Below are 126,571 nucleotides of genomic sequence, written 5' to 3' on the forward strand. Positions count from 1 at the left end.
AAATGCTAACGATAAGACTGTAACAGAAATTAAGAATGCCTTTGATGGACTTATTAGTAGACTAGACACAGCTGAAAAAAAAAAAAATCTCTGAGCTTGAGGATATCTCTACAGAAACCTCTCAAACTGAAAAGCCAGAAAGAGAAGAAAAAAATGAACAGGAGAAATATTTGAAATAATGACTAGAAATTTCCCCAAATTAATGTCAGGCACCAAACTGCAGACCAAGGAAGCTCAGAAGACACCAAGCAGGGTCTGATCCAGGCAGTCTGGCTTTGGAGTCTGTGCACATACCTGCCACTTCAGGAACAAGATTGGGAGGAGTCAGATTCAGGAGCACAGAAATCCGTGAACTCCAGGTCATCTTTAGTGGCACAGTTGCTCTCTCAGCACTTTGGCCACCAAATCTTCAGCTTTCCCTCTTACTCCATCAGTTTGCTGACTAGAATACCTTGTGAGGCTTACAGGGAAACTAACTCCAAGGTGGGTGGAGTTGAGGTTTACCAGCAGAGAGGGGACACTGAGAGTGGCAATAGCTCACCTGGGACTGTAAAAAAATGGAAGAGAATTCCAGGTTTACAATTCCTGAAGCTAGGCTGCTGCATGGACTTTTTGGTGACAGATAAGATCTATATGTGGCCTGAGAGCTCCTCAGGCACAAACTGTTTTCATTTAGAATGCTAACCAATGGGGGGTTACATGGCACAGATGAGAGTCCATAGGCAATGAGTGTTCAAGAGAAGAGGATTTATGAGGGATCTAAGATGACAAGACCTCAGATTTTGGGTCTATCCAGGGTGGAGAAAATTTGGAAGTGGCAGAAATGAAAGGATACCAGGTTGTGGCTGTTTACTGAGAGGGCAGACTTGCAGAAAAGAACAGAAAGTAGTGAGAAAGGAAAGGGCCAGCCAAGGCAGCTAAACCAACTCTACATGTTCTGCCTCACATCCAGAGATCCATCCCATCCAAAACAAATGTGCAGTGACAGCAATAACCTTCTTATAGTAGATGGCAGGGAAAGCTGTTACTGGTGAGGACCAGAATCATCCACTGAGCCCACCCAACTACATGTCAGATTTACTTAGTGAGAGAAACAGGTCTTTCCACAAAGGGTGGTGCTATTCATGAAGCCCAGGGTAGCTTAACAGAAATCACACCTTTGAAAATAGATTATTTTATATAGATAGAAATGCCTGCTTTGCTGGGATGATTATCAATTAGACCATTTGAGTATATGGAGAATATTCTTAAGGTATGGCTTTGCAAGTACAAGTAATTGTCTACCAGGTGACAGTTGGAAAGTTATGGCTGGAAACTTATTCTCATCAGTTTGAGATGATATTAAGATGATATTAAGGATATAATCACGGTAGCCCCATGATTATAATTAGATAGAATGTACAAATGAGTCAAGTCAATCACATGTGGGCAAAGCTGGGTGTCTGACCCAATCCTCAAGACAGGCAGAAGACAGTAGGTAATAGCCATTCAAAAAGCAGAGCAGCTGGAGCCCAGTTCCATAGTTAAGCCAAAAACCTAAGGAAGTATGTGGGTATGGCAGGCCAGAGCAGGGGTTCAGAGATGGAACATCTAAAAATGTTATCAAAAGATTACTTTCGTTGAGGTGGTTGGTTTTTTATTAAATAATTAACTACTATATGCGAAGCACTGCTCCAGGCACTGCAGATATTATGGAATTCAATAGAATACCTGCCCGTTAAAGGAGGGAAGGAGATTGGAACTCCTGAAATACATACTCTACTGGAAGAATGCTTCTGAGGTCTGTGGTTAATTGTTGTGCTGAGAATGTTAATAGCTTTTTTTGAGCTAGCTTTTTACTCAATGATGACATTGAGCTGTAAAATGACTTTTATTCAAGGGCATCTTAAAGGTCCTGCTAGACATCTGACAAACATATGATAAATATATCTCTCCTAGACATTTGACATGCATGCGATAAGCATACCCACAACATGATTACCAGCCATTAGTCCACATGCCCTGCATTTGCTCTTTTCAAGGCTTACGGCCTTATTGCTTCAGTATCACTAGGGTAAATATACATTGACTTTAAGATAATTTATATTTCCATTAACTGATACTGCTCTGCTATCTTCTTCGACCACATTTCATAGATTTTCACCTCTCTGTACAGTATTATTTTATTCTACACTGAGGATTATTTTATTTAAACTCAGTAGCAGGAGCTACAGAAGTATTCTCTGTGTTGGACAGGAACTTTCTACACTTTGAGTCTAGAGTGGAGCTCTAACAACACATGAGAATTTAAAAAATGGTACAAAGAATAACATTTTAAAAAGACATTTAACTATAAAGCAGTGGTTCTCAACCTTCTGGCACTTTAAATACAGTTCCTCATGTTGTGACCCAACCATAAAATTATTTTCGTTGGTACTTCATAACTGTAATGTTGCTACTGTTATGAATTGTAATGTAAATATCTGATATGCACGATGGTCTTAGGCGACCCCTGTGAAAGGGTCGTTCGACCGCCAAAGGGGTTGCAACCCACAGGTTGAGAACCGCTGCTTTAAAAGTATATATAAGTGAATATCATTATGACCTTGATGCAGGAGAAAATTTTTTTTTAAAGACACCAAATGCACAAACTATAAAGGATAAGATTAAGTCATTCCTTGGGAAATACTATTTCTGAGGAAGAAATTATTATTGTCTCTCAAAAGCTGAAGCTTTAAGAGATGGTGAAATGACTGCATTGGGGTTTTGCTACAAATCCACAACATAGTAACTGTATTGGCTTAGTTGTTGAATGTGTCAAAAAATTAATTCATCCAGTTTCACCCATAATATGAACTTTCTGACTGGGATTTGGTAATGGCACTATAGTGACGATTATATATATATATATATATATATATATATATATATATATATATATATATGTGGAAGGAATACAGTGATCAGTTTTGTTTTGTTTTTCTTTTCTCCATAAAGGACAAACCAAAAAGAAATTGGTTTTACATGAGGAAGAATGTCCTCATAGGAAAATAGCTATTGAAATTAATTTCTGAATGAAGTTGCCAGACTCAATGTGTCCTTTTTCCTATAATGAGAACACATTTCTCCCCACACAACACTGACTCTAGAAAAATGAAAAATGTTCTGCCCTCCTCTAAGGCAAATATCCCCGCCTACTCTAAAACAGATGTGTAATTTCTAGTTTATTCCCTAGAGCAGCTGTTACCTTGGAATTTGCATTAAAATTTATCTGCAGAATCTGGAAAAAATACAGAACTTGGACCAAATCCCAGTGATGTTGATTTACTAAGTCTGACTGAGACCTTGGTATCTATATTTTTTAAAACGATATTCTTCAAGAACAACCATGTCAAAACTTAGTGTCCAGACCTCTTTCTGACTTGGTCTAAAAAATGGTCTTGTAGTTCAGAAGTCTTAAGCTCTCTTTTCTGTTTCAACTTTTTGGAATGGTTCAGATAAAGCTTGCATGGAAGTTAGGGTAACAGGAAAGTCTAAATAACTTTTGGAATTTTAGGAGCATTGAAATATTTATAGAATTAATTATTGGGACACTATTTATAATATTTAGTCTATGTCTCAAGCAATGATGATTCCCCCATGATTTATTCTGTTTCAGCCATTGTCAGTCACAAAAAACAATCTGTGTATTTTTGCTGCCAGATAGAGTCAAACATTTTGATATTTTTTGGTCAGTTACTTTTACTGATAGTTGAAGAAGCAGAATAAGAAAGAGCAGGTGTTTCCATTTTAAGTGACTCTCTAAATATAGAAACTTCACAAATTTGTTTAGCTGCCATTCCAAGAGTTAGTAGGTCAACAAATACTTATTAACTACTATATGCCAAGCACTGCTCCAGGCACTGCAGATACTATGGAAATCAATAGAGTACTGCCTGTTCAAGGAGGGAAGGAGATTGGAACTCCTGAAATACATACTCTACGGGAAGAATGCTTCTGAGGTCTGTGGTTAATCGTTGTGCTGAGACTGTTAATAGCTTTTTTTGAGCTAGCTTTTTACTCAAAAGTTCCACCCATGTTTTGTTTTGTTTTCCACTCATGTTTTAAATAGAGTAAGTTAAAATCTTACTCCCAAGTCAAAATTAAATCTGAGGTTTTCTCCACTTCCTCCTTATATTTTACAAAGTTGGGCAGATTTAGAGTTTTTCATGTTAGATATTATTCAAATTACAAAATTCTCTACACATTTATAAGATTCGTTGTTTAAAGATTGCCTATTACATAAACTTGTTTCTGAGCACATTTTTAAGTGAACAACCTAGTAGCTAAAACAGGACTATTTTGTTTTTCATGTTCATGTTCCTGATGTCTAACCCCTTTAAAAAAAAAAAAATGTGGTCAAAACGAAACAAGTATCAAGAAGTTATATCCACCCTGAAACAAACTGGATGGGCCACCAAAGTCATCATGCTTCTAGCTATTGTGTGTTTTCTGCATGCTATCTTATCAAAGTCGATTCAACTTTCAGTTTCATAATCTAATTCTGGCTTCACTGTTTTTCTGCTTAACTTCTTTTTTATGTACTTTAAATAATTTTTTATTTTTTAATTACAGTTGACATACAATATTATATTAGTTTCAAGTGTACAAACCAGTGGGTAACATTATTTAACTTATTAAGTGATTACCCTGATAAATCTAGTACCCATTTAACACCATACATAGTTATTATAATACTAGTGGCCTGGTGCATGAAATTCATGCACATTAAAAGGGAATTAGAGGAAATATTTTAATATTGCTATTTTGTTTCCATCTCTCCATCTCAGTCTCTCCCAGTCTGTCTCCCTTTGTTTTTCTCAGCAGTCCTCCAGGCCTCCCTGCCTCCCACTCTCCCTCTTCCTCTTTCCCCGCTGGGAGAGGGTGGGGCCAGTGGGGGCAGCTCCACCCTCTGCCTGCCCTGGGGCCTCATTCTGAGAGAGGCTCCAAGAGTGAGATGGGAGGGAGGGAGGGAAAGAAAGGGAGAAAAGGCTGTGAGCTGGTGGGCGCTGTGTGTGTCTGTGCGTGTGGGCGGTTGTGAGTGTGAGTGCTGGCCCAGCCTCCCCTGGCCCTATTCCCACTGCCACAAGTCCCCACCCACTAGAGCCTGCTGCACACGCAGCCTGGGTGTTAGGTCGAGCCTTCGATCATTTTGGATGTGACCGACCCTGGCTCTTTATATAGAGAGATTTACTGTATTCCCTAGGCTATATTTTACATCTCCTTGACTAGTCTGTAACTACCAATCTGTACCTGTTAATCCCTTCACCTTTTTCACCCAGTTCCCTAACCTCCCTCCCATCTGGCAACTGTCAAAATGTTTTCTGTATCTATGAGTCTGTTTCTGTTTTTTTTGTTCATTTATTTTGTTTTTTAAATTCCACATATAAGTGAAATCATATAGTATTTTCTTCCTCTGTCTGACTTATTTGACTCAGCACAATACCCTTTAGGTCCATCCATGGTGTTGCAGATGACAAGATTTCATTCTTTTTTATGGCTGTGTACTATTCCATTGCATATATGTACCACTTCCTCTTTATCCATTCATCTACTGATGAACACTTAGGTTGCTTCCATATTAGCTATTGCAAATAATGCTGCAATGAACATATGGATGTATATGTCTTTTTTATTTAATACTTTGAGTTTCTTCAGATAAATACCCAGAAGTGGATTTGCTGGGTCCTTCTTTGTCTTTTGTTATATAGCCTTTGTTATAAAGTTTCTTTTGTCTGGTATAAATATTGCTACTCCCATTTTTTGTTTCCATTTTCATAAAATATCTTTTTCCATCCCTTTACTTTCAGTCTATGTGTGTCTTTTGATCTGAAGTGAGTCTCTTATAGACAGCATATCTAAGGGTTTGTTTTGTTATCCACTCAGCATCCGCATGGCTTTTGATCAGAACATTTAATTTACTTGCATTTAAATTAATTGTTGATAGATATATATTTATTGTCATTTTATTATTTATATTTTATCCGTTTTTCTTCTTCTTAAAGAAGACTCTTTAATATTTATTATAATACTGGTTTGGTAGTGATGAGCTCCTTTAGCTTTTCTTATCTGGGAATCACTGTTTCTGTTCTCTGATTCTAATGAAAACTTTGCTGGGTAGACTATCTTGATTGTAGGTCCTTGCTTTTCATCACTTTGAATATTTCATGCCATTCCCTTCTGGCCTGCAAAGTTTCTGTTGAGAAATCAGCTGACAGTCTTATGAGAGCTCCCTTATAGGTAACTGCTTTTTTCTTGCTGCTTTTAAGATTCTCTCTTTGTCCTTAACCTTTGGCATTTTAATTATAATTCTGCTTAACTTCATAAGTGCTGGCACAGAAATTGACCCATCATTACAGTCAATAAATATTTGACAAAGGATTGCAGAACATACAATGGAGTAAAGACAGTCTCTTCAATAAGTGGTACTGGGAAAACTGGACAGACACATGCAAAAAGATGAAACTAGACCACCAATTTACACCATACACAAGAATAAACTTAATATGGATGTAAGACTTCAATGTAAGGCATGAAACTATATAAATCTTAGAGGAGAACATAGACAGCAAAATCTCAAACATCTCTTGTAGCAATATGTTTACAGATACATCTCCTAGGGCAAAGGAAACTAAGGAAAAAATAAACAAATGGGACTACATGGAAGTGAAAACCTTCAGCACAGCAAAAGAAACCACCACCAAAATGAAAAGGGAACCCACTGTATGGGAGAACATATTTGCCAATGATACATGTGATAAGAGGTTAATATCAAAAGTTAATATAAATACTCATACTACTCAACAAAAGGAAGACAAACAATCCAATTTAAAAATGGGCAGGAGACCTGAATAGACATTTCTCCAAAGAGGACATACAAATGGCCAAGAGACATATGAAAAAATTTTCAACGTCACTAATCATCAGATAAATGCAAATGAAAACCACAATGAGATATCACCTCACACTTGTCAAAATGGCTATCATCCAAAAATCAACAAACAAGTGCTGGTGAGGATGTGGAGAAAAGGGAACACTCGTTCACTGCTAGTGGGTATGCAGATTGGTGCAGCCACTATAGAAAACAGTATGGAGTTTCCTAAAAAAATTAAAAATGGAACGTCTGTTTGACCCAGCGATCCCACTTCTAGGACTATATATCCTAAAAATCTCAAAACACCAATGAGAAAGAATATATGCACTCCTATGCTCATGGCAGCATTATTCACAATAGCTAAGATTTGGAAACAGCCGAAGTGCCCATCAGTATATTAATGGATAAAAAAGCTGTGGGACATTTATACCATGGAATACTCTGCAGCTGTGAAAAAGAGAGATCTTACCCTTTGGGACAGCATGGATGGACCTGGAAAATATTATGCTAAGTGAAATAAGCCAATCTGAGAAAGACAAATATCACATGATCTCACTTATCTGTGGACTCTAATAAACAAAATTAATTGACTAACAAAATAAGACCAGAAGCATGGAGGCAGGGAACAGACTGACATACCTCGATGTGGGGTTAGGGGGATGAGAAGAGATAAACCAAAGAACTTATATACTTAATAGGGGCCCAGTGCACAAATTCATGCACCTTGAAAGGAACTGTGGGTCATGAGGCTGCAGTGGGCACAGGGGCGGGTCTTGGCCCATCCTCTGTGCTCCCACCCGGCCCCTCCCGCCACAGCACTCCGACCCCGGCCCCCAGTCCCGTCTGCCGGCAGCCCCGCTCCCACCACCGCCGCTCCCACGCACTGACAGCGCTGGCCCCATTCACACCCACTGGCAGCATGGAGCGATTGGGATCAGCACCAGCAGTGGGTGCAAGCAAGGCTGGTGCTGGCAGTAGGTGCAAGAAGCAGCTCTGGCATCAGCAGCAGATGAGAGCGGGGCAATCGCTGGCACCGGGTGCAAGAGGTGGCTGCTAGCCCCGATCGCCCCTCAAGAGCAGGGGGAGGTGGAGAAGCCCAAAGGGGTGAATGGGGCCAGCAGCCACCGCCCACACCCACTGACAGCACCGAGCAATCAGGGCTGGCACCGGGCGCTGGCAGCGGGTGCAAGCGGGGCCAGTGCCAGCAGCAGGTGCGAGTACCAGGCAGACCGTGGCATGCGGGAGCAAAGAATTTTCAGTAACCACCAGAGGCTCGCCCCAATGACAGTGACCGCTGCCCCGCCATGGTCTGGCACCCTTGCTCACCTGCTCCACCATCCCACTGTGGCCAATGCCCATCATGTTCTGCACTCTGCTGCCTGCTGCCGACGCCTGCCATGTTCCACGTGTGCCCTCTGGTGGTCAACGCATGTCAGAGAAACCAGTTGTTCAGTTGTTCCAACATTCGGTCTTTTTGCATATTAGGGTTTTATATATATAGACTAGAGGCCCAGTACACAAAAATTTGTGCACTTGGGGGGTCCCTCAGCCCGGCCTGTGCCCTCTCGCAGTCTGGGACCCCTCGGGGGATGTCCCCCCGGGGGATCGGGCCTAAGCTGGCTGTCAGACATCCCTCTGGCAGCCCCGGAGCCCTCAGGGGATGTCCATTTGCCAGCAGGGAGCAGGCCTAGCTGCAGTCTGGCATCCTTAGCGCTGCTGAGGAGGCGGGAGAGGCTCCCGCCACCACCGCTGTGCTGGCAGCCATCAGCCTGGCTCAGAGCTCCCCCTGTGGGAGCGCACTGACCACCAGGGGGCAACTCCTGCATTGAGTGTCTGCTCCCTAGTGGTCAGTGTGTGTCAAAGTGACTCATCATTCCTAGTCGTTCTGCTTTTAGGGTCAATTTGCATATTACCCTTTTATTATATAGGATAAAGGCCTGGTGCATGGGTGGGGGCTGGCTGGTTTGCCCCGAAGTGTCCCGGATCAGGGTGAGGGTCCCGCTGAGGTGTCTGGGCAGCCTGGGTGAGGGGCTGAGGGCCATTTTCAGGCTGTTCACACCCTCTTCAGGGTGAGGGTCCCCACTGGGGTTCCATGGCCAACCTAGGTGAGGGGCTGATGGCTGTTTGCGGGCTGGTCAAGCCTCTTGGCGACCGAAGCTCCCAGCCTCTCCTTTTTTTCTTTTCTTTTTTTTTTTTTCAGCAGGTATCTGGGATTTATTTTATCTTCTATAATTGAAACTTTGTAGCCTTGAGCGGAGCTCAGGGCCTGCCAGGGCGGGCAGGAAGCTTGGCTTCCTCCATTGCCAGGGTAAACCCAAGCCTCCTGCTCGCTCCAGCTCCATAGCAGCCGCCATCTTTGTGAGGGAGTGATGGTTAATTTGCATATTACTCTTTTATTAGATAAGATAGGACATGCATAGCCCTTGGACATGGGCAATAGGGTAGTGAAGACCTGGGGTGGGAGGGCAGGGGCATAGGGGCTGGGAGGAGGGGAATAAAGGAGGGGGGAATTTCTGTAATGCTATCAATAATAAAAAATATATTTTTAAAAATCTTGTTTAAACAATAAAGATAATTGATTGGCTCAATTAAATCTTAAAGTTATAGTTCTCAATTATACAACTAGCAGAAATCAGATTAACAATGAATGACACTTGAGTGCTTTCAATGGGAAGCAAAAGGGCCATATTAAAATAATAATAATGATTATAATAATAACAATAATAATACCACCACCAGTAACTGGGAATCCCTCTCATGATCAGATTGTAAAAACGGAAGAGATGCGTATGTTGTGTGCCGGGAGCCGGTCCATGCTTGCTGTTTCAAGGGATCTGGCATATATGGCATACTGTTCTTAATATGTTTGCTCACCTTCTTGGCACTATGTGTTTTAACCAAGGTCTCTGAGAAAGGTTGTTTCCCCAGGTAGGGATTTTCCCCTGAAGTTAGGGAGGGAATAAAACCTCTTAACTAAGTGCCAGGCAGGTAATTAATCACTTTAACTACGAACAATCATGCTTAAGCTACATAATCTTTACTCCCTGGAATGGAGATAAGAAACTCCCTAACCTTTGGAATAGAGATTGATAGGATTGAATCAACTGGTATAAATACAGATGCAACAAGACAGCAGAAGACAGAACTTAGAAGACAGAACCAAGAAGACAGACCCTAGAGACAGAAGAACTTCGCTGGAGAGAACATGGCAAAAGATCCTGGGCTGAACCTGACTACAGAAATTGGCAAGAGAACCTGACTAGAACCTGGTGACTGAACCTGGCTGGAGAACCTGAACAGAACCTGGCTGGAGAACCTAGTGAGGGAACATGGCTACAGAACCTGGCTGGAGAACCTAGCAAGAGAACATGGACACAGAACCTGGCTGGAGATCCTAAGCAGAACCTCTCTGGAGATCGAGACCAGAACTTGGCTGGAGATCCTGGCTAGAGATCCTGGCTAGGCTGCTGATCAACTGAACGCTGTCTCCGTGTCCTTCCTTCTTTGCCGACTCGGTCTACGCCTTTGGGAACCCCTGGACCTGCTGGGGTTGGACCCCGGCAGTTGTGTCCTCACACTATAAGTAAATGTTATGCTGAATGCAAAACACATAAAAGTGAGATAGCAAAATTTGGATAGCTTGCAGGTTAGAAATGATCCAGAGTGTTTTTTTCTTAAGGAAGACCCATAAGTCCTGACTGCCTCTCATTTACCTGCATTTCCCTTTTAAGAAAAATTCGGCCTTAACTTCCAACCAAGTTTACCATCTTGCCCATTCCCAATGCTCCACCATTTCAGCAAGAAAAACGCTGACACTAAGACTTCCTAGGAATGAGCCTTCTTAGCACATTATCCAACCAAGAGCTTGGTCATCAATGCATCTGAAGATGAACAAAAGGGGAAAGTGTGCACAACAAAGGGGCCACATACTGAACCTGACAAGCTCAGAGGAAGCCTGCATGGCTGACCTTACAAACTCAGAGACTGAAAGTAACCACATAGGATAGTCAGAGCATAAAAATTCCTAACTAAAAGCCAGTTATGGTGGTAGTCAAGTCCTAGGCCTGCAACTTTCTTAACAAAGGTCAATCTTTATCTTAACTGAGGCTGTCTAGTGTCTTTTTGCATCCAATATAACATACCTTTGAGATGTCAGAGTAATCTCTTTTTCCAGATGCCTCAAGGCACGACCATAGCACCAGAGCACAGAAGCCTTCATTATTACCTTGTTTCTCACATATCATCTATATGCTTTAAATGATAATTATTAACTAACCTATACCCACCAATGTAAAAGAAGGATGAGTTCCTCCAGGTTATTTTTTATCCAATCCCAGAGATTCCCCCCTTCCTGTTCTCCCACCCTCTTAACCTCCCACCAATGGATTTCATGTAACCCTCCTTAGTCCCTTCCTTTTATTCTAATGTGTAAAATAAGCTACAAAAACCTCTGGAGCATTTTCTCAACCTGTTGAGATTTTGCTTCCCAGCAATTGTCAATTTGACTCAAATAAACTCATAAAAGTTTTTTAAAAAATTGAGACCCCCAGCAGCAAGCTAACCTACCATTCAGAGCGTCTGTCCCCTGGTGATCAGTGCACATCATAGTGAGCAGTTGAGCGGCCTTAGCATATCATTAGCATATTATGCTTTGATTGGTTGAATGGATGACCAGACGACCAGACACTTAGCATATTAGGCATTTATTATATAGGAAGTTGCTAAAAGTCATGTGTATAAAAATCATGCCTATTGTGTGATGTTATTTTTCTTAGTCTTATATACATAGAAAAAATGACACATATAGTAAAATGTTATCAATAGGTGTTGATTTTTACTTCATTCCTTTCTAATTTATGTGAATAGAGGATGGAGCAAAAATAGATTTACAGTTGTGAGTACATCAGAGTTTATTCTTGTAATATTTTTTAATTATTGTATTATTGTGCATATGAATAACTGTAAACCTACTTTTGGCCCATCCTGTATTTTATAATTATTTATTACATTCATAATTATTTTTTAAAAATTAGATAATGAAACTGTGAATATGTTAAGTATTAGCCCCAGTTTAGTGACAGGGCCCAGCAAAAGTGACTTCATTTTTGGCCTGTGATTTTCTTTTTAACAATTGGAAACAAAGGTGACGTGAGGAGAGCAGGCGCAGAATACATAACTTTTCTATAGTTTCAGTTTCTGACCATTTTTTTCCTGCTTAGTTTTCAGATCCTTTTATAACAGACAGACAAGAGCAGAGCAAGGACCAGATATAGGTCACCAGTTTGAAAAGCCCTGGGTGCCTCCCTAGGGTGACCTTTCCTCCCCTAGCATATACTGGTCATGCAGTTTGGACCCCCTGACCTTTCATCCCTAGAGATAACATCTAGGCTTCAGTTGTATTTCAGCTCCAGGCCAGAACAGCCACAAAACCAGACAAGCAATGCCATGGTTGACCTCAGGGCCAGCTGCATTGAATCATGACCCTCTGCCCTGGTGCCAGCCAATCTATCAATAGGAACCACAACCCTGAAAGGACATACCTGGAAAACTGCTGAATATTCTACTGAAATCTTCCCCTGGGACCTCCCCAAAAACGTCAGCCTTAAAACCCTTAGGATGGACCCAGTTGCTCTCCCTTCCCGGAGCACCCCATGCCTCTCCGGTTCCCCCAGGCACTTACCATTACCTTCCTCACTCCCAAGCTCCAAGGGCCCTTCCTCTGCCTCTATTACTTGTTTCCTAAGCCCATTTCTTCTAGGAATTACTTCTCCCACCTCTGTGATTTTATAAATAAATGATCTCTTATGGTTTCAGTCTTGGCTCTGAATTCTTTCCTTGCCAGACTCAAGCAAGAGGTTGCTGAACCCAGGTTTGGTCAGATGCCACAGGTCTAGCACCTGGTGCCCTTCCCACTGCCCACACTTTAACCGACACTTAGGTTACTGTAATTTTTCAAGTTACATTCTTGTATCTTTACACTAAAACCACCAGGATGATAGGAAGACATTGAAGTTGCAAGACAAGAGAGTTAAAGATGCAAAGCAAACTAGAGGCTTTACAAAGCACAGACGCTTGGGGAGATATTAAGTGGGATCAGGTTATAAGCATTTTTAAGTTTGAAATAGTTTTCCTTCCAAAGGACTAATTCAAATACAGGATTCCTTCTGGTTTCAAAACGGAGTTCTAAGTCTTCACCTAACATTATGGATAAGTTCTTGGAACTGCAAGGAAACAGCATATAACGAAACCAATTTTACCATAGGCAAATTAATATACACAAGATTAAATTCTTGGAATTTCATCAACGTTATAACAAACTACGTGAAAGAAAAGGTGCTATTGGAGGATCTACCGTATTCGGGACCCCTTCATTTCAAGAAGCTCTGTAAGTTTTCCACCAATACACAACCATTTTCCTCTTGGGAGACCAAGGGGATATGCAGGTAGTTCCCCTCAAAATATAAACACAGGCAGACAGGGACCGGGAGCTCATTCTAAATTAAGCACCGTGCTAAAGCTTCACAGACATTTAAATCTGAGTTAGCCAAATCAAGGTCACGCTGCCTTGGGAAAGAGGAAGGAGGGATTCTGAAGCAGGTCTGATTCTTATTTAAATCCTCGCGCTTAAACTCTGTGCCATAAACATGACTAGGTTAACAAAAAGAGGAATTGGCGGATCACACGAAGACGCTGGGGTTAGAGGGAAAGACTAAAGGCCTCTGAAGCTGAGTTTAGGAAAACACGACACGAGGATTACCCACTGCGGCTGCCATCTTGCGGGAGCCGGGCGGCCGGAAGTCCCGCCTCCTGAGTCCAGTGACTGGGCCGCTCGCTGTGGGCGGGGCCGAGCACCCAGAGTCTCAGCGTCCAGGAGGCGGGGGCGGAGCATGAGGGTGGGCCCGGAGGCTGGGAGGCTGGGAGGCTCGCGGCGAAGGGCGGGGCCAGAAAGCGGGGCGGGGCCTGGAGGGGGCGGGGCCTGGAGGCGAGGCGGGGCCGCCCGGGAGGAGCTGACCGGGCCACCGCTTCTCTGTACCTCACTTTCGTGGAACGTGACTGAGCTCTTGCAGCCGGCAGCCCGCAGCTCTCTGCGAGGGGCGCTGTGCGTAGGAGATGACGGTGATTTCCTCCCTGCCTGGCCCCCGCGAGCACCGACTCCCTTCTCCTCGCGGCCCCGGGGCTGCAGACGTAGCAGGTGAGATGGGCCCCCGGTGCCCCCGCCCCCTGGATCTGAGCAGGTGGGCAGCGCCCAGCCCTCGGCTCCCAGGCCCGAAGCCCACTGCCTGTGCCCGCCCGCCTCTGCCCCGCAACCCCCGCCTTCAGGACGTGGGGGGCCACCGGGAAGGCTTACGTAGGGGCAGGGGCAGCTTGCTTGTACCTTCTGGGGACAGGATTGCCATTCCCTTAGTTCGAGGGGCACCTCGTTCCACCCTGTCATTCTCGGGCTCTTCCCTTTATCCCAAGGGGCGTCCTCGGTATCTGCCCTCCTGGGACCTTCTGCCCATGCACTTGGAGAGTTGCCCCAAATTTCCTCCCCTACCCCCTTTCAGAGCATGTCAGTGACTCTGACGTGGTGACGCCCATGCCCGGGGGAGCCTGAAGGACCAGCTGGCCATCCCAGCCGCAGACCCCTCGCTGCCTGCCCACTTCTGCTGCTGCTGCCGGGCATTGGGTGGCAGCTGCTCTCGGCGGCCTGTGCGGTTAGCGGCTCTCCACACCCTTCTCTTGGAGGGCCAAAGTCTACAAGGAAGAGCCTCGCACAGGGCTCCCCACGCTGGGTCCTGGGCAAGGACATTTGGTTCCCCACAAGCAGTGGGCGTGGGTGGATGGTGTGGCTGTTGCTGTTGGAGGGTGCTTGAATAGTACCACCCTCTTACGCTGTTCCCTGGGAACAAGGGGAAACGGACAGCCTGGGGGTTTAAAGCTTTCTCTTTGAATTTAATCAGGAAACCCTCTTCCCGATTTTTACTTCATAGCAATTAAAATGTCAGTGGTTCTGGTGTTATCTAAACAAAATACCAGTGGGCTGCAGCCTGAAGTGGTTTGTATATAGCATGTGTCCACCGCTGCCCCTTTTACTGACAGGTCAGTGTGTTTGTGACACAGTGAGCTTTGTTTTAATGAGATGAAAAAACTGGATGTAACTTTTTAAAGAAACTCCCATTACTGTGGTTCCTGTTTATTTTAAAAGAATGCTTTGGATAGCACATTTTCCTCCCCAAGGGAATGGGTGGGGGGAATTTAAATAAGATAAAAACTTTATAAGTCCTTTTTAGTTATTTTGATTCCCCCTCAACTAGCAGGTATTCCCTTTATAATGTTGAGGAACATTAAAAGAAACCTCATGGAAAAGGGGAAAATTACTTTTCAGTTTTTCTCTTAATTTTCAACTAACTGAAAGTTAAACCTGGACGTTACTACAACTATTCGACCATCACCTTGAGAAAAATGAAGAGCTCTCCCTTCCCTGCTAACAACTATTTAAGATCAAACTATATTAAATTGAACTCCTCTTAACTGTTTGGTATAAAATAAAAACGGATAAACTTATGACCCACCCTGTCCCTCTATTTTAGTTGAAGGATCTTTAATACCAAATATTGTTTGAAGAACTGACATAGGGCAATACAATGTATTTAATTTGTATTCTTCTTATAATAATTAGGACTACAGCTCCTAATAGCAATTGCTACCATTTTAAAAAATGTATTGGCACTATTACAGATGTCCTCCGTCCCCCTACCCCCTGACCCACCTTCACCCAGCCCCTCTCCCCCTCCCCTGGCCTTCACCACACTGTTGTCTGTCTCCATGGGCTATGCATATGTGTTCTTTGGCTAATCTCCACCTTCTTTCATACAACCCCTCTCCCCCATTTCCTTTACCTCTAAACTCTGTCAGTCTGTTCCACGTATCCATGCCCCTGTTTCTATTTTGTTCGTTAGGTTATTTTGTTCATTAGATTCCACATATAAGTGAGATTATATGGTATTTATCTTTCTCTGTCTGGTTTATTTCACTGAACATAATAATCTCCAGGTCCATCCATGCTGTTGCAAAAGGTAAGAAAGAGTTCCTTCTTTTTTATAGCCGCATAGTAATCCACTGTGTAAATGTACCACAATATTTTTACCCACTTCTCTACTGATGGGCACTTGGACTGGTTTCAAATATTGGCTATTGTAAATAACACTGCTATGAACATAGGGGTGTGTATATTCTTTCTGATTGGTGTTTCAGGATTCTTAGGATATATTCCCAGGAGTGGGATCCCTGGGTCAAAGATACCATTTCTTGAAGGCCTACTTTGTGATAAACTATAAGCTTAGTATAAAATCTCCAATCCTCACAATATCCTTCTAAGGAGATTTTTACTCTAATTTTATAGTTAAAGAAGCTAAGCTTCTGAGAGGCTAGGTAACTTGACCAAAAATTTGATAAGAGATAAGGCCCAAAATTGGGTTCATGTCTTTTTGACTCTTTTCACTGAACAACTACTAGTTTAGTTAAAACTATTGGTTTAAGAACTATTGGAATGCATTGATAATGTGAGTGTGGTACAAATAAGGGGTAGTGAGCCGTATCAGTTATTAATACTTCAGGCAAAGAAATACATGTAGAGAACTTTGAAAAAAATAACAGAAGCCCTCGCCGGTTTGGCTCAGTGGATAGAGCTTTGGCCTGCGGGCTGAAGCATCCCAGGTTCGATTCCGGTCAAGGGCACATGCCCTGGTTGTGGGCTCGATCCCCAGTAGGGGGCGTGCAGGAGGCAGCCGATCAATGATTCTCTCTCATCATTGATGTTTCTATCTCTCTCTCTCCCTTTCCCTTCCTCTCTGAAATGAATAAAACTATATTTTAAAAAAATAACAGAAAACTGGTCTACTTTATCACCTTATTCTTTAGCACTGACTTTTAATGGCTCCAAATGTTTAACACCTTTGTTTAATTGTTTACCAGCTCCTACTTCAACTATGAGTACCTGTACCAACCAGTAGCTTTCCCAGGATATAATTGGACGCTGACTTGCTAAACTTCAGGTATGTGAATATTGTAGATTTTGTGTATGGTGACCACTCCTGTCTAATCCCGGTAGGAAAATACTTGTCCTGATCCAGATTAAATGTAAGTTTTTAAATGGTTCTGTTTATACCAGGGTAGCACAGAGAAAATTATCTTGTTCACACCCCTGAGTATCAGTTATTGCTGGTCTCTGGCCTGCCACCAGGGTCTTTTTAATGTGATGTAGATGTTTGAGGACTTAATCTGGGCATTGCACATTTCGGGAATGAGCTTTTCTACTTTCTACCTTATATAAGGTAACTTTAGATGATTAACCGGAATAATTACTTATAAATTGGCAGTTGCTGCCATGTTAACTTCAGGTTACTAATAAGAGCTGATTAGTTGCAGTTGTCTAAACTTCACGCTCATGTGTCCCTGGCAGCAAGAGGGGAATCTGATTATAATATTAGCATTCCTTGCTTTAGCATTTTTTTTAACATCTTTAGGATATTTTACAACACATTTGTGTTCTTTAACATTTAATGAACAGCTTTAGAACATTTTAGAACACATTGTGTGGTCTTGGGCCTGTTACTGTAGTGAAAAAGTTAGAATACTTTATCATCAAAAAAAAAAGAGAGAGAGATTTCTGTCTATGAACTAGATAGTTCCTAAAAGAGAACATTGATTCACTAAAAAATGAAGTAAATATACACATATGGAGTCTCCTGTGTGCCATGCACTATTTTAGGTGGTAGGAACATAACAGTAAGTAGAAACATGCACAGACTCTGTTTCTGTGGCACTTAAAGTCTACTAAAAGAGGTAGACATAAAACAAATAGCCACTCTAATGCATAGTATAATTATAAAATGAGAAAAGTGGCCAAACCTAAGGAACATGATTATATTTGAGAAAGAATCGTGGCCTGGCTGTGGGGTTAGAGAAGCCTTACCTGATGGAAGCAACTCCTGGACTATGTGATTTAGAGGATGAGTAGGCATTAGTATGTAGGGAGTGGTGGGTGGGTAGAGAAGAGAACATTTCAGAGTTAACTGCATGTGCAAAGTCCATGTAGCACAAAGGGACTGGGACATTCAAGAAGGCCAATGTGTGGCTGGTATAAAAGGAACTAAGAGTAGGTTGGTGGAATGCCATCATTTTTTGTTTCATTATCTCTCTTAATATGCTACCAAAATTATATTTAACTTTTGTTAAGGGATTACTTTGTTCCAGATGTGATTGTAAGGACTTTACTTAAATCATCTCAAGTTCCTATTAGGTGGGTACTATTATACAGATGATGAAAGTGATACCTACAATATGTTACTGGTTCAAAGTTGATAAGGGATACTCTACTATACCCTTCGTCCTATCTTATAGTCAAGTATGGCCACAGGCTGGAAAGGCCCCTTCTGTCTAGTGTGTCTCCTTGACGTAACCCTGAGAATTTCTGAAATTTCTGGAGAAGTTGAATGCAGGTGAATATTCAGCAGAGACTCTGTGAGCTCCATGCTCTTAATCAGTAGGTGGAGCTCAAGGGTGGACCACTGGAAAGGACCCCGGGGCACCACTGCAGCTGTATTACTCAGCTCTGATATTGAATGTAGGACAGCAACATAAATATTTTGCACTGACCCACCTTTGAAAGTAAAGAGGTTACTGTTAGTGAGGAAACACTCCTCCCACCCCTGCCGCCCTCTTATTGCTTGCATTTTCCTCTGATGGTAATTTAAGAAAAGTATGTGTTATTTATTTGGCCATTCAATAAGTCTAGCTTTGCCAATGTATCCTTTCAATTAGAATTCTTCCTACTGATTGTCACACTGAGCCTTTCTTCCTTCTTTCCAGAGATCTGGTTGGAGTTGGAGGGTGAAAGAAAATGAGTTCTTTTTCTGATTTACCTGCCAAGAACTTAACCATTGCAGTCAATATGACCACGACTTTGTCCTCAACAGTAATGCATGGATTTAATTCCACTAATGACTCATCTTCGATGTCAATAACAAGGCTTTTTCCAGCCTTACTAGAATGCTTTGGTATAGTCTTTTGTGGTTATATAGCAGGAAGGACCAATGTCATAACATCAACACAGGCCAAAGGACTGGGAAATTTTGTCTCCAGATTTGCACTTCCAGCTTTGTTATTCAAAAACATGGTTGTACTTAATTTTTCCAATGTGGATTGGTCTTTCCTATATAGCATCTTAATTGCCAAAGCTTCTGTATTTTTCACTGTATGTGTATTAACCTTATTAGTTGCCAGTCCTAATAGTCGATTTAGCAAAGCTGGACTGTTCCCTATTTTTGCTACACAAAGTAATGACTTTGCATTGGGATATCCTATAGGTAAGTTATTTTATATTTTTCAAGTTTCTAAAAAATTCAAGTGTTTTAGAAGGTACCAGGATGTAAGCCTTTTAATTTATCTAAGCATTTGTTAGTGATACTCTTATATCTAAGAAATATTTTGTACTTTTTTCTTAGCTCTATCTTAAATTAGGATGAATTATATTTTTCCTTAACTTCAGAATTTGAGTTCTTGAAAGGCCTACCTAAAACAAATGGTCATGTCCAAATAAACTTTGTGAATTTTCTTTCTAATAGTATTCTTTTTCTTCTCAATAATCATATATGAAAGAAGTATAATTTCAAGAAGAGATCAGATTCTGATTTAAATTATGTAAAAGAGATAGGTATATGTCTGTATAAAAAGTCATTACTAAATGTTAGCAGTGGAATTTTATGAGTGACTTTTTTCATCCCCTTATTTTTCTTACCATCTAGAATATATATTATTTTACATTAAAGCTCATTTTTTAGTTGTTCTTCAAAATGTCAATGTACTTTAGTTGAAGTTAATTTTTTGTTTAAGAACAAAAACAGTGAGGGCTTTTTCACCTTTCCAACTTTTCCTTCTTCATCTTTCCAATTCTTTAAGCAATCTAATTTTATGTTTCTATGTGTGTATGTTTTCCTGATGAAACAATAAACATACCAGTTTGGGATGTTGAGATATCTTGAAACATCTTTTTTTTCCCCGGAACACTCTGCCATTAAGAAAATAAACATTTTGCCCTAGCTGTTTTGGCTCAGTGGATAGAGCATCGGCCTGCGGACTGAAGGGTCCCGGGTTCATTCCCGTCAAGGGCACATGCTCAATCCCCAATAGGGTGCGTGCAGGAGGCAGCCAATCAATGATTCTCTCATCATTGGTGTTTCTATCTCTCTCTACCTCCCCCTTCCTCTCTGAAATCAATAAAAATACATTTAAAATAAAGTGCAAAACTGCCATTAAAAAAAAAGAAAATGTACATTTAGTAACTACTTACTTATATTTTTATTTTTAACTTAAAGTTTATGTTGTGCTTTGATCATGTATTATAAAGTGAGGACCTGAATATTACAGATCTAGTCATTCATTCATTTGCTCATCGATAGGGACCTGTTATGTACTAGTGACTGTGCTAGCTGCTAGAATACACCTGTGAGCAACATTCTTGTACATTTTAATGGAAAATTAAAATTAAAATTAAAATAATGACAAGGGCCATAAAAATAAGTAAAATAGTATTATAGAGGGATAGGAATTAGAAGGTGCTACTTGAGGTAGAGGATCAGTAAAGGCCTTTCTGATGATGTAGCTTCTGAACAGAGACTATAAAAAACTTAACAAAATGGACAATTGAAATCTACCATTAACTTTCAGATTTCTTATCGTGCAGTTTTAACCGGCCCCCACCCCCCAGATTATCTCATTACTGGCACCAAGAGGATTTTGGTGGACTATACTTCTCATCTTTCTCCTCCTTTGACCCTCCTCCATCTCTTTTACTAGAAACAGAGGTATACCTTAAAATTAAATAACCATGAGTAAAGCAGGAGGTTTATGAGAGAGGAAAAACTAGGCTCTTATATAACTGAGCTGTAAATAGTCAGAAACTAGGTAGGTGTTCCTTTAAGGTTATTGAAATTTAAAATTAAGAATGAACCAAGCATTAAAATAAAGACTTTAGAAATAAAAGCAAGAAGTTAATGTGTTTATCTGTCTCTTCAGAGCTGCATTAATAATGTAAATTTGTCAAGTATTTATGGTATAAGGGCCTGAGCAGTGGCTCAGTACAATAGTGTTAAATATTTAATAAATGTTGCAGTATTTTAATTTAGACATAAACTGTAAGTATATAGTTTCATGTTCTCGTAGATTAGTGAGCCCATAACTAAATAGAACTAACATTTGTAACTCTATAGTTGATAGAGTTCTTTCTTATTTACTTACCTCATTTGAGGTGGGGCAGATATCATTATCCTCATTTTTAAGTAAGGAGACAGGCTTACAGAGATTTATTTGCCTTGTCCCAGGTCAGATAGCTTACAGGTGCCTGAGACCCACACCTAGGTCTTCTGGTTCTAAACCCTGGACATTCTCTATGCCACACAGTTGTATAACATGCCCATTTAACCTTCAGAAGACCCAACTAGCCCTTGTAATACATTACTTTCACAGAGAATCAACATTTTATTATCTTTGCATTAATCTAAAAATATTTCACGAAATGAATAGTAGTGGAAAAGACCTATTAAATTAAGTCTGTTTATTTTCATATCGAGGCAGACTCTTCAACTAAAAACTGTAGTCATCCATATTCATCACTACTTTTCCTATGTCCCACATTAAATCAGTGAATCTGGTAACAATCATGTTCCCAGCAGCATGAGAACTCAGTTTCCCCAATGATTATGGTTATAGATTTTGAGTTGTAGTACTTGTGTGTTTTTTCAGCATTTTAAATCACAAATAACATAAGAGCTTTTGTAATATTAGATGGTAAACAATACCTTTACCAGAATCCAATAGTATAGTCAGGAGTGCTTTTTCGTATATCTGCAGATTGGAAGGTGTGGTACAGAACTGCAGGGCCGTGTATCTGCTCCAGTGAGGCGATTTACTATTGCTGTCCATGCCCATCTGCCTTCTGGCCTCGTTCACTGTGAACAGAAATGATTGTGTCTCTAGAGCAGTGGTTCTCAACCTTCTGGCCCTTTAAATACAGTTTCTCATGTTGTGACCCAACCATAACATTATTTTCGTTGCTACTTCATAATTGTAATGTTGCTACTGTTATGGATAGTCATGTAAATATCTGATATGCAGGATGGTCTTAGGTAACCCCTGTGAAAGGGTCGTTCGACTGCCAAAGGGGTCGCGACCCACAGGTTGAGAACTGCTGCTCTAGAGAGAAGACCTTTTCAGTTTATGTGGCCTCTCCCAGGAATTTCCACTCTCTTGTTCACAGGTAAACATCATAGCTTATAAGACATACCCTTTTTAAGACTGCATTTGTTTCATAACATCAATCCAGTTTACAGGTGACTCAGGAGAAGGCAGATAATGAATAAAGGAAAAGGACAGTCATGCTTCCTTTTTCTCTATACTATGACAGTTATAACAGTCTATGAAACTAAATCAAAATGATTTATCTATACTCAGGTGACAGAAAACTACACACAGAAGCTGTCCGTTTCTTAAGAACAATTCCTTTTTTTTCCCAACTGATCTTAGAGAGAGGAAGGGAGAGAAACATCAGTGTAAGCGACAAACATGGGTCCTACAAATGAACCCACAATCTGGGTTTCCCTGACCGGGAATTGGACCCACCACCTTTTGGTGTACGGGACAATGCTCCAACCAATTGAGCCAGACTGGCCAGGGCTTAAAAACAATTCTTCTCAAAGGTACTTAAAGAAATATGAGTGTGCCCTGGCTGGCTTGGCTCAGTGGATACAGCGTCAGCCTGCGGACTGAAGGGTCCCGGGTTCGATTCCAGCCAAGGGCACATGCCTGGGTTTCAGGCTCGATCCCCAGTAGGGGGTGTGCAGGAGGCAGCCGATCAATGATTCTCTCTCATCATTGATGTTTCTCTCTCTCTCCTCCCTTCCTCTCTGAAATCAATAAAGAAATATATATTTAAAAAATGTGAAAACTCCATTTAAAAAAAAAGAAAGAAATATGAGTGTGAAAGGAAACCAAGGTGAAATGTTGATTTCAGCACATCAGAATGGTTTCTTGCCTTGGTCATTAAAAGATACTAATAGGGCATAGTTAAATCCTGTAATTTATTCCTTTAACAATTCCGATAGATAAGTATCCTGGCTAATCATAATTATGCTCTAGTGTTTGAGCTGTAAACAAAAAGAAAATGAAGCATTTAACTATATGCCATTAAATAATAGAATGATCTTATCTGGGTCTTTGTGGTATTTGCTAGGGCTTGAAAATCTGCCAGAATTAAAATAGGAGCCACAGTGGGTGGTTAAATTTATCTCTTAGTTCTTCAAAGCTATGTAATAATTCCTCATAGTGGGTTTCTCCTCACCCCCAAGAGCCTTATTTCTAATTAATAATTAGAGCTTAATAGTTGATATAATGATTATAAATCTAATTTGTTAGTAAGGGTTGCTGCTTTCATATATATTTTTTTCAGATTTGAAAAATCATCTTCAGATTGGTAGCAAAAGAATTGCACTAATTTATAAAGACATAATGTTAAGTAATTATGCAAATGAATGGCAGAAGTGGACTGAAATTTCCCGTGTTTAACCATAATCTTTTAGTAATTTAGCAAGTATTTATTTATTCCCAATTTTTTGCTGTCCCGCTAGACCAGTGATGGTGAACCTTTTGAGCTCGGCGTGTCAGCATTTGGAAAAACCCTAACTTACCTCTGGTGCCGTGTCACATATAGAAATTTTTTGATATTTGCAACCATAGTAAAACAAAGACTTATATTTTTGATATTTATTTTATATATTTAAGTGCCATTTAACAAAGAAAAATCAACCAAAAAAATGAGTTCACGTGTCACCTCTGACATGCATGTCATAGGTTCGCCATTACTGCGCTAGACTATACTTTTGCCTTCAAATACCTGTCCAACTAACTGGAAATACCCCAATAATAACCTGTTTTATAAATATTCAGAATATGAAAAGGGAAGAAAATTTGGTTATAAAAAGAAAACAGGTTAATGAACAATTAGATATAAATTATTGTGTGTTAAAAAAATACATTTCTACTCTGAAACCTTTGATATCCATTGATGTGTTAATTCCACTCAGCAGCTATTTTCAGGTTTTCTCAGTACTGTCCTGGGACCTGGGGGCTATAGGAACTTAGAATGAGTTGAGGTGGCACTAATATGACACAGTTACCAGAGTCACCCAGAGAAGAAGATATCTATGAGACAGATTGCAGACTTGGTGGAAGAAGCAGCACCTGAGACAGGCCTGAAACAGTAGGCAAGAGTTAGATGAGAAACAAGAGATTTCAAGAAGTTGGGGGATGACGGTCAGCATGTAGAACTAGTCATAAACCTGGCATTTGTCTGGTGTAACTATGATATTAAACTGGCTGATGGAGGCTTTGCACTAAGGAATAGCTAAGCATTCCCAGAGAGATGAGCTGGCAAATAAGGGGCCAGTTGAGGAGACTGGACTGTGAATGTCAAAAGAAAGGTTTTATAGCTGTTCTTGTGGGCAGTGAGAGTTATGGGAAAAATCTTATTTTTTGAAAGTCAAGATTTAGATCAGTGGTTCTCAACCTTCTGGCCCTTTAAATATAGTTCCTCATGTTGTGACCCAACCATAAAATTATTTTCGTTGCTACTTCATAACTGTAATGTTGCTACTGTTATGAATTGTAATGTAAATATCTGATATGCAGGATGGTCTTAGGCGACCCCTGTGAAAGGGTCGTTCAACCGCTAAAGGGGTCTCGACCCACAGGTTGAGAACCGCTGATTTAGATGATATTGTCAGCAGTGAATAAAATGGATGAAGGGGTGGCCAAGAAAAATCAAAAGGATATTGGTTGGAAACACATTAAGTAACCCAGTTTTGACATTTTTGACCAATGGTATCAAAATATGAAAAAGAAGAAAGTACTTGGTGATTGGCTAGCCATAAATAATAGATGGTTGCTCAAATTTGTTTTGCTCTTTAAAACAATTTAAAGTCTATTATATGATGGTGATTAAATGCTAGTGTGCCAGGAAAGTAAATTCTGGAAAAAGGCATTAATTTAAGGGACTTTGTAGGCTGTAAGTTGTCAAAGTTTATGTATTTTATCTTGGCCATTTGGGAAAATTCTTATGCTCAGATTGAGAACACAAGGCTTTTCCAAAATATATTTTCCATTTTTAAAATTGAGTGGTGGGCAGGTATGGATGCCTTTCTCTTAGAATATCTAATTAGAAAAAGTTAGCCCTAACCGGTTTGGCTTAGTGGATAGAGCGTCGGCCTGCGGACTGAAAGGTTCCAGGTTCGATTCCGGTCAAGGGCATATACCTTGGTTGCGGGCACATCCCCAGTAGGAGTTGTGCCGGAGGCAGCTGATAGATGTTTCTCTCTAATCGATGTTTCTAACTCTCTATCCCTCTCCCTTCCTCTCTGTAAAAAATCAATAAAATATATTTTTTTAAAAAAGAAAAAGTTAGCTACCTATAAATAGTTATTAAAAGTGCTGCTTTTTTTTTTTAATCCTCACCTGAGGATGGTTTTTTAAAAGTTGATTTTAGAGGGAGGGGAGGGGAGGATAGGAGAGGGAGGGAGGGAGAGAGAGAGAGAGAGAGAGAGAGAGAGAGATGGATGAGAGAGAAACATCATTTGTTGCCTCCCGTATGCACCCCGACTGGGCACTGAACACACAACCTAGATATGTGCCCTGACTGGGATTGAACCTGAATCCTTTTGGTGAACCATATAGCACTCCTACCAACTGAGCCACCCTGCCGGGAGCAAGTGCTGCATTTCTTCCTTAAAAGATAAAACCTTATGAAACATGAAAGAAAACCACTAAGAATTGTCGAGCTAGTCCATCTGGTTTGAAAATTGGAAAGAATTTGTGAAATTTTATGTAATCAAATATGTTTTGTTTAACCACTGCTTCATTTCAGAGATATTATAGACCTCTGTATGTGCTTAACTAAAGGAAGGGAATTGAATCTTATAAAACGTCGTCTTTAGCTAATGAGAACAGGTGAACTTCTACAGGTTATATAAACTAGTTGCATAACTTTAATGGAACATGTGCATGACATTAACTGAACCTAAGTATCCTGAGTAAGTAAACTAATATATTTTCCTACCAGTGTCACTTTATCTTAATGTAAATTGAGAAAGCTAATCTTTTACATTTTTTCACATGATTGCCTTTCTCCTGGTGAGTGATTGTGGCTGTTCTTTTATCTTTCTTAACCTCAAATCATTTAGGCATCAGCCTTTATATAATAGTTTGAATAATTTCAGAACTCATTGCCAAAAATGTGCCTAGAGACCAGGTTGCTTACTTCAAGGCTCTAAGTTGCCCTGATCAACCCATGACCAGGTCACCAACCCCCACTTCTACCAAGAAACTGCGAAAAGTCTGATCCAACCCACGTCTACTTCTAAGGAGACTTAACTTATGCAGTGGTTACGTTCATGTACAGTCAAATCCTTGAAAAATCCCTTAAATCACCTACAAAATATAGCACACATATTTTGTATATATTGTACCATTTCTCCTAAGTCTAACACGGCCTGATTTTTTTTTCTCTAGCATTGTTGTTCTTCAGTGAACAGCAAGTGAAGTAATTCATTTGCATTTGGGGACCTGCTTTGTGAAAAAAACCCAAAAAACTTTTGTCTTCCTTAGAGAGTAGTTGAATTTGTGTTAAATGTGCATTACATGACTCCACTGTATACCCCTCCCAAACATTTCTTATCCACCTTTCCATCCCTAATTCTTCAGCATCTTCACTGGTCTTCCCTAAAGCCATGCATTCCCTTTCATTCCTCTCAAATGGAGGCTGCCCATTTTGTCATCGCCTGCATACTACATGAGCAATGGTAGATAGGGCTGACATCCTCATAGCCACCTTCTACCACTGTGAGGCCATTATTATTTGCTCTTTTGTAAAAATTGCCTCTTTGAGGTTCATGCTCAGCCTCATTGCTGTCGTCTGCTGATCTCATTCTAGTCACTCCTTCTCATTCATTGAAGACTTGAATATCTGGCTGTTATCTTCTCTGCCCCACGTTTTGCCATTATCTTGTTTGACTTGGCATCCATGTGAACTACCCATCAATTTCTCTGTCCCCTTGACCTCCTCATCTCCAGTGATGTTTTTCTCTACTCCATTTCAGCCACTAACTAACATGGCCACCCTAGGTTATCCTGGACTTACTCATCTGGGAAATATTAAATTCAATAGCTCATTCTCTGACTTACTCTGAACTCCAAAACTTCCCTCTGCATCTAATTCTTAGACTTTGTAGAGACTCCAGTCTCTTCTGTAGCATAGCTTGGACTTAGTCACATCAGTGTTCATTGTGAATTTGTTGTCTGCCTCTTGCTCCTCAATCCTCTGTACCCTGACTTCTACCTCACCACTCCAGTGGAACTTCTCTCTCAAGGGAACCAACAGCCAACTACCTTGTTGCTATTATTACTTAAACATCCTGTTAAAACAATTTTACTTTGTTTCTTTTAAGAATTCTACAATTCTTCCATTTTATTGTGACTAATCTAAGCCTCTACTTAGTAGAATTTAGTGGGTATTACTAAAAATAATTTGTAAAAGTTGATTATTATTTTATAAGCTAAATGTTATTTAACAGTATGTTTTTCTTTTTTTCAAATTTCCTGCTAAAATCTTTTTACAAAACAAGGCTAATGTGGTTGTTCTGCATTATTTAGATTTAATTTATAATATGCTATAATTACAGATAACGTTATACACATAACTTATTAATATGTTTCTGTGGCAATCATTTTAAAATCTATTTTAATTCTTGTTTTGCAGTTGAAGCTTTATATCAAAGTACATATCCAGAATATCTCCAGTACATTTATTTGGTGGCACCAATATCTCTTATGATGCTAAACCCTATAGGGTTCATCTTCTGTGAAATCCAGAAGTGGAAAGACAGTCAAAATGCTTCTCAAAGCAAAGTAAAAATTGTGGGACTTGGACTTCTGCGAGTAATACAGAACCCAATAGTATTTATGGTCTTCGTTGGCATTGCCTTTAATTTTATTCTTGATCAAAAGGTGCCTGAATATATGGAAAATTTTCTGGATGGACTTGCAAATTCTTTTTCTGGATCAGCTCTATTTTATCTTGGTCTTACAATGGTAGGAAAAATAAGGAACCTGAAGAAGTCAGCATTTGTTGTACTAACTCTTCTCATTACTGCTAAACTGTAAGTTGACAATTATATTTTGTGAAAATCTGATTTAGTCGGTTCATTGGGATGTGTCTGCAACTATTTTCTCCTTCAAATAGTTTGATAATAATAATTTCTCCTCATGAATAATTGTGACTTAAAGGAAAATGTGATGTTGGTGTATTGTGCAAAGTCCTTTCCTTATTCCATGTAGGTTATCCTTTCCATTTTACTGTTAGAGGATAAAGATTATTGGTTTTTCGTCAGCTTTTATATAATTTTATTTAATATCTCCTAATGTCCCACTTTGGTAATATTTTTTAAGTAATTTTTCAGGATTTCTGAGTTTTCTAAATCTGTTAAAATCCATTAAAATCTTAATTGTGATGAGAACAATAATTTTGAATATAAACTGTTTTTATCATCAATTTGGGGAAAATATTCTGTAATTCTGAGGGTGGTTGAAATTTCTAAATATAAGTAAGTCAATATGTATGATTAGTATCAACCATCTGACCCTAGCCTATCAAATAAAAAGTTATCAAACCCTTAGTTAATAGTTCTACAACTTACTTAGCTCCTTAGCCATGGTGTTATACTTCATGGTGCAGATGACATCGATTTTACTGCAAGATTGTCCCAACGTGCTTGGGCATTCTTAACTATTGAATTCAGCTCTTGTATTGACAATTAAATTTATGAGACCAGTGGAATATAAAATAGTTTCTATATTTTTAATAGAATACAAATGAACGTAAATTCTGAATATTATTTATGGTAGTATTATGCTCCTCAAAAATGAAGTATTAATTAGTATTGGTACAGTACTAAATATGGTTCTAACAGTAATAGTATTATTAACTTATAAGTAGAATTTAAATATTCTCATTTTCTCTTTTTTCTGGGTCTTTGATCCCTATTTAATATTTTCATCTATTTTTTTTTTAAAATACACAGAAGAGTAGTTCTTTACTCCATCCTAGTGCATCTCTCTAGGTCAGCGGTTCTCAACCTGTGGGTCGCCAACCTATGGGTCGCGACCCCTTTGGGGGTCGAACGACCCTTTCACAGGGGTCGCCTAAGACCATCGGAAAACACATATTAAATATATAATTACATATTGTTTTTGTGATTAATCACTATGCTTTAATTACATTCAATTTGTAACAATGAAAATACATCCTGCATATTAGATAGTTACATTATGATTCATAACAGTAGCAAAATTACAGTTATGAAGTAGCAACGAAAATAATTTTATGGTTGGGGGTCACCACAACATGAAGAACTGTATTAAAGGGCTGCGGCATTAGGAAGGTTGAGAGCCACTGATCTAGGTACTGCTGTGACAGTATCATCAACCTTGTTCTTTTTAAGGGAAAGCTCTATTAGCTCAGCTACTACTGATAGTGCTTTTTTTATGGAATCCTAAAGGATCTGTTTAATAATTGACTCCACCGGGTCTGGATTTCACTAATTTTCTGCTCTATTTCCACTTGTTTCAGTTCCTTTGCTACACCTTTTTGTCTCTCCAAAGATGAAGAACTCATTGTAAGATACCTATTTTTCTACTGGTTTTGAGAACCTTATTGAGCAGCATTGTTATCATTACCTGAACCATCTAAACCCTTAATCATAATAAAGATCAGCTTTGTTTTTCAAAAGGGAGTTTAGTAATTTTCTTTTTAAAAGTTTGCTGAGATTGTCAATATTTTTAACATTTCCTTGAACTAATAGAGGAAACAAGAAACAGCAGCTATTACAACTTTTACAAACTTTTTGCAAGAAAATTACTGTAGAGCAAAAAAAGTCTGATTTTCTTCTTCCCAATATTTCAAGTTGGGTTCTTGATTCTTTCAACAAAATGTCCACAGAAGGCATGCAGAGAACATGTGCATGCATGTATTCTGGGAAGGAGAAGAATAACCTAACGCCAACCTTACTAGAACAATTTACCACCTGGGGACCAGCATGCTTGGATATCAAGTGATGATGCATTTCTTGTTTCTTCAGCCTGGTGCTGCCACTTCTGTGCAGAGAAATGGTGGAAGTCTTGGACAAGGGCGACAATGTAGTAAACCATACAAGTTTATCGAATTATGCATTTTTGTATGGTGTCTTTCCTGTAGCACCAGGAGTGGCTATCTTTGCAACACAGTTCAACATGGAAGTAGAGACTGTATGTATATACTACTTTCTAAGTTTGATTGTTTGTGTGGTTAGTAGAAAATGAATTTTCAAGACACAGAAGTCAGCATTTTTATGAGAATTTGATATCTATAAGTTATTTCATGGTATATAAGAGGGCATCATGTAACAGTAGTTATTTAATCTGGGGTAATTATTCAGCCAGGACGTTTTCCATTAGTCTTTTTTAGTTTCAAATATTTAATTGCTTTACTTATACTTAAGCCTAAAGGTTATTTATGGAAGGATAACTTTTGAAATTTTGAGGGAAAAATTCTATTTCATTCATTGATAATTCAACTACCAGATGCAAAACATCACATAATCAACTGCAGTAAATAGCTAAAATCAATTAACACCAAATTGTTAACAGTGTCTAAGTATATTGTAATTGTTATCTACAGCATTAGAGTAAATGTTTTTGTTTTTTTATCCTCACCCAAGCATGCTTTTATTTTGATTTTAGAAAGAGAGGAAGGGGGGACGGGCGGAGAGAAGCATTGATAGGAGAGAGAAACATCAATCAGTTACCTCCCATACATGCCCCAACCTGGGATTGAACCTGCAACCTTTTGGTGTACAGGATGACACTACAATCACTGAGCCACGCTGCTAGGGCTAGAGTAAATGTTTTTGAAATATAACATGAAGGTACTAAGTTGTTTAACAAAGATCAGTTTCATTTTTAATCTGTAAAATGTTTGTGTGATAATTTTCTCTTTTTGAATTGTTTTTATTGCATATATTTCATGAAACAGTACATAAGGAAACTGGTCATAAGTTTAATTAGGTCATTAATATGGTTTACTTCCTAGAACCTAGAGGATAACCATCAGTTGTGGAATGTCTATTATTTGTTATGTGCAAATATAAGTTGAGCATAGATTGGAAAGGAGCTAAGAGAACTTATCTGTGTTTTCTTTTAGGAACTCTCAGAAAGGGGGAATATGGTATTAGATAGCATGTTGAATTCTGTGATGTCTTTTTACTGACTCTTGCTTCTATTTTAGAATGCCTTTGTGTGCTGTGGCTACTTAAAGTTTAAGGTAATTGCTTAAGTGTGACTGTGACCCTTTCCTCAATTTGTTTTTTTATTTTTGCAGATAACCTCAGGGATGGTAATAAGCACATTCGTGTCTGCACCAATCATGTACATTTCTGCCTGGTTGCTGACCTTTCCCTCAATGGACCCTAAGCCATTGGCATATGCCATCCAGAATGTTAGTTTTGATATAAGTATTGTCAGCCTGGTTTCCTTGGTAAGTATAGTTCAATGAAAGATGAACCACAGAATGAGTGCAAATAGCTTGGTAAGAGAAAGTTAGGGATTTAAAAATCTAATTTCGTAGGCAATAGAGAACACTAAAGCCTACCCATAAAATATAATATCAGCCTTCTAAGATTTGTCTTTCTAACTGGAGTTAGAGTTGTATAGCAGACAAGGCCTGAAATTTAGTCAGACCTGGATTTGAGTCTTTCCTTATCACAAACTAGCTGTACATCTCAGTGGAGTTACCTTAAAGCCTCTAAGCTTCAGTTTTTTCAGCTATGAAGTAGACATAATAATTTTACCTATTGCCTTGGGTCAAGGATCATGAGAGACCATACGTGTGAAAAGCATTCTGTACATAGTGAGTCACTATACATATACCTGCTGTTGTAGAATCACGGGCTTGAGGGATCCTCGGGATCACATCTAACCACCCATTTAATGTTCATGGAACTTTTTGGATATACTAGCATCTAGCTCAAGTTAAATACTTAAACATTTGACCACTAGAGTATTTTATAAATCAAGATGCCTACTAAATTCAAGCAGTATTTTGGCTAAAAAAAAAAAAAAGAAGAAGAACTTTCACTGTTAAAAGAAAGGAGGTGGGGATGAATATGTATATTGGCAACAAAAAATGCATAATAAATGTAACTTTAGAAAATTTTACTTTGGTTACATATTCTTAAAATCTATGCCCATTGGTAAGGGCAGTTTGGGGAGCAAGACAATATAAGTTTTGATTGACAATGAGGGGAGCAAAAAGAAAAATCAACAAGCATGCTTGGCTGGCCACTGTGTAGTTGGAATAGAAACCCAATCCTTTTCAATATAAGGAATGCAAGACAATTAACCATAAGGTAAGGAATGTGTGTGGTTGAAGTAAGATAGCCTGGAATTTAGATACCGCATGAGTCAACATGATAGAAACTAAAAGGGAGAACTTAGTGCATTGTAGCTGCATCTCCCTCTAAACCTCTTTTCCTGAAGAGTTGCCTCTGAACCTGTGTCCCACCCCAACCACCAAAGGCAGGGGGAGGTAGAACATGGCCCTGGTCAAGGCATTAATTCTTAAAGACCCTGTTATTTTTTGTACAGTTAATTTAGCATAGTACCTTTCCATGCTTTTTATTTTACTTTGGATATAGTAATTTATCTTAATACCTTTTGGGGAACTAGGCAGATGAAAGTAAATAAGAGATTGGAATTTCTTCCTGCATCAGGATAAAGTGGATTCTTTAAAGAGACTAATCAATGAATTCTATAAGTAATTATCAAGATTAAGAAACCTGAATAACTTTTGAACCTTTTGTCTTTAAGATCTGGTCTCTAGCTATTCTTCTTTTGAGTAAAAAATATAAACAACTTCCTCATATGCTTACAACTAATTTACTCATCGCTCAGGTTAGTAAACCTATAGATATTTAGAACTATGGTTTTCTCATTGAAAATTACTTCTCTGTGTTTTTTCACTTATAAAGTAAAAAATGTTTTTTACCAAGTACAATCAATTATAATTTGATTACAATTAATTCATGCCTAATTTATTAAATATTGCAATAGGTCTTGAACTATATAAAGATAAGGTTAATAATACCATTTGATTATAATTTTGGATTTTTAATAGAAGTAATTGAATCATTAAAAATTGAACTCTCACAGTCTTATTTTTCTAGTTAAGTCTTTGCATGTCTCAAGTTATAATGTAAAGAAGTTTAGCATTTTTTTCTGTAAACTATTACTAAATATAAGGTTAGTATTTAGAATGTTGTCATCTGTTTTAATTGAATATGTACATCGTTAAAGACTCTGTATAAGAAGGGTTGTTTTTTTTTTACTAAACTTTAAGTTTAGTATAACAGTATGCAATAGTTGATAATTATTCAGCAATAATTTAAACTGAATAATTATATTTGCTGTGACTAAAACATGAGTATGACTCATGAATATGACTGACTGTTTCTTTACATATTTTGTTCTTCAGTCTATTGTCTGTGCTGGAATGATAATATGGAATTTTGTTAAAGAAAAAAATTTTGTTGGACAAATTCTGGTGTTTGTTCTATTGTACAGCTCCCTCTATAGCACCTACCTATGGACAGGTAAGTTGGACCATGAATGGAAATTTAAGTCTGTCCCCCTCTCCATCCCTAGAAGCCCTCAGCTAGTGATCTATTTGAAGTCTCCTAGGACAAGATTAAGGCATTCTCTCAGGCAGTTCCACCTACTTACGGAGGCAGTCTGCAAAGCTGAGTCCTGTTTCCTGATGTACTCAAATTCTGCCTGGGTTTGGATAGTTTCCTCTCACATGGTCCTTTTCCTCGGAGTCTTTGGCTCTAGGCCACAGTCAGCACAGCTCTCCTTTGGAGACACCGAAAGGACAGGCACTGGAGAAAGTAGGGGACGGGCAGAGAGGTCTGAGGCATGTAAGGTATATCCCAGGCTCACTATTAGAGTCCAGCTGAACTGAATGAAAATTTCTGGCTCTGCCTTAAGGAAATGATTTCACTTTTGCAGTCTCCATTTCCTCATCTGTAAGACTGGGTCATCGCATCTTACAGAATTATTTTGAGAATTAAATGAAATATGGGTATTTATGCCTGGTACATGGTAGACACTCAACAAATAGAACTATATTATTAAATAGAGGGGAAAATAATAGAACAAGAAAAGTAAGGAGTAAAAGGGTATAGAAATAGAAGAGTACTTAGTAAGAAAGACTATTTCTCATTTTAACGGGCTCCAAAAAGGATATTCAAAATGGTTTAGCACATTGCTCTTTTGAAGTATAATATTTATTTGAATGCATTCTGGTATGTTTGTGAAACATTCTATCTGGTTGTTTTGTATTCATACCACAAATGTGGACCTAGAAAATGGCACATAAAAGGAAATTGTAGAATGGTAGGGCTGGTGATAGCCACTGTTAGGCAGGTGTCAGGAAGTGGCTGTGAGAAACTGGCCTTTGATTTCATGCCTTCAAGATCAAAAGTGGAGCCTAATGTAAGTCAACAGCCTTTTGAAGTGAAGCAACAATGTAAAAATTCAGTGCAAAGAGAAGGTTCCAGCTTTTTAGAGGCAAGTGCACCTTGCTTAGCATAAGAGACTTCATAAGATGTCAAGTTAAAACAGCTTAAGGACTTTATTTCCAAATACAGATAAACCAACTTGATCGCTAATACCTGAGTTTATTGAGGCTAAGTTTATAATAAGAATAGGAAAGCAGGAAATAGGTCAATGTATCAAAAAGCCACAAGTCTCCCTGACACACTCTTCAAACATGCATACCAAAATCTATCCCAAAATGTTGTTCTGCATTTCCTGACCCTGTTGAAGGGGCCCTTTAACCTTGAGAATATTTTGATATAATAGATTTTAGACCTAACGTATCATTTTAAATCATCCCATTCAGCCATCTTTAATTTCTCTCATTTGCATACCATCCTCATGATTTTTGCCATATCTGCATACCACATGCCCTTGTTTTTACTTAAAGTTGATTCACTTTTTTTACTTTAATAAATTGAGACTTATAGTAGTAAAATCTCAGGTTTCATGTGATAGCTAAAAACTTTTGAAGCACATGTTAAAATAAACACGTAACTAGTCAAAAAAAATGTCACCCTGTGCCACCTCTTGTCTCTGCACTTTTGGGAACACTGGTCTGCTTTAAATTTTTCATTTTGCAAATTAGGGAAATAAGGCCCAAAAAATTTAGCTGATTCGGCTTTGTCAGTGATAGAGCCAGGACTAGATTGCACCTGTTCCTGTATCAGTCTTTTCACAAGGAGGAAATAATGAACATCAGAACTTTAATGACCATCAGTATTGTAACACAGTTGGCACACTTTTGTGATTGGTTACTTGTATCCATGGCCCTTTGAAAACCTGAAACTATAAGTGTTTACAAATGTATTTAGGGAAGAGCAGGGATATTACAGTATCTCTTGACCTTGAATAATGTGTGGTCCCTTTTAAAGAAAAAAAAAATTCTCAAGGACCTTGGTGTTGATTTACATTATTTCTAGCACAGGGTTACTCAATCTGTACAACCTTAAATCTAGGTATGAATTCCTTATATACAGCTAATATACAACTTTAAAACTAAAGCAAATTCACAGATGAGATTCATACAAAACTATAAACTCAGTAATTCTAACTAGAAACATTTATCAACATGACAAAGGGTCTTGTTTTCCTAATCTGAATCAGAGTTTGAAATATAAAATGGGGGGAGGGGGAGAAGGGAAATGTAAAATGGAACTCACTTCTCTGGTTAGGGGTTTTTTGTTGTTTATTTTTTTAGTTTGGCCTGCCTTTATTTCTGTGGGTTTATGATCTGGTTTTCTCATTGCTTTTCTCTCTTCAAACGGCCACAGAACCTTCATTTGTACCATGTGTTAGGATATCATTTAGCCTTCATTTGGCTCAAACTGAATATAAAACCAAAAATAATCTCTAAAATCATAAGTCCGAACTTTGGTTATAAGGTGGGCATTTAGGTGATTGTCATTGAACAGATACCAAAAGGACTTAAAATTTCTCAGATATTTCCAGGTCCTGACAAATGTGTCTTAGAAACCATCAGGGCTCATTGATCTGAGTTTTAGAAACACTGATAGAGTTGGACTTGCCTCCCATCAGGTGGCTGGGTTCCCAGTCCTGCTCTGCCCTCTGCTGGCTGTATGGCTTGGGCAAACCCTTGTTTCTATATCTGTAAAATGAAGGTATAATTTAAAACAGTGGTCCCAACCCTATAGTTCTAAGCTTCTATAGCATGTAGAATTTGTTAAATAAGACATTACCTGGGTATATGGTATAAGGAGAGTTGAAGAACTTTAAAACATTTGTTTTTGTATTAAGTTAATATTATATTTAAAGTCCATCCTATAGACTTGGAGCTTTTAAAAAAAAAAAACCTGCTTAAGAATTGCTGGCTCTTTCTTAGCACAAATAGAATGGGAGTGTTTTTATTACTAGAATTGTTCCATAGCCGCTTAAAAAAACAACCCTCCATTTTCCAAATATACTTAGATTCCAAACACATCAGTCAAAAGAATAAGATGATTTGGGGCTTTTGAAAAAAGTCCTCATGTATAAAACAAGAAGGTTTGAGTAAAGACATGATTTAGGGGGGGAAACTCGAATTATTTTGAATTTAAAAAACCTGCTTCAAAATATTGGGGACAGCACTTACTTAGAAGGAGTAAATTCTAGGGCAAAAACTGCAGACTGCTCCTGAAATGAACTTAGTTAAATAAAATTCCATGAAGTCTGAACAACATCAAGAATAATTTTGTATCTTTCAACCTTTATTTCTTGTTCTTAGGCCTTTTAGCAATTTCTTTGTTTCTTCTGAAAAAGAAAGAGACGGTACAAATTCCTGTTGGAATCATCATAATATGTGGCTGGGGGTAAGTTGGTAGCTTTCTGTTTGTTTACGTATTTCTGTATATACAGTGTTAAACAATAAAATTTGGCGTCCATGGCTGAAAGAAAGGGTTTATTAGGCCATTGCTAGCAAAAGAGAAGACCGTTTTGGGGGCATGGATTTTGAACTAGCAGCTGCATGGCTAGGTAGGAAAGACAGCATGTCCATTGTCTCGCAGTTTGCAAGTGTTTTTATATATTAGGTAAGGGAAAGGGAGAAGAAAGATGTAAGGTGTTGAAAGAATTTATGTTAGCTATAGGCAAAGGGGTGGGAGGAAATGAAGTGGGCCAGCTCTGGGATAGGCGCAGAGTCTACAAAAAGAAATGTCCGCTCCTGTGGATTGGCTGCGGGCCGCAATCCAGAAAGACCACGTGCACACAAAAAGCAGAGACCCCTGGAGTTTGATGGTTTCTGGCTAAAACCTAATCTGTGGAAACACCAGTCAGGCGTGGATCTGCACCTCAGTCCTGAACTAGGCCAGGCAAGAGAGACAGAGATGATTCCTACCAATCTCTCCAACTGCACAGATGGCCTTACCTCCGTTAGAATATTTCTCCAAAATATACATGAGCCACACTATCTCTATCTATCTGGCCTTTGTCCCTTTCTTTTTGTTAATCCTCACCCAAGGATATTTTTTTCCATTGATTTTTAGAGAGAGGGAGAGGGGGAAAGATGGAGAGGGAGAGAAGGAAGGAGGGAGGGGGAGAGAGATCAACTGGCTGTCTCCCGCTCACAATCCAACCACCACGACTGGGGCCAGGGATCGAACCTGCAACCCTTTGGTGCAAGGCCGAGTAGCCCCCAGGAATCAATCCGAAGTTCCAACAGATGTACAGAATGTGTGCAGTCGTTGTTAGTTGGCCCCCAGCCATTAATTGACTCACAGTTCTGTCTCTCCGTCTGCTTAATTTAGAACACCTCAGAATTTTCTTCTTGTTAATAGCTACCATTCATTCTGCCTTTCTCTCTAAACCCTTGTTATTCCAGAATTCCTGCTATCCTTGTTGGTGTTCTTTTGATAACTGGAAAACATAATGGAGATAGCATTGACTCAGCCTTCTTTTATGGAAAAGAACAGGTGAGAGGAATGTATTGGAAGTTCTGTTCTTGAGAACGTCTCTCTTTAGCTTGTTAATGTGTTTTTCTATACTTACATTAAAATTAACTCTGAAAATCTATTCCAACTTACCACATATCACACTGGTGACCCTACATCACTTTGTTAAGTCATGTCTCAAACTATGGTAAAGGTTTTAAGTGTCTAAGTTTTTTGGTTTTTTTTCCCCTAAGTTTGTTTTTAGGTGAGGATTTCAGATGTTTGAAACTTACTGAGTCTTCTTAAACACACTTATGAATTATGTTTAATTATGTTTCCTCTACTGGAGGAAAGCATGATTAATTTAAAGCCATTTATTGAGTTAGCATCAATAATAAAAGCCAACTTCTTGATTTTCAATCCTGTAGTAAATATAAATTTCAGAACAAAAAGTATCTCAGAGAAAATGTGCTTGAAAAGCTAGAGAGAAGAGACTTGTGGGACCTGCTGAATCAGAAATTCTCCAGGGGGTTGGGCCCACAGATGTGTGTTTTAGAAACCTCCTCAAATAATTTGGATTTCTCACTTTTTGTTTTGTAATTTTGAATTTTATTGGGTTATTGTGAGAATAAATAAAATTATACACATAAAGGATTTAGACTAGTATTGCCATATAGTTAATACTCAGTAAATATTAGCTGTAATTATTTATTTTTGTTATTATTACTATAACAGAGTCTCTAGTTGAAGTATGCTTAAACTATGTATTAAAGCAAGCAAAAACTTTGAAGAGAAGGGCTGCAAACAATTATTTAAATTACTTGTGGAAGAAACCAATGGCATGATGCACAGTGAAAGAAGTATCTAGAAATTTTATATGATTACAAGCAAACTCTGATTTTTCTACAAGTAACTTACATCTCTTCCACACTCTTCTTATTTAAAGAACCATTGTAATAGAGCATTTGTAGCTATGGAGCTATTGCATTTTCCACCAAAAAAGTACCCTTAACCTATTCGACTAAGATTATAAAGGTAGAATTATGAAAAATGGCTTAATGTCTTTTTGGCAGATGATCACCACATCGGCCACCCTGTTCGGCAGCATTGTGATAGCCAGCATATCACTCATGTGTATGAACCGCACCACCCAAGGAAGCTACGAAGGTTTCAACCAGTCTCAGAGCCACAGTGCAGCAGAGCCTGGGAACACTGCTTTTGAGGAGAGTCCAGTGCCAATAAACGAACCCGAACCTTTTGCAAGTTCTATCCCAGAAACAAGTATGACCCTTAAATTAAAGGAACTCTTATATGCCTGTATAGCATGTGTCCTAAATGTGTTGTTTAAGGGCACTTCCTTGAGCTACCTTGAATATCACAGGTATTTGTCAGATAAGGAACTTGAATGATAGTCGATAATAGAAAGAGCTTGCAAGTTCATTAGATTCTTGTTTATAAATCTTTTGTGAGGACAGTCTTTTGTTAAATCCTAAAACTTCCTTGTACCTGAAAGTTTTAGAGAAAAGTAACAACTTAAGGAGGACCCTTTTTAGGAAACTTAGCATCTAGACTTGTTAATTTAACAACTTGTATCAGGCAAGCACTATCAATAAAATGTTAAAGGAGACCTGACTGACACAGGGTTAATAGCATGTCAGGAGTTGGCAATATGAAATCAAAAGTTCAATTAGTAAAAGAGAAGGCTAGTGGTCTACTTATATATCCAAGTTATGTTTGAAGGCAAAGACTGCCATAGTAATGTTCTTGGTGGCCATAATCTGTGTGTGTGTGTGTGTGTGTGTGTGTGTGTGTGTGTGTGTGTGTGACTTCTGTGACTAAATAGTGGAAAACTTACAGTTCTGTAGAAGATGGCTCTTGTGACTTCTGTAAACCAATCTACCTATAAACCAGCAAGAGATTTTTAGCAGTATTTTATTGAAAAAATTATAATTGTTTTTACTACATCTTCTAAACTAGTAGGAGACATATTCTTGAAAGCAGTGAGTTTTTAACTAAACCTAAAGGAGGAGAGTGTTTAGATGAATTAACAAAAGTGGTAAGTCCCTGTCGTACTAGGCCTGGAGACCCTAAATAAACACGGGGTTTGTGGAGGCCACTAATGATTTGTTCTGAAAGAAGAGAAGGGCCTTTGCTGAATGGTGGGAGGGGTTGGACAGACAGAGAAGGGCCAAGCCAAAGAGAGCTTTCAAATTCAGACAGAGGAATTTGAATAAACTACCATAAGCAATAGAGCATTGGGACCTGTTTTTGATGAGTGATGAAATAAAAGCTGTTTTTAGGAAAGTGTTCAAATTCTTAGTTCCCAAAGCAGAGTGGAAATTAATGGAACAGCATGGACAAAAACATTTTTCCTTGTGTCATATAGTGAGAAGACAGTGTTTAAGGGAGCCGATCCTCTGCCTCTCCAAGTGTTAACTTTTCTGTATAAGTACATTTGAATACTTTTTCATAGATACCTTGTGACAACGTTTCCAATGAGACTGCATGAGAAATGTGTGTGTGTATAAATGGATTTGTTTGTTTGGGTTTTTTGTTTGATTGGTTTTTGGTTTTGCTTTGGCATCTCTTGAAGTTGTCCATTTCTGTGGTGATTGGGCTCTGTCCTCACATGTTATTTGATCTATATAGGGTGCTGCTCCTGCTTCATGGGAAAAGGTGAATTATGCTGCTCATCCACAGAGCCAGGAACAAACATAAGCTCTAGTGGACCTGCGACGCCTTCCTCTGAGAAAAGTAAGTACCCCTGGGTTATGAGGATGGGCCTATAAAAGATAGACTGATTAAGAGTATGTGTTCTCAGCCCTGGCTGGGTAGCTCAGTTGTTTAGAGTGTTGTCCTGATACACCAAAATTGCAGGTTGGATCCCTGGTCAGGGCACATACAAGAATCAACCAATGAATGTAAAAATAAGTGGAACAACAAATTGATGTCTCTCTTTTTCTCTTTCTCTTTCTCAATCAATAAAAATTTTAAAAAAAATGTGTTCTCAAATAAGATGGAAGAAAGTGCTAATAGGATACTCATGCATAGATAGAATACTCAGTTTAAAATAAAGTTCTTATGATGTAGTAATAGGTAGTATTAGACACACATACACACACACACACACACACACACACACATCAATTTCTCCAATAAATTTAACCCTAGTGATAATTCCAAGAAGTGTAACCTAACCACCATTATTTTTTATTTTTGGCCTTTTTTTCTTGTCTTAGCAGCTGAGACTCCCCCCCCCCCCCTTTCCCCAGGGCCAGGACTAATTAATTAGAGCTTAATTACATTTTGAATCCATATACTTAAAATATACCCTTTCTCATAAAAAGAGAAATCTTTCAAAGTAATAGCCTTTTGGCATATAGACTAAGAGACTGAATCACATTTGTGGTCTGGACTTCAAATTATTTAAAACAATTGTTTATAACACACTTATGTGAAGTTACAGTGTACTTTTAGTTGGTTATATTAATTTATAATTAAAGTTGAAAGGGAAACAGTAAAAAGTCTTCTTTATAATGAACCATAAGTCAACCATATTATTGCCAAAGGCATTATGTTGGGTTTTTAAAATATTTTTTACATATTTTTATTGATTTCAGAGAGAGGATGGGAGAGGGAATTAGAAACATCAGTGATGAGAGAGAATCATTGATCGGCTGCCTCCTGCACACCCCCTACTGGGGATCGAGCCACAACCCGGGCATGTGTCCTGACTGGGAATTGAACGATGACCTTCTGGTTCATGGGTCGACCCTCAACCACTGAGCAACACCAGCCAGGCAGGCATTATGATTTCATATCACAAATGTTGTGAAGAGTGTAAGAAACTAGATGCCCAGTGCACAAAATTCGTGCAAGGGTGGAGTCTCTAGGCCTGGCCAGCGATCAGGGCCGATTAGGTTCCTCGCCTCCCTGCCTCCCTGCTTCCCTGCCGCCCCCTTCCCTCGCCACCCGTGCACCACCACCGTGCAGTTCCCTGCCTCCCCTCTTACCCCCTCCTCCTTCCCTTGCTGCCCACGTGCCACCACTGCAAGGTTCCCCACCTCCCCTCTTCCCCCCCTCTTCCTTCCCTCACCACCTGCATCTGCCGCCACCCACCCCTGGTTCCCTGTCCCAGCCCAGGGGCCTGGCCCTGATCATTGATTACAGGTAAAGCTTGAATTATTAATTTAGCCTTAAATATATATTACATTGTTGAATAGTGTAGAAGGGAACTATTGCATACTACTCTTGTTTTTTTCAGATAAAAACACCCTACAAGTAGAACTCTCTTGAAACAACATGAAGGAGCCTTCCTCAGATTTCATCTAAAATGATATACTGGTTCAGAGCTGAATGTGCATATGTGGTGTTTTGCTTAGGAAGTCATTATGAATTTAAAATGCATTCAAATAAAAAGCTCTGATTACAAATTGTTGTACTTACTGTTTTATAGATGATCATTGTGAGAGTCGCTGTAACTCCCAGAGCTGCATATTAGTCCAGGAAGAAGAGCAGTATCTACAGAGTGGAGACCAGCAACTGACTCGACATGTGTTGCTGTGTTTACTTCTCATTATCGGCCTGTTTGCTGTAAATGTTTCTTCTGATTTTGTTTTGGGGCCATTTCTTTAAATGTTTGGCAAAGGTTTTATTCAGGCATCTGGGAAAAACTTAGTTACTACCTTCCAGGGGAGTGGCAGCTAGGCCATCTGAATCCTAATCTTGAGCTAAATGTTTTTTGGGGGAAAGAGGAATAAATAATTCACATTACTGTGTTGCCTAGATGTCCAGTAGCGTATTTTGCTTGGAACCACTTGCTCATTCTATACTCTGAACCTAGAATTTGGTAAGACGAGGTGTCTTCGTGACGTGTGCAGAGCACCTTTCCTAGTGTGCTCCTGGACTGACCTCAGTGGGTGAACGCCCGCGTGGTCTCCCAGAAGATATTCCTCAGATAAATACACTTTAAAAAATAATTTTTAAATTATGAAAATAACATAACCACTTCACATAATAGATACTTACAAAATAGAGAAAAGAAGAAAAATATCCATCATACTACTGTCTTCTATTTTTTAATACATTTTTCTAATCATATATACAGATTCTGCTTTGTCACTTACGTCAAGCATTTGCACGTTGCTGCACGGATGTTCATAACCATTACTTTTAATGGCTCCTCAATAAACCACAGAGGAGATACATTATAATTAACCAATTCCTTACAGAGCCTTCCTAGTTTTTTAAAATGCTCTAATAAACATTTCCATGCAGTGTATTTCCTTATGATAGATTCTCCAAGTTGGGAAACTTGGATCAAATAGTATAAATATTTCTCTGCCTTTGGATGAATTTTACTAAGTTGTTTTCCAAAGGGGTAGTATAGGTGTTTGTAAAGTATCCTCACCAACACTGATTATTATAAACATTTTAATTTGATAATTTTATAGGTAAAATATAGCACTTTATTTTAATGCATTTTTTTACTACTAAATGGTTTTTATAATTGCCTTTATGTCCTCTTTTGTGAATTATCCGTTGTTTTTTATAATTACTAGTACTTGAGACGGTTCAAATGTAACTTGCCTAAAAGTAGAAAATGGACCATATAACCTATGAGGGACCCTCCTATCCTTTTCACACTGGGATGCTCATTACACAGAATGATATCAACCAGCGCCATTTTAACTGCTGTTTAAGAACAAAAATCAAAAAGAAATGCTGCCAAGAATTGTTGCTTAGTGATGTGATTGTTTTCATTGTGTAGAACTAATTTTAAAATCACTCCTGTCTTAGGTAGTCGGCAGTCCTGATATATTATGTAAGCTCTGTATTGTGGCTCATGTCTTCTTGCTTCAAATCTGATCAGAATAGATGCTGTTTGAGTGGCATCTGTCAAGAGGAGAGGTTGAAACTTCTTGTTTGAAAGACAAAGCCTCTATATTCTCTAGGTGTTTTTCCCTTTAGTCTTTTTCTCCCTAATTATTAAGTAGTAGGTAAGTTATTGTTCTGTGTTCTGGATAGAGAGAAATGATTAGCTTATTTCATTTAAAAATACTATTTTCTCCTTCCTTTACAGAACCTTTCTAGTTGTTTATGGTGGCTATTCAACCAAGAGCCTGGGAAACTGTATGTTGAGTTACAGTTTTTCTGTGCTGTATTTAACTACGGCCAGGTATTTATTTACTGAGAACTTTGAGGGGTTTTTGTTTGTCTGGATGGGGTGATTGGGGGTGGCAGGACGGATGTGCTTTTCTTTTAAATCAAAAGGGTTTCGTTTGTTTGCCAGCTGCTGGTATGCGTGACAGCTGACAGCTGCTGCCTGTCTCTAGTAGAGATGGATTATTATATTGGTTAAAGTCATCACAATGCACACTGAGTGTTATAGTCAGAAATACTAAATCGTTTTTTTTTTGCTTTGGTTTTGAGATAAAGAATGATAATGTAAGCAGCAACAAGATGTTCCAAGCACTTTTTAAACTTTGTTGTGGTCTTAATAAGTCACTTTGGGAAAATGACTTACCTTCTCTGAGCCTTTAGTTTAGCCACTTAAATTGGTTTACATTATTTCATTTACATTTTGATATTTCTTGAACAATAGGTACTTAAATCTTTTCTAAAAATTATAAATTGGTGTATAAGTAAATGTTGGCCAGGTATAGATAGTAGTTACCATTCCTTGAGAGGATATAATATACTACCATTGGTAAGCATTTTATAATAACTTTCCCATTTAAATATTCACAGTACTTGCCAGGTAGACATTATCATCCTAATTTAAAAATTAGAAACTAAAATTCTATGAAGAACTAATACAATGGTGCTGTTGTCTTTATGTCATTATTAAAATGAATATTTAAGGATAAATGGCATTTTGCATTCTGGAAAAATGTCTTTTACGTGCAAATTTCAAAATTTGATTCTGTAGTCAATCACTTACTCTTAATTAGAGAATATTAGTCCCCAGATTGAGTATAAGGTTGATAAAAAGTGCTACTTAAAATTATTGGGTTTTCCTATGAAATCTAAAATAATTGGCCATGTGAGTTAGTTAACATTTATTGGTAGATATCCCTGCAAGTTTTTCCATAACTAATTTTTTCAAAATATTTAGAGCTTGTTTTGCCATTATTGTGACCTCAGGCAATTTATTACAGACAGACACGAGCATCTCAAGGGCCACTTGACGCCCACCGTACAGTGGAATACTAAGATCAGATTTTGTACCCAAGAACTATAAAATACTAGGTGGAAAAATCATAGCCTCACCCAGCATTTTGCATTTTTAAAGCCCACTCCAAGCTGAGCTGTCCCAGGACTAGGACTGGGAAAGCTTCACAAACAAAAACAAATGCCAGAATGTTGCGTTTGAAAGACTAGCCCCACAGCTATGGCTCAAGTGCTTCAAAGGAGGGAGAGAGATACCACAACCTTCCCACACACACACCCTGCACTCCCACATCCCATTTTTCTCTTGGGGATGTATTGAGTGTTGTAGTCAGATCATTCCCTTTTGGTTATTTATAGTTCTGGGTGAAGAAAGGTAGGTCCTCATGTAATATATTGCATTCTTCATCCCAACTCCCACCCACCCTCACTTAGATCCTTACCCCATTGTGCCTGACAGATAGCAGTTCCCAACCTCCTGTCTCCCTCACCTGATCACAGCTCATATCTGGTGCCAGTTTGCCTCATCACCTCCTTTAAAGCCCTTTCACTAAGCACTAGCCAGTTTCACTTCACATAAATTTTATTCAGTTGCTGCATTATATTCAGATACTACAGCATTTTTAAGTTCTGTAATTTCTGAAGTTTTAACAGAAAATTAATAAGGAAATACTTAAGTACAATGTGAAATATTTTTTCTTTTTTAAAAGGGAAAAACAAAGAAATAAAGCCCTAAATGTTTTCATTTTCTTCAGTAAGCCAGCACACACGTGTGGTTGCTCAGCACTGGCTTATATCACTCATCATGATTAATAGGACAGATGATGGGCAGAGGCAGCCAAATATCATACTTGCCTCCAGGCACTACATTTTAGAAGGTCTTCCTGTGCATTCTACTTAAAATGTTGCTTTAATCATACACGTTTGCTTCCCCAATCACTAAATTTGGTGGCTTCCACAATTTCTCTGTCTTGAAATGTTATTGTTGTATTCATAAAATCTAATTTTTTTTCTTCCATAGGGATTTATTTCCTTTGGCATCTTTGGATTGGACAAACATTTAATCATTCGACCTTTCAAAAGAAGGTAAATTTATTTGAAAAAAAATAATCTGTATCTGTAGATGCTGCCGGAGGAAATGAGGCCCTTTCATGGAGTCGCAAGGAAAGCATTCCAGGGACCCACGTATGGGAGGATAAGGCTTAGTGGTAAGGTTTATTGTAGAAAGAAAATCGAAGGACTGTCCTGGGGCAGTTCCGTCCTGCTGTGAATGAAGTCCAGCCTTGTCTTCATCAAGCCCAGACAAAGACCAGTGCCCAGAAATCCTGTGCCATTGGTTCAGTCCATGTGAAAGCTTAGTCCAGTTCCGCCTCTGTCATCGTCCAGCTAGCTTAGCTTCTGTTCCTGGCTGTCCTCCAGCTGGCGCTGTATCGGCATACACAGGCTCACACTTGGAGCTCATGAGGTGTGCCGGACCCCAGGTGGCTTCTAGGGCCACGTGGCTGCTATGGAAAGAGATGGCGGGAACAAATGGGGAGAGCCCGTGTTACAGAGGGAGAACTTTGTTAAGCTGATTCTATTACCTTGGGCTTGGTAAGGACTAGGCGCTTTTTCAAACTAACCAATCACCTTCCTAATCTTTCATGGGTTTCTGCTGGTTCCTCCCCCTAAGAAATGCATTTCCTGGATCTTTCAGGGTTCTGTGCCCCTTATCCAATCCAATCCTTTTCCCAGGCTTGGCTCTTACTGCACATGCCTCATAGTAGAAGCATCTCCCCCTGCACCATCGTGGCTTCGACTGGGCATATGCCCAGCAGAGGAATTTCTCCTGCTGTTTTATTCCTTCTCTGGAAATGACCTATAATGACCCATACTGCCCCTTCAGGGATTGGGTCCTGGTGCAGCAGTGCCCTGGGAAGCCTATGAACACTGCAGCTTCCTGGTGAAGCAGGCTCAGTGTCCGACTCAGCTCCCCAGCTGATGAGGCTTCTTAATGTCTGATTCCCTTTGCTCCCTTCCTTTATTAATATCGAGCTACCTACCCTGACATAAAGGTGATGACAAAGACACCTATTAAGATACTGGTATTTGTAAGTCTTTAGTAGCTAACTGCTGGGAGACCACAGAAAGTGTAAATCACCACCACAGAAAGGTTATCTGTTAATTCACATATTTGTTGTAAATAATTGCACAGAAGATATTAGAAAACTATTATCAATCTAACATTGTAATTTGCATTTTAATCAGAAATGATGAATGCTGGTTTCTATCTGTGCCATTATTAGCTTGGTGAAGAGTTACTTTGAATTCAGATTGGAAATTTCTTTATGAAAAATAATGAAGGGCGCCCTAGCTGGTTTGGCTCAGTGGATAGAATGTCGGCCTTTGGACCGAAGGGTCCCAGGTTCTATTCCAATCCAGGGCACATATCGTAGTTGCAGGCGCTCCCCAGCCTGGGCCCTGGTTAGGTTGCGTGCAGGAGGCAACCAATCGATGTGTTTCTCTCTGTCTTTCCCTCTCTTCCATTCTCCCTAAAAATCAATGGAAAAATGTCCTCAGGTGAGGATTAAAAAAAAAGAAGAAGAAGAAAAATGAAGTAAGAATACTCCAGCTTGTGGGTGGGAAAAATTGTGGGGGAGGGAGGTTTAAAAAGTCTTGCACTTCATTTGTTTTCAAAGTCAAAATTAGTAGAAACTATAAGTGCTAATAGAATTTTTACTACTAATGATATAAAAAGTGCCCAGCAAATGTTAACTGTTCTTCTCCTTGTTTTTCATCATCATTAACATCATCATTAAGATATAGTTGTTAGAGTCATAATCCTGTCATGGGAGACGAAAAGTATAATAGAAAAGTCACTGAACTTAGCAGCTTCATAATGTTAATCAATTAAAATAGTCAACAGAGCCAGGCCGGTGTGGGTCAGTGGTTGAGCATCCACCTATGAAGCAGGAGGTCACACCACATACCCAGGTTTCAGGCTCAATCTCCAGTAGGGGGAGTGCAGGAGGCAGCCGATCAATGATTCTCCCTCATAATTGATGTTTCTATCCCTCTCCCTTCTCTGAAATCAATAGAAAATATATATTTTAACTTAATATTACTCTGGGCTGGCAGAAACAGAATTGTTCTAAACTCCAGATTCCATTATGTGCCTTTTGGATACTGAAATTGGAAAATGATTAAATAAAATAATTGATCTCTGTAAATTATTTTTGCATTTCAAACAGTAGAATGTAGAATAAGAAACTTCATTTATGATAGAAACTGCAATGGGTCAAACATGTCTGGAGGTTATTTTATAAAATGTCCAGAACAATTTAATAAAATACCCCACTGCACCCCATCTTACTCCCACCCTAGCCTACTTTGAATAGGAAACTGAATGCAAGCTAAGTGTGTTTCTGCCTCAGACACTAATGATGTCTTGGTGTTGCAGATGACAGCTTTAGTAAATGACAGCTTTGAAGCAGCCATGTTGATGGGGTAATAAGCAGGACGGGTTCTCTCTCGGTGCTTTTCTTTCCTTAAAAACGGTCTCCTTCAATTTTGGTTTTCAGACTTGAATTTCTTTGGAACAATAAAGAAACAGCAGGAAACAGGGATTCTCCTGTTCCTGAGGAAATAAAAATGACCTGTCAACAATTTATCCATTACCACCGTGACCTCTGTATCCAAAACATAGTCAAAGAAAGAAGGTAAGTATAGGTTCCAGATAATTTTATTTTAACTGATAATTTTGGTTTGTAATGCAGTTGTGACTAACTACATGATTATTCTTTTTAATATCATATTTACATGCAAAAGTTAAAATAGTTTGGGTCGGTTTATAGTTTAAGAAACAGCATACTATCAGAGCCATTATCACTTTGATTTTTATAATTTTAAATGTCATGTAACTTCCTATTTCCTTAAAAACAGGAAAACTTTAGAAGGAACCAAAATGTACTTGAATATTTATATTCGCTTCATGTTAACTATTAGTGTCTCTCACAAAACTTTGAGATACATTGGATTTAGAAGTGATTTTGTATGCCCCAGCCCTAGTTATTTCATATTACTAATGATGCTGTCAAGAAAATGAAGTGAAATTTCTTCTCTTAATCAATTCTGCTGCTTGTTATTTACAGTAGCCAAGATATGGAAGCAACTCAAGTGCCCATCAATAGATGAGTGGGTAAAAAAGTGGTGGTACCTATATACAATGGAATATTACTCACCATAAACAAAAAAGAAATTTTAACATTTGCAACAGCATGATTAGGCCTAGAGGGTGAAATATGTCAAACAGAGAAAGACAAATACCATATGATTTCAATTATATGTGGAACCTAAAGAGCAAAATAAATAGGCAAACAAAATAAAAATAGTCTCATAGATATAGAGAACAGACGGATGGTTGTCAGAGGGAAGGGGAATTGGGGGACTGGGTGAAAAAAGTGAAGGGAGTATGAAGTACAAACTGGTGGTTACAAAATAGTCCCAGGGATGTAAAGTACAGCCTAGGGCAGCGGTCACCAACCTTTCATAGACCGCTGGCCTAGGCAATATATTCAGTAATCCTATATAATAAAGAGCTAATATGCAAATTGTCATCATGCCCTCACACCATGATGCCCTCAAGCCGTCACAATCCATCACCAGGAGGCGGAGTGCACAGCGGGCATGCGTGGGTGGCGGGCTGCATGCACAGCGAGGCGAGTGCAGGTGGGCGGGGACTTGATGCTGCGTGCGTGGTGCAGAGGTGGGTCCCAGCGGCTCCGTGTGGCCAGGCCTGGGGGTCCCATGGCTCTGCGTGGCACAGAGGAGGCAGGGCACAGAGGAGGCAGGGCCCAGCGGCTTCTCGCAGCGAGGTCTGGGGGTCCCGCAGCTCCACATGGTGTGGAGGCGGAACTCCCGGCTCCAGCCTACCACTTTGGGGCAGTCCATCAAGGAGCCCTGGATGGGTGGGCAGGGCCTAACTCTTTGGGACAATCGATCACGGGGTTCTCACACAGTGAGGGCACAGGCCAGGCTGGGGACAACCCCCCCTCCCAAGTGCATAAATTTTGTGCACTGGGCCTTTAGTCCTATGTAATAAAAGCCTAATATGCTAAGTGTCCGGCCATTCCTTCAACTGTTCAACCAGTCGCTATGATGTACACTGACCACCAAGGGGCAGACTCTCAGACCAGTAGGTTAGCTTGCTGCTGCGGTCCAGCTGATTGGGACTGGGCGAGATGGACCGGACACACCCTGGAGCCCTCCCGTGGTCCCTCCCCAGTCCTGATCGTGCACCGGTGGGGTCCCTCGGCATGGCCTGTGCCCTCTGGCAATCTGGGACCCCTCGCGGAATGTTGGAGAGCCAGGCCGAGGGACCCCACTGATGCACTAATCTGTGCACCGGGCCTCTAGTATTTTAATAACTATGTATTGTGCCATGTGGGTATTGAAATATCAGAGCAATCACTTTGTAAACTATACGACTGTTTAACCACTATACTGTACATCTGAAATTAATATAAAATAATGTTGATGTAAACTTTAATTGAAAAATAAAAACGCTTTACTCTTTAAAAAGCAGTTTTAGTTTCACAGAAAAATTAAGAGAAAAGTACAAAGATATCCTCCCACAAAGAACTAGACTAAAAAAAATTCATTCTCATCTTCAGAATTTTCTGTCTCTCACAGCATGTAAAATATTTTTTTAGCATTCGCATCACAGTTTAAATTAGCATGTGGAGGACAGTAAAACCACTCTTAACCTTGACCTGATCTTTCCAGTCATGTAGCCACTAGGCCACTGTGGCTATTTAAATGTGGCGAGTGTGATGGAGAAACTGAGTATCTCCTTTTAGTGCTTACTTTTAATAAACTTAAACTGAAAATTCACTGAAAAATTTTAATTCTGCTGCTTATTTTTCACCTCGAGTCCTAACCTTTAGTCTAAGGTATCACACTTATTCTTCTGATCCTCAAGATGTGGAGTATGCAGCAAGAAATCAAAAAACAAATGTTACCAGTTTTTTTAGTAGTTGTAAAAAGAGATTAAAAGCAAACCAGAAAACCAAATACTTTTGTGTCTATACTGAAAATTTGAAAATTACCATTTAGGATGATTTATTTACATATTATTATGCCACTGTATTTTGTAATAACCAGAAGGCAGCCTGGTCTAGCTAGTGGAAAGGGGACTCACTGGGCGGGCACTAACAGGGGGCTAATACTAGAACCAGTTCCTGGGTATGTCACTTACTAGCTGTGTGACACTGGGCAAGTTCAGTTCTCCAAACCTTCGTGTTCCCCTTTTTTAAATAGAGGCTGGGTCTCTGGATTGTTCAAGTTAGATGACAAAATCTATGGAATGGGCCTAGTCCAGTTTCTGGAAATGGTAAACTATGAAGAAAAGTTGGTTTCTCACCCTTAAGGGCCAAACACAATTACTTTTTAAAACTACTTAAGGGAGCTCCCCATTAGCTCTACCAGGCCCCTGTTATTGCCCACTATCAGGAAGCATAGCTCTTGCCATTTGCAGGACTGCCAGCTGCCTCAGTCCCGGGAGGCAGAATGGGGCTCCACTGGCATTGGCACTGCCCTGCAGCCTGCACAGTGGCACATTCTCTGCCTCTCTGCAATTCCATGAGCTGTGCTTTAGCTGCCTGATCAGTCATCAGGAAGCAAATATTATTCCCTTGGTGTTGGATAGAAAGTGTTGGGCTATAAATTAAAACTCAGCATGTAAGATGAATGCTCAGATTAAGGTTCTAATATTCAGGCTTCTGTTGAAAATGATGTTTTGGTTGCAAAGCATAAATTAAGATATTAATAAGTAAAATACTAATATCAATCTATCGTGATTTTATGTACTTGAGAAAATTTTTCATGTATATTAACCTCTTTTCTAATTTTCTTTTCTAGTTTTTATATGAAAATCTAATGTATATTCATTTGTGGTTAAATGTTTTAAGATTTTTGTCACCTATTCTTTATTTCATCTTGATTTTCTTTTTTTTTAATTTGTTTATTGGTGAAAGTATAACAGATGTCCCCTTTTTTCCCCATTTACCTCCTCTACCCTGCACCCACCCCTCCCAGGCCTTCACCATGCTATTGTCTGTGTTCATGGGCTATGCATATATGCATATAAGTTTCCCAGTCATTTCATCTTGATTTTCATCCACTGTTTCCTTCTGTCAAGCACTTTGGGTTTTACAGCTTGACTGAGGCTTCTAAACAGATTCATATTGCCTAATGCACATTTGTATGAAAATGTACAGAATTCGTTTGGTGTGTTTTTTTACATTTCTTTCCCTTGTTTATTTGTTTTTACTTGAGGCACCCCATATCTGCATTAGGAAGACCATTTTAATACATTTTAAAAATCTTAGATTTGTAACAAGACAGATCTCACTTATTCTTCCCTTGCTTCCTAATGCAGCAAGTTGCTGACATATCATCAGTAAATCTGTCTTGGCTGCTGAGGGCAAGAAGAAAGGCTATTCATGGGCAGTGTGATAAGCAGAAAATACAAAGATCATTTGAGTAGTTTAGTTAAAATTGTCCTTCTTAAGGAGCTTATAAAAATATTATTTAATGTTTCTGAGATAAATTATTTATAACTTTGAGTATAATTTACTAAATATATAATATTCAACTGTCTACAGAATGTATCTGATCATAAAAGGCCATCCTATATAATAAAAGGCTAATATGCAAATCGGCTGAACAGAAGAATGACCAGTCACTATGACGCACACTGACCACCCGAGGGCAGGCGCTCAATGCAGGAGCTGTCCCCTGGTGGTCAGTGTGCTCCCACAGGGGGAGCACTGCTCAGTCAGAAGCCCTGAGCCCGGCTCATGACTGGCAAGTGCAGTGGCTCCCCAGCAGCACTAAGGATGTCAGACTGCTGGCTTGGGAGCAGGCCTAAGCCATCAGTCAGATATCCCCCAAGGGCCCCCGGACTGTGAGAGGATGGAGGCCGGGCTGAGGAATCCCCCCCCCCCCCGAGTGCATGAATTTCATGCACCGGGCCTCTAGTCTACTATAAAAAGAATATTTATTTGTAGATGAATTTACATTATCTGAGTGGGTTTTGTTGGTTTAAACATTTCCGTTTTCACAGGCATTATTGGCATTTTTTCTCCAGTGGGTCTTTCTAGGGTTAGGCGAGTTAAACCCATTATACTCATAACAGTGTCATTCCTGCCACAGTTTTAACTATCATGCTGTCTTTCCCTGTCTCCTCCTATTTTTCCTTGCTTGTCTTCTATCATGCAGTGCTGATACCAAGTTTACAGACCATATGGGTGAATCATTCCTTTGACATACAGGTGTGGTGCAAAGACTTCGGCTGGGACCTTCTGTGGCTGTGACCTGGTGAACTGGCTAATTGAAGTTGGCCTCGCCTCTGACCGTGGTGAAGCTGTTATATATGGAGACAGACTGGTGCAAGGAGGAGTCATCCAACACATCACCAATGACTATGAATTTCGGGATGAGTACTTGTTTTACAGATTTCTTCAAAAGAGCCCTGAACAAAGTCCTCCTGCTATTAATGCAACCACAACCCAGCAGGAAAGATATAAAGCAATTGAGCATTCATCTCTATCGCCTAAGCCATAAGTTATGAAGGAGAGAACCTCACATGAAGTTGTATCAAGCCCCAGATCTGTTCTCTGACCCTCAGGTGCCTCTTCTGTAAAATTTGATGTTTTCCCACCCCATGCTAACATTCTGTGATTTTATGTGTATGTAAAACAAACAGGAAACTGACTTTAGGAAAAATAAAAAAATTTAAAGTTCTGAATGTATATAATAACTGTTAAATAATTATTTAAAACTAAATACTCCAACATTTTAAAACATTGCTTCCTACAGCTGTTTGGTATAATTTCAAAATCAATATCCAATTTACTAGTCCTTTAAATTGCCAAATTTGGCAGGTATATTGCTAGTAGAAAATGGACCTTAAATTATGACAACTTTGCACGTATTGATAGCACCTCCTAAAAAAGGATTTTGCTGGTTTTAATAAGAGGCCTTCTTATTATATTTTCCCCATTTCCTTGACAAATAGTACTCATTAAACTGGAAACACTATTTTTTAAGGTTCACCTTTTCTTGCTTTTCTATCCATAATACTAAACTGTGCCATTAGGAGAGCAATAAGGACTTCCATAAATCTTATCATCTACAAAATCCATCAACAGAAGTACAGTTTAATCTTTAACTTTTACGCTAAAAATAATAATTTGAGATTTGTTTAAATTTTATCAACAAAATTACTGCCATGTGATGTATCATTTTTGGCATTTGCACAAAGCATCACAGTGTGGAAGGCTAACCCTGTTACCTTATTCCTTGTAATTAAAAAGAAGAAAAAAACTATGTACTTCAAGCCAAGATTTTCAAATTCTAAGCCTAACATTCTACTTTTACATTTAGAATTTAGTCTTTCTTGTGTCCATGTATAAAAATCAATAAGTTTAAAGATTTCTAAGTGTTGCCCTCAGATAAGCTTTATGTTCCTTCAGTAAATTAAATCTATGCACATGATCTTTGAACCTCTACTTACTAGGTGTCAGTTTTGGTTTAACTTATTTAAAACATGTTTTAAATATTTATTTATCTCATACTTTCAGCATCTCATATATAAAAATCATTTAGAAAATAATTTATAGGGTTAAGTCATTTAATAAGTACTTTTTTAAAACCTGCATGGAAGCCTAATGTATTTAACAAGTACAGGCATACCTTGGAGATGGTGTGGGTTTCGTTTCAGACCACCACAATAAGGAAAATATTAAAGTGAGTCACACAAATGTTTTGTTTTCCAGAGCATATAAAAGTTATGTTTACCTTATACTGCAGTCTGTTAAGTGTGCAACAGCATTATGTCTGAGAAACAATGCACACACCGTAATTAAATATACTTTATTGCTATAAAATGCTAATCATCATCTGAGCCTTCAGCGAGTTGTAACCTTTTTGCTGGTGGAGGCTCTTACCTTCAATTGGTAAAAAATGCAGTATCTGCGAAGTACAATAAAGCAAAACTCAGTAAAACAAGGTATGCCTGTAAATACATTAGTGTGTGATATTAATCTATAGCAATTTTAAGTAATGATTAGGGAATGAGGATATTTTTCAGGAGAACTGTCTTGCTGCAGAACTTTTTTAAAAAAATATGACCACAATGTAACTCTCAATGCTCAGGAGATAGCATAAAACCTCACTGTTGTGCCAGTAGACCTTTATAGCTACAGCAATAGCGGTATTAACTCACATGCATGCAGGCAACTCAAACTCAAGTGGAAAATTTGTTGTGTTTGTAAACAAGTCATACTACACGTTCTGTTATTTGCACGAGTGGAATCAGCGGCATCTTTTTCCATGAGAGACATTAAAAGAAAGCCAAAAAACAAAACAAAACAAAAAACCCTGGGTTAAAATGATCTGCAGTTTCAGAAAAAGACGGCTTTTAAGAGACGTTTTTAGGATTAAGATTATGTTAATTTTATTAAAATGTTTGTAACTTTTACTCTCTCACTGACAAAGCAAGTTTCTAAATAAAAATACCTATTTCAACTTGCATTGACAATGTCTTTTCTTTGAGTAATCTGAATAATGCAGAAGCCATCATAGAGGTATTTTCTATAAGTTTTTAATGTTTTCTTAAATGGGTCTCCTGAGATTGTTCCATTCTTTGTCATCCTGTGGGATCTGTGCACAGGCCTTGCTCAGTTATGCACTCAGTAAACTCTTTTTATTGACTCACATATTTCATAATTTTTAACATGCAGGGTCACAGCTGGAAAAATTATGATACAATTTTGATTAAAATTTACCACTTGTATGCTAATCTTCAACATGATCAATTGTTCTTTTCTTTGTTCTCAGTGAGTAATTCCATGACTAGCTTGTGCTTAAATATCAATATTTTTAGAATAAGGTCAAGTGTACTTGGCATTTTCAGAATAGCAATTAATCGTAAGTTTCTAAAGAAAAATGTAAAACTATTATTTAACATGTTTCCCATGCAGCAGAATATAGCTCTTAGGTTTTGTCCCTTCATATCTCACATTATGAAAAATACTATATTACTTTAGACCACTGGACATAGATAGTCAAGTGATGAATGATGGTTAGAAGCACAGTTCAGGATCAGAAATGTTATCACCATTCTTCAGGAAAAGATAGGATGGCAAATTTATACACGTGGTATGATAAAAGCTGGAAGTAATTAAAAAGAGAAAACATTCACTCTATAGTACCTGTTTTTGGCAAGTTTTATTAAGTAGGCAATAATTTTACAAAATTCTAGACTGCATAATTATTTCTAGGGAAAAAATTTTTTATTGAAGATTAATATATAAATTAAGGTTTTCATCAAAGATTAAATGAGCTTTCTCTAAAATACTCAGTTTATTAGATTATTTCCTTGATTTATCACACAATTATAAATAATAAACATCATTTAAGGGTTGGCCAAAAAAAAGCTAAATTTTAGCTACTACATATTTGATTTTTAAGAAACACATGAAATGTAAGAAAATCTTAAGTTTTCTAAAATATACCACAAGGCATTAACGACCCACATAAGTACCAAAGCCCAAATACCACACTGGATTTATAGAGTGAAAGTGTCCTAAATTGTTTTATAAATTAATTTACATAACCTTATAATAATCCTTGTCTTTATCTGGGGAGTTCTTATTCCAATTTTGAATATGGGAAAAGGCAACAGGTTGATCTGAGACTTATCAAAGGCTACTAAGTTGTACAGACTGATTATCTACCTAATTTTCTTAATTTTACAGATAGAGAAGAGGACTGTATGAATTTCCATCAATACTTGAATGTTCACTTAACAAAATATTTATTGAGCTTGTGCAGACAGAATATTGAACACTGAGCATGCAACTGTGGGAAAAAATATGGTTCCTATCCTCATAAAGCTTCTATTTTACTGTGAGAGAACAGATGTTAAATACATAACAGTTATGATCAGGATCACCTGTGGCTCTGAGTATCTGTAACAAGAAACCTGACCTGGTGTGGTGTGGGGAAAACTTCCCGGAGAAAATCATGTTTCAGCGAAACTCTGAAGGATAAAAAGAACTACTTATATAAAAAGGAGCAAATGAAATGAATGGTGGAAGCAGAGAGTACAGCCATGATATAGAAACTGGGCACATTCAAGTAACTGAAAATGCAACATAGCAGAAATTTTAAAAAACAGTGGCTTCCAGTCAAGATAGTGGCTTAGGTAAATGTGATACTAGAATCCTTCCACAACCACATCAGAATTGCAACTAAACTACAAAACAACCATCATTCAGAACTGCCTGAAATCTAGCTGAAGTCCTTCAACTAAGGATTTCAAAAGGAAGCCACATCAAGACTGGTAGGCGGCTGGCCAGAGTTGCTTAGTTGGTTGTTGTTGGAGCATCATTGTCCTATGCACTGAAAGGCTGCCAATTCAATTCCCAGTAAGGGCACATGTCTGAGTTTTGGGCTCATTCCCTAGTTGGGGCGTGTATGGAAGGCAACCAATCAATGTGTTGTTCTCTCTCTCTCTCTCTCTCTCTCTCTCTCTCTCTCTCTCTCTCTCCCTCCCTCCCTCCCTCCCTCCCTCCCTCTTTCTAAGCATGTCCTCAGGTAAGGGTTTAAAAAAAAGAAGACTGGTAGGCATGGCAAAGATGCTGTATGATTCTAACTATATGATATTCTGCAAAAGGCAAAACTGGAGACAATAAGACCTGTGGCTGCCAGGGGTTAGGGAGAGGGAGGGATGAACAGGTGTAGCACAGAGGATATTTAGAGCAGTGAAACTGCTCTGTATGACACTATAATTGTGGATACATGTCATACATTTGTCCAAGCCCATAGAAAGTACAGTACGTGAGCCCTAATGTAAACTATGGATCTGGGTGATAATGATGTGTTAATGTGAGTTCAGTTACAACGACCATACTACTCTGGTGTGGGACTATGGGTGGCAGGTCAGAATGGGACCAGAGGATATAGGAACTCTGTACTTTTTGCTTAGTTTTGCTCTAAATCTAAAACTGCTCTTAAAAATAAGGTTGTGGGGTTTGTGGGTGTTTTTAGTTTTAGGAGGGAAATTCATGATTAAATTTTCAGTTTTAACAGATCCCTCTGGCTGCAGTGATTCTTGTGGATGGAGATAAAGAATTAATATGGGTGTAGAAGAACAGTTAACTGCAGTTGTCCAGGTGAGAGATGGCGCTAGTTTAGTAGCAGGTGGTGTCAAAAGATAAAGTGAAAATGTGCTGGCCTTAAAGAAATAAGATTAAATTATGTGTCCCTGAATAAATCAATGAACTGCTTACCCTTAGTTCCTTATATACTAAAAAAGAGAAAGGGAGGAAGTATATGGGGTTTGGCCAATGGTCTTCATGATTTAGGGAGAATCTATCACTGAATCACACTTAAGGCAAACAGAATAAACTGAGAACCTGAGGTAGCTATCCTTTCTTTCTTTAATGGCAGCCTTGTATTAAACAAAAACAAAACCAGGCAGATTAAGTTTTTTATGAGAGAACTTTTAAAAAATAATTTCCTGGGTACTCTTTATATATAATAGTCCACTACTTTAGTAACAATCTTCGTTGCAATGATAGTGACTAATAAATATGATGATATAATCAAAATCCTAAAACGGACATTTCTAGAAACCAATAAATATATAATGTTATTTTGAGTTGGGTTTTTCTATTGTTTACTAGAGGCCCAATGCACGAAATTCATGCAAGAGGAGGCCTTCCTTCACCCGCTGCCAGCACCGGCTTCCCTCTGGCATCCGGGACCCGGGCTTCCCTCCAGCCACCGGCAGACACCCAGGACCCGGGCTTCCCCTCGCAGCCCCAGCTTTGTCCTGAAGGTCATCTGGCCTAATTAGCATATTATGCTTTTATTATTATAGATATTTGCAACTTTGACCCTTACTTGGTAATCTCAATGTAACTTTAACAGTTTTATAAACTTTGGGCAGAGATTATTACTCATTTATAATAAATGTCCACAATATATTATACATTAAAATGTTCATAATACACTAATAATTCTATTTCATTCTTACTATCTCCTTCCTATTTCTGTTTTCACAGAGTGAAAAGATGTAAAGGATGAGAGAAATTTGAGACACAGAAATGGTATCTTCTATCCCATTTCCTAATCTCCCACACAAACTCTTCTAAAATATTAACATGAAATCCTACAAAGGAGTATGGCCAAAAAAATGCTACATAATTATAGCTAAAGGCTCACTGGTCATCCAAGTCTTGACAAAGAGCATATCTGAGTTTAGTAAAAGTACATTTTCAGAATGAATCTATATAATAAAAGCCTAAGCGACCGTTACAGCAGAATGACCAGTTGCTATGATGCATACTCCCCATCACGGGGCAGACGGTCAACACAGGAGCTGCCCCCAGTGGTCAGTGCACTCCCACAGGGTCACAGCTGGCAAGCGCAGCGGAGTTGGTGTGAGCCTCTCCTGCCTCTGCAGCAGCATTACGGAGCAGCGAGCTAAGCGGTAAGGAGCAGTGAGCAGGCGGGCAGTAAGGAGCAAGGGCTCCTGAACTGTGAGAGGGATGTCCGACTGCCGGCTTAGGCCCACTCACAGGGAGCCAGCAGGTGGACATCCCCCGAGGGGTCCCAGACTGCAAGAGGGTGCAGGCCGGGCTGAGGGACACCCCCCCCCCTCGAGTGCATGAATTTTGTGCACCGGGCCTCCAGTACACTATAATAAGACTTAATGTGTAAATCTGGAACACTTTGTTAGAGCTGGTTAATATTTGCCTGAAGCACACAAAACTTCACTATAAAACAATATTTTTCATTATTAAAGAAAAAATTTCTTTTTTGTAATTGAGGACAATACATAATTATAATAAACTTAAATCCATGCATTATTTTAATGTTTCATGCTTTATGCAGAATTGAATATGTGATTTGTAAGAAGTTATTGTAGTACAAAAAAAATAACACAGGGCAGTACCTGATGTAACAACTGGCTATCCCATAATATATGTGTCTAATTTCGATGCTATTTTCTTTCTTGATATTTCAGCTATTATATGCAGTTTTAATAGTCAAGTTATCACTTGAATGCTATTAAACAATAATCATATCTGCTCACACTAGGTTCATATCATTTACCACGGTGATTGATTCTGACTTTGAGGAAGATCGTGGACCATTTAGATGATAATTAAGAACTAATATTTAACTTATAAATTCGAATTTCATCTTTTGTACACTGAGAAAAAAGATTAACAATTTTGTCCACATCAAGATGCTTGTTTTGAAGGATTGATTCCATATCTTTGAATAGTTCTTTCTCCAGTTTTCTCATGTTCTCCAACATTGTTTTGGCTTTTTCCTAAACAATTAAAAATAACAATAAATGAACACACACAAGTCTAACCAAACTCTAACCAACTTCCATAGACAAGGTTTGTTCATTCTGGTTTCTACTTCTTGTTTGGTTCCCCTCCTCCTATTCTTTAGATATAGAACGAATAAAATTCTTTCAGAGAAAATCATTGTTCTAAAGTTTGAGTTATTTTATTAACCCCAAATTGTTAGTTATTTTTAGTAGAAAAAAACAAGAATAATTATGTAGGATTAGTCTATAAACAAGAAACCTAAAAGACAAATAACAAAATTGTTGAAAATCTGGTATTAATTATGTATGGGAATGCTGCTAAAAGTTGAGGCTGAGATATTTCTATGAATTTGGATCTTCTATATTTAAAAATAATATCAGAATAAACAAAGGAAATAGCACAGTAATGTTCAAGGGAAGGAGCAACTAAAATATAAGAAAATTACTAGAAAGTGAGCATAATTTTTAAATTTTGAACCATTATGGGGCAAAACAGCACAAAATAAAGATACTTAACCTTAACATTGTATACAATTGTCTTTTGAAGAAATTTTATTTCATATCAGTGGAGAAAAAGTACATTTTGCCTATAAATTGTTTTTGAATAATTGGTTACCTCTTTGGAAAACAAAGTTAGAATCTCTATTTTATAGCATATGCAAAAATAAATTCCAGAGGAATTAAAGGACTAAATATTTTTTCAAACATATATACCTACTGGAAGAAAATACAGAAGTTATAATTATCTTGAGGTGAAGCAGGCCTTTTGAAATCAAGATGCTTTAAAGGAAAAGACTAACAAGTATAATTGACTAAATTTAAAATTTTTGTCTATAAAAAAGTCAAATAAATAACAAGTTGAGATTAAAAATTTGAAATGTAACAAAGACAATGCACATAGTTTGCCTCTTTGAGGCAGAAGACAAAACAACCAAGAATCAACTGAAAAATAAACCAAGGAAAAGGGTAGGCAAGTCTTTTAAGAGCAAATACTAATGGCCAATAAATATATGAGGAAAATTTCAACCTCATTAGTAATCAACAAATGTAAATTAAAACTGCAAGTAGGACTGACTTTCCCTAAGACACAGAAGTAGTTTTTGCAAAGCCAGGACTAGAACCCAACTCTTTGTCACTTCTACCCTCAAATTGTATTCTTTCCACTACTCACTACTTTTTTTGTCAATCAATATTTCATGCCCATTAAATAAAGCCTAAAATAGTAACAGCTTTTAAAATTTTATTTCGGTATTACTTGGGAAAATGTCAATCAGCAATTTAGTTTAACAAACATTTAGTAAGTCAACAAAACTCACCTCCCAGAGCAGTATTGAGGGGGAAAGGAAGCTGACAACTCTAGAAAACTAACAAAAGCAATTTGGGCAATGAGGCTGCTGGGGAGGAGGAGTGAAGGGAAATCCCTCCAGAGCAGACACTTTTGAAACATATCACTGAGGAACTGGAGTACAGGCAAGAGAAACCAGAGGACTTATCATATTTCACAGTGCTGTGTTGAGTCTGGACAGTAAACCAGGCCCAGGGAATGGATGACACCTCTGGCCCAGTGGACTGGGCCCTAATTAGCACACAGTGGACTCCTAGAACAAAATGCCTGCCTTTCACTCCATGCCACCAGGCTACAAAAAAAGTGTTTACACTGTAGGTGAGAAGTGAAAACAAACTGGGCCCAGATAAAGCAAATAGGAGGTCTCTGCTTTAAGCATAAGCAAGATGGGGATGGCAGGGAGAGGCATGGCAACTCTGCAAACATGCTACAGACAGAAGTAAAAAATAATAAAAGGAAAAAGCATTTAATTCATTCAATGTAGATAGAATATAAATACATATACCTTGATAAATTATAGGCAATTATAGGAATTATAGGCAATAAAAATGAGAGTTGGTGAAAACAGGTGAGAAAAATGTATAAAATGGAGAATCTTTTCCTTCATAGCAGGGAATCTGTTAAAAGCCTTTAGGCAGTCCTTCCATTTCCTTCTAATCCTTTTTTTTTTTTTTTTATCTCTGAGGAAGAGAGAGAAGAGGGCAAAAGAGGTATGGATATAAAATTATTTATCTATCCATCCATCTATCTGCCCCCCAAAAATACATTTGCTTATTTCTGAAGATAAGATTGTGGTGATATTTTTTTTTTGTTTTTTTGTTGTTGTTGTTGCAAAAAGCTTTATTGTCTCATTTGGTCCAATGCATGGGAGAGGGCTCCGGGGTGGTTAAAGGAATGGCTAGTCGTTTCGGGAAGAGGCTCAGGTAAAAGCCAGAGACGCCAAGGGGGTGCAGGGGGGGCCTCGGAAAGGCCTCTGGGCTCCAAAGGCTCCTAGTCATGCTTGAGGGTGAGCCTCTCGAAGAGATACTCGCCCAGCCCAGCCTGGGGGCCGGCCAGCCTGCGGATGTTAGTCAGGTGGTCGCCCATCTTCTTGATGAGTTTCACCTCCTCATCCAGGAAGTGGTTCTCCAGGAAGTCGCAGAGATGAGGGTCGACACAGGTCGAACCCAGGGCATGCAGATCCAAAAGGGCCTGGTTCAGGTTCTTCTCCAAGGCCAGGGCGGCTTCCATGGCGTCCTGAGTTTTGCCCCACTCATCCTGGGAGGGTTTCTGCACGTCCTGGAAGAGAATGCGGCCGCCGCGCTTGTTCTGCAGCTTCAGGAGATGCTCCGCGCCCTCGCGCTTCTTCTCGGCCAGCTCGCGGAAGAAGTGGCCCACGCCCTCCAGAGCCACATCGTCGCGGTCAAAATAGTAGCCCAGAGAGAGGTAGGTGTAGGAGGCCCGCAGATGCAGGTTGGCCAGGCGGTTGACCGCGGCCTCCACCTGGGTGGAATAATTCTGGCGAATCTGGGAGCTCATGGTTGTCCGGCAATAAGGAGTTTAAGGTAGAAAAAAAAAACAAACAAAACCGGTGTTGGCTGGTCCCGGGGGTGGTCCTGAAGGTGGTGAGTGGCTGAGACGCAGGAGAGTGGCCGGAGGCTGGAAGAAGGGGCGTCCCTGGGTCTGTTCCGTCCAAACACTGTTGAAGCAAGAGACAGATCCAGGAGCTCCGAGTGCGCTGCCATGGTGATATTTTTTTTAATTAAATCTTTATTGTTCTGATTATTACAGTTGTTCCTCTTTTTTCCTCCCATAGCTCCCCTCCACCTGGTTCCCACCCCACCCTCCGCCCTCACCCGCCCCCGCCCCCCACATCCTCATCCATAGGTCCATGATTTTTCTCCAGTCTCTTCCCACATCCTCCACACCTCTTTCCCCCCAAAGAATAGTCAGTCCACTCCCTATCTATGCCCCTGATTCTATAATATTCACCAGTTTATTCTGTTCATCAGATTATTTATTCGCTTTATTTTTATTTTTTATTTTTATTTTTATTAAATCTTTATTGTTCAGATTATTACATTTGTTCTTCTTTTTCCCCCCATAACTCCCCTCCTCCCAGTTCCCACCCCACCCTCCGCCCTCACTCCCCACCCACTGTCCTCATCCATAGGTGCACGATTTTTGTCCAGTCTCTTCCCGCATCCCCCACACCCCTTTCCCCCCCAAGAATAGTCAGTCCATTCCCTTTCTATGTCCCTGATTCTATTATAATCACCAGTTCATTCTGTTCATCAGATTATTTATTCACTTGATTCTTAGATTCACTTGTTGATAGATGTGTATTTGTTGTTCATAATTTGTATCTTTACCTTTTTCTTCTTCTTCCTCTTCTTAAAGGATACCTTTCAGCATTTCATATAATACTGGTTTGGTGGTGATGAACTCCTTTAGCTTTTCCTTATCTGTGAAGCTCTTTATCTGACCTTCAGTTCTGAATGATAGCTTTGCTGGATAAAGTAATCTTGGTTGTAGGTTCTTGGCATTCATCACTTTGAATATTTCTTGCCACTCCCTTCTGGCCTGCATAGTTTCTGTTGGGAAATCAGCTGACAGTCATATGGGTACTCCCTTGTAGGTAACTGAGTTTCTTTCTCTTGCTGCTTTTAAGATTCTCTCTTTGTCTTTTGCTCTTGGCATTTTAATTATGATGTGTCTTGGTGTGGTCCTCTGGATTCCTCTTGTTTGGGGTTCTCTGTGCTTTCTGGACTTGTAAGTCTATTTCTTTCACCAGGTAGGGGAAGTTTTCTGTCATTATTTCTTCAAATAGGTTTTCAATATCTTGTTCTCTCTCTTCTTCTGGCACCCCTATAATTCGGATGTTGGTACGCTTGAAGCTGTCCCAGAGGCTCCTTACACTATCTTAATGTTTTTGGATTCTTTTTTCATTTTGCTTTTCTGGTTGGGTGTTTTTTGCTTCTTCATATTTCAAATCTATGACTTGATTCTTGTGATCCTCTACTCTGTTGTTGGAATTCTGCATACTATCCTTTATTTCAGTCAGTGTATGCTTAATTTCTAGTTGGTCCTTTATCATAACCTCGAGGGTCTCACTAGATTTCTTCAGGGTCTCACTACATTTATTGGCGGTTTCTAGAAAATTCTTGCAAAACCTTAAAAGTGTGGTTTTGAACTCTATATCCAGTAGTTTGCTTTCCTCCATTTCTGTCATTTGTGTCCTGTTTTTTTGTCTCCGCATTTTTTATGATTCCCTGTGTTGGTAGGGTGGCTTTGTGTGCTAGGTGTCCTATAGGGCCCAATGGCTCAGCCTCCCCAATGGCCTGAGGTGGACACTCTTGGTGCACCCCTTTGTGTGCTTTGTGCACAGTCTTGTTGTAGTTGAGCCTTGATTGTTGTAGGTATCACTGGGAGGAATTGACCTCCAGGCCAATTGGCTGTAAGAATCAGCTGTGTCTATGGTGGGAGAACTTCTGTGCTGAAGACACTCTTATGAGGCAAGACTTGCTTCAGTGGGGCTTTGGTGCTCACTGAGTCTGCCCCCTGAGTGTGTCCCTTATGGATCTGAGGAGTTGTAATTGGATGGTCCCACTCTGACCACTGGGTACACTGGCTCTTGGATCTAAGGAGGTGCTAATTTAGACTCTGCCTGAGGCTACCCAGCAGGAGCTACGAAGAGATCTGCAGTTCCCCTTCCTTGTTTTGGGTTTGGAGGTGCCCAAATGAGGCGCAGCTGTGAAGCAATGCAAGCTGCTGTGGGGTCTTGGGCCTTCTCTTGGAAGTTCTGGGTCTGTCTGGCCCAGCTTCAGTTTGTTAGGTAATTTTCAGATTGCAAAGGGCCATGGCATTCATATGCAAAAGCCTCTGCCGCAGCTTGGGTGGGGCAGGGTCTCAGGGAATCAACAGGGCGGAGCAAGCAGCTATGGCTGATCCTCAGCCCTGCCCTAAGGGGCCCCGCATCTCAGTGTCCCGGTAATCGCTGCAAGCACCTTTGAGAGAAAGCCACCCTCGAGTTCCGAGTTCTGCCTGCTGCCAGACAGTCCAGTTTCTCCCCGTATGAGTCTAGGTCCCCAGAGACACACCTGGAATTGGAGTTCAGAGCAGTCAGGGGTTTGTGACTCCCTCCCAATTCAAAAAGACAGCCACATCCTCATTTGCCAGCCCTTGCCAGCCCTTGCGTGCGCCTCTGTACCTCTGCACTTGCGCACCTCCTCTGAGTCTCTGCGCTTTTCTCTTTCCTTCTAGTTGTAGAATTTCCACTCAGCCAGCCTTCCTGTGGTTCTGGATGATGTCCGTTTTGTCTTTTAGTTGTATTTTTAAATTTGTTGTGGGAGGCAGCAATTTCCGGTGTTTACCTATGCCGCCATCTTGGTTTCTCTGTGGTGACATTTTAATCTTCTCTAGTCTTCTATAATGCTTACATTTTAAAATAATAAGCATTTATTATTTTTTAAAAGCCCCAATTAATTATTATTATTTATGTCAATGAGGTCTTAAAGCACTTTCAATTAAAATTAATCTGAGTCTGTATGCTTTAGAACATTATATAAGAGTCCAGGTTAACTGCCCTCCAGTGGCTTTGTAATTTTGGGTGTGAGATATATAATAAGCAAGTTACTTAAACTCTCTTGAAGTCTTAGATTCCTTCTCAGTAAAATGGAGATGATAATAGTTCCTACCTCATAAAGAGGCTGTGAAGGTTAAATGAAATATTCCATGTAATAGTACTATGGTGCTTGGTGTATAATAGTGCTCAATAACAAGTAGCTATTGATATTATGTTTAATATGCTACATCTCTCTAAAAGATTCACAACATATTCTTAATCATTATTTTTAACCAAAGATACAAAATAGTAGAGCTCTACCATAGTCAAAGCATCTAAACTATTTTTAAACCTGTTTGTATATGAAGGAGGGAAAGAAAACTAAAATTCAAAATATGGATTGATTGCCCAGCTGATGTGGCTCAGTGGTTGAGCGTCAACCCATGAACCAGGAGATCATGGTTTGATTCCTGGTCAGGGCACATGCCCAGGTTGCAGGCTCAATCCCCAGTAGTGGGTGTGCAGGAGGCAGCCAATCAACAATTCTCATCATTGGTGTTTCTATCTCTCTCTCCCTCTCCCTTCCTCTCTGAAATCAATAAAAATATTTTTAAAAAGACAAAATATGGATTGATTCATATTTTAAACTATTTGTAATGATAAAAGATAGAACATAATCTAATCATACCTCCTTGTTATCTATTACTTTCAATGCCTGTTGATGCTCTTGGTAGAGTGGGTGTCTTCTGTCAGGTTTAGTCTTAAAATGTGGCTTCTTTTTAACTGGGTCTTCAAATTCAAATATTGGTGAACTGGTGTCCAGTAGTTGTGAAATATTTGGCACAAATATGAAAGGCTTAAAAACAGATCTAGAAGAAAAAATATTTTATTAAATTGTCACATGGGGAATTTAAAAATATTCAGCATTATTCTAAATCTTGTAAGGGTCCCTCTACTTAGATGTTTCTATTAACTTGTTACATACTAATGAGTTCCCGTCATACTAGTTGCAGCCATGCTGTCTTCCCTGGTATACTGTGATCTCCTTTGGGGCGGGGAATGGAGTTTATTTAGCCTTGTATTCCCATGAGTTTAACAAAATGCCTGGCATGTAAACAGTGTCAAGTAAAATTATAGTTCATCAGAGGGTAAGAACAATTCTCAATGTTACAGATTGAGGATTAAGATTTTGGATGAAAATTAGCAGCATTATTAATAAGGGGTTCATAGATTTTTCTTGAAAATATCTTTAATAATATGAAAGACTGTAACACTGAAAGATCGTGAATATAAGATCATTTCTAAACGTAATTTATATTAAGTTTTGTGAGAGATACTAATGACTTAAATCAAGATAGTCTATACAAATCCTTCTAAACTTGAACTGTTGATATTTTAAGTTTTACATGAATGTATTTTCTAGATATGAGTTCATAAGCAACCATCTAAATCCAGCACACTACATCATTTACTTTTTTTTATTAACTCTTAACCATCTAATATTATAATACTGAAATCTGCATAAGAAAACCTTTCTACTCTCTTTTCTTGACAATGTTAAGTATACTTGGGGAAAGAGGATGTAGGGATGACTGTATACAAGAAACTATTAACATTTTTTCCAACAAAAATGAGAACAATTATGGCATTTATGCACATATGGAAATGGCAGACGAAAACTTGAACTGAAATGCATACAAAAATTATTTGTGTATTAAAAAAACAAAGCCTCACAAAATAATCAACAGACTAAAGATTCTACCTTACCTCCTTACCCCTTGCTGGTTTATAGTATTTTTGTGACTTTACCTCTCAGGATCAGGAGTCCCAGTAAAGAAGTGAATGCAAGGAAAGTTGGAATCTTGAGGTAAAATAGAAACCATGCTTGCAGTGGTCAGGAATTCTCCCTCCATATTAATGCCACTTGGTTTATCTCGGAGAATTTCCATCATTGTTTCAAAAGTTATGTTTCCTAAGAAAATAATTTTGAAAATCATCAAATGTGCATAAATTTGCAGGTTGGTATCCTGCAAATATGAAATGCTTTCTCTACTGATAATATATACAATGAGATATTGGTCTAGGTATAAATTAAGGGATTGACTATAAAACAAACCTTGTATCATAACTGTTAGATTAGACTCATTCCACTGTTGGAAGAAAGATATTTTTAAATATAAAATATCAAACCATTATAACAGGTAAAAATCTATGTAACTGCCTAAGAAGAAGAAATTAATAATACAAAATTAAATTCAATCTCATTGACCTTAAACAATATTTTAAGGTGTATTTGGTTAGCAATGAACTGATGCTATCAATATCATCTGAGTCAATCTATTCAGAAAACCAACTATTAAGAGAATAGTGTGCTTAGCTTCCAATACTAGTATTCAAGATGCTCTTTACAAAATAACAAATTATTTTTTCTGTAATAATTTCCTGTGCCTGAAATTAATACTGTTATAGGAAAGTGTGAATTGTAGTCTGAGTAGGAATGGATATGTATGTATGTGTGTGTGTATGTGTGTGTGTGTGTGTGTGTGTGTGTGTGTGTGTCTCCATCCAGAGAGAAACTTAAAAGCCAATGTGGAAATCAGTAATCTAAGATTCACTTTAATAAACTAGAAAAAGAGCAAAATAAGCCCAAAGCAAGCATAAGGAAGGAAATAATAAAAATAAAGCACAAATCAATGAAATTGAAAGCAGAAATAGAGAAAAATCAATGAAACAGAAATCTGGTTCTTTGAAGAGATCATTAAAATTGACAATCCTCTAGATACACAAATAGTTTGGGGAAACTCTTAGCCAGTATCTTTTAAAATATTGCTTTTGCCCCTCAATATTCCTTTTCCTTTTCCTTCTGGGACTTCAACTACACATATGTGAAACCTTTTCACTGAGTCCCACATGCCTTTCACACCTTTGTCTATATTTTCTAAACTTTTATATCTCTGTTTTCATTAAGGTCTTTTCTACTAATCTTCCAGTTCACTATTTTTTCCTTCTATTATGTCTAATTTGTTGTTAAACCAATCTATTTGGTTCTTCATTTCAGTTATTATTACTTTATAATTCTACTAGAGGCCCAATGCATGAAATTCATGCATAGATAGGGTCTCTATGCCTCGCCGGTGATCAGGGCTGATCTGTGGGGTGACCGGCGGGGTGGTTGGGGGGGCCCCACTGGCACCTGCCTTGGCCAGCCTGGTGCTACCCACTCACTGGCCCAGCCTCTGCTGCTGCCACCAGTCACCTCCCTCTGTGGGGTGACTGGTGGGGTGATCGGGGGGGCCCCCCCGCTGGCACCCACCTTTGCCAGCCTGGCACCGACCGCTTGCCAGCCTCACCCCCTGCTGCCGCTGCTGGTTGCCTTCCTCTGCGGGGTGACTGGCGGGGTGATCAGCAGGCCTCTGCTGGCACCCGCCTTGGCTGGCCTGGGGTCTGCGGGCTGGGGGCAGCTCCTGTGTTGAGTGTCTGCCCCCTGGTGGTCATTGTGTGCCATAACGACCAGTCTTTCTGCCATTCGGTTGATTTGCATATTAGGTTTTTATTATATAGGATTATTTCCATTGTGTTCTCTTTTATAGATTCCAGTACTCTGATGCAATTCTCTTCCTTTTTATCAAATTTTCTTAAACATACAAAACATACCAATTTGAAAGTCTGTGTCTGATAAACCTCATGTGTGATGTTTATTTGTTTTTTATTGATCTCAGAGAAAGGAAGGGAGAGAGAAAGAAACATGGATGTGAGAACTATCCATCCATTGCCTCCCACACACATCCTGACTGGGGATTGAATCCTTAACCTGGGTATGTGCCCTGACTAGGAATCTAACCCACTACCTTCTAGTGTAGGGAATGATGCTAACCAACTGAGCCACACAAGCCAGGGCCAACTGTTTTATAATAGAAAAATCTCAGTTTCTCCATAGTACAGCAATGATTTCAAATTCAAGAAAAGTAATTTATAAATAACTTGTTATAGGAGCAATATCTTTCTGTTAAATTTGAAAAAAAAAATTCAGGAGGAAAAAATGTTGGATATATAAACAAGCCTTAATATTAAAACTACACAATAAAGCAAAAGCCTGCCATCCACACCTAGCAGACACATAGCCGCTGCACCTAGGGAGGTTTTAAAGTGATTCAAATCTAAATTCCTTAAGTGGCAAGTTTTAATGAAAACAGTGTCAGAACCATAACACTGTCATAATATAGGTATTATGAAAATGTTTTCTGTATTCAAAACCTACAATTCTCAAAATGAAAGGAGGATTTACATGATCACTTGAGTAGGATAGCTATGAGTAATTCACGAGCAAGCATTGAATAAGTATTGAGACTTCAGTGGCAAGGTTCACGCAAATGAATGCAAAACACAGGGTGTAATTTCACTGCAATTTAAACTAGTTATTTAAAATACATGAGTGAATATAGATACAATTTGGATATACATGCAGCACAGTTAATAGCTATCAGCCAGGGACAGTTGGAAAGAAGAGAGGTAAGCTCTTCCATCTAGAAAAATCATAGGAAAAAATTAACCATAATGTACAAGTAGACAATTTCCTATAAAAGTACTGGAAAGACATTCTTTTGGCAAAGCACAAAAAGCTGAGCTGAAATTCAAACTTGGGAGGAAAAAATAAGTTTCATGTCTGATGCACCTATTATTATCATCATATATACATTTTAAATATATTATTCAGTTATTTTATAGTTAAGTAAAGCAGAATCAGTTATTATCAGTAACTAATTAATTTGTAATTGTTTCTACTTTTTCTTCCTTTTGTTTAATTACCGTAAACCTTAGGATTCTTGACATTTTCCTCTCCACTCTAATTATGTGTTGTTCATTTTTTAAAAAAGGCCTGCTAATTTTATGTCCTGAGGATTTCAGTTTATTGCCAAAAAAGTACACAACAGTAATCTTTGTTAAACTATCTACAAATTATAATTTCATTAAATCCTTTTAAAATTTAATCAAAACATTAGGTATACACAACAAATTAGTGCAAGACTAGGTGCTGAGAGGAACATAAGGACAAGAAAGAGTCCATTTTTTTTAAGTTTCATAGGGAGAAAAATGAAGACCACAGTTTCATAATTTGTAAAATGGCAATAATACCTACTTCACACAGTTGCTTAAAGATGATAATATATTCACTTAGCACAGTGTCTAGCCCTTGATATGCTTTTAACAAATGGAAGTAGGTGTTGCTGCAACTGCTATGCCTGTCTCTACTTTCACAATAATAATTTTTTTAAAATATATTTTATTGATTTTTTACAGAGAGGGAGAGTGACAGAGAGCTAGAAACATCAATGAGAGAGAAACATCCATCAGCTGCCTCCTGCACACCTCTCAACTGGGGATATGCCCGCAACCAAGGCACATGCCCCTGACCGGAATCAAACCTGGGACCCTTCAGTCTGCAGGCCAACACTCTATCCACTGAACCAAACCGGTTAGGGCTACAATAATAAATTTAAAGTTAGAATTAGAATAACATATTTCAGCATTTTCTACACAGCTATCCACATGAGAAAAAGATAGTTTATATAACTTATAAAATGATAAGCTAACATTTAGAAACTTTATAGAAAACTTTTCAAATGATAAGACATTCTTCTGGAACTTAAAATATAAGTAAGATATTAAATACTTTAAAAACAATTGTGTTAAATCATTCTGAAAACATTCTGTCACAAATTTTTTTTCTGTCATACCAAATAACTAATATATCATTAATTTGTTTAATGAATTTCTGGAAAGCAAGTATCAATCACTGACTGGTCTATCTCTGAGTAGTTGCTTTCTGATTGATTTATAGAACTGGTTTATCCTTCAAGTGAAGGAGGATATATCACATTTTCTCATTAGTGAACTAATCCTTTTAGCAGTAATCTGCCAACCAGTAATATTCTTAAATAGAAGTTATTTTTCTGGAATTTTAGGTAACAAAGGGACAAAGAAATTATTGAAATTATTTTTTAAGAGTCAGTAGTAATGGAATATAAAAATGGGGAAATATGTATTAACTAGAGGCCCAGTACACAAATTCGTGCATGGGTGGGTCCCTCAGCCTGGGTGGCAATCGGGGCCGATCAGGGCCATCATCTCTGGAAGAATGATATGGAATTGCCTCTGGGAAAAGAACTGCTATCTAGGGACAGGGTAAGAGGGAGAGACTTCACTGCATACTCTTATGGACCTCTGAATTTTGAATCATGTGCATATATTTATATTTACAAGTAAAAGAATGCCATAGAATATTAAATGGCATGGAAAGAGTTCTGCTTTAATTTGGCTGAGTAAACTCCCACCAGATCAGCCCTCCCTCAAATAACTATACACTCAGAATAAAATGCAGAAAAACAACTACCCGAAGGCTCTTCAGAGCAAACAAAAGCAGAAAAATTCTGGAGGGAAGGTGACATTTGGAAGATGAGATAATGCACAGGGTGTTTCTCTTTTCTGTTACAGCTTTGGCCCACAGTCAATGCTTCACAATACTGGGCAGGGAGCCATAGAAAACTTAGTCTTTGTGGCCTGAAGATCCAGAGGTCAGCCACAGGCACTAGGAAGTGAAGGGAGAATACCATAAAGGTGAAAGTTGAAGAGAGGAACCACCAAATTCTGTGTAAAAAACTCTGCCCACATCTCACCTGATCTGTGTAGGGCAGATCAGCTAAAAATAAAAGAACTGAACTGAAATTTGAGCTGCCAACTAGGGGATAAAGTTAGCAGGTTGAGAACAAACAAACTGTCTGCTAAATCAAGACTTACTTCTGCCCTGGTCAGTATCACTCAGTAGGTTGGGTGTCATTCCGGGCACAGAAAGGTTTGGGGTTCGATTCCCTGTCAGGGCACATGCCCAGGTTGCAGGTTCAATCCCCGGTAGGAAGTAACAGATCAAGGTTTTACTCTTGCATCAATGTTTCTCTCCCTTCCTCTCTCTCTAACAATCAATAAAGAATATTTTTTAAAAATTCAATATATGAATAAGCAGGAAAATGTGACCCAAAACCAGAAGAAAAACAAAAACAGAAACAGACCCATAAATTACAGAGATAATGGAGTTTGCAGACCAAGATGCTAAAACAGCTATTATAAATATGTTGAATATGTTCAAAGATTTCAAGAAAAATGAAGATAATGAATAAAGTAATGGGAGATATATAAAAAGAACCAAATAAAATATGTAGAGATGAAAACTACAATATCTGAAATGAAAATGTCACCACATGAGATTAACAGCAGGTTAGATAATGCAGATGAATATATCAGTTAACTTCAGGACTCAACAATAGAAATTATCCATAGTAAATATAGAAACTACAACCATTCATCTAAACACCCATGAAGCTTAAATGTTTTCAATGGCAACTACATACAGAGTCATTATAGCAGGTTTACTATCTGGATGGAAAATCTGAATAAAATACTAAATATTTGTCATATCAAATATTCTCATAGAGAATACAGAGATATAGGTATGCTGGAATCCTGTGTGGTTTACTGCTTCCAAACCAGTGTTTGTTTCTCAGGATAGCACAGGTAGCCCCTGCTGTGCTACAAAAATATATGTAGTTCAGCGTTCAATCTCTCACAAGAGACTTGTTGACCCAAAGCTCAGACAGCAGACAGCACAATTCCAGGCTAGAACTCTGGGCAGGGAGCAGAGTGCATTTTCATACTCTAATTTTGGTACGGAGTCCAGTTCCTGCTCTCCAAATGGGTTTTTCACTTACACACCTGCATTCTCATAGATGATAAAACTAGCCTCTGAGGCTTATACCTGGTCCAGAATCCCCACCTTTGACACAGAGAGGAAGAGTACTGTATGGGAATAAGACATCTCAAATCTTGCTAACATAATGGGTTCTCCCCTCATTTTTGGTACCTAGTGATTTCTTCTTCTTGTGTTTGAACTTAGCTATATATGACTTTAATATTTAAATATTTTATTCAGCCTTTCTAGAGTTTTGGAGTGGAAATTCTTAATCTGCTCAGTTTGTCTTTTTGACCAGTTCTAGATATAACTTTTGTCATAAAAATAACCAATAATAGCCTTGACCAGTTTGGCTCAGTGGATAGAGCGTCGGCCTGCGGACTGAAAGGTCCCAGGTTCGATTCCCGTCAAGGGCATGTACCTTGGTTGAAGGCGCATCCCCAGTAGGGGGCGTGCAGGAGGCAGCTGATTGATGTTTCTCTCTCATCCATGTTTCTAACTCTCTATCCCTCTCCCTTCCTCTCTGTAAGAAATCAATAAAATATATTTTTTAAAAAGTAAAAAATAAAAAAATAACCAATAATAGTACCATCAAAGATAAATGAAAGAAGCAACAGTTATAGTCCAAAAACTCTGTCTCCATGTTTCGGTGAACTCTGAGAGGTAAAGTAATTCTAATTTGGATTAAGAACATTGGTATGAACTGGAAAAAGGATCTAAGAATTACAAATCTGAACTTTTTCTTCAAAAAAAATCATTACCCTCTCATAAATTTATAACACTTCACTCATCTTAAAAAATAGCTTATAATATCACAATATTTTTAGTTTAAAATTACATCTTTACTAAGGATGATGCCTCAAAAAATATTTTATTATACCCATATTATACCTACACAAAAATATAATTTTTCATTTTGATACTATTTAAATGATAAAATTACCTTTGTGTTTATTCAGAAGTTTGTAGCCTTCACAATATCTTCCTGGTGAAATTGTCATCTTGGTTGTGTCAATATAAGAATATGTCGCTGCAAAATCAAACTCCTTTATACCATCCCACCAACCTTTCCGCTTAGCATAGTTTCTCATGTCTGGGTGTTCCCGATCAATCTTGGTCGTTATAGAAAGCTGATTAGAAATATTACGAACTCCCTCTTTTTTCAAAGAAGAAGAGGTGAAGGGGGAGAAGAAAAGTGGTATTTAATATAATGTAGCTATCTGTATATTATGATTCATAATCACAATTTAAATGTAAATATAGTCTTCAAAATTTGTATCATATGCATCTATTACATATTCAAAAAGATAAATTGCTTTTTAAATTAAACTTTTTATTTTTGAGATATAGATTCACATGCAGTTGTCATAATAGACAGATCCTGTGTATACTTTACCCAGTTCCCCACAATGTAACTTTTTGTATAATATTACAACCAAAATACTGGTACTGATAAAGTCAAGATGTAGAATATTTTCATCACCAAAAGGATCATTCAAGTTGCCCTTTTACAACCACATTCACTTGTCTCCCATCCCCAGCATCTCATTAACCCCAGGCAACCACTAGTTTGTTATTCATTTCTACAACTGTCATTTAATAATCTATAATAATAAAAGCATAATATGCTAATTAGGCCAGACAGCCGAATGACCTTCCTGATGTCCTTCCGGATGACCTTCCAAACGAAGCCAGGGCTGTGAGGGCCGAGCCCCTTGCACAAATTTCGTGCATCGGGCCTCTAGTGTTATATAAGTAGAATCATATAGTATATAACTTTTTGGGGTTTTTCATTCAGTATAATTCTCTAAAGATTCATATAGGTTATTACATGTATCAACAGTTCATTACTTTTTATTGCTGAGTAGTATTCTATAGTATGTACATATGACAGTTTATTTAGCCATTCACAAGTTAAAGGACATCTGTTTGGAGCTGTCATGGAAAAAGCTGCTATAAATATTCATGTATAGGTTCTTGTGTGAATGTAAGTTTTTATTTCTCTGGGACAAATGCACAACATTTCAATTGCTAGGTTTTATGATAGTTTCATGTTTAGATTTTTTTTAACTTCCAAACTGTTACCCAGAATAGCTGTACATCCTTACTAGCAATGTATCAGTGATCCAGTCTCCACATTCTCACCAGCATTTAGTGGTGTCATTTTCTATTTTAGTCATTCTGACAGGGGTATAGTAATATCTCATTGTGATTTTAGTTTCCCTTTTCTAATGGATAATGATATTGAACATCATTTTACATGTTTTTTTTCCCCATGTGTTTTTTTGACATCTGCATATTCCTTTAGATGATATGTCTCTTCATGTCTTTTGCCCATTTTTCTTTTTTTTTTTACTGTTGGCTTTTGAGACTTTTTAAAATATATTTTAGTATATATTAGTTTTGAAAAATAGTCATAAAGAAGTTTAGAACAGAAATATATAAGTCTTCCAAAAATAGCATGGCACTAAGTTAAACAAAATGTTCATCTGAAATACAAAATAGACAAAATAATAAAAGCCTGTGCTAAAGAGATCATAATGAATGAAATATATCATGATAAATGAAAATTGATAGTGTTTTAGACAGATTTAGAATTACAGTCTGCCAAGTAGAAATTAATTAAATTATTCTAATGCAGTCATACTTGAGATATTCTCTCCATAAAAACTAGACTTAAGTCAGGATAGAACAAATACAGAAAAGAGTTTTCCATCTAATAGCTAATTCCCTAGTTTAACTCTTTAGTCTTGGGATCATTTAGTAAGGAAGAGAAACCAGTGGGCAAAGTTATTTTAGAGCTGGATAATTAAACCCAATGATAGTGTTCACATTGGATGGCTTGCTGGGCCCATCTTTTTCAAAAGAATACATTTATTCATTACTCTCTTGCAAATGGCATAGTTAATAAAATAAAAAGTGCTTAATGGTACAATCAGGCCAATTATTACAATAAGAAAAATAGTCTAAATTCAATTATATGTACTGTTTTTTTACTGTTGTATTAGTAAACATACATACAAAAATATAAAATGTCCATCAAAAAACTGGCAATGAAAAATAACATCCAAATCCTCCTAAGCTTGAGGCTACCTTCATAAAGCCTTTCTGAACTCCTCTGGCTCACTGTGACTTTCACTTTCTCCAAATGTTTACAGTATCTATGTGCTTGTATCATTCATACACCATTTAATATTTTCACATGTGTATCTTATCTCCCTTGTAAAACCATGAGATCCAGGACGTAAGTGCACAAGAAGTATGTGATCACACTTGAGCACAGACTGTACTCTAATGAAAGAACACTGAATGGAGAGTCAGGATGGAAAGACTTAAATTCTGTTTTTCATTCACTGCCTTGAGTAATTCACCTGTCTGGATTTTCTCACTTGAAAAATGAGAGGAATATATGTTCATAAAGAAACCATGGAAAACAAAGCAAAGCATTTTAAGACAATTAAATTGTGTTCTTTTACTGTGATAATGCTTTACTATTGAATCAACATATTCTTTCTAACCACTAGCCACAGACATCCATGCCCACCCTACTACCACTCCCCTTTTTCACCTTCATACCCACACATTATGAAATTTTGGAATTCAGCCCAAAGTTAAAAGAGAGAAAATGGTAAGAGATTATTAAAAAGTGGAAAACACTATAAAACAGCCAAGAGCTACTGTATAGAAAATACATAAAATTTATATTACATCTACGGAAAAAAGATAACATCACTGTTTTCTCCCTTTCAAAAAAGCTCTTTGTAGTGCTCTTTCATTGTGTGTTCTTGAAAATTGTTTCATTTCTCCTGTATTTCAACCCTTCATTGCACTGAATTATAAATCTTGAAAGACAATTACATGCAACTTCTGCAAGTAAGGGAGAATTTATTAATTGTAAAACAAATGAGGAAAATTTATCCATACCTTGTACTTTTTCTGCTGCCCAGTACTTCCCTGCAGTCTCCAGAATCCAGGCTTCATTCCTATCAGCTATTAGGAAACTGTTGTGATAGCTAAATGCCATACCATCCTCTGAACAATTTCCACCCTGGCCATATTTTTCTAATAAATCAACAATGACGTCGAGAGCTTTTTCAGCTGTATCAGCTCTTTCAAGGCCAAGTCTAAAATAAAAATATTAAAGTTCTCAGGTTAAAATAAATTTCCATTGTTTTGCTTAAATAATTTCATGCACATGAGATTTTGTGGTTGTATTCAAATAAAAATTATTTCAAGTTAACAGGTAAACTGAAATCCAACTTCAAAACTATTCCTCCTGAAGTCAGCTTGGAATTGAAAACAATGATTTTGGAGTCAAACAGATCAATGTTCAAATTCAAAGTTTGTAATTTATTGGCAAGTTATTTGATCTCTGATCCTCAGGTATCTCATCTGAAGTTACTGTGAGAATTAGTTATGGTCTGACAAAATATGTTAGGTACTTCCAATGAATCATGATTATCAATTCTTAGCCTCTCCCAATTAATGATATTTGAGAGTCTTTACATTACATGCTAGTACTTTAAAGCATTTTTGACACACACTATAAGGTATCAAAGTCCAAACAAAAGAAAAAATAGAAAAATAAAATATGTAAGAGTTACACCAAAATTTAAAATTTAGACAAGTTCTATAGTGCAAAAAATACAACAGAAAAATAACCTGACAAGGTCCATGCCCAGTAGCGCCTCTTCATCACAAACTTCTTCTCTTCCCCAAACAGCTTCATTCCCAATGCAAACTCCATGTTCATTGGCTCCCATTTCTGCGCCCCACAACCAAGCTGGGCGACTGAGAACAACAGCATATGTTTCAGGGACCTGATCAATTTCTATGTAAGTACACTGTAAAGAGAGTCATAGCAACAACCATAAAACCAAAAACATACAACTTGTCCAAGTCCAGGATCTTAAAAATCAACCAGAAAATACGACCATGACACAAATGAAGTATAACTAAATTGTAATTTTCAATAATTATATTCAGAATTGACCCTAAAGTATTTATTCATTCAAATACTTGCTGAGCCTTAGCCAGTTTGGCTCAGTGAATACAGCATCAGACTGCGGACCAAAGAATCCCGGGTTTAATTCTGGTCAAGGGCACATTCTGGGTTGCAGACTCAATCCCTAGGAGGAGGCAGCCGATCAGTGATTCTCTCTCATCATTGATGTTTTTATCTCTCTCTCTCTCCCTTCTTCTCTGGAATCAATAAAAACGTATTTTTTTAAAAAAAACAAACACTTGCTGAGTATCTATCTTCTATTATAAAGCACTCTGCTAAGAAATGCATCAGTTACAGATTTTGTTTTCAAGAAACTAAGACTTGTACATTAACTAAGGTACAACAAAATATAGGGGGCCATAAAGAAAAATGAAGATGAGGAGCTACAGAAGCTCAAGAGAGAGACAGTTTCTAATTGTGAAAACTCTAAATATTTTGTAAAGGAGGGTGTATGTGATTTGAAGCTTAAGGAAGCAGTTTTTAATCTTAATGTACAGTCTTTCTTGGTTAGTGATATAGGTCCCGTATGGTAGCCCTTATACATAGGGTATTGCCATAAAAGCCCACCCATCTATTATGTCCACAGCAGTGAAAAGAATGAGAACCACTAGTTTACAGGATAGGCTAGACTTAAGTATGAAGAGACAAAAGTGGAAATGGACCCAAAAATAATTAATAGTAGCAGCAAAAGAAAAACTGGCCTAGTATACAGAATACATCTAGCATTTAATATATTTTAGTATTAGAATATCAATGAACTCTAAAAAATATGCTAACAATTAAAGCACAAAGTAAAACTTTTAAAGTTCCACGCTGAATAGATTTCTTTAATTAAAATTTTTAAAGAACCCTTTAATTAATGTGTATTCTACCAAATGACTACATAAAATTCATGTTGCTAGTGTTATCACTGGGTCCAATAAAAATTTTATTCCCAGGTAATAAAATTGTTATTCCAGAATCTGAATGACTCTTCCTATTCTACACCAATCAGAATCCTTGTTGTCCATCAAACTCCAGCTGAAACCCCAACTCCTAGTGAAGCCTTCCTTCATCCCTAGACTGAATTAATTGTTCTTCCTCCACTGCTGTCACAGCTTGCTGCTCTTATATTTTATATCTAGACCATCATACTTTATTATGGGGTTAGCTGCAGCATCCACATCCGATTCCTCAACTAAATCCTAAGCTTGACAGCAGGATTTTTTTTAAAAAAAATTTTATTTTAGAGAGAGATGAAGGGAAAGGGAAAAGAGATGTGAAAGAGAAACATCGATTGGTTGCCTCCTGCATGCACACTGACCGGGGCATTGAACCCGCAACCTAAGTATGTGCCCTGACAGAGAATCAATCTGGTGACTTTCCAGGATACAGGATGAAAGTCAACCAACTGAGCCACACCAACCAGCAGGTTTTAAATCCCTGCCCTATTTAACAGGTTTACACATAGTAAGCATTCAAATAAAATTAACAATTATTATTATTGTTATTTCAGCTTCCTCCAAATCACAAAAGACCAGCAGCCTACTTTTGACTCAAATTATTCTTCAAATTTCAATTCTTGAATTTTTAACTTCTATAGTATCTGCCAAATAGCTAGCTTATGACAAAAAAAAAATACTGTTTATGATATTTTTAAAGAAACATATTGCTAACAAAATATGTATTTCACCTACCTTAAGATGTCCTCTCAGGTTATCGTGAACTGCAGCAGGAAAATAAACTACCTCTTGTACTTCATCACAGGGTCTATCTGAATTTTTTCCAAAAATAATCCTATTTTGCACTGTTGCTGGAGGTAATGCCACAAAAGTGTCACAGGAACAAGGTTCCATTTTTTTAAACTGAAAATCATATAAAAGATTCAAAAGAAGAAAAGCAATTTTAAGTATATACAAAACAAAGTTTTACTTAATGACCAAGGGAACTATTGCCATATCTAATAAAAGCTGTTCATTGAAGTTTTATGTTTTGTTTTGTTTTGTTTTTTTTTAATTAAATCTTTATTGTTCAGATTATTACATTTGTTCCTCTTTTTTCCCCCCATAACTCCCCTCCTCCCAGTTCCCGCCCCACCATCCGCCCTCACTCCCCACCCACTGTCCTCATCCATAGGTGCACGATTTTTGTCCAGTCTCTTCCCGCATCTCCCACACCCCTTTCCCCCCCAAGAATAGTCAGTCCATCCCCTTTCTATGTCCCTGATTCTATTATAATCAACAGTTCATTCTGTTCATCGGATTATTTATTCACTTGATTCTTAGATTCACTTGTTGATAGATGCATATTTGTTGTTCATAATTTGTATCTTTACCCTTTTCTTCCTCTTCCTCTTCTTAAAGGATACCTTTCAGCATTTCATATAATCCTGGTTTGGTGGTGATGAACTCCTTCAGCTTTTCCTTATCTGTGAAGCTCTTTATCTGACCTTCAATTCTGAATGATAGCTTTGCTGGATAAAGTAATCTTGGTTGTAGGTTCTTGGCATTCATCACTTTGAATATTTCTTGCCACTCCCTTCTGGCCTGCAAAGTTTCTGTTGAGAAATCAGCTGACAGTTGTATGGGTACTCCCTTGTAGGTAACTGAGTTTCTTTCTCTTGCTGCTTTTAAGATTCTCTCTTTGTCTTTTGCTCTTGGCATTTTAATTATGATGTGTCTTGGTGTGGTCCTCTTTGGATTCCTTTTGTTTGGGGTTCTCCGCGCTTCTTGGACCTGTAAGTCCATTTCTTTCACCAGGTGAGGGAAGTTTTCTGTCATTATTTCTTCAAATAGGTTTTCAATATCTTGCTCTCTCTCATCTTCTGGCACCCCTATAATTCTGATGCTGGTACGCCTGAAGCTGTCCCAGAGGCTCCTTACACTATCCTCGCATTTTTGGATTCTTTTTTCATTTTGCTTTTCCGGTTGGGTGTTTTTTGCTTCCTCGCATTTCAAATCATTGACTTGATTCTTGCGCTCCTCTGTTCTGCTGTCGGGAGTCTGTATAATATTCTTTATTTCAGTCAGTGTATGCTTAATTTCTAGTTGGTTCCCCAATATAACATCGAGGGTCTCATTAGTTTTCTTGTAGATCTCATTAAGTTTATCGGCGGCTTCTAAACAGTTCTTGAGAGACCTTAAAAGTGTGGTTCTGAACTCTATATCTTCCATTGACAATTTTGTCCAGTTTCTTTGTCTCCGCATTTTGTTATGCTTCCTTGGTGCACCCCCTAGTGGTCTTTGTGCGCAGTCTTATAAACCTTGATTGTTGTAGCTAATTCCAGGGAGGGTTTGACCTCCAGGCCAAGTGGCTATGAGAATCAGCTGTGTCAGCAGTGAGAGAACTTCTGTCCTCTAGGGAGGTGCTAATCTAGCCTTTGCCTGAGGCTATCCGGCAAATGGCTCTGTGCAGGGCTTGGGCGGGGCGGGTCGCACAGGATCAACAGGGTGGGCCGGAGAGAGCAGTTATGGAGGCTCTCAGTCCTGTCCCCAGGGGCTCTGCCTCTCTGAGTCCCAGCACCCGCTGCAAAGCTCGGAGAGAAAGCTGCACTCGCTCTGACCGAAGCCAGGCAGTCCTGCTTCTCCCGTTTGAGTCTGGGTCCCTAAAGACTCGCCCGGATCTGGAGCTCAGAGTCTGCGACTCCCTCCCGATTGAAAACGCCAACCGCGCCCTCCGCCGCCAGCCCGCTCCGCGCACTCCGCACCTCAGAATTTGACTTCAGCACTGCGCCTCCTCTGAGTGTCCGTATGCGTTTCTCTTTCCTCCTAGTTGTAGGACTTCCACTCAGCCAGCGTTCCAGTGGTTTTGGGTGATGTCCGTTCAGTCTTTTAGTTTCACTTTTGAAATAGTTGTTCAAAGCAGCAAACTCCGGCGTTAACCTTTGCCGCCATCTTGGTTCTCTCTGTTCATTGAAGTTTTAAACTTCATGGACTGTAGTTCAAAACTCAGTCAGAAAATGACTTGGGAATGAATCTTACAGCACAAGAGTCAATAAGAAAATGGCAATGACAAGTACCTTCTTCTAATCTATCAGTCAGATTTACCCTCTGCCAGTGGTTCTCAACCTTCTGGCCCTTTAAATACAGTTCCTCATGCTGTGACCCAACCATAAAATTATTTTCGTTGCTACTTCCTAACTGTAATGTTGCTACTGTTATGAATTGTAATGTAAATGTCTGATATGCAGGATGGTCTTAGGCGACCCCTGTGAAAGGGTCGTTCGACCGCCAAAGGTTTAGACGGTAAACTCTTTTACTCCTGAAGTCTTCCTGTTATGGGTTCAATCAGCGAGATAGACCACCGACTCAAAATTTAAATTTTAAGAGTCTTTATTAAGCTGGCCAGCTGACTACAGCCGCGTCCCTCCCTTAGGAGCATCACAGCTTGCAGTGCTGACTGAGAGTACAGCAAAGCCTTTTATCTGCAATACTACAACGTATTTCTAAAAAAAAAAAGAAAAAAGAAAAAACAAACTGCAAAGCGGTTCATTAGCCGTTTCTGATACTGGCAGGGTAAAAGTTCACATAAAGTTTACAAGTACAAACGGGAGGAAAGCAAGGTCACACCTGGTTGGGTTTAATCATAACACATTGCCTTTCTAGCGAGATAATTAGCAATTTTTCTCTCCCATGGTCCCTGCCCCTCAGCACATTCCCTGAGTCATCTTTGACTATTTCCGTATTTGGGAATCCCTGGTTCAAATATATCATAGGGCTATATGAGAAATTAGTAAGACGATGTGTCAAGGGTTTTGCACAGTGCATACAACGAAGAAGACACTCAAATGAAAGCTGTTTTTATCATTCGGCGAATGAGTGCATATCTCACAGAAGGCATCGCACACACACCCCCGCAAGAGAAGCTGTTTGGTGGCGCCCCTAGAGCAGCCACGGCTACCCCAAGCCCTGTAGTTTCAAGGGCCATAAAGCGGCACTAGATCTGAGCTAAGGGGTTGTTCGGGAAGCTAAGGAAACGAGCACCCTCGTTAGCAAGGCACCCAGCGAGCCCATTTCGAGGGGGAGCCGCAGGGGCTTACTGTGCATTTATCACTCAACAAATGTTTCCTGAACATCCTTCTGCCCCGTGGCGACAAAACACACAGTCCTCGCTCTGGTAGCGTCGACACCCTATTTAAAAGCTTTCGTTCACCAACTGCTTTCAGACACCTCCACACAAACGGGCTACACATTGTGAGAATTCCTACTCCCATAACACAGATGAGAAAATCGGTGCAGAAAAGTTTAACTCGAGTCCTAGTTCCCGGGGTAGATAAAGGGCTCGAACTTCAAACACGTCTTGTAGAAGAGCCGCCGCACAGGGCGCCCTCCGCGCCCCGTCGGGGGCATTGAGATGGCGGCGACGCAGCTGTGCCCCGGCCCCCAGCGGCCCGGGATCCCACCCGGCCATCTTTCCCGACTCCCCCACTTCCCACGTCTCCTACGTACGCCCCTCCCCCGTGCACGCCCCTCACCTGGCCTGCGGGCAAAGTGAAAAGGGGAGGGGGCGATCAGTGTCCAGGAGAGGCATTAGTTGCCGGAAGCCGTCGCCTCTGACCCCGGAAGTGCCCCGTGCAAAGGGAAGCGCAGTTCCGGTTAGGCGGCAGAGTTTGTTTACGTTGCTCTCAGACCTAGCGGCAGCTTTCTCCAGTTCAGCCTCCAAGATGGGGAAGTCCTTCGCCAATTTCATGTGCAAGAAGGACTTTCATCCCGCCTCCAAATCCAACATCAAGAAAGTGAGTACGGGGAGCCCGGGCGGGTGCTGGCCCTAGGACTGGGTTCCCAGGGCGTGCTGGACCTGGGGAGTGCTGGTGTCTCTTGGATCCCTGAGACAGTCGCCTCTTCGCCAGGCCCAAAGCTCTCGTGTTCTTGCCCCTTCACCCCCGCTGAGACACTTGTTGACAAAGCTGGCCCTCGGGTTTAGGCGGCCTGGTCTGCTCCGTCGGCTCTGCCTGCAAGAATATAAATCCATAAGATCTGAAGATCGATAGAGTTCCTCATTCCTTCCCTCAGAGGAGATTCTGGATTTGCCTTTTCGACTCCCAGGATCGCGGTGTCGGAGCGCTGCTAAACTGTACAGACTTTAGATTTAAGATAAGGTAGATCTTAGCATGGAAATAAAGTCAGCCCCTTGCTTCCTCTCTTTATCCTACCCGATAATGTAGTATCGCTCTGATGATCTCGTTGAAGTTTCAATGATCAATTACGTGTCTACGAGGCGCAGTGAAGAGAAACCGTGCTCAGTACTATAGCAGTGGAAAGGAGAGATGACGTAGGAAGAGTCTGAGCATTGGAATCAGGCCTAGATTCAATTAGGTTATTCCAGCACAGTCGCTTTTAGCCCTGACACCTTGCACAAAATCGTTCCCTCATTCCAGTCTCCTAATCTATAAATTAGGAATGATCGTTATCAATTGCTTTGACTTGTAAAATTGGTATGAGGGTTAAATAAGACGGTTTAGATAAAGGCTTTGAAACAAAGTACCACCTAGCACTGAGTGTGCCCACCATCTAGAGGGAGTGCTCAATAAAATATTAATTTTCCCTACACATATACTTATTCTTAGCCTGCTCCCAAATACAGAGTTGCATTCTTGGCATATGCCTTGCTTACTCTGTATGCTTTCCCAAGCAGTCACATCCAAATTCATAGTTTTAACTACCCCCCTCTTCACTCATGACTCTCAAATCTACAGCCCCAGGTGTCTCCACTACCTCGAAAGAACTATATATGTACTTAACAATTTCATCTAGATATCCTACAGGCATCTCAAGCTCAACATATCTGAAATGGAACTTATCTTTCATCGAAAATCTGCTCTTCTTTTTATACTTGCTCTTCTTTTTATACTTACTATCTCATGTGAGTAGGAAATACAGGTAGTAACAATCCTTCACCCAGTCATCCAAGCCAGGAATTCAAGATTCATCCCTTTCCCATTACCCCTTTATCTAGTCAGCAAATAAATTCGATTGGTCTTACCCCCTAAATATCTCTTGAATCCTTCTCTCCTCTTTGTCACTACTGCCTGTATCTTAGCTTAGACTCTCATTATCTTTCACCTGGACTGTTATATTTCCTGACTGATTTTTCTGCCTCCAGTCTTGACCCCTTTCAAATCTATTCTCTACATAGTCATCAGAATAACTATTTTATTTCACAGCTTTACTGAGATATAACTTACATACCATAAAATCACCCATTTAAAGTACACAGTTTAGTGGTTTTTAGTATATTTATGAATTTATGAATCATTACCACAAACAGTTTTAAAATATTTCTGTCACCCGACCCCTCAAAACCCATATCTGTTAGCAGTTCCTCCCCATTTCTCCTTAACCCTCCCTCTTATCCAGCCCTAGGCAACCACAGATCTTTATATTTCTGTGGATTTACCTATTCTGGGCATTTCATATAAGTCATGAAATATGTAGTCTTTTGTGAAATATTGCCTTTTTCGCTTAGCATAATGTTTTCAAAGTTTATCCATGTTGTAGAATGTATCAATATTGCATTTCTTTTTATTCCTGAATATTCGATTGTGTGGATATGGCACATTTTATTTGTCCACTCATCAGTTTATGAATATTTGGGTTGTTTCCATAGAAAGGTCTTTTTAAAGCAAAACTCTGATCTTGTCCCACTCCTTATTAAAATACTACAGAATTAAGTCCAAGTAATCTGGGTCCAGTTTATTTTTCCTTCTCTGTCCCCAATTGCCATTCTCCCAGTTCAGATTTTATATTCCAGTAATGTCAAACTACTTAATTCCAGTTTTACACCTTTGGGTCTTTGAGTTATTTCCTCTGCCAGTAAAATCTTGCCCTTGCCCTAGCCCTAGCCGGTTTAGCTCAGTGGGTAGAGCGTCAGCCTGGGAACTGAAAGGTCCCAGGTTCGATTCCGATCAAGGGCACATGCCCGGTTGTGGGCTTGATCCCCAGTGGGGGACTTGCAGGAGGCAGCCAATCCATGATTCTCTCTCATCATTGATGTTTCTATCTCTCTCTCCCTCTTCCTTCCTCTATGAAATCAATAAAAAATATATATATATAAAAAAAAGATCTTGCCCTGTTTTTTTCCTTGGCAACATTCTGATCCTCTTTAAAAACCTGTTTAACATGTATGAAGTTGCTTGTGTACAGGGTTATTTATTGCAATAGAGTTTTTAATGGCAAAAGATTAGAAATTTTTTAAATGCTCATTAGTGCAGCAGGAGATTGGTTCAATAAATGATGATATAGCCCCACAATAGAATGATGTTCAGCTCTCTGCTCCCCCCACACACACACCCCAAATACAAGAAGGCTTTTTATTCACTGATCTTGAATGATCTCCATGGTATAGAATTTTATTTTATACATATTCTCTGTGTGTATATGGACATGTGTATGCAATATATGTTACCATATATGAAAAGAGTGAGAAAAAAAATGTGTGGCCCTGGCTGGTGTGGCTCTGTTGGTTGGGGTGGCGTCCTGTACACAGAAAGGTTGTGGTTTTGATTCCCTAGTAGGGCACATGCCTAGGTTGCAGATTCAGTTCTCGGTAGGGGTACAGTCAGAGGCAACGGATTAATGTTTCTCCGTCTCTTTCTCCCTCCCTTCCCCTTTTTCTAAAATCAATAAACATATCCTTGGGTGAGGATTTTAAAAAAAGGAATATGTATGTATGTTTGTTTTATATACACATGGCGGGGGCAAAAGTAGATTTATAGTTGTTTATATGGAAAATAATATAATTAAATAATAAGAATAAACTCTGTTTTGTGTGCTCACAACTGCACTACCCTGTATATCCTTTTGTGTATATGTGCATTAGAACATCTTTGGAAGGATATAGATATACAAGAAATAGATAACATTGGCTACCTTTGATTTAATTTAAATAAATAACTTTTTAAAACCAAAAGTTGCTGTAAAGTATTCCCTTATACCAGCCTTCCTTCCCGGTCCCTAATGTTAATCACTGTCTTATTCTGTTTTGTTATCTTGTATATATTTCTGTTGTCCAAATATCAAACTTTATTGTTACTATTTATTTATATTATATAATTCATGTATTTTTTATTATACAGAGCTTAAAATTACAGAAAAGTTAGTATGGTTTTCTATTAGCAGATTCTGAGCATTTTGAAGACAAGAATGTGCTTTATTACTTTTTATTCCAGTCCATAATGAATACTCAGTATGTGTTTAAGCTCTCGAGCAATTGAGACAAGTAAAATAACCTTATGAAATCTAAAGCAAATAAATGGTAGTCATTCTGTCAGAAGTGATATGTTATTCATTAGATTGTTATTAATATGTTATTCTGCTAGGCGTTTCTCTCTTGCAACTGTTTGTATTTAAGCTACTGTGAAAATTCCAAACATGTACCTTTTTTAAAAATATATTTTTATTGATTTCAGAGAGGAAGGGAGAGGGAGAGATAGAAACATCAATGATGATGCTGAAACCAGTTTGGCTCAGTGGATAGAGCGTCGGCCTGCGGACTGAGGGGTTCCAGGTTCGATTCCGGTCAAGGGCATGTACCTGGGTTGCGGGCACATCCCCAGTAGGAGATGTGCAGGAGGCAGCTGATCAATGTTTCTCTCTCATCAATGTTTCTGACTCTCTATCTCTCTCCCTTCCTCTCTCTAAAAAAAAAAAATCAATAAAATATATTTAAAAAAAGAAACATCAATGATGAGAGAGAATCATTGATCGGCTGCCTCCTGCATACCCCCTACTGGGGATTGAGCCCGCGAGACCACAACCCAGGAATGTGCCGTTGACTGGAATCGAGCCTGGGACCTTTCAGTCCACAGGCCGACGCTCTATCCACTGAACCAAACTGGCTAGGGCACAAACATGTACCTTTTACTGCCTATCCTAAGTGTAGTTTTTTCTTCTACATTGGTAAGTGTGAAGTCAGTGGAAGAAACTTCAGGAACTTATACCAAAATAAATGTCTGGTATATTCTGTCCCTGAAGGATTCTTTTCATTTTGATTTTTTGCTTTTATCTCCATGCTAGGGTCCCAGTGCACGAATTCATGCACTTTGAAAAGAACTGTGGCCCGCAAGGCTGCAGTGGGCACCGGGGTGGGTCTCGGCCCATCCTCCACATCCCCGCCTGGCCCTTCCTGCCGCAGGCCCCAGTCCCATCTCTGCTGGCAGCCCCACTCCCACTGCAGCCACTCCCATGCGCTGATGGCGCCAGCCCTGCTCACACCCGCTGACAGCGCAGAGCAGTTGGGACCAAAAGTTGCTGTAACAGGTGTGAGCAGCAGGTGCGAGCGGGGCCGGCGCTGTCAGTGGGTGCGAGCAGCAGCTGCTGCCCCAATCGCCCCTCAGGAGCAGGGGTGGGTAGAGAAGCCCTCGGGGGCAATCGGGGCCAGCAGCTGGTCCTCCCACCCGCTGACGGTGCCGAGCGATCAGGACCGGCACCGGGCACCAGCAGCCAGTGTGAGCAGCAGCTCCAGCACTGGCAGTGTGCGAGCGCCGGGTGGAACCGCGGCGCACGGGAGCAAAGAATTTTCAGTAACCACCAGAGGCTCGCCCCCATGACAGTGACCAGTGCCCCCTCTCACCTGCTCCACCATCCTGCCGCCATGTTCCGTGTATGCCCTCTGGTGGTCAGTGCACATCATAGGGACCAGTTGTTCGGTTGTTCCGCCGTTTGGTCTATTTGCATGTTAACCTTTTATTATATAGGATAGGATTAACCTTTCTTGTTCACATCTCAAGCTGTGTCCTCAGCACTTTCCTATCTCAGCACTACTAAAATACTTATAACTACCTTTTTTTGCTCCTGAAATTGAAAAATGGCAGTCTTGTCCTACATCCTCCTCCTCATACTCATCTGCCCTCACCCACAGTTAATTATAATTTTATCAAAGTAAGTATTTGTCCTCAAATTTACCTTCTTAAAATTAGCTTGTTGGAGAAAAAGTTTGACTTGTTTTTGGTGAATGGTTGTTAAATACTTTGTCCTTTATTCTAAAAGTGATAGGAAGGCATTGGTACCTTTTAGGCTCAGGAAGTAACATGGTTAAATATCCTTGCATAAGCTGTGTGCGCTTTTTACCTTCACCACTTTTATGGTTTTGAGAATTTCACATAGGGACACATTCAACCTGTGCTGCTGGTGCCTTTGAGACATCTGACACACCTCTCTCTGATCTCTTTGTTTCCTCTCTTGTTTCTTCCCTTTATTCTATAACTATCTTTCATTTCATTTCCTTTTCTTCCTCTTCCTTCTCCTCCATTTTTCCTCTCTTGCTGTCAGTGGCACCCCTGGGCATTGTTTGACCCTACTGGTTGTACCTGTGTGTTTTCTAGTCTAGACATATTACATGTGGAGAGATGGTTATTCTCTCTGAAATAATACAGGGACTGAGTGCAAAAAGCTGTTGTTTCAGGTGCTCAGAGTAGTTCTCAAGTTGGACATTTTTGCTTGAAATTTTAGTTCTTTTGAATGGTTGTATTTAAGGACTTGCCCAAAGACACAAATCAGACTTTTCAGCTGTTATTTTGTAATGGTGTCATTATGACCAAAGTAGATTATGTTGTAAACTATATACAATAGCATTTGATATTTTATTAGAAAAGCAAACGTCCTATTTTAAATATTTTACTTTATTAATTTAGGTATGGATGGCAGAACAAAAAATATCATATGATAAGAAAAAACAAGAAGAATTAATGCAACAATATCTTAAAGAACAAGAATCATATGATAATAGGTAAGAAATTCCATTATACGGGTGATTTTATTTTATTTTTAAAATTTTATTATTTTTTTTTTTAAATCCTTACCCAAGGATATCTTTTTATTGATTTTTAGAGAGAGAAAGGAAGAGAGAAAGTAGTGGGGAGAGAGAAAGATACATCAATGTGACAGAGAAACATGGTTTGGTCACCTCCCACATGTGTTTGAACCAGGGATCGAACCTGCAACCTTTTGGTGTATAGGACGATGCTCCAACCAGCTGAGCCACCCAGCCAGGACAGTGCTGGTGATTTTAGAATAATCAATTGCATGAAAATGATCCCTACTGAATTATATATTAAGTTAGCCTTTTTGAATTGAATGTCTTTTTTTTAAATATATTTTATTGATTTTTTATAGAGAGGAAGGGAGAGGGGTAGAGAGTAGAAACATCGATGAGAGAGAAACATCGATCAGCTGCCTCCTACACACCTCCTACTGGGGATGTGCCCACAACCAAGGTACATGCCCTTTACTGGAATTGAACCGGGGACCCTTGAGTCCACAGGCCGACGCTCTATCTGCTGAGCCAAACCGGTTAGGGCTTGAATTGAATGTCTTAAGGATAGGATTCTATTCCCTCTGAACTATCTTTACTCTCATATTTGTAGATGGCCATTTACCCATAACTCACATAAAATATATTGATGTGAGTATATATAGCCTATGATCAAGTTCCAGCTGAGGCAAAGCTTAGAACAGGAGTCCTCAAACTTTTTAAACAGGGGGCCAGTTCACTGTCCCTCAGACCGTTGGAGGGCTGGACTATAGTTTAGAAAAAAACTATGAACAAATTCCTATGCACACTGCACATATCTTATTTTGAAGTAAAAAAACAAAACGGGAACAAATACAATATTTGTATTTGCATGTGGCCCGTGGGCCGTAGTTTGAGGACCCCTGGCTTAGAAGAACAATAAAAGTTTAACACTCAAACTACCGACACCTCTCACAAAAATATTTCTTTAGAAGCTTATTAAAGATCAGTGCAGTGAGAAAGCAGAAAAGATGTTCAGGAAACAGTCAATAATTGAGTTAGACCAATAAAAAGAGTGTGGGTGGAAAAGTAGGTTTACAGCAGATCATAGTGCAGTTATTCTTTATCTTTAAAAAACAGTTACTTTTTTTCCTTGGTACTTAATTAATATTTGAAGCTATGCAAATATCCTGTTTTTCCTAGAACTTTTGCCCAGTAGTTTTAGCATTTATTGGTGCTAAATTTAGCATTCACATCAATTATTACTGTGGTTTTCTAACGGTGATTTTCTCTTTCTCTCATTCCCACTATATATTTTTAAATATATTTTTTAATTGATTTCAGAGGGGAAGGGAGAGGGAGGGAAAGATAGAAACATCAAGGATAAGAATCATTGATCAGCTGCCTCCTGCACGCCCCCTACTGGGGATCGAGCCCTCAACCTGGGCACGTGCCCTTGATTGGATTCAAACCTGAGACCTTTCAGTCCTCAGGCCAGTACTCTATCCACTGAGCCAAACCGCTATATTTTTTAATTTGAATTCCTTTTCCCTTTCCTCATTAATTTATTTAGTCATTTATTTGTATCAGTGTAGACTCATAGATATTTCAGATTTCATCTAATGAGTGGAGTAAAGTTTTGAAACTATTACAACAATACTTTAATTCCCTTAGAATTTTAGAGGTTGAGGGACAGTTATTCTGTAATTTTTTCCTCCTACATAAAATTGTTACCCTTATGTCTTATTTTTATTTAGATTGCTTATGGGAGATGAACGTGTAAAGAATGGCCTTAATTTCATGTACGAGGCCCCACCAGGAGCTAAAAAAGGTACTCACCTCATTTCTTTTTTTAAGTCTTTGATATGTTTGCAACTAAAAGTTTGAGAACTGTTATGAAAGTTGCTCTTTATCTTTTAAAATGGCTATTGTATAAATGCTGTAATCAATAGAATAAATACTAAAAATACTTGTCTATCATCTAGTTATATTTCATGACTGGTCCTTTGGGTAGGAAAAAAATCTCAACCTCAGCAGAAGGGCATTTATTCTTTTATAATTTATGTATATATCTTTAGTGAGACTACATGCCTATTAAATATGATAACTTACTTAATTTTGTTTTTTATCCTTTAGTGATTTGAATTTTATCTTGTGAAAGAAGAAAAATGTCAAACCAATAAATTCTTACATGTTATAATTAAATATCATATCATAGTATAGTATATGGTAGACTTTTATGAAGTTTTTAACTTGCTCTACCTTTTTCCCCCGTGTTTTTGATATGCAATCAAGAAAATAAAGAGGTAAAGTACTATTTACTATGCTTGAATTTACTTGCAGTAGATTATAATTTTAAGAAAAATTGAAAGACTTTTTAATGAATGTTTTCAGAAAGAAGAAACAGAAGGAGAGACTGAATACAAATTTGAATGGCAGAAAGGAGCGCCACGAGAAAAGTAAGACTGGTTTTCTTTTAAGATAAAATACATATCATTCAATTTATCTGATATCCCATCTTGTATTCTTTTTTTCATTCACTAAAGGCATCTAATATGAAAAAGTATTTTAGGTGATTTGTCTTATGCAATTAATTTGCCTCATTATAGTCTTTAGTTTTATTTTACTTTTTCATTTTTTTAAAAAAAATTAGACTGGACACTTAATAACTAAGTGGTGTTTGGAAATACTAAATAGATTTATAGTTTTGTATAGTTATTACAGTTATACATTTTGTAATATATTTACTGGTAGAACTATAGAACTTTTTCAGAATAACTGCTGTTTCTTAAATTATTCTTAATATTGTGTTTGCACATTTTTCTCTACATAATAGATATGCCAAAGATGACATGAACATCCGAGATCAGCCCTTTGGTATTCAGGCAAGTGACATATATTTTACTCTGTAAGAATAATTTTTATTTAGTAAATACTTTACGTTGTGGTCCAAAAGGTATTTAAGCTGAAAAGGAGTTCTATGGTTTCTGTTTGTATCAGAAAATCGAAGGACTAGAGGAGAAAACATTAAATGTAATAGATTGATGAAGATAGAAATCAAAGTTTTATAGTGAGGCTTATAATGACAGTGGTCTCTGCAGTTTTCAAGGAATTTGAAGAATTACCTCAAAATTTGAGAATTTAAGATTAAGCCATGACATAATTATTTTTTGGAATTTTATTATTCTTTTTTGGATGACATTGTTTTATTGCCACAAAATAAGAGTCAAAAAGAAAAAGATAGAATTTAGCTTAGTTTTTAGACAGACTTTATGGTAAAAGATTTTAAAATTTATATTAAACTAAAGGCCTGGTACAAAAAGTTTGTACACTGGGGGGGCGGGGGGGGCGGGGGTTCCCTCAGCCCGACCTGTGCCCTCTCACAATCCGGGAGCCCTCGGGGGATGTCCAACTGATGGCTTAAGCCCGTTCCCTGCGGGGAGTTGGCCTAAGCTGGCAGTCAGAGGCTCCCCCCACCACCGCCACTGTGCTCACCAACCATGAGTGGCTTTTGGCTGAGCAGCACTCACCCTGTGGGAGCACACTGACCGCCAGGGGGCAGCTCCTGCATTGAGCGTCTGCCCCCTGGTGGTCAGTGTGCATCATAGCAACCAGTCATTCTGGCATTTGGTTGATTTGCATATTAGCCTTTTATTATATAGGATTATAAAATACTAGAGGCCCGGTGCACAAAAATTTGTGCACTCGGGGGGGAAGAGGGGTCCCTCAGCCAGGCCTGTGCCCTCTCGCAGTCTGGGACCCCTCGGGAGATAACGACCTGCTGGCTTAGGCCTGCTCCCAGGTGGCAGAGGGCAGGCCTAATCCCTAGGTGCAGCCCCTGGTCGGGCTCAGAGCAGGGCTGATTGGGGAGTTGGGGCGCCACCCCCTGTCATGCACAGAGCAGGGCAGATCGGGAGGTTGCGATGCCACCCTCAGTCACGCTCAGGGTAGGGCCGATTGGGGGGTTGGGACACTGCCCCCTGTCACACTCAAGGCAGGGTCGATGGGGAGGTTGCGGCGCCACCCCCTGTCACGCACAGAGCAGGGCCAATCAGGGGCTTGGGGCGCTGCCCCCCATCACGCACAGAGCAGGGCCGATCAGGGGGTGGGGGCGCCGCCACTGTCACACTGAGGGCAGGGCCGATGGGGAGGTTATGGCTCTACCCTGTCACACACAGAGCAGGGCCCGTGGGGTGGAGGGATTGGGGCGCCGCACCCTGTCACACACAGAGCCACAGGGCGATCAGGAGGTTGGGGAGCTCCCCCCTATCAGGCACAGAGCAGGGCCGATCAGGGGGTTGGGGCGCCTTCCCCTGTCACGAACAGAGCAGGGCCGATAGGGAGGTTGTGGCCCCGCCCCCTGTCACACACAGAGCCACAGGGCGATCAGGGGGTTTGGGCGCTGCCCCCTGTCATGCTGATCCCGGTGCCGGGAGACCTCGCGGCTCCACTGATCCCAGTGTTGGGAGGCATATTACCCTTTTACTATATAGAATAGAGGCCTGGTGCATGGGTGGGGGCTGGCTGGTTTGCCCTGAAGGGTGTCCCGGATCAGGGTGGGGGTCCCCACTGCAGTGCCTGGCCAGCCTGGATGAGGGGATGATGGCTGTTTGCACCTGGTCACACACCCTTCAGGGTGGGGGTCCCCACTGGGATGCCTGGCCAGTCTGGGTGAGGGGCTGGGGACTGTTTTCAGGCTGGGACTGAAGCTCCCAACTGCTTCTTTTTTTCTTTTTTTCTTTTTTATTCTGAGCCAGCTTTAGCTCTGAGGCTCCAGCTCTTAGGCCTCCGCTCCTGAAAGCAAGTATCTGGTTTGTTTAGGTTCTACAATCGAAACTCTGTATCAACTCCAGGTCTGAGATCCCGGCCGGCTGAAAGCTGGTTTCTGGGGTTTTGTTTAGCTTCTATTTTTGTAACTATGTTTCAAACTGCCAGCTCAGAGGCCTGCAGTGGCAGGCGGGGAACGTTGGAGTCCTCCGTCACTGAAGCAAGCAAGCCTCATGTTAGTTTCAAGCTGCCTGGCTGCCGGCCGCCATCTTGGCTGGCAGTTAATTTGCATATCACCCTGATTAGCCAATGGGAAGGGTAGCAGTCGTACGCCAATTACCATGTTTCTCTTTTATTAGATAGGATAGTTATGGAGTCTCTTTCTCTGGAAATCTTTTTAAAATTAGAATAATTTAATTTAAAATCTACCAAGGAGTAGGGAGCCAAATGTTGGTTAGATTCTTAATATTTTAATAACCAAAATAATGTTCACTATTTCTCAGGTTCGAAATGTGAGGTGCATTAAATGTCACAAATGGGGTCATGTCAACACAGATCGAGAATGTCCTTTGTTTGGTCTTTCTGGAATCAATGCAAGTTCAGTTCCCACTGATGGCTCAGGTAAGCACTAGACATGATTTATTTGTTTTAGAATATATACCAAGGACAAATAAGAAAAGATCAAATAACATTTTATCTTTGGCTTGGGTTGGGCTTTTTGGACTAAGGCACAATCCCAAAATATGATGGTCAATAGGAAACTATGATCATGTGTTCTGAATTTGAAAGACAGATTATTAGAATTGAATTTAATGTTCCTAGCCAAGGGCCCCTGTGAAAGACATTAAACATAGTTTATCAGGCTAGTAACTTAAATATAGAAGGAAGAAATGGTTATTTCTATATTTATGTCCTCCTGAATTATAAAAGTAGATTGGTCTAGAAGCCTCAGCAGTCACCTTAATTCAGAGATAAAATCAAAACTGAGTTTAGCTCTAGCCAGTTTGGCTCAGTGGATAGAGCATCAGCCTGCGGGCTGAAGGGTCCCAGGTCCAATTCTGGTAAGGGCACATGCCCGAGTTGCTGACTCAATACCCAGTGTGGGGCATGCAGGAGGCAACCAATCAATGATTTTCTCTCGCATCATTGATGTTTCTGTCTCTCTCTCCTTCTCCCTTCCTCCCTGAAATCAATAAAAATATGTTTAAAAGCAAACAAAAAAACTGTTAACTATGTTAAAATTGGTTTTTACTTAAAAATTTTATTTGCCTTTCTGCATATTGTTATCTACTTAAGAAAGATTAGTCTAATTTGTTTTGTGTTATTTGGATTCCTTTTATAAAAGGATATTAAAACAAGTTGTAACTTAAATTTATCAGTGCCTTGGGTAAAAGAAGTACACAGATACAATATTATAATTGAGTTTTTTAAAATCCTTATTATTCTAAAAAAGATAGAAGCCACATTTTAAGTAAAGGGAAACTATTTGCTCAGTGGTGAGAGAATGCTGATACAGACCTTGATCTGAGAACCTCTGACAAAAAGAATATCCCACAGATGCCACAATGCAGGTATCTTAAAGCCCACATACTGATACTCCTTGCTCCCCTACCTCCACACATCCACTTGGTGAAAGAAAGGTGAGAGGTCTCAAAAGAAATAAAGCCCTGCCATAGCTGGTTTGAAGGGTTGAGGAGTCAGTTCCAGTCAAGGGCACACACCTCAGTTGCAGGCTCAATCAGGGAGCATGTGGAGGACAACCAATCATTCTGTCTCTCTCACATTGATGTTTCTCTCTCTGTCTCTCCCCCTCCCACTCTCTCTTAAAAAAAAAAATGAGATCAATTGAAAAGATATTCTCTGTTGAGGATTAACAAAAAAAAGAAAGAAAGCCCAAAGAAATACGGGGGTGGAGTAGGTCATATATGAAGAACCCATTGGCTCACATATTTCTGACCACTAATTTTAGTCACAGGAACCTGTTATTATATATAAAAGGTATATTCTGTTTTCTGGAAAGGGTTCCATCTTTCTCATCTTTTCCTTCACTCCAACCTTGTGGTGCCCTTACAATTGCATGTTTCCTGTGTTGGATAGGGGTGGTCAGTGATAGTAGCTGTCTTTGTTCCTTGGCCTCATCTTTGATCCTGCTTCTGAGAAAATGAGTAGGATAGACTCCAGACTTAGCCCTTTATTTAGTAATCGATTAGACCTGCTTTCTCTTGAGTCTATATTAGAAAGTCTGTTAACCACAAACAAAAGAACTTGTGCTATTTAATTATCCTATTTTTAAGAGTATTGAAAACATTGAATTCAGATATAATGAAGCTAGATTAGCTCTTCTTCAGCCATGAATTTATGCTTATTAACTTTACAATAACTCAATCATTCATTTTATGCAATCAAAGTTTTTGTACCCCACTTATGGTGGAGTTTTACTGTAGAACTATTCTTCAATCAAATGAACTTTCTCAAAATAAGTGAATGAAGTAGAAAATGCTCAATTTTTTTTTTTTTGCTCCTATCAAGTTTTAACACATGTAACCACCCTTGAGTGAAAAGTATTACCTTTGTTGAAATACTAATATTAGTATATTAATATTCCTAATATATAAAATGTTCCTTCAAGTCAAAAGATGAACAAACTCAAAGGAGCAAAGGACATAAATATTGGTGGTTTACAAAAGGAGGGGTTCAAATAGCCGTTACAGCCATGACAACATTTTCAACAGCATTAATAACCAAATAAATGGACCTCGCTGGTTTTGCTCAGTGGCTAGAGCGTCGGCCCACAGACTGAAGGGTCCCAGATTTGATTCCGGTCAAGGATGAGTACATACCTCAGTTGCAGGCTCCATCCCCAGCTCTGATCTTGTGTTTGTGCACATGCACGCCTGGGAGGCAACCAATCAATGTGTCTCTCACATCCATGTTTCTTTCTCTGTCTCACCCCCTCTCTTGCACTTTCTAAAAATCAGGGGGAAAAAATATCCTCAGGTGAGAATTAACAAAAAAATAATAACCAAAGAAATTAAAGTAATATTATCTTTTTGCTCATCAAATTTCGTAAAGTCTTAAAAGAACTTTACACCCAGTGTTGGAGCAAGTGTGGTAAAATTAACATTTTAATCCACTATTGATAAATTGGAGCAGCCTTTCTGAAGTCATTTGATGATATGTATCAAAAGCCTTAAAAACATGAATATCCTTTTACCTAGAAATTCAACATCCAGGAATTTATAAGAAAATGGTAAGGTAGATGCTTAAAGATTTATAGTAGTGAAATACTAGAAACGACCCTAAATGTTCATCAGTAAGGGTAAAATAAATTCACTTATTCAACAATTATTTGTGGAGCACTTACTCTGTGCCAGGCATTTTTCTAGGTCCTAGGAATACAATATTAAGACAGAAAAGGTCCTTTCTTTCATTGTGTTGGAAATGACACAAACTGATAAATAAGAAAATATTAAGTATTTATAAGTTCTATTGTAAAATTAAATTGGATACTGTGATAAGAACTGAATGGGGAGTAACTTTTGATTAAGTGGTGAGGAAGGGCTCCTCTGAGGAAGTGATGTTAAACTGCGATCTCTAAATGACAGGAAAGATGCAGCTTGCAAGATCTGACAGAAGAGCATTTGGCATCTTAGGCAAAAGGAACAGCCTTCCACACAGAGGAAACCATAAGTTCAGAGAGGCAGTGTACTAATCGCTGAAGAGCACAGGCTATGGAACGATGGGGCTAGTAAATGCCTGATTTGGATCCTCTGCTCTGCTGCTTAGTAGTAACTTTAAGCAAACTGCTTAACCACTCTGTGGGGTGTAAATGTGAGAACAAATGTTGGTAAATATCTAAGAATATCTCAAAGCACTAAACTCTATGATAAAATTACTAGAGGCCCGGTGCACAGAATTCATGCATGGGGGGAGGGGATCCCTCAGCCTGACCTGCACCCTCTCAAATCCGGGATCCCTCAGGGTATGTCCGACACACTCTCGCAATCTGGGATTACTGGCTCCTAACCGTTCTCCTGTCTGCCTGATCACCCTTAACCCCTCTATCTGCCTGCCTGATCACCTTAACTGCTCCCCTACTGGCCTGATCGCCCCTAACCACCTCTGGCCAGTCGCAGGCACCCGGGGCCTGGGCTTCCCTCCCTCTGGCTGGCCTCAGGAACCCAGGACCCAGCCGGCTTCCCCCAGGACAGCCGCAGCTGCAGGGAACTGTGAGGGGGCAGCTTCGCTCAGGCCACAGGTGCAGGCGCCCAGGACCGCGGGGCAAGCAGCTTGTCCCTCTCCTGGACCGCAGGTGCAGACACAGTCACTGGTGCCCAGGACCACGGGGCAGGCGGCTTGTCCCTCTCCCAGGCCGCAGCCTGTCTGGTCCCCATTCCTCTCTCCCAAGCTCATTTGTGCCTGGCTGGTCCCCATTCCTCTCTCCCAGTGTTGAGTGTCAGCCGTTATGGGGTGATGGCGTGAGGGCGTGGTGACCATTTGCATATTAGCTCTTTATTGTATAGGACTAGAGGCCCGGTACACAAAAATTTGTGCATAGGCGGGGAGGTGTCCCTCAGCCTGACCTGTGCCCTCCCACAGCCTGGAACCCCTCGGGAGATAACCATCTGCTGGCTTAGGCCCACTCCCCAGGTGGCAGATGGCAGGCCTGATCCTGTAGTGCCTGCCCCACCTCCCCGGGTCACACATAGCAGGCCCGATCCCGTGGTGGGGCAGGCAGTGGATGGCGCTGCCCTGCCCTGCCTGCAGTATGCAAATTTAACGGCCATCTTTGTTGGGTTAATTTGCATGCTCTTCTGATTGGTGTAGCGAAGGTACGGTCAATTAGCATCTTTGTATTTTATTCGTGTAGATGATAAAAATAAGTCAGTAATTTTTACCATCTATGATACCACATAATATGATCTACACTAATAAAAGAGAAACATACAAATTGGTGTCACTCTGCTACACCAACAAGCCATGCCCACCAGCCAATCAGGAGCAAGTATGCAAATTAACCCAACCAAGATGGCGGCGGCCACAGAGCTGGAGTGAGCAGGAGGCTTGGGTTGCCCCCAGCAATGGAGGAAGCCAAGCTTCCCGCCCGCCCTGGCCAGTCCTGGCCTCCACTCAAGGCTACAAAGTTTCAATTATAGAAGATAAATAAATCCCAGGTACCTGCTTCCCTCTGCTCAAGGAGGCGCTGAAAAAAAAAACAGAATAAAAGGAGGGACTGGGACCTTGGGTCGCCGTGGACCATGACCAGCCTGCAAACAACCATTAGCCCCTCACCCAGGGTGGCCAAGCACCCCAGTGGGGACCCCCACCTTGAAGGGGCTGTGGCCAGCCTGAAAACAACCCTCAGCCCCTCACCCAGGCTGGCCACACCCCCCCCCCCAGCGGGTACTCTCACCCCATGGGGGCATGGCTGGCCTGCAAACCACCACAGGCCCCTCACCCAGGCCGCCCCATTCCCCAAGGAAACCCCCACCCTGATCCGGGACATCCTTCAGGGCAAACCAGCCAGCCCCCACCCTTGCACCAGGCCTATATCTATACTAATAAAAGGGTAATATGCTAATTAGACTGGGAGACCTTCCAGATGTTCTTCTGGACAAAGCCATGGTGACGGGGCTGAGGTAGAGGCAGTTAGAGGCCAAGAGGGGAGGGCAGTTGTGGGTAATCAGGCTGGTGGGGGGCGGGGCTGGTGGGGGTAAGCAGACCAGCAGAGGGCCAGTTGGGGGTAAGCAGGCCGTTAGTGGGGGTCAGTTGGAGGTGATCAGGACAGCGGGGGGGGGGGCAGTTTGGAGTGAGCAGGTCAGCAGAGGGGCAGTTGGCGTCAAGCAGTCCAGTGGGGAGGGAAGGTGGGGGCAAGCAGGCCAGCAGGGGGGGCAGTTGAGGGTGAGCAGGCTGGCAGGGGAGGCAGTTGGGGGTGAGCACACTGGCACGGGGGGCAGTTGGGGGTGATCAAGTTGGCGGGGGAGGTCATTTGGGGGCAAGCAGGCCGGCAGGCAGAGTGGTTAGGGGCAATCAGGCAGGCAGGCAGGCAGATGAGCAGTTAGGAGCCAGCAGTCCCGGATTGTGAGAGGGATGTCCGACTGCCGGTTTAGGCCCAATCCCTGTAAACCGGCAGTCGGACATCCTTCGAGGAGTCCCAGATTGGAGAGGGTGCAGGCCAGGCTGAGGAACACCCCCCCCCTCCCCCGTGCACGAATTTCGTGCACCAGGTCACTAGTATATCAAATATTTCTGATGTACCATCAAGGTTGAGAGCCATCAGCTTCAGTTGTATGTAAGAATAATTGAAGATTTGAGAAATAGTGCCTTTGTTTATTTATTTAAATTATGTGTACTAATATTACACAGTCATAAAGTTATCCTAAAGAATAATTGTGGCCCTGTCTGGTTTGGCTCAGTTAATAGAGCGTCGGCCTGCGGACTGAAGGGTCTCAGGTTCAATTCCAGTCAAGGGCATGTACCTTGGTTGTGGGCACATCCCCAATTGGGGGTGTGCAGGAGGCAGCTGATTGATGTTTCTCTCTCATCGATGTTTCTAACTCTCTATCCCTCTCCCTTCCTCTCTGTAAAAACTCAATAAAATATATTTTTTAAAAAAAGAATAATTGTGGATATGTCCAAAGATTTTGTTGTAAAGTATCGTGTCCAATAATAAGAGAGAGAACCTAAATACCTAATAAAAATACATTAAGTGAATAATTATGGGCTATTAACAATGGAATAGTATACTATGCAGCCTTTAAAAATGTTATGAAGACTGCTTAATGATGATGGATATTGTTTATAACATTTGGTCAAAGAAAAAAGCAGGTCATAAAACAAAGTAGTGCCCTAGCCAGTTCGGCTCAGTGGATGAGTGTTGGCCTGTGGACCAAAGGGTCCCAGGTTCTATTCTAGTCAAGGGCACGTACCTTGGTTGCAGGCTCCTCCCCAGCTCAGGGTACGTGCAGGAGGCAACCAATTGATGTGTTTCTCTCACATCGATGTTTCTGTCTTTCCCTCTCTCTTCCATTCTCCCTTAAAAAAAAAAAAAAAAATCAATGGAAAAATATCCTTGGGTGAGGATTAACAAAAAAAATAAAACTAAGTAGTTATATGGATTCCATTCATGTTTCTTTTTAAATCTTTAGGTAAACATATAGACACTTCTAGAAAGGAAATTTCCCAAAATGTTAACAGTGATTTTACATTTATAATTTTTAAGTGAATATTGTTTTAAAAGAATTAAAAATTATACATAGAAGTAAATTATTTAAAATTGTATTGTTCAGTTTAATGCCTTTAAAGTTTGACCTGCATTTAGCAGGACCACTTAACTAACACTAATAGAAACTCTTAAAGGTTTCTCAAAAACAAAATCGAAACTACTGTATCAAATAGGAAAGCAAAGAATAATGATGTATTCTGAATTTGAATGCAATGAAAAACAAACTGCCCAATTTCCTAATCCACTTGCTGATTCAAGCTAAAAAATCTTTTCATTTAAAAAAATCACCTATTGAATAATGTCTCACCAGTGAATAGAGATTATTTTTGCAATAAGGCAATTTCAGTAGATGTGGTTATCCTGGGATAATCACACCCCTGGGGTATGTAGCCTTGTGCCTGTAATCTCCCAGGAGTGTAATTATTTCATGATAGCTGTACCCCCCAGTGCTGCATTATTTCTATTATGAAATTCTTAGTTTAGTATATAAAGTAACTTACTTTGATCACTGGAAACTGCAAGGTGCTGTTAGACTGTTCCAGCTGTGAGGTTTACAGAGACCAGCTATAAGATTTACTTCTCCTTTACAAAGTTAAATTAGGCAATCAAAATGCTTCTTTTGGCTAAGCTGGTTTACAATATCTTTTCTACTGATAAGATCTTAACTTTATAAGTTTTCATCCTTTTTGGATAGTACATTCAAATTATATGTAAAACTTGCAGGCTTCAGTGGAGGCTGAATTTTTATGAAATATTTTTATATTACAATATAATTAAATGAATGGCCTGCCCACTGGCTTTTATTTATACTCTATGGCCCTTATTCTTATCATAGATTGCTACCATTTATAACGTATATTGAAATTAAACATTTTTTAATCTGCAGTGGGATTTTCAACAAAGCAAGTGGGGTTTTGAGGGGAGAGAAGCATGAGTAATAAATTATAATGTTTTATTATTATTATTACTGATTTTAGACTGAGGAAGGAGAGGGAGAGATAGAAACATCAATGATGAGAGAGAATCATTGATTGGCTTCCTCCTGCACGCTCTCTACTGGGAATCGACCTCACAACCCAGGCAATAAGAAAAATAAACTTACTGATTTTGAAAGAGAGCAAGAGAAACATCAATCTGCTGCCTCCTGTACATGTCCCGACCAGAGATCGAACCAGCAACTTGGGTGTGTGCCCTGACCAGGAATACAGCCCTCCACCTTTCAGTGTACGAGATGATGCTCCAACCAACTGAGCCACACCAGCCATGGCTGGGTCTCACTCTTTTAGTGAGCCTGTGCCCCTGAGTTGTAAACTTCACAAGTGCTCCTCAGTTTCCCCCCCCTCATTTCTCAGCTTTTTTTTCCTGTTTAGGTTAGGCTGTAATAAAATAGCTTTCTTTAAGAGTAAGCATTTGTTCAGGACAACAGAATGATCTGGGCATACTCAAAATGGTTCCTTTTCCCTTCTCGCTATTGGAAGAGAAGTGTAAGGGGATTGTTCTTTGATGTTCATAGTGAGAACCTGATGGACTCATGGAAATAAAACTCACAAAGGTTGGGCCCCAGGAGTTTTTATCTCAAGCTAATTCTTGTTCAGTCTCCAACAGTAGTCAGTTATCCTTTAGGTAATCCTACCATTTGCTGGCTCCATTGGTGATTTCTGGTTCTAGTAAACTGATTCTCTGTTACCTGTCTCTCCTATTTTGGGGATAGTAATTTGCCCTGTGACCTCAATTCTGTGATAGACTTAAGAAGATTTGTTGATTTTCAGTATTTTCAAGCTTTTTTCTTACTGTGAGGATGAGAGAACTTTTCAATCTCTCTATATATTGGACCGAAACCCAAAAGTTATAAAAGCAGCATAAAAGTGAATAAACATTAAATCCAAATTTGTTAACATTAGTTTCACTTCGTACTAATTATTTGACTTGTGGTTTTTCAGGCTTAAGTTACTTTATATTTAAAGTTTCTTTGCTGTGTTTTTGTTTTTGTTTTAATTTAGCTATAATTTTTAAAATATTTGGAACTGTCTCAATATGGTAATATGGAGAATTTCCTATTTTTTTTAAAAGTAAATTTGAAATTCCAAATGATGTCACCAGATATTCTTGACATGTACAACATTCCTTTTTTTTTTTTTTAATCCTCACCTGAGGATTCTTTTCTTTTTTTTGAGGGAAAGGAAAGAGAGAGAGAGAGAGAGAGAGAGAGAGAGAGAGAGAGAGAGAGAGAGAGAGAACATCGATGTGAGAGAGAAACATTGATCAGTTGCTTCCCATTTCCCATATGCACCTTGACCAGGGATAGAACCTGTAGCCTGAGTATATGTCCTGACTGGGAATTGAACCCACCACCTTTTGGTGCACAGGACAACACTCTAACCAACTGAGCCGCCTGGCCACGGCAATTTTTCTTTTTCTTTATAATGCCTCCGTGTGAGATTCAGCAACACCGCAAATGGCCAAAGTGCTCTTAGGTGCTTAATGTTTCAAGTGTCTCTAGCCAGTCTTGTTTACACCATAACTTTTAGTGTTTAAACAATATGAAAATGAATAAATAGCTTAAATTGAGGAAAGTATTATTTTACACTTGTTGCAAAGATTTGCCGGCATGTCTGTGTTCTTTTCCTTTTATAATTTTCCTTAACTCTTGATTTAATTTTTCTAGAATTTTACACTAAGCTATAGAACTGATAGAAATATTCTGCAATAGAGCTCCCACATGCTGCTCCTCTACCTTTTCATCAATCTTTCATGTTGAAGGCATTTTTGTTACTTGAGAACATGTTTGGGAAATTTAACAAAATAATTGATCATAAGTTTTGCTAGCAAGACACAAAGGAGCACGCTGGAGGGATTTTCTGTAGAAAGAAAAATGATAAACTCAGTTGCCCTCTGGCAAGTCCCCTTGAATCCGTTAATGGATTTCTCTTAAGCAACTTCTTGAAGTTGAATCCTACCAGCAGAGCTACTAGAAAGGCCTGTATCTGATGATAGAAATTTTTTTAAATCCTCCAGTATAATTTTACTGTAGAAAAAGTATTTATGTTACCAGAATCTCATTAAAGCTAAATTCCTAAAATAAGCAGATATGAAAATTAATAAAGGATTGACTTCATAGTAGCAAAGTGAAGTTAGGCACCATTTCTGTCCTTTATAACATGTAGTTGATCAGTCAGGAACCAAATTTTTTTTATTGTATGAAGAAGCTAGTTAACTGAAAAGAAATTTTGACCCAATAGAGATTATTCAGAAACCTTATTAAGTCATAGGGCTTTAAAGGTCAAAATGATGCTCTTTATTAGTACACTAGAGGCCCGGTGCACAAAATTCATGCACGGGGTTGGGAGTCCCTCAGCCCAGCCTGCACCCTCTCCAATCTGGGACCCCTCGGGGGATGTCCGACTGCCGGGATCGGGCCTAAACCAGCAGTTGGACATCCCTCTTGCAATCTGGGACCACTGGCTCCTAACCGCTAGCTCCTAACCGCTCGCCTGCCTCCCTGCCTGCCCACCCCTAACCACCTCTGCCTGCCAGCCTGATGCCCCTAACTGCTCCCCTGCTGGCCTAATTGCCCCCTAACTGACCCCCTGTTGGCCTGATCGTCCCTGAACTTCTCTCCCCTGCTGGCCTGATCACCTCCGAACTGTCCTCCCCTGCCAGCCTGATCGCCCCTAACTGCCCCCCTGCTGGCCTGATTGCCCCCGAACTGCTCTCCCCTGCTGGCCTGATCACCCCCTAACTGCTCTCCCCTGCCAGCCTGATTGCCCCTAACCACCTCTGCCTCAGCCCCCACCACTGTGGCTTTGTCCAGAAGGACATCCAGAAGATGTCTGGTCTAATTAGCATATTACCCTTTTATTAGTATAGATTATATTTTAATATAATCAATTATATTTTAATTGATTACCAGTGGTTTAGTCATTTTGAATTATTTATAAGCACTATTATAATTCAGTGATTAAATTTGTTGTTAAAGTGGCTATGCCTTGAAATTCTATTAACATTAACAAATTAATTACTGTTCTATCAGTAAATGACTGCTCTGTATTAAAGGCATGTGTGGGACTAGTAGAGGCTATACCTCCCTCAATCTCAAAGGAGTATTATGATTCTCAGATCACAGTCATAACTCTCTTATGCGACTTCATATTAGCATCATTCCATCTACACAAGATCTGCCAGCTTCAAGTAAAGAAAATTAGCTAGTGATTATCTAGGAAAAGAAGAATGAATGAAATGTAGTCTACCTAGTAAATATTAATTCTATTCAAATCAAACTAACGAAGTTAACATGAACCTTCATCATGTTCCATTCTCTTAGAATGCCCTACTTTTTACCTTTTCCTAAAACCTATGAGAGTTTGAAAATCAAACTTAGTTTCTAGTTCTTTCCTATAAGCTTTTTTGAAAGAGGGACTGTATCTTTTTTTATCTTTGTATTCCCAGTGCTTTGCACAGTCTGCATACTTAGTAAATAATAGTTTAGTGAGTGACTGAATAAAAAAGCTTTGCTAGCTATTCTAAATATCACTATCATCCTTTCTGGATATATCTTTGTGTGTGTGTGTGAATCCTCACCTGAGGATATTTTTCCATTGATTTTTAGAGAGAGTGGAAGTGAGGCAGAGAGACAGAGAGAAACCTCGATGTGAGAGACACATCAATTGGTTGTCTCCTGCATGCACCCCGACTGGGCCAGGGATCGAGCCTGCAACCAGGGTATATGCCCTTAATCGGAATTGAACCCCTAACCCTTCTGTCCGTGGGCCAACACTCTATCCACTGAGCCAAACCAGCTAGGGCTACAATTTATATTTTTCCAGTTCTTTCATATAAACTAATTTTCCCCCCAAAAAAATATAAGCTATCCTAGCCAGAGTGGCTCAGTTGGTTGAGTGTTGTCCCATGGACCAAGGTAGCTGGTTAGATTCCTGGTCAGGGCACATACCCAGGTTTCAGGCTCGATTCCCAGTAGGGGGTGTGCAAGGAGGTAGCTGGCTGATGTTCATATTTCTCTCTCATTGATGTTTCTATCTCTCTCTAAAAATCAATAAAAACATCTTTTTAAATTCTTAAAACATAGTACTAGCTTCTAATACTTGATATTCATCACAACACAAATTATTTTTTATTAAATTTATTGGGGTGACATTGGTTAATAACATTATATTAGTTTTACGTGTACAATTCTATAATACATCATCTGTATATTGCATTGTGGGCTCACTACCCAAAGTCTAGTGTCCCTCTGTCACCATATGACAAATGATTTTTCTTAGTCCTTTAGGACTAGGAATTTACTTTATTATAGCTGGATGTATCATCACTAAAACGTTCACATTTAATGAAGTTGAAAATGTAAGTTTGAAGACATAACCAAATATATCATGTGTCTTTAACTATATTGATTCTGTAAAGCAAGATTATTCTTAATAAATAGTGTTTTCTTTCAGCATACAATAAGGGCAGTTTTATCCTTCCTTAGTTTTGTGTATCTTTCAGATGCATAGTTTAAATGTAATGTTTCATTTTCCCTTTGTATTGTATGTTTTAATAGAGATCAAATTAGCTGTTTTCAGTATGAACTTGGGATAAGGGCAATAAGAAATCCTATTGTTTCCAGCCTCCACTAAGATGAACTGGCAGTGTGTCAGGAAAACTCCCAGTATGGAGTAGTGTTATTACAACTCAGTTCAATTGGCTCTTGTATAACCTTTAGAAAATCATACATAAAACATTCTCATCGCCCTAACCGGTTTGGCTCAGTGGACAGAGCGTCGGCCTGCGGACTCAAGGGTCCCAGGTTTGATTTCAGTCAAGGGCATGTATCTTGGTTGCAGGCACATACCCAGTGGGGAGTGTGCAGGAGGCAGCTGATTGATGTTTCTCTCTCATCGATGTCTCTAACTCTCTATGCCTCTCCCTTCCGCTCTGTAAAAAATCAATAAAATATATTTAAAAAAGAATTCTCATCTATATAAATGAAAATCACCCACACACTTTATTAATAGCTTTGTTCACTTTTTCCCTGGGACTTGTGCTACATGTTCCTACTGTGCCCCCCCTTTTAGTCTCTTTTAAAGAAAACTTTCTATAAGCTTTCTTAAAAGCAAAATGGTTAGGTAATCTTAGGAATTAAATGTAAGTGTAAGATAATTCTTGCTAATTCCTACTGGGCACACATCTCTCGCTCGATCTTGTATAGAACTAGTGCCTCTAAGCGTCCTTCTTACACTTAGTCACAAGGAGTGGCTTTTTTCCCAGGTACGGTCAGTTTAACTTTAGAAAAGAAGGTGGTGCTTGCATGGAAATAAGAATCATATATTTTATTTGTGATAATGTTGAGAGGGTTCTTTTAAAACACATATTTTTAGGGATATACCGCTATTGCTATGACTATAGGTAGGTACATGGTGAGAGCAGGAACACACCAGGTTGAAATCTCAGCCTGTTTTCCTTAGTCTAGTTCAAGAGCCAGAAATGTGTGTGTTTTCAGGTATCATTTCTTGAATTCATACTTCATAAGACTTTTCATATACTCCCCCAAAATATGTGGTATAATGTACCAAAATAATTAATAATGTCTCTAAATCTAACTACAAATTTGTAGGAAATACAAGGGCTAGGAGAACATATTAAATTATGTCACTGTTCAGAATGTGGGAAATTCTACAGGAATTTGACTGAGTTTCTTCAACAAGTGAATAGTGGTAATGGAGGAGAGGTTGCTAAACTTGTTTTAGATGAAAAGAGACTTAAGATATGTATCAGTTATACATCAATAAAAAAAGAGGGAGACTTAAGAGAGATATAAAATAAATGCAATGTGTGGACCTTGTTTGGATTCTAATCTGAACAAACAATTATCAACATACTTTTGAGACTACCAGGGAAATCTGAATGTTGACTGGATATTAGATGGTGTCTCAAAACTGTATCAATAGCCCTAACTGGTTTGGCTCAGTGGATAGAGCGTCGACCTGCAGACTGAAGGGTCCCAGGTTCGATTCTGGTCAAGGGCATGTACCTTGGTTGTGAGCACATCCCCAGTAGGAGATGTGCAGGAGGCAGCTGATCGATGTTTCTAACTCTCTGTCCCTCTCCCTTCCTCTCTGCAAAAAATCAATACAATATATTTTTTTAAAAATAAAAAATAAATAAATTTAAAAAACTGTATCAATAGGTGTAATAAAAGTTTTGGGGTTTTATTTTTAAGAAATAGTTATTAGTGATTTATATATCTGAGGTTTATTTAAAATACTCTTATCAAAAAAGAAACAAAGAAACTTGGAGTTAATAGATAAAACAAGAATGGCATAATATTGATAATTGTTGAAGCTGTTTGATGAATACCTAAGGTTTGTTACATTATTCTCTCTAGGTTGGAAATTTTCCATAATATAAAGTTATATACACACATACACAATGAAAGGGAAAAAATTGTTTACCGCTGTAACAGTAAACAAAACTATACAGGGTGTTCCCAAAAAATGCATACACACTTTTTTCTGATAACTCAACTGATGTTTCTTTCTTTTCAGATTTAACTCTTGGAATTAATAATCATTCAAAGTATGTATACATTTTTAGGACACCCTATATTTATTTTAAGAACTAGGGGCCTAGTGCACAAATTCATGCACCATGAATGGAACTGTGGGCTGCAAGGCTGCTGTGGGCACAGGGGCGGGTCTTGGCCCATCCTCCAGGCCCCCGCCTTGCCCCTCCCACCACACCCCCAGTTCCCTGTCTTCTGGCAGCCCTGTTCCCACCACCGCTGCTCCCACGCTCTGACAGCACTGGTCCCGTTCGCACCTGCTGATGGTGCAGAGTGGTTGATACCAGCGCCCACAGCGGGTGCAAGCGGCGGCTCCAGCTCTGGATCTGGTGCCGGCTCCATCGGCGAGCGGGGCCAGAGCCAGCAGTGGGTGTGAGCAGGAGCTCCGGCGCTGGCAGCAGATGCGAGCAGGGCCATTGCCAGCAGTGGGTGTGAGATGTGGCTCCCGGCCCCAGTCGCCCCTCAGGAGCAGGGGGAGGTGGAGAAGCCCTGAGGGGTGATTGGGGCCGGCAGCTGCTGCTTGCACCCACTGACAGCACCAGCAGCAGATGCGAGCAGCGGGGCCAGCATTGGCAGCAGGTGCAAGCACCCGGCGGGACCACGGCATGCGGGAGCAAAGAATTTTCAGTAACCACCAGAGGCTCGCCCCAATGACAGTGACCGGCGCCCCTGCTCACCTGCTCCACCATCCCGCCACAGCCAGTGCCTGCAATGTTCCACACTCTGCTGCCTGCTGCCGATGCCCACCATGTTCCACACGCACCCCCTGGTGGTCAGCGCACATCATAGTGACTGGTTGTTCAGTTGTTCCGCTGTTCAGTCTATTTGCTTATTAGGGTTTTATAGAGAGAGAAAGAGAGCTATTTAGTTTCAGCAAAGAGTACCATCCTGTAAATTAAATTAATGTTTTAAATTGGGGTGAAGAAGGGAAAAGCATTTCTAATACAGCCTTACCTAACACACAACTCGATCTCCTCTCTTCTCCCATGGAGTACTTTAAAATTGTACTGTAAATGATGAACTGTAAATGGAAGATACACTTGTCCTAGTGCTAGCAGTGAAACACAGAGTGCCTTTGCCTTTAGCAGTAGTGTTCTGCCTGTGCCATTTGTGGGAATAGCCTGGGACTGCTGTCCTCAAATTGTGAAGTCAGTCGTATGGCCTACTGGCCAGAACTTCCCATATTATTCTCTGATAAAATACTCATTTTACTACAGAAGATTCTTAACCTTCCATTGCTTTTGCTTCATTCTATAAAAAATGAACTCTTGCAATGAATAGATTAAACCCTTTACAAACATAATTTTGTATAACATAATTCACCTTCTGGGAATTTTTTTCTCCTGAGACACTGACTTCATGCTATTGTTTTAGTGGAAATAGTCTGGGTCTAATCAGAACTGAATACCATAGTTGCAATCAGTACTTTAATGCTTACTCATACCACAACAAAAAAAAGTTTGCAAAATTAATTAATGTTGAAAACAGTTTCTCCAGTGGACCTGGTTTTGTAAGTTGAAACATTAGTTTTCATGCTGTGGAGGCTTAACTCATCCTGGCTTACAAAATCTAGAGAGGAGCTCTCACAAATCTACATTTTAAAACAAGTGCCCTTTTTCCGGATTACCTAGAATTATTCTGAAGTAGTGAGTTTTGGCTCTAGTTGGTGTGGGTCATTTGGTTGGGCGTCTTCCTGTGCACTGAAAGGTTGTCAATTTAATTCTTAGTCAGGGTGCATGCCCGGGTTGCAGGCTCCATCCCTGATTTGGGGGGGGGGGGGGCTTGGGGGGGAGGGGTGTGCAGGAGGCAGCCAATCAATGTTTTGCTCTCACATTGGATGTTTCTCTTTCTCCCTCTTCCTTCACCTCTCTAAAAATCAATTAGAAATCTTTTTTAAAAGTAGTGATTTTGCATTTGAACATATTTGTAAAATCTTTTTCAATATATCTAATAATGTATTATATCAACTAAATTTTGAGTTCTCAAAGAGTTATTTGTATCAATTTAACTCTCCCTAACCACTGTCACAGTAACATGAACATATGAAGACATCTTACTAAATATATCTTAATTAAATCTGAATTATATCTTTCAAACTGATCATATAAGAGCTTTAAGTACAAAAATATGTACTAGAAGCCCAGTGCACGACATTCATGCCCTGGGGGGCGGGGGGGGGTCCCTCAGCCCAGCCTGCACCCTCTCAGTCTGGGACCCCTCGGGGAATGTCTGCCTGCCGGCTTAGGCCCGCTCCCCGCATTAGTCAGACATCCCCCGAGGGGTCCTTAGCGCTGCTGCAGAGGCGGGAGAGGCTCCCGCCACAGCTGCTGCACTCACCAGCCATGAGCCCGGCTTCTGGCTGAGTGGCACTCCCCCTGTGGGAGAGCACTGGCCACCAGGGAGCAGCTCCTGTGTTGAGCATCTGCCCCTTGGTGATCAGTGCACATCATGGCGGCAAGTTGTTCTGCCGTTTGGTCGATTTGCATATTAGGGTTTTATTATATAGGATTCTGTGTTACTTATTTTTAGTATATATTATGTGACCAAAAAATAGCTCACTTTTCAGTTTGGGATTTTGCAAATGTGGAAATAGCAGCTTGTGAAAAATATAACGCTTACAAACCTGTAGCCAGCCTGAAATTGCTTTTCACCAATATGACACTACTAACTAGAAATTTCAAACTCTGGAGGTGTGTATACACACATGCACAAAATTAACTGAAGTACTTATAGAAACTATATCGATAGCACGTGCATGTGTGTTTTGTTGATAATTAGCAACCACATGACAATGTACTCAGTATTGATAGCTGATAAATAAGGGTGAGGAATTAGGAATTGGAAACTAGAATAATAAATTGCTTGGGTGCCTTTAAGTGTCTTTTTTAAATTGAATTCTTACTAAAATAATAACTATTATAAGTTCAATAGCCGTTTTTTATCATTTTGCTTTTATTTCACACTAGAAACTGCCAAGCAGATAACATCTAAATGTATCTTTTTCAATATGACAAAGTTACACAAGAAGAGAATCCCCTAGCACGTAAAGAAAAACGCAATTATTTTCTATTCTGAATCTCCAGACTGCTGTTTTAGAAAATCATATCTGATTATTTGCTCAGCAGAAGATTATTGAGTTGATTTAGCTGTGATTTTACTTAACAAAGCTTCAACTGCATTCCTACTGTGGAGTCCGAAAAAGGTAGAGAGATATAAATGATACATTCAAACTGTGATTTTTGTGAACAGGCCCATCGATGCACCCCTCGGAGCTAATAGCGGAGATGAGAAACAGTGGGTTTGCACTGAAACGAAATGTACTGGGGAGAAACTTGACCGCAAATGATCCATCACAGGTAATGATCTTTTTATCAGTAAGCTGAAAATGCCTAAAAATCTAAATGTGATTGCTTGTGAATTGCTACTTAATCTTTTCCAATATGCATATATCCATAGGAAAGCAAGATAGAGCAAAGAAAATGTCTAAATGTATTTTGATTTTGCTTTATTATTTTAACTTAAATGAGAAATTGTTTTTAAACCTATATTTTAATAAATGAAACTGCTCCTCTGGGTTTATGTGGATGAAATATCTTAACTGGTGATGAGATGGTTGTTTTTTTCCTTCTTGCTAACTTACCACTGAAGTGACATAAAAAGAACCAATGGGAAGAAATGTATAAAAGAAAACTCCTAAAAAGTATAGAAAATCTTTTAAGCATTAATTTATAAACTGTACATAGATCCAGAAAATGGTGTAGATACCCTAATGCAAACCGTTTAGTTTATTTAAATGAGGAAAGTGGAGCCCAGGCAGTTAATGATTTCCCTGAGGTCATGTTTTCTGTTCTGAGACAGAGCTGAGACTAAAACCCAGATTCCCACTGGTGTAAACTTGTGCTGCCCTGAAAAGAGGCACATTACCTTTCAAACATTACTAGGGATTATTCATATAACATATAATAATCATATGTTTGTACTATTTGATACATTGTATATGAATTGCTAAGCATATATTTGATAATGTACTGTTGAAATTATAAAGGCTAAAATTGTGGATGTTTTCATCTTCCCCAAAAGTTAATGATCTTCTTGGTTTTAATATTTCATTTTTAAAATAAAATATTTAAACCCTCAAGTATTTAAATTCAAACTCAAGAGACAGAAACATTTTATCTGTTTCTCTATCATACTCTTCCTGATGAAAGTTTGTTAGTGCTGGCAAAGCTGTCATCTTACCCTCTTAGTGTGTAATGATACTCCTTAATTTACATGCCCCCCGCCACATACACACACACACACACTTTCCAATTCAGAATGTCACATTCATCTACAGTATGTCTCTAATACAAAATTTCTTATTTCTAAATATTTTCTTTCATGTCTGATAACTAACTTGTCTGATAATCTAGCAATGTAATGATCTTTGTTGCCTCAGGAATATGTTGCAAGTGAGGGTGAAGAAGATCCAGAAGTCGAATTTTTAAAGTCACTAACAACCAAACAAAAACAGAAACTTCTCAGGTAATGAAAAAATATATGTTTAATTAATTCTGTTACATTTTTTGCATGTTCCATCTTTGTATCATATTCAACTCTGATTCCAAGAGCTCATGAAGGTACTTAAACCAATGTATCACATTTATTTAATGATTTATTCTTCAGCTATAGTAATACAGTTTTGTCTTTCTTTAAGTAATATGAAAATGAACCTAAGATTATACCACACACACAAAAAAAGCACTTTTCAGAATACTTAATTTGGAAATAGATTTATTTATAGGATTTACTTGGTATAGATTTGTATATATCTTTGCAGTTTATTCTTAGAAAATATTTTGGGCCATATATTGCTCTTTTATATTTTGTAAGATTTTATGAGGAATGCTGACAGATGCTTAAATTTAAGGTAAATATGAATCTTGTTAAACATACCACCTTTGGATTAAAGAATCCAAGAAACGGCTGCTGAATCCAATAGAGGGAGCTCATGCTGTGGGTGTTGAGAATTGCTAGACAGAACCAGTAAAGGACATTTTCATTCCAGAGTGACGTAAACAAGTTACTCTTCTGGGAATGTGAAGTGCTCTTTAGAAATTCAGAATGCCTTAATAGAATTATTCTAATTACTTATAAATCTAAACATTGTTGAAAACCAGTATGTGATTATTTTGTTTTATATAACCAAAAAACAGTATAAAAAATGTAAAGTGTATTCTTATTCAGAATTTCTAGAGAATATATCCTTGAATTTTGATAATGTAATATTAATATTCCCATAATTTAAAATAGCACATACATAAAAATATTTTTCTCTGATTATAATTATATATTTTAGTTTGTAGTAGGTCCAATTAATGAATGTTACAAGCCTTTAGGTCAGGATAACCATTTATTTAGAGTGCTATATCATTTCAAATTCTGATTCAATAGGGATTTTTTTTTTAATAGTGAGAGAATTATCTTAATGCATTTAATTTCTTATTTATATTTAATATGTATGTGACTTGAATAATTTAAGAGGAAGAAAATAACTTGTCATTTAATAAAGTATGTGTTTATATTTGAATACCTCTTTCAATAGCTTCTAAGAAAATATATTGTCTGTTCAAAATTTTGTTTGTCAATAAAAGGACTATTTTTAGTCTCTTACTTTTTTTCCCAATTATAGGAAATTGGATCGACTTGAGAAGAAAAAAAAGAAAAAGAAAAAAGATAGAAAAAAGAAAAAGCTTCAGAAGAGTAGAAATAAACACAAAAAACATAAACACAAATCCTCCTCCTCCTCTTCCTCCTCCTCCTCTTCCTCTTCCTCCTCTTCTTCCTCCTCCTCTTCTTCCTCCTCCTCCTCCTCCAGTGAGACTTCAGAAAGCAGCAGTGAGAGTGACAATAAAGAAAAAAAAATACAAAAGAAGAAAAGAAAGAAAAACAAATGTTCAAGAAATAAAAACAATGATATAGGAGAAAAGGACAAGTCTAAGAAGAGAAAACTTTATGAAGAACTTTCTAGCAATCATTGTAATAAGGAGAAAGCCAAGGAAGAGCCTAGATTTTTAAAACGAGAGAGTTCTAGGGAGACTAGCAAATGGAATCATTCTAATTTTGACAAAACGTCCAGAAGCCATAACCACAGCCCAGAGAAGAGAGGATCTGAAAGAATTGAGAGGAGCAGGAGAAGCCGGAGCAGGGATGAGAGGAGCAGGAGAAGCCGGAGCAGGGATGAGAGGAGCAGGAGAAGCCGGAGCAGGGATGAGAGGAGCAGGAGAAGCCGGAGCAGGGATGAGAGGAGCAGGAGGAGCCGGAGCAGGGATGAGAGGAGCAGGAGAAGCCGGAGCAGGGATGAGAGGAGCAGGAGAAGCCGGAGCAGGGATGAGAGGAGCAGGAGAAGCCGGAGCAGGGATGAGAGGAGCAGGAGGAGCCGGAGCAGGGATGAGAGGAGCAGGAGAAGCCGGAGCAGGGATGAGAGGAGCAGGAGAAGCCGGAGCAGGGATGAGAGGAGCAGGAGAAGCCGGAGCAGGGATGAGAGGAGCAGGAGAAGCCGGAGCAGGGATGAGAGGAGCAGGAGGAGCCGGAGCAGAAGTCATAGTAGTTACAAGCAAAGGGAAATAAGAAAACGGTCCTAGCAAAGTCCCAGTAAAGAGCGGAATAGAAGAAATGATACTAGAAGCCACGGCACAGATATATACAGAGGAGGAAAAATGCACAAAGAAAATTCGGGAGATAAGCCTACGAGAGTGACAGAGAAAGAATGAAGAAGTAGAGAGAATAGAGACTGCATGTGACAATTAACTGGGAATAAAAATATCTCTACTTATCAAATACTTCTAGCAAGGGCTAATATGTATTATTGTCTTTCTAATAAAAAAAGCTCTATTTTAGTTTTCAATCTCTGTAAACTCATATCAAAAACAAAACTACATAAATCTCATAAGAATGAACTTTGCAAATATTTGTAAGTAATCTATTTTGGAGCTGTAAAATATTTTCTGTTGGTATTTCTTGTGCGCGCTATACCAGATTAAAAAAAAACAAAACACACAAACGCTGTGACATTGTCTTTCTTCTGAAACATCATTAAAAGAATGACAGCACAGTTGAATGGGTATAATTTAATTTTTTAATTTCAATTTACTAGAAGCAAAATGTAAACATTATTGAAATTCACTAGTATGAATTAAATATTGGGTTGATCAATATTTCTTTAAAACTCCCTCATGTGTTTTGTTCTCCAGAGTAAGCTATTTACATTTGGGTGATATATTAATTTTCTATGCTGCCATAACAAATTACCTCAAACTTAAAACAATACAAAAATATTCTACAGTTCTGGAGATGAGAAGTCTAAAATGGGTTTCACTGGAGTAACATAAAAGCGTCAGCAGGGTTGGTTCTTTCTGGAGGCCCTACTGGAAAGAAAACTGTTTGCTCGCCTATTCCAGCTTCTAGAGGAACTCCTTGGCTCCTGGTCCCTTCTTCCATCTCCAAAGCTAACAAAAGGCAAGTCGAGCTTCACATCTAATCACTCTGACACTTTGACATTCTTCATCCCTCTTCTTTTTTATGGACCCTTGTGATGATAATGAGTCTATCAGGAGAATTGTCCTATTTTAAAAATCAATTTGCAACCTTAATTCCCCTTTGCTACTTAACCTAACATCTTCCCAGGTTCCAGGGATTAGGATGTGTATATCTTAAAGGGACCATTATTCTCCCTACCACAAATGGTCTTTCTACTACTGGCTTACAACTATTAGAATTTACTTCTAAAGGTTAAGTATTTATGTAATGTCACAAATGGACCAAAGTAAATTCTTCAGCTATATTTTATGACTATAGGTATATAAGGTTTATTTAAACTTTTCCCTCGTGTTTCAAATGATCTGGTAAAAAGAAACTATAGGGGAAAAAGTAGTACAAATTACAAGTAACATGCAATTCTAAAAAAGATATACATCCTGGACACAAATATTTTTATCAGGGTTCCACATTTTTTAAACATGTTATATAATACAATACAGATACTGATTAGGTGGTTTTGAGGGTTGGCAGCATAATTTTGTAAAATCTATAAGAAGTAAATATGTTTGGAAGAAGGGGTAAATGAAACCACTCCTTGTAATCTGTTATATATGTCTGCATCTTGTATATCACACACGAATGTCCTCTGATTTAAAAGCAACTAGAGGTGTAAGAAACGCTCTGATTATTTAGATTTTTCAGAGAATTGGTGGGGAAGAACTTGAATTTCTTCTAAAGTTATTCTTTAATAACTTACAGTGCACCTAAAAGATCCTTTTCCTTCATTTAGAAAAAGCATGCATTTGAAATGGATAAAGACTGCTGATTTACATCTTGAATTCATTAGTGTTGCACAAATTTTCTATCTTATGGCTCTTTATACTTTATAATGTCAAAATCTATGCAATATCTACTGCCTTAAAGGATTTCTGAAGGGAAATATAGTGTTCATGAAGAGAAATGTTGAAATGCATCCTGTAATTTAAAATGAATTAAAGAAATACATTATTTTTTACACTTTTTTCATTTGACTTTTACAAAAGTGTAGTCCTCTTTTAATTTGATGTGGCTGTAGGAATTTTTTTAAATCTCTGGTTTAATTATCCTTCATTGTTAGACTGAAAAATATTAACTGATTTACCAACTTATCCATCCAATGGTGAGAAAAATTCCCATGTATTTATGGAAGATACTGATTTACTATTTGGCTTTTAGCCTTGGTCACCCAAAGGTGCTAGACAGCCCCAAGGGGCTAGTATATCAACCTTGCAAACTTAAAAACTGAAAGAAGACATTTCACATATCACAAGGTAAGAGCTTTAAAGAAGCTCGCCTTACTTTTCTGCATACTCTTGATATGGATAAAAGGATTTGAAAGTGATTTTTAAAAATGTTAGACATCTAATTCTACTTTTGCTTTTGAAATACAAGGTCGAACCAGAGAGAAACCTCATAATTAAAAGGATGTCTACTTGTATGTGTAGAGCGCCGCCTAATACTATAAACCAAAAAGGAATCCTTCAAGTATAATGAATATTCAAGAACAAGAGTCCTCAACAGTGACATTTTTAAAGAAGAACCACAGGAAAAGTCTGATGATGGTTGCCATTCTTACTCTCAACAGAAAAATTATTTTAAAGAAATATGGATATGCCTGGTGACATTTGTCCAGGGGCCCGGAGACACACTGACAGACTCAGGAGACATGTTGGGGGCACTCCCCTTTTCCCTGGCCTTACACTTAATTTAACACTAGCAAATTAATTCCTGTAGGAGGTGCTGTTGATTTACAAATGGCCAGGATGGATCGGGTTCCCAGGTTAGGACTTGTTTACTTACCTGAATGTTACGTGGTTAGTCATTTCATTTAATAAATGTGCCAAAATAAGCAGAGTTTGCTTCAGCAGAGTGGCAGGTCGGCTTACCTTGCAATGTGGAGTGGAGATCTTGTCTTGAATCATACAGTTTTAATCTGAAAAAAGCTTTTTATCTGACAGGCTTGGGGAGACGTATCTTGCTGTGCTTCCGTGAGACCGCTAGCTGATAGTGAATCAGATCAGTCTCCGCTGCTGGGAGCACAGCGCTTTCCAGTTTTAATCACCAGCCATTTACTACGCTTTAGCATTGACGCTCAAATGTTTCCAAAATCCACCTGAGCCATTTCACTCACCTCCTTACCTAATGACCACTGGGCCCAGAAGCTGTTGGAAGGTGCATCCTCCACACCCTGTGCTTAAGATCAGGAAGAAAGCTGCATTGCAACTTCAGTAGCTGAAGGATATCTAGAAATCTTACTTAGGTTTTCTGAAAAGGAAACTGGTAGTTACCACTTCTTGAAAAGAGATAAAGGCATGCACTAACTGAAGGCCTTGAGACTGTTTATTGGATCAAAAAGGAGAAATCCTTTTAAAGAGTTGTGAGGAACAAATAAGATGACCCAAAAAAGGTAAATGTCACCTCTCGCCAGCAATCTGCAACTCTAAGATTTGGGAGATCCGCTGACAGCTGAGAGCTCCTGATGAGGTCCCTAAGGCCGGTCCTGCTGACAGAAAGGAAACATACTCATCACCTCCCCTCTTCCTCCTCCCTTCATGCCACACTTACCACCACCCTCAGAATGTAACAGTAATAATGAAGCCAGCTGCCCGATGAAACGCAGGAGCTGCCATTAGTGTCATGGAAAGGCACGCACATTCTGGCCCAAACTGCCCGTGAGCCAGTTTCTTTGACCCCGTGGGCAGAAGTGGAGGTCTGGGGGCTCGGTCGCTGGCCAAAGCGACGCTTCTAAGGACCTCGCCCTAAACCCAAAGGAAGCCAGAAAGGGGCTGCAGTAGGTGCTACAGTGATTGATTCCATCCCCCGAGGCAATGCCACCCCTTCGTACTACGCTGCTTTCCTTCTAGACCGCGGTTGGAAACCTGAACGCACCTCAAATCCAAATGGAGAGGTTGAGAATTAGGGGGCGCATTCTTCTAAAAGACGCGCCCCAAGCGCAAGGCAGCCGCTGGATGCCCCACCCGCAAAGTGTAAGGGTTTAGCTCACAGCAAGGGTTCCCTCGCGCCCCACGCCGGTGGCCTACCCAGAAGAAACTCCCGGGCCACCCGCCGGGCTGCGGGCCACAGGCGCTGCGCCCAGGGGACCGACGCGCCCTGCCGGTTCCCGCCTAAGCTCGCTTGGCCTCCGGCGCGTTTCTTCCACGCAGGTCGGAGGGCGGACTCGCCTTTGGTAGTCAGGAAATCGAGCGAATTCCTCTCGTCGCTCAGGCTCCACAGGTGCAGAGGGCGCCTTAGGACGCCTCTGCTAATCTCACCCCTGGAGCAAAAAGGAAAGTGTCATCTCTGGCCAGCAATCTGCAAGCAGAAAACGGCCTGGGGGAGACACCCTATCCCTATGCATTGCTTTATATATGAACTATCCCGAAATAGATGTTTGCAAAACAATGCAAAATCTCTGTTATGAATTTCCAAAGAAAAAGTGCAAGGGTGTTGGAAAACCTAAAAATTTGGGTTCTTTCCTGGATTCCTGAGAACAGGCCCCGGAACAGGACCCACGGACATTCTGAAACCTTCCCTTTAAATGGAGTTGCAAACACACTGTATATATTTATATCAGTAACATATAGGGAAGGCATGTCTGTATGTATTTACCTCGTACATATTCCTATAAACTCTTGAGTCTAGAAAGGGTGGGGGGTAAATAACACTGAACGGTAAAAATTATGGAGAAGGGATAATAACTGATTACTAATTTGAAAGTAAATAAACAGGTGACTTTTTCAGATCAAATTCCTCCTTGGATCGTTACAATAAATATCTCTGAAGGAAGCTCTCTATTTATGTTGTCATTGATTAATTCTTCACTACCTCATTTGATTTCGATTTAGAACGATTTGATTCTAATTTAATTAGCATGTAATTTGGATGTACATAATTACTGTAATTATGACATTCAGGTAAGGCAGCTTTAGGCTGAAAGGCAATTTCAAATTTTCTAGCAAGCTACTTTGTACTGAGAAATGGACAAGGACTTTGCGCCCTGCTATCCAAGTAGTAATTAGCACATCTTTGAAATAGGCAGTGCGGCGGGGTTTGTATTAAAACAGCAAATACAAATGCAGCCGAGTTATCCGCTGCTAAGGTGGCTGTGAGTTCTCGGAAAGGCTGGCGTTTCGTGGGCATGAGATGGGGGAGCCCGGGGCTGCTGCGGTCCACGGCGCCTCCGCCGCCTCCTGCGCGAGGCTTGGAGGTGTAGCTTTTCCGATTAAAATACAATAAACGGGCGGGATGGTGGGGAGGGGGAGCAGGAAAGAAGCAGCAGAGCCACGCACAACGTCTGAAGACTGGGGGTGGGGTGGTGGACTCGGAAGAGGAGGGAAGGGGGCGGCGGGGGAGGGCGATGCTCAGAGAGGAGAGAAAATTGGTCAACGCCCCCAGCTGTTATCAGATTTCAGATTTCAGTTTCAAAGGGAAAAGGTGGGAACAAAGGGGGTCAGTTTGCGCCTGCAGGAAGTGAGGACCCTTCGGGAGGGGCTGGGGCGAGGGGTTTCGGGGCTCCCGGACCTGCGTGCCCCTCAGGCCCGGGTCTGCCCAGCAGTCCCCCGCACTCGGTTCAGCCGGGACAGCTGCCTGGAGGACGCCGGCGAGGCAGGAGGCTTGGTGGGCCATCGGGGCCCCAGGCTGGTGGAAAGCTGTAAGCCCCTCGCTTCCCTCCCCTTCAAAGGGGGATCTGGGGACGTGGTTTAGCCTGGTTTAATCAGCCTGGTTCCGGTAGGCCCGCATAGAGCACGCGAGCCTCGTGGACCGAGAGCCCTCGGATCTGGGGTCATTGGGCAGAGAGCACGAGGTACTGTACCCACGCCGGTCCCCATCCCGGGGTCCAAGTCGCCACTGACTGCACCCAGCCTGCTCAACTCCGAGTCGGAAGACCCGGGTGTTGCCTTGAAAGGGGTATTAAGTGCAACAATTCAAAGACGAGGACCAAGCAGGACGTTCGGTATTTTGTTTACTTTGTTTGGATTTTCAGTTAGCATGTTTCTGAAATGACCTCCTTCTCTAGGAGCAGTGAACCGGCCATTGCTAAGCAGTGCCCCCCAATTGCGGGGCTCTCCTCTTCCCCCACCCGCACCCTCCTCCAACATAAAAACATAAAAACTCGCTTTTCTTTTCTTGCTTCGCTGGGTTGTTGCAGCTGGCGGCAAACGGCGGTCGCCCCGCTCAACTAGCCGCGAGCGAGGAGGACAGCGCGGCCTTCCCGGCCGGGAGCTCTAGATGGCGCCAGCGAGCCGCACTCGCCAAGCTCCTTAAGGGAATCAAGAGCGACTGTCAAAGATAAAAGCAAATCAGAGTTTTCAGTTTTTTTTAATGTGTTAAGAATGTTATTCCTTAAGAAAATTTGTAGCTAAATTATTCTCACTTAAAATAAACACTTAGTATACCAATTACACAAATGGGCGGGATTTATGTAAGATTTACTTCATCTGCATTTTTGTTGTGGGAGAGAGTCTTGGTGAATACAGATAATAGATGCAAATAAGATTAGAGTTAAAATAAATAAAGTTTCCATCTGAATAAAAAGAAATTCAATTTTACACGACTTGTAACGATTTGACGGAATGTCCAGACACGCCGTTCAGGTGCACAATCTAATCTCGTCACAATAAGGTTGTGTTCCCTCCTTGAGGAAAGAAAAATCCTTCTTTTCTTTTTCCTCATCAGGTAGGATCCAATTCACTCCAAGGGGGGAAACGTAAGGCCAGAGGGAACGCCTGGGGAGGGTACAGACTGGGACTAGGGTGGGCGCGGGGCCTGGGAAAACTTGGCCTTCGCCCCTCTCCTGCGCAGGAAGCTCCCTAGCGGGAAGCGCTGGGCGAAAACGGCTGAAACGAAATCCCGTTTCCCCTCGCCCGGACCTCAGGGGGACTCAGAGGTCCTGTCTGCGCCCCCCGCCCCACACCGGCTCCAGGCAGCAGCCCTGTCCGAGCCCGGCCCGTAGCCGTAGCCGCGGCCCCCTCTCCTCCCGGGCCCCGGAGCTGGAGTAGCCCAGGACCCTGGAGTCCCGAGGGGGCCCTGCGGAGGCTGGGCCCCATCAGGCAAAGACCTAAGTCTCCCGTGAGCTCTCGCCTCCCATGCACAATCTCTCCCATTTGCTCGGCCTCGGCGGGTCTCCACCCGCCCCGGTCAAGGTGTCCCAGCGCCCCCCTGGGCCCCCTCGGGCCGGGGGGCTTCGGCAGGAGGGGTGGGATCTGTTTCCGCTTGCTGGTTTCGGCGCGGGGCAGGCGCCCCACTCCCTCCAGGTTCAGGGTGTGCGAGCGCTGGTCTGGCCGGACGCTCGGGCCCGGCCGCCGCCCGTGGTTCCCGGGAGCCGCGGTGATGGACGTCCGCTGACCCACGGGGCAGAGAAAGCAGGCAGAGGCCTTGATCACTGGGCTGCGGGGCCAGCCGCACTGCCAGCGGGACCTGCATGGCCAGGCCCTTTGATCTGCTTTTTTTATCCGCGAGAAACAAAGCTGCCTGGGACAGACGCCCGGGCGCCCTCCTTGCTCAGGAAAGCCCACCGTACCCTCAGCTCTGCGCCGCTGGCCCGCACCCCCAAAGGTGCCGGGCACCCTCTGGGCTTCCAGAGCTTCGGCCCCAAACCCCCAGGGCAAACGCACCCCTGCCAGCCTCTCGAGAGCACTAGCCCTGAACCCAAAGGCGCGCGGTGGGTGGGGTGGGAGGTCCCTGCTATGTCCTGTTTGATCTGGGAGGGAAAATAGCCGAAGGAAAGGAAAGCTCGGGGAAGAAGAGCGGGCATCCGAGGCTGCAGGGACAGGGACCGCACGGGGGAAAGGGAGGAAGCCACCGAGCCCCACGCTGCAAGCTCCCCTCGGAGAACCTTCGCTCTCTGTTTTATCGCTACTTTGTTAGTTGGCTTCTCAGAGCAGAGCTTCCGAGAAGACAAATTGCTGTTAAGAACAATAATTTATTTCTTTCTTCCCTAAAAATCAAAACCTCATTCAAGTTCCCAAGATGGACAGTAATAATTTTTTTTCCCATTGGGGCTGACTTTGCTTGTGTTGCCTATTGTGTGGGGAGCCTTGTAAAAATATTTTATTCTGCAAATACGCATTTTATTTTCTAAATTAACATTTTTTTTTCGAATTGTGAAATTATCTCATTTACCAATTTTCTTTTCGTCTCTCCCTCTCTTCTCCCTCTCTTTTAAACTGGGCTGTTAAGTTGGTGGTCAGAAGACAAAGAGAGTGAAAATAATTTTCATTTCAATAATTGCCTTCTGGTCAATTTAACTGTGCCTTATTTTGAAAGAGGCTGCCTAAATGAGATTCCTGTCCCGAATGTGTTCCCAGGCCTGATCCCAGCCTTTAATTATTCCTGAGGTTTTTTTCTTCAGAATAAGACGCCGCACTGAGTAATCACAAAGAAGTCAGAGAGCATCCTTGAACCTTTTCAGAGGCAGCGCCACTGATATTCAAATAACCTGAGAGGGCCATTTGACGGGTGCGGGGACCTCGGCATTTCCAATTCACTATTTGCATAGATCAGCCGTCTTTGAAAAGGAAAGGAGCAGTTGTCTTCCATAACATTAAAAAGCCTAGTTATCAAATCAAGTGCTTAGTTTGGGGGCTTTTAAAACGTTTACATTTTATCTCAGGTTGCCCTTTACCGTTTGACATGCAAATTTGGTGCAGTTAATTTAGACAATTAAAAAGATCTTCAAGGGAGCTTTGTCACGGAGAATATTTGGAGTTTTCCCCGAGGACCAGCTGAGATAAAGTTGGCCAGAACAAATGATGTCTAGGAGATTAATTAGATATTTGATAAGACATGAATCCCTAATAAGGGAATACAAGGCACAGGGGGCTGCTGTGTGCTCTAAGTCAAAATTAATAACATTTAACAAGATTTTCATTTAGGCATGAAATGTCTTTTCCGGGGTATTGACTCCAGCGATTTATTCCCTGGAGTCGCCTCCCAACATAGAGGGCCTTGGGAACGAAGACTTCTTTTTAAAAGCCTTCCCCTTTCAGATTGTTTTTAAATCACTTTTTTAAAACAAATAAACCCGCGGGTGTTTTTCCTGACCCCCTCCAGGAGGTATAAGCATCTCCCCAGTTAAAACTGCCAAAGACCTTTTTTTTTTCCAGGCCCTCCAGAGTTTTAAAATGTCATCTTTTGAGAACTCTTTCATTAAGTAATACAACTACACGTTCTTATAACCCAATTTAATTTATGCTGTTAATATACAAATAAATAATTTGACTCCTCAAAAACGGATGTTTATGGCTTTTATAACTTACATGAACCTTCCATTACCTAAAACTAACATTAAAGGATTATTTTTCCCAACCAAAAATGTCGACCCACATAAAGATTATTGAGTGAGGAACAGGATTTTTAAAAGGGAGTATATTGTTCAGAGTCCTTTAATGATACCAAAATGAAAATATGTCAGGATTTTCTTCATACAGATAAACGCATTTAATTTCTTTAGATGACCTTAACTTATGAGTTTGTGAGTGAAATGATAACTCAACATTTTAAATATCTTTTACATATATACTGACTTTC

General features: G+C 39.7%; 3 protein-coding genes across 5 annotated transcripts; 2 read left to right on the forward strand and 1 right to left on the reverse strand.

Moving 5' to 3' along the window:
• The first annotated feature begins 13,873 nt into the window (after window positions 1-13,873).
• GPR155 (G protein-coupled receptor 155) lies at window positions 13,874-55,773 on the forward strand. Its single transcript, XM_081095629.1, has 17 exons — window positions 13,874-14,084; window positions 16,850-16,929; window positions 18,746-19,242; window positions 27,738-28,137; window positions 30,115-30,280; window positions 31,392-31,547; window positions 32,879-32,962; window positions 33,543-33,660; window positions 36,888-36,972; window positions 37,980-38,070; window positions 39,102-39,309; window positions 40,678-40,782; window positions 42,485-42,621; window positions 44,111-44,206; window positions 46,220-46,284; window positions 48,759-48,896; window positions 53,511-55,773. Exons 3-17 carry the CDS (start codon window positions 18,777-18,779, stop codon window positions 53,800-53,802), a joined length of 2,607 nt encoding a protein of 868 aa, XP_080951755.1. The 5' UTR covers window positions 13,874-14,084; window positions 16,850-16,929; window positions 18,746-18,776; the 3' UTR covers window positions 53,803-55,773.
• A 3,470-nt stretch (window positions 55,774-59,243) lies between these two features.
• SCRN3 (secernin 3) lies at window positions 59,244-84,778 on the reverse strand. 3 transcript variants are annotated; one of them, XM_081095630.1, is made up of 8 exons: window positions 84,682-84,776; window positions 80,906-81,073; window positions 78,887-79,068; window positions 78,149-78,348; window positions 75,168-75,380; window positions 68,293-68,455; window positions 67,172-67,352; window positions 59,244-60,589 (listed from the first exon to the last, which is right to left on the reverse strand). In XM_081095630.1, exons 2-8 carry the CDS (start codon window positions 81,062-81,064, stop codon window positions 60,419-60,421), a joined length of 1,269 nt encoding a protein of 422 aa, XP_080951756.1. In that variant the 5' UTR covers window positions 81,065-81,073; window positions 84,682-84,776; the 3' UTR covers window positions 59,244-60,418. The 3 variants fall into 3 exon arrangements, with proteins under 3 accessions (XP_080951756.1, XP_080951758.1, XP_080951757.1); XM_081095632.1 differs by having other exon boundaries at window positions 78,887-79,015; window positions 84,682-84,767; XM_081095631.1 differs by lacking the exon at window positions 59,244-60,589 and adding an exon at window positions 64,615-65,387 and having other exon boundaries at window positions 84,682-84,778.
• Window positions 84,779-84,786: 8 nt separating this feature from the next.
• Window positions 84,787-117,429, forward strand: CIRSR (corepressor of RBPJ and splicing regulator). Its single transcript, XM_081095633.1, is given in 12 exon segments — window positions 84,787-84,942; window positions 90,838-90,932; window positions 92,693-92,766; window positions 93,310-93,394; window positions 93,772-93,820; window positions 96,206-96,323; window positions 113,735-113,841; window positions 114,924-115,009; window positions 116,157-117,105; window positions 117,109-117,234; window positions 117,238-117,250; window positions 117,253-117,429. Coding segments are annotated over 12 exon segments (1,806 nt in total). The 5' UTR covers window positions 84,787-84,870; the 3' UTR covers window positions 117,285-117,429.
• Window positions 117,430-126,571: the final 9,142 nt, after the last annotated feature.

Source organism: Myotis nattereri (genome assembly GCF_964212035.1).
Source record: "Myotis nattereri genome assembly, chromosome: 7".
Classification (NCBI taxonomy): Eukaryota; Metazoa; Chordata; class Mammalia; order Chiroptera; family Vespertilionidae; genus Myotis; species Myotis nattereri.

Excerpts from the sequence above, each read along its gene's own strand:
- GPR155 (XM_081095629.1), top strand. The coding sequence starts at position 18,777 with ATGAGTTCTTTTTCTGATTTACCTGCCAAGAACTTAACCATTGCAGTC. Across the intron at positions 31,548-32,878 it reads TTGTCAGCCTGGTTTCCTTG|ATCTGGTCTCTAGCTATTCT; the intron begins GTAAGTATAGTT and ends TTTGTCTTTAAG. Across the intron at positions 46,285-48,758 it reads ATTCGACCTTTCAAAAGAAG|ACTTGAATTTCTTTGGAACA; the intron begins GTAAATTTATTT and ends TTTGGTTTTCAG.
- SCRN3 (XM_081095630.1), bottom strand. The coding sequence starts at position 81,064 with ATGGAACCTTGTTCCTGTGACACTTTTGTGGCATTACCTCCAGCAACA. Across the intron at positions 75,381-78,148 it reads GGCAGCAGAAAAAGTACAAG|AGGGAGTTCGTAATATTTCT; the intron begins GTATGGATAAAT and ends CTTTGAAAAAAG. Across the intron at positions 67,353-68,292 it reads GGGACTCCTGATCCTGAGAG|ATCTGTTTTTAAGCCTTTCA; the intron begins GTAAAGTCACAA and ends TTTTTCTTCTAG.